Source organism: Hippocampus bargibanti, linkage group LG16 (assembly GCF_051943395.1).
Source record: "Hippocampus bargibanti isolate YZ-2025 linkage group LG16, ASM5194339v1, whole genome shotgun sequence".
Taxonomy (NCBI): domain Eukaryota; kingdom Metazoa; phylum Chordata; class Actinopteri; order Syngnathiformes; family Syngnathidae; genus Hippocampus; species Hippocampus bargibanti.
The window spans coordinates 8,591,642-8,735,820 of record NC_142749.1 but is presented as its reverse complement, the minus strand read 5'-3'; the positions used below and the strand labels follow the sequence as shown (position 1 = coordinate 8,735,820).

At 41.4% G+C, this 144,179-nt stretch overlaps 4 protein-coding genes and 1 long non-coding RNA gene across 10 annotated transcripts; 1 reads left to right on the top strand and 4 right to left on the bottom strand.

Moving 5' to 3' along the window:
• Positions 1-15,063: 15,063 nt before the first annotated feature.
• omg (oligodendrocyte myelin glycoprotein) lies at positions 15,064-18,757 on the bottom strand (the record flags this gene model as incomplete). Its single annotated transcript, XM_089017682.1, is given in 3 exon segments — positions 15,064-15,805; positions 15,877-16,780; positions 18,570-18,757. Coding segments are annotated over 3 exon segments (1,110 nt in total), but the record flags the coding sequence as incomplete, so codon positions are not given.
• A 12,429-nt stretch (positions 18,758-31,186) lies between these two features.
• ksr1a (kinase suppressor of ras 1a) lies at positions 31,187-57,585 on the bottom strand. 4 transcript variants are annotated; one of them, XM_089017228.1, is made up of 21 exons: positions 57,074-57,585; positions 44,417-44,557; positions 41,981-42,128; positions 41,403-41,892; positions 38,632-38,813; positions 38,138-38,207; positions 37,945-38,028; positions 37,787-37,848; positions 37,601-37,710; positions 36,705-36,873; positions 36,362-36,403; positions 36,021-36,069; positions 35,847-35,916; positions 35,264-35,557; positions 34,956-35,152; positions 34,751-34,847; positions 34,494-34,627; positions 34,248-34,379; positions 33,949-34,084; positions 33,734-33,867; positions 31,187-32,342 (listed from the first exon to the last, which is right to left on the bottom strand). In XM_089017228.1, exons 1-21 carry the CDS (start codon positions 57,287-57,289, stop codon positions 32,336-32,338), a joined length of 2,964 nt encoding a protein of 987 aa, XP_088873354.1. In that variant the 5' UTR covers positions 57,290-57,585; the 3' UTR covers positions 31,187-32,335. The 4 variants fall into 4 exon arrangements, with proteins under 4 accessions (XP_088873354.1, XP_088873358.1, XP_088873355.1 ...); XM_089017232.1 differs by lacking the exon at positions 57,074-57,585 and adding an exon at positions 46,076-46,360; XM_089017229.1 differs by having other exon boundaries at positions 31,187-33,867.
• Positions 57,586-62,277: 4,692 nt separating this feature from the next.
• On the bottom strand, positions 62,278-75,399 carry LOC148886305 (vascular endothelial zinc finger 1-like). 3 transcript variants are annotated; one of them, XM_089017388.1, is made up of 5 exons: positions 75,308-75,399; positions 68,265-69,019; positions 66,012-66,081; positions 65,747-65,906; positions 62,278-65,057 (listed from the first exon to the last, which is right to left on the bottom strand). In XM_089017388.1, exons 1-5 carry the CDS (start codon positions 75,338-75,340, stop codon positions 64,690-64,692), a joined length of 1,386 nt encoding a protein of 461 aa, XP_088873514.1. In that variant the 5' UTR covers positions 75,341-75,399; the 3' UTR covers positions 62,278-64,689. The 3 variants fall into 3 exon arrangements, with proteins under 3 accessions (XP_088873514.1, XP_088873515.1, XP_088873516.1); XM_089017389.1 differs by having other exon boundaries at positions 62,278-65,054; XM_089017390.1 differs by having other exon boundaries at positions 68,265-69,016; positions 75,308-75,372.
• A 1,969-nt stretch (positions 75,400-77,368) lies between these two features.
• Positions 77,369-137,768, top strand: LOC148886303 (unconventional myosin-XVIIIa-like). The gene is given in 46 exon segments (XM_089016843.1): positions 77,369-77,601; positions 78,170-79,195; positions 85,487-85,510; positions 86,088-86,846; positions 87,462-87,716; positions 90,173-90,229; positions 90,686-90,773; positions 90,871-90,977; positions 91,059-91,235; positions 91,848-92,058; positions 92,145-92,287; positions 92,365-92,465; positions 92,854-92,917; positions 93,360-93,504; positions 94,955-95,125; positions 95,880-95,970; positions 96,682-96,874; positions 103,475-103,561; positions 105,027-105,165; positions 106,853-107,012; positions 107,091-107,277; positions 108,426-108,651; positions 108,791-108,900; positions 109,469-109,534; positions 111,513-111,641; positions 116,019-116,162; positions 116,262-116,351; positions 117,523-117,642; positions 117,719-117,833; positions 119,337-119,464; positions 119,567-119,721; positions 125,725-125,848; positions 125,928-126,128; positions 126,233-126,343; positions 127,225-127,329; positions 127,613-127,759; positions 127,880-127,993; positions 128,763-128,879; positions 129,019-129,102; positions 130,204-130,341; positions 130,632-130,817; positions 130,898-131,037; positions 131,441-131,485; positions 133,871-133,993; positions 134,821-136,222; positions 137,632-137,768. Coding segments are annotated over 44 exon segments (8,418 nt in total). The 5' UTR covers positions 77,369-77,601; positions 78,170-78,241; the 3' UTR covers positions 136,208-136,222; positions 137,632-137,768.
• On the bottom strand, positions 92,238-97,057 carry LOC148886304 (uncharacterized). The gene is made up of 3 exons (XR_016117829.1): positions 97,009-97,057; positions 95,005-95,168; positions 92,238-92,373 (listed from the first exon to the last, which is right to left on the bottom strand). It is a non-coding gene; the product is annotated as an uncharacterized LOC148886304 (long non-coding RNA).
• Positions 137,769-144,179: the final 6,411 nt, after the last annotated feature.

Sequence of the window (144,179 nt, the reverse complement as noted above, 5' to 3'; positions counted from 1 at the left end):
CCTGGCAGCATGTTTTTCAAACAATGACTTTGATAAAAACCCAAATGACAACACTTTTCTTGGTGGGGGGTTCTCATTTGAGCAGATATCTCTTGTCAGGTGGCCATATTGCAGCCGCCTGTGTCTTGCGGGGAAACAAAAAGCAAAAAGCAATCGGTGGCTATTCAGTAAAGCACCCATCCGTCAAAATGCATGAACGTGTGAGAAAGGGAAATCTACTTTGTGTTTTGTTGTTGTTTCCCGTCCTATTTGATGTTATTTTCCACAATTATTTACTAAAAGTTTCATGTTTAGGTTGACTAAGGAAGCGGTATGTTAGTTTTTCCGCTCCCATTCCGTCCTCCCATTTTGCAACGGTGGTTGGCTTCTTCAATTTTCTTTTTTAAACATTGTTATCCCAGCCTTTCCATTCTATGATTTTCAACAGCAGAAAGCAACGAGACAAGTATCATAATATTTGAGTGAGATTCTCAAGCGAGAAAAATGAAATATTCACCTCAACCTGTCAACATGTCATACTTTAACATAATTTGAATGACTGCCCTTATTTCATAACAAGGTATGGGCAAAGATTCAATAATATTATAACGCCATTCAAGGTTTTTTTTTAAAGGTCCCGGTGGGGAAAATATTCCTGGGATGAGTTTTTCCAAAGAACTTCTATGAACCAATCTGTGTGGAACCATAATGAAACCTTTACAGTCATATTTTGGGAGCGCAAGGATTTCTGAAAGCATAGTTGTGTCAGTGTAAATGCATCCTCGCAGTTCAATAGCAAAAAGATGAACCTCGTTTCAAAAGAGGGGAGGGGGGGGGGTGGTACGGAGAAGCGCTTGTAACTAATCGAGCCTTTGCATGAAAACTGGAGGATTTGAGGCTTTAGAGAGAAATAAAATTGATAGTGTGTGAAAAAGCTGAGAGGAGAAAGAAAGTGAGAGAAGCAGCAGAGTTATGAGATGGCGTTTTGGAGAGCAGGCCTCCTATTTCCTGTTGCAGTAATCATTTTAAACCCTCGCAATATTCCCCTGACCTTGGCCAAATTGTTCTTGGATCACGTGAGGACGCTTCTCTCTACACTTATTCCTGCTTCGGATTTGTGCTTTAGAGAAAAAAATTGATGTTTATGAGATTTCACGTTTCAAGCTGTAATTGCCGCAGTTGCCCTTCTCATTGTGCATAACCATGAGGAACAATTCAATGTGAGGGGGCTCTGAAGGTTCTCCTTTCACTTCCATGAATTTGTTCACTTGCTTGGGATATTAATACAACACGATGTCATCCTTTGGAGTTATCAAAAAAAAAATCTATTGATCACTCTGGATTGAGTCATCATGCTTTTCTCTGGAGGGTTTATTGGAGTGGGAGGAGGGGGTGGGTGGCTGTGAACCCGTGAAAGCTGCAGATGTGCACAAACTGTCTCCCTCTAGTGTCTTTCCCCTCTGTTTAACTAAAGCGAGCGAGCCGCCGACTGCAGGGAGGAAGCCAGGCTGTAACATGCATAATTGACAGTCCTATTTCAGGAATTAGCCAGCCTCCGAAAAGCAGTCTGTCAGCCCTTTCATCTTGCTTAAAAAGCACATTCCGGACATAAATGATCCGCTGAAACTGGTGAAACAAATTCAAGATTCTTGTTTTTGTCATCAATGTGTTTGCTTTCCCAGAGGTGGTTATCATATGGCCACCTTTGTTACCAAAGAGAGACGATTTGAAGGCAGATCAGTGAAAAGATGTTCTGGTGATAAATGATTTCTTTCATTATTCCCGCTTTAACTCCACAGATGAGTTAATTAAACTGTGCCAGGGGCTACACACTAACATTCCACATAGATGAGGCCACTGCGATATGCTGACATTTAATCACATTACTAAGAAATGAAAATGTAATATTGATGTTGTGATGATAACCATGGGACCGGAATTGGGACTGGTTGCGACTGTAAATACGACTTGTACAATTAATTGAATATCGATTACATACACTAATTAATTTTGCCAAACGAATGCTCACGTAAATACCATGTAGACAAAAGCATAATGGCCAATGACAAGCATGAAAATGACAACAAAAGTGTAAAAAAAAAATTGCAACCAACCATGATACACATTAGTTTATTAGCGAGACATTATATTCCTCACTCCCTGACAATTGCAGGTATCAATATGCCTTCATTGTGCATCAGAATGGGAAACTCACCATCCTTAACTGACTGCATGATATCTAATCGGGGTGTGGGGGATATACAATATAACTCAAACAACTTGGAAGAAAAAAAAACATAACAGTGCAGATTATGTTTCACATCAGAGCTTTCCGCTTGATCTAAAATCTATATGACCCTAGGTGGGATCATGTTTCTCAACTAGAGAAGCACTTAGGGGAGCACAGACCACTGCCAAGGTTGAGCTGGTATTAATGGTGAGTTTGCTTTTTCAACTGCATTGTCATGACCAGCAGTTGAGGCATTGAGCAGAGTATATTGTCACCTCCACTCCACCCAAAAAAAAACAAAACAAAACAATGCAGTCAATGATAATAATAAAGGAACTTCTCTTTGAAGCCAAAACTCTATTGCACATCGAGCGATGCCGCCTAAACCGACTGAACTGAGTTTGAAGAGTTAGCAATTGTACATTCTTTGTTTTTGTATTTTGGGATTCAGTTTATGTGCATTAGGAATGGACAATATGAAATTGGTATATCCATCTATCTATCGATCCATCCATCCTTGTCTGTATTGATATACTGTAGATATCTCCATATATTGTGAGCCGCATTTGTTTAGTGCAGATTTTTTTTTCTGTGTGTAATCAAGTAAAGTCTACAAACAGTCAAATAGCAAGGCTTGAATGTGCAATACTTTGGTTTTCCATCTTTATGAATGGGTGTCATGATCTAATTTCACAATCAACAATATTTTGATGACATGTTCACACTGAATGTTGTGGTTGTAATTACGTTGTTTTTTTCTTCAATGAGCGGGGCTCATTTTCAGTTAATGGGAGAGAATGTTTAACTCATGTCTCCTCTTGATTTTCAAAACAAACATCTTTGTATTTATTTATTTATTTATTTTTCAGTTTCCGTGTGTGGACCACAACCAATGGCTTGAAGTCCTCTGTACTAACAGACGATTCTCAAAAATATCTATTCTTCTACTTATTTTTCATTAAAACCCATAATGAGATTGAGATTGGTATTTGTTTTCAAATGCAATGACAAACGTGTCATTGTCTTGTCATTCAGCCCTAGTATTAAAAAACGCATTTAGATGTGGGACTCTTTAGGCCAATGCTGTTCAATTACGAGCGGATGACGATGACATCATTTACCTGCTCCACTGGGCCAGGAGATAAGTACATGCCCCCGCTGCTCCGACCAAGCCTCGGGAGTCTATGATGATTCCAGCAAGAGTGTGTGCGCTGCACATGATGGAGGACGGTGTTCAAGTCCCTGGATCCTGCCATCCTGTCACCTGTACAGAAGGCAGCGGGAGGGCCAAGGTCCATGTCGACATTTTGGAGAGCTCTGTCGAGAATAGCTCCACTGAGAGAGGAAATGGAAAACACTTATATAGGGTATATCAAATAAGTTTTTTGTTTCAAATGTGCATTTGTGCTTCTATTATGTCTGCAAAATGTATTCAAAGTGTAGTCGTGACATTATTCATTCATTATTTGAATGCAGATATAACAAAAAGAAACACTGACAAAAATGCACCTTATCCCCCCACTCCTAACATTTTTGTGTATTATTATTATTGTTAATAATAATAATAATAATAATAATAATAATAATAGCCAGTCTTTTGGATCATTTCGGTTACATTTTCCCCCCACTTACTCATTACAACCATGCATTGAAGTCTGTTACTGCAAAAAAAGACCTTAACACTGACCTTGCCTTGTCAGTGCCACCCAGACAAGAAGCAAGATGCACCACAACCACAGAACACCCCCCGCTCTCCCAACTATGCTGAAGGGTTGAATTTTGCCTGTCTCATCAGTCTCCCGGCTTCGGCTGGTGTACGCCTTATTTCCCAATTCCTACACATTCCCTTTTCAGTTGATCACCACCCAGATGGGAAAACATTGCTCTTGGCAGAAAAAGACAGCAAGACACTTGGCAAATAGATGCAAGCTGTCAATACAGATTAGCTTTTATCAGATAAACTTTATGTGCAACATTGGAGCGTCCTTAGTTTGGGTAACAGCCTGATTTGGGGTTACGATTGATCGTGTGACTGTGCAGGTGGGTCAAAGCTGGGACAAATTTGTGTTTAATATGACACGATGATGTCCCACTATATTGATGATAAAAGCTAAACAGCAATGAACATTTTAGAGGTCAATTCTCGGGAAAAGGGATTTCAAAAAATAATCTAATGTTAAATGTTTTTCCCCTCAATTTTACAATTGCACTTAAGTATGCGATTATTTTATGCCTTATCTCACAATTTCAACAAACAATAGATAAATCGGTGTAACAATCAACATTAGCCATGCTGCTTCTCCAGATGTGAGCGACTTGTTCACTCGGTGGCAGCATAATACCGTTGTTAGAAAAAACGAAGAAGAACTAGACTCATCTACTGTATGTGACTCAGTAATTGACAGTAATCAGTACAGTATTCTTTTCCTCCGGAGAAAAAGGTCGTATGCCCCTGAAAGCGTTATGTCACCACCACATAGATGCTATGCAATATGATGCAAATGTTGTTTTTCATTATGTAGTCACATTAAGATAGCTGATTTAAAGACCAAGTTATGAGGTTGTTTACACACAACAAATACACCACTTGTAACTATTTGGATTATGTTTAGTTGGATACTGGACTACAAGTGGGAGTGACATTAAACGAGGGAGAAGCTCTTTTTTTTTAGATTAGTTCACCATGTCAAATTCCTGCGTGATAATTCAAAGCAATCCAGCAAAGCAATTCCAGATGAACGTCAAATCTAAAAACAACTCCCAAGGTAGGTTGCTTGTATCTCAAGGGACCACATTGATTTTATTTTAATGTTTCTTTGAGTGTTTTCAGAAAGGCTCAAAAAATGTGTCTTCACAATATTTGATAATTGTTTTATTGTGGCGGGCACTAGGACCAGACATCTCACCCAGCAGGTGTACGGGATGGGGTGGGTTTATATCACATATATTTCACTGCAGTTTCCGTTTTGTCTCTCTTTCTACTTGTTAGCAGTTGGAATAAAGACGTATTTCAATCGACCGTGTGTTCTCATTCCTCAACTGCTACACTGGTGACCCCGACATTCGAAATGTTCATGGCAGCAGACGAAGAGATATCTTCCACGGCCATGCCGCCATGACCGGCGCCTCAGCTCGCAGCTGCCGCCTACGCCGCGAAGCTGCCCGCGTTTTGGAATAGCGACCCGGCTTCGTGGTTCCAACATGTGGAAGCGCTTTTCCACCTACGAGGCGTCACGACAGATGAGCCGAAATATTATCTGGTCGTGGCGTCTCTCAACGAACAGACGACTCGTCGTGTGCTGCCTCTCTTGCGTGCACCTCCACCGAGCGAAAAATACGCAGCGCTCAAACACCTGCTGGTCCGACGGTTCACGTTATCGGCCTCTGAGAGAGCAGACAGGCTTCTTTCTCTTCCCGGACTCGGCGACGGAACAGCAGTGGACCTGATGGACAAAATGTTGTCGCTACTAGGTTCGGATGACGGCGGATTCCTGTTCCCCCACGTGTTCCTTCGCCAGCTACTGGCCTCTGTGCGCGCCGTGCTAGCCAACTCGACGTGCCTAGCCACCGGCGACTACCAAGGTTTGGCTGAAGAAGCGGACCGGGTGCTTCTGGCGACACGGAGGTTCGCCGTGCAAGGCGTGACGGCCGAACCCCTCGGCGGAGTGGCAGCGAACATCGACCCGACCCTAGTAGCCGGAGTGGTCATGCAGAAGCGACACGAGAAAGCCCTCTGTTTTTTCCACCAGCGGTTTGGCGCCAAGGCCCGATGCTGCACACCACCCTGAACCTACGAGGCTCCGGGAAACGGCAGCGCCGGCACCCAATAGCGGCCGTGGGTGCCGGCAACGAAAGCGAGCTGCTTTTTAATCACAGACTCCTCGTCAGGTAGACGTTTTCTGGTGGACAGCGGGGCACAAGTAAGCCTGCTGACGCTCACGGCCTCGGACAAGACACAGGTGGATGTGGGCCTCCCCTGCGCGCAGCTAACGGCTTGCCCATCGCCAGCTTTGGCACCAGGTCGGTAACTGTGTGTTTCCACGAACGAAAATTTGAGTGGGACTTTATTGTGGCCTCGATTACAGTTCCGATAATCGGCGCGGATTTTTTATGCGCTCATGGACTGCTTGTGGACATTGCTAACCGTTGTTTGATCGACGCCATCTCTTTCGCCACTTTCCCATGTGAGGCTGGGGGGCTTGGAGCGTTGACGCACGCAATTTATTTAACGTCAGGTAACGTTTATGAACGCCTGCTGACCGATTATCCGTCGTTAACCACACCCGCCTTTTCCAATGCCGATACAAAACACGGGGTACAACATTTCATTCCCACGGTTGGCCCGCCAGTTTTTGCCCGCGCTCGTCGCCTCGACGCGGCAACATTGGCAATGGCGAAAGGGGAGTTCGCGACGATGGAGCGTTTGGGCATCGTGAGGCGTTCCAACAGCCCGTGGGCCTCACCATTACACATGGTGCCCAAAAGTGACGGTTCTTGGCGGCCGTGCGGTGATTTTCGTCTGCTTAATAATGTAACCACACACGACCGTTACCCAATTCCACACATCCAGGACTTTTCCGCATGTTTGGCCGGAGCCGTGATCTTTTCCAAAGTTGATCTCGTTCGCGGTTATCACCAGGTTCCGGTACAGGCAGAAGATGTGCCAAAAACTGCAGTAATAACCCCTTTTGGCCTCTTTGAAAACCTCCAGCCTCTCCGCGGCATGCCAGGGTTGAGTGTCGTTCCCCCACTCAGTTCTCACCCGGATCACCTGCCCGAGCAATTTCACCTTCACCACCGAACGACGGACTGCATAGTCGTTGTGGCAGGCTGGTCAAGCCCCCTGCAAGATTTTTGCCTTGACTGTCCTTCTGGGTGTTCTGGGGGCGGCTGTGTGGCGGGCACTAGGACCAGACATCTCACCCAGCAGGTGTACGGGAGGGGGCGGGTTTATATCACATATATTTCACTGCAGTTTCCGTTTTGTCTCTCTTTCTACTTGTTAGCAGTTGGAATAAAGACGTACTCCAAACGACCGTGTGTTCTCATTCCTCAACTGCTATATTATAAGCAAAAATGCATTCCGTTGTTTTTTGAACATGTCCCTCAAAGGCAAGACATTGGAGTCCCCTGTGTTAAAAGACCATTTAGATACATTTACCACAGAAGAGAAAAGCGTAGTTGTATTCACCTTCAGTACTGCTTTTCTTTTCACCACATGTGGTGGGTGATGCGTATTATAATTGCATGCTGTGATATTTGAAGGAATTTTTTGAATAGAAATAAACATTAAAAGGGATAGTGGTCTGTGTTACTTCCAAAGGCATAACACGTAATAGTCACTGTAAAAGGGAAGAGCCAGTCCACTCCAAATAGCAAACAATCTCGGGCGGAGAGATGAAGAGGGGGAGGCAATGGCAGCAGCAAATGATACAAGCCTTCTACACCTTGTCAGTTATTAGGAGAAGAGAAATCTGACACAACTTTGTGTTGTCCGGAAAAAGAAAAATAATTGGCTAGTATGAGGCAGCAATACCTCCCGAGTACACTTTGAAGAGACTGTCATAAAGTTATGAAGCTTAAAGCAGTTGGGAGTTGTGGAGCTGAAATACAAATTAGAAAAAAAATACGTATCTTCTTCTTCTTTTCCTTTCGGCCTTTCCCTTCAAGGGGTCGCCACAGCGAATCAGTAACCTCCATCTTCAGAGGTATGATACGTTTGTTTTGGCCAAGCTTTTACGTCGGATGCCCTTCCTGGCACAACCCTCTGTATTTATCCAGGCACAAGAAGACTATATATATATATATATATATATATATATATATATATATATATATATATATATATACATACTCGACGAGTGGTTGCAACAGATCCCGGAAACAACATCGAATATCTTGGTCCAGAAAAGCGCAGTGCTGGGAACAGCACGGATACTGCGCAGAACCCATGGTGGGTGAGACGCGGATTATATATATATATACACAGTAAAGTCTCGTTATATCGATATCGGTTATAACGATAGTACCGCTTATTACGATATTATTTTCATTTCCCTTGCACATTTCTAGTCTTTTTATGTATAATTAGTACCGTTTAGTACGATACCTGGTTGTTACGATAATCCGGTTATTACGGTGCTCCTTTTCATCCCCCGCCGGCCATTTTTGTTGTTTACATCGATATATCCGTTGCGCCATTGGTCAACTTGGTCACGTGTCTTGTTACGTGAGCAGCTCTCTCGAGCAGACGCCATTTTCAGACGGCAGCTCGTGTGTATCAGACGGTTGCTTGTGTGTCTTCAACAATGGACTGTTTTGGATGCCATCAGAGCAATTTCCAAAGCGTGGAGCACGGTGTCCGAAAACAACATCAAGAACTGCTTCCGTCACTGCAAATTTGAAAATCCAGGGTGCAGTGAGGAAACATCTGCAGCTAACGAAGAGGATGACGACAACATTCCTCTTGCAGTGTTGGCTGAAAAGCTAAAAGTCGCCGACATTGCATCGTATGTCGCAGTCGACAAAGACATTGCGACATTCCCAAGCTCATCAGATGCGGATATCGCAGCGGAGGTCAAAGCCAAGTATACCACAGTAGATTCCCGTGATGATGATGATGCTGATGACGATGAAGAAGAAGCGACTGAATGCACACCTTTTGCAACTTCGACAAAAGCGTTGCAAGGGGTTGCGGACACGCGATCTTTCTTTGAATCCGTAGAAAATGCATCCGGTTTTTTAGAAACGTTAAACAAGATGGAAGTGTTCATATTAAAATATAAAAATGGGAAGCAGAAGAAGATTGATGACTTTTTTAAATAGCTTACATACATACTAATTGCAGTGTTATGTACATGTACTGTTACATGAATGCAAGTGTTTTTTGCAACAATGTTTGTTGTTTTGTCTGCTGAAGCGTCATGATTTTGAAAATGACTGTACATTCCATACTGTGCATTAAAGGGCAACCAACATCACTTTTTGTGTTTCATGAGTTAGTTAAAAAGCTGTTGTAACGTCACAGCTGCACGCCGGCATTCTATTCAGACACTCTCGAACGTCACCTAAGTTATGTAAACGTTGCAGTTTTGGTTTTTCATCCATGTACAGTATTTAATTGTGTTGCATCCAGATATCTTTATTGTTTGCAACAATCACTGTTTTTCATATGATTGTACATGCTGGCGTTCGTGGCTTCGTGTGAATAGAACTTGACGATTTAGCATTGGTTGGTTGCATTTTTGAAAGGAAATAGTCATTAAAAAGTGTAAAGACGTTTTTATTTTATGCACAACTTTATTTTTCACTTCACTACTGTACAAAAAACATGTTAGATACGCAATCCATGAACCCAATGATGAAATTACATGCCATAACAAAGATGCCACATTTACGCACCCCCCCCCCCACAGGATCGGATATATCGATAGTCCCGGTTATATCGATATTTTTCGGATTCCCTTGCGTATCGATATAACGAGACTTTACTGTATATATATATATATATATATATATTATATATATATATATATATATATATATATTTATACACACACACACACACACAAAACAGTACGCGCGCACACACACGCGCACACTTGCTTACTTGCTTGCTCAAGGTTGTCCATCGTGTCCAATGATGACAGTCCAGCTCTACTTCTGGTGAGACCATTTCATTTCACTGTATAGCCCAATCCGTGATCCACACTGCGTGCCACAGGCAGAGCAGGTGAAGGCATTGACTGGGGTTGTGGGTATGGCAGTGGCATGATGTCTCCTTCGACGTCCCCTGGTCCATCGGTCACCTCGGTGTTCCTCAAGTTTCTCTATGCCTCGTTGGACGAGCTGCCGCCAGATGGAGCGTTGAGCTGCAATGTCCTCCAGCTGGGTTGGGTTCAGACCGCATTTTTTCATGGCAGTCTTCACCTGGTCTTTATAGCGTTTTTTTTGGGCCTCCTGCCAGGCGACGGCCGAGATGGAGCTGGCCATAAAGCACCTTACGTGGCAAGCGCTCTTCTGGCATCCTGATCACATGGCCTAGCCAGCGAAGTTGGTGCTGGGTGACTGTAGCCTCCACACTGGTGCAGTTGGTTTTGCAGAGTATTTCAGTGTAGGGGACTGTCTCTCCAGGAGAGCCCAATGATGCATTGGAGGCACTTGATATGGAAGGCCACAAGCATCCTGGAGCTGATAGTGGACCATTTTCCATCAATGGAGTCCTCTCCCAGCAGGATAGGCTCAATGTCTTCCAGGTTTTCAGCAAGAGAGAGACAGAGTTTGTCCCGAGCCATAGGCTTTGCTAGCCGGGTGCAGTCCAGCCTCTTCTTCCCTGACTTCTGGAGACAAATAGCAGGACGTGGTCAGTCCGGCACTCAGGTACTCTCATTGCACGAGTGAGCAAGATGTCTTTTATGTCTGAGCGTCTCACAATGGCGTAATCGATCAGGTGCCAATGTTTAGCGTGTGGGTGTATCCAGGATGCTTTGTGCTTGTTGCTTGCTCAGTTGGAAGATGGTGTTTGTGATGGTCAAGTCATGCTCAGCACAAAGACTTAGCAGCCGTAGACCATTTGCATTGACATGGCCGATACCATGCCCATCAATAACCCCACACCTTGTTGTCCTTCCCCACTCTTTCGTTAAAATCGCCCAGCAAGAAGATCTTTTCCTCCTTAGGTATGCTGCGGAGGACCTCATTTAATGCCTTAAAGCTGTCCTTGGCGTCTTCCTAATGGCTTGGAAGTGATCGTTCTTCCCTGGTTCATAGCTTTTCAGGGTGTTGATGGCAGAGGATGGTTAAATCAGCAGGAAGCCAGGTGTTGGACATAATAAATTAGTTTAATCTTGTAGACAGCAGGGGCATCGCGGTGTCGTCCGAGGAGGAGGCAGGAAGAAGGAGAGAGAGAGAGAGAGAGACTGGAAGAGAATTTATAAGACGGGTGACGTAATAGGATGTGACATCATGTAAAGGAAGGCAGGATATGACGTATCAGGAAGTCCAAAACGTAAACAATCTATGCGAAAGAGATGTTTAAAGATGTCGTATAGCGAATTACCCGAACACTTCCTTTGATGGTAGGGTAGGTGCATAAGCACTAAGAAGGGTGGCGTATCTTTTATTAGCCAAAGGGATCCTTAGTGACATAAGCCTTTCGCTTATGCCAATCGGTGATTCTGGGAGTTTTAGTAGGAGACTATTTTTTATTGCAAGTCCCACACCATGCTGATGCTGTCCTCCTTGGTGGTATCCTTTCCAGAAGAAAGTAAAACCTTGTCCTTCTTCTTTCGAGGAGCCTTCATCCTGGAGTCTCGTTTCACTGAGTTTGGCTGCAATGAGTGCAGTTCTCCTCTCAGGTCTATCAGTGTTGATGTTGGTGTCCAGGAGTGTCCTTATGTTCCATGATGCCAGTATGAGAGGGATTATTTTCTTGGTTTTATTTCTTCCGCTGACTGGAATTCCCGATAGGTGCGGTGGCCTATCCAGGATTTTTTGGAGTAGGCAATATTTGGGCCACCTTTTCTAGGCCCTTCCCCAATTGGGGTGAGCAGTGCGGTCCTGAATAGGGCTGCTCAGTCGCACGGGGTTCTGCCGGGAGCCGATGCCACTCAATTCCACCTGCTAGCGACCATGAATAGCCCCGTGCTGCTGGAGTGCAGAGTTCTGATTAGGAGCTTCCGGTGCATTCATACATGCTCCCGTCACCAGACACCGGTCCATTTCCGGTAGATCGTCCCACCGAGGTAGAGATGGATATCTGCGCAGTGAAATTATTTTAAGTGCAACTGGGGGGGCGCATGTCCCAGCAGCATTTCTTCACTGTAGGAGCGTGAGATCTGGTGGCAAGGGGAGCCCAGGACGACCGGCACTCTTCCACAGTTGCAGGAGGCTGCCGGAGCTCCAGTGTTTCGGAGGATCGCACGCGCACGCACGCGTACACGCACACGCACACACATGCATACATACAAATCTTTCATGAATGTCCATCGTTTTGAGGTTGACAAATGCAGGAATTTTAAATGTGATGTACAAGCCATACAAACATGCAACTAAATCATAAATCCCACCTTATTTCACAACAATACAACAATTATTTGGCCCAACATATATATATATATATATATATATACACACACACACAAGTAGGGTAGCCCAGACTTCCCTCTCCCTAGCTACATCTTCTAACTCGTCCTGGCGGATCTCGAGGCGTTCACAGGCCAGCTGGGAGACATCCCCGGGGTCTCCTGCCAGTGGGGAACGCTCGGAACACCTTACAAGGGAGGCGTCCAGGGGGCATCCTAATCAGATGCCCGAGCCACCTCATCTGGCTCCTCTCTATGTGGATGAGAAGTGGCTCGACTCTGAGCCCCTCCCGGCTGACCGAGCTTCTCACCTTATCTCTGGAGAAAGCTCATTTCGGCCGCTTGTACTCAGGATTTCGTTGTTTCGGTCACAACGCATAGCTCGTGACCAGAGGGTTGGGATCGACCGGTAAATTGAGAGCTTTGCTCTTTGGCTCAGCTCCTTCTTCACCACAACGGATAGGTACAAAGTCCGCATCACAGCAGACACCGCACCGATCCGCCTGTAGACCTCTCGCTCCCTTACACCCTCATTCGTGAACAAGACTCTCAGATACTTAAACTCCTCCAATTGTGGCAAGATCTCCTCCCCGACCCGGAGAGGGCATTCCACCCTTTTCTGACTGAGAACCATTGTCTCAGATTTGGAGGTGCTGATTCTCATCCCAACCGCTTCACATTCGGCTGCGAAACGCTCGAGAGAGAGTTGGATAGCTCCGCTTTAAGGGCCCAACAGTAGCACATCATCTGCAAAAAGAAGAGATGTTATACTGAGGCCACCAAAACGGAAACCTTCAACGCTTCGGCTGCACCGAGAAATTCTGTCCGTAAAGGTTATGAACAGAATCGGTGACAAAGGGCAGCCTTGGCGGAGCCCAACCCTCACTGGAAACGATTCCGACTTATTGCCGGCAATGTGAACCAGACTCTGACATCGGTCGTATAGGGATCGAACGGCTCGTATCAGGTGCTCCTGTACCCCATAGTCCCAAAGTACCCTCCATAGAACTCCACGAGGGACACGGTCAAACGCTTTCTCCAATTCCACAAAGCACATGTAGACTGGTTGGGTGAATTCCCATGCACCCTTGAGGACCCTGCTAAGGGTGTAGAGCTGGTCCACTGTTCCATGGTCGGGACGAAAACCACACTGCTCCTCAACCACAGAGATCGGAGAGCCCACCTCAGAGTCAGTGGTCCTGAATCCATGACGAAAAAAAAGTCTTGTCTCAGCTCAAGAAAATCAAACAAGTATAATGCTGTTACCAGCATAATTAACTGTGATTATAAAAATTGTTTATGCACCAAGCATATTTTTTTCCAAAATATAAGCAGGCTTCAGTTGTGTTCATTTTCAATAGCTGCTGTATTTGTTCATTTTGCAAACATTTTTCAGAAAACAAACAACCTTAAATTTGAGTTATCGTGCTATGATTACCCTTCAAAGATGTATTTGGAGTCGGTAGTTGTCAACTGTGATTAAGTGTGAAAAAATGCCTGACTGGTATTAATGCTTTTATGCTTAGTTAGTATGCTTACTCAAGGGAAATGTAGTTGCTGAATAATTCATCACCCTGTTGTCGAATAAAAACTGCAAGTACGAATGTCTAAAGTGCAGCCCAACAAGGTCTCCGGGAAAAGAGGTTTTGACACAAAAGTGGCAAAACAAAAAAATATATATATTTGTGCATATTTTATTTTTAGACACAGCAGATGACCCGATGCAAATGTTTCTTAAAAAAAATCTCCCGACTGCTTGGTCAGCTAGATTCATCTGCAGCAACATAAACGGCAAATGAACATCTTGAATACTCTGCAGCAAATGATACGATGTTAATGAATCCTGACAGTTTGTTAAAATATATTCATTAACCGCAATAGTAAACGCCACAACTATGAAAGCCGGGAAAAGTTAAATAAGCCCAATAAATCATGTCAGCTTTTTTTCCCAAATAAACGGTAATCATCAACTTCAAATATCATAAATCCTCATCATGACATATTTGAGAATCTGATTGAAGGTTCTCCCTCAAAGCTGCATTCAGCTTTGAGGTATAACTTGAATGTAGAGTGCCATCATGTGCTCAAATTTGTCCATTGCAAATTTGTCCATTGCAAGAAATTTCACTATGGAATTACTGTAGTGCTGGTCGTTTTAAGGGGAAGCACTTGAAAAGCAAAGGAAAGCAACGTGGAGGCAATTCATGAATGAAATACCCATAAATTCACTATGCCGTTTTTTATTCTGTGATTCCAATTTTCAACATTGAGCTGAAAAAAAAATGTTGTAGTTTTGTAATCCCTCTAAAACGTCCCAAATTGCTCAAATATGTCACCAAAATAAACATTAATTGGTATTAATGATGACATGTATCAAGCAAGAAATAAAATTTTCTTATTATTGCACTTGTTCTGTGCTGCCTGGTCATCTTCAACAGTGGTAGCCATTTTTTCTCACCATAAATCAGTTCATGGACAGATATTATGTGGACAGTGGAGTTGAGATTGGGGGGTAAACTGGGATTGTTAGCGTAAATCAATGACGGACCGTGGAGTTTATCGCTAGGCTTTCACTCGTGCTGCTTCTGAATCAATCAAGACTGAAAAAAAGTGTGGTGTGATTTACTACAAGTCCACTAGAGGGTACCATTAGCCAGGAAATAATAATGACCGACCTTTCTTAATTATGTCCAGTTTCTTGAAAAGTCCGTCTTGAAAATAGCTTGAACAGTAACTCTCCAACCAAATCCATTTCTTCTCCTCCTTCAGCCATTGTGGGTTGACAAAACTGCTATTAAATCAACACAATATACTATTTGCTTATGCAGCCTACTACTGATACAGTGTACTGGCTCTGTAGTATGCTCTTATGACTCGTGATAAGTGATACTATGATTGGCTAGTGACGAGCCAATCACAGTTTGAGAAAACTGACGTTTCCGGCGCCTTCCAGCAGGCGTTAGGTTCCCAACCCGAAATCAGATTTGTGAATGAAACAGTTTCATCAATACTTATTTGATGCTCCAGGGCCTGCAGAACTGATTGTGAAGGCGCCCAGGTAGATTTCTGACCCTGGTAACAAATGATGGCTGAAATGTGATTGAATGTGAATTCTTGGACAAAATATAATTAAAATCAGTCTGTGATAAAGATATTTTTGGGCCAGCAGAGAAGGCTTTGCAGCCCTTGATGGTCCTCCACTGGCGTAAATCAATATTTATATTGCAATCGTCTGGTACACACCAATAGTCTGTTTATATAGGTGAAATTCGCTTCGTGTCGAATAGACTTCACAGGCCTTTAGGCATCATGAGTGAAAGCAGCCCCAAGATGACGGTAAGAAAGGGTCAGAAGAAGTCAGCCAGAGTCTGACCAACGTTGTCGACACAACCGAAAGACGAGGCATCCTCCCCCCGAAGACTGCTTGTCTCCTTTACCTGGATAGTGGTGCTCGCTGTTGCAAAGAAGAACTTGGTTACCTTCACTGGTCTTTTTGTCACGACTTGACTTGTTCCTGCGAATGAGAAACCAGTTGGGCTTTTGTTGGGAACACTATTGAATGATGGACGTGCGGTCTGGTCTTACGATCTGTAGGCACTGAAGCCTTTGCGGGGTTCTGGGAGGATACTCTTGTGCTTTCATCACAAGAGGAAGACTGAGTGAGGTTAAGTTGCATCGTCCTGTCATCAACCCGCCACAGATTGGTTGAGGGCAGCAGGGGCAGCCCAATACAAGAGCTGAGGTATATTGCACCCAGGACAGGAGGTCGGTCACGGCAGCCTCCAGTTGACAGGCCCAAAGGTTGTTGCCCAGGGTGAGAACCCGAAGCGACGTCATCTTATCAATCATCCCGAGAGGGAAACTGGAAAAGCGGTTGCCGTGGAGATAGAAGAGAGATAAATTGGGAAGTCGGTCCAGTGATCCCGGCAGCACCTGCACAAGTGAATTGTGTGAGATGTCGAGGATCTCCAGGTGTGCGGGCATGTTGGTTGGAAATGTCCAGAGGTGATTGTGGCTTAAGTTGAGTGTACACAAATTGATCAGCGTATTGTTAATGAAAACGGTCCTCTCTAGGTTATTATCAGAGAGGTCAAGCACCCTCAGGTTCCACTGGTGGACCGTATCATGATTGTTCAACAGAAAAATCCGGTTGAATGCGGCGCGGAGCTGGCAAAGGGAGCCAGGCAAGCGCTCAGACAGGCGGCTCAGGCGGTTATGCGAAATATCAAGGATGTGCAGGTGCGTGTAAGGGACGAGAGCGCCGTCCAGGTTCTGAAGTCTGTTGTGGGACAAGTTAAGGGAGCGCAGGTCGTGCCGCAGGCCGTCGGGCAGATCTCGCAAGGCCCTCTGTGAGCAGTCCACGTCTCTGTGGCCGCGGTCGCAGGAGAAGACGGCAGGGCATGCAGCGAGGGCTTGTAACCCCAGCAACAAGACAAGCAGGAGATCCGGAGGGGCCTCATTAGGGGACACATTTTGCAGTGCACGCCTGCTTGGAAAGAGAGAGAGAGAGAGAGAGAGAGAGAGAGAGAGAGAGAGAGAGAGAGAGAGAGAGAGAGAGAGAGAGGCGCATTATGGTTTGTCTTACGCAGCATCTTCACCTCAAGAGAGGACGCCATGCAAGTAAGATTGATTCTTGCAGTGGGGACTGTGAATACAGAGGATATACCTACAGTATATACTGTCCATTTACTCTCTGATAGCACACTCCAGGTTGGAGGCAACTGCTCTTAACAGCACTGGATAGGCTTCTCTTGTGCTGGGGTTGTTTGCACACACACACACACACGCACACGCACACGCACACGCACACGCACACGCACACGCACACACACACACACACACACACACACGCACGCACGCACGCACGCACGCACACACACACACACACACACACACACACACACACACACACACACACACACACACACACACACACATTCTTGCAGCCCATTGCCTTGTTTGCCAGTAAATATCATTATGTTGAATATTAATTTAATGCCAGATGAAATGTTCCTGTCAGGTTACATTGCATTCTAGTTCCATTCATGTTCAATAATTTCTTTTGGTACAAAACTGTATTGCTCAAATTGATTTTAAACATTTTCGGTGGCAGCGGTTAAGACAGTTAGAGAGCTGATGGTGATATAAGGTTACAGGGGGTGTAGAGCAGTGGTGGGCCGTCAGGGCCTGCAAGGCCTTCTCTGCTGGCCTAAAAATATTTGAATCACTGACCAATGTGAATGATATTTTTTCTATGAATTCTTCTTAAATAATTCCAAATTGTCTTTCAGCTTCCTTTCATTGCTTTTCACCTGTTGTGCTGCTTCCAGATGCGTGTTTTCGCATTTAAACTCTTTGACCAATCACATTTCAGCCATAATTTGTTACCAGAGTCAAAAATCTACCTTGTTACCTTCACAATCAGTCCTGCAGGCCAGGCAATTGTTGATGAAATAGTTGCTTTAATCAATAAAATTTCAAGTTGGCAAACCAAGGCCTGCTTGCGGGCGCTGGAAGTGTCAAGAGTTTTTGCAAACAATGATTGGCTGGTCACGAGTCAATCATAGTATCACTAGCCGTAAGTAAAGAGCATACAGGCCAGAGCTAGCACACTGAATCTATCGCGAGCTGCATTAGCAAATATATTATTGTGTTGATTTAATAGCGGTTTTGTCAACCCACAATGTCTGAAGGGGGTGAAGATATGGATTTGGTTGCAGCTATACTGTCAAATCCATTTTCAAGACGGACTTTTTAAGAATAGATGGACAAAATTAAGAAAGGTTGGAAAGATCCAAAGCTAGCACAAATGGTAGTGTAGAGGGACTAAAAATATAGTATTGATGAGAAAAATGAGATTTGTGCATCGTATATTTCAGAAAATTATTTTCTGTATTAAAGCGCAATGTTCAAGTTTTCATACTATGCATAATGTTATGGTAGCCGACAATCAGACATATCTGGAGGAAGCTGGAGATTTGTTTGTTTTTTCTTTGAGGAGTTTGACAACCAAATAAATACAGTAATTGCGTTGAAACGAACTCAATGGTGCTTTTCAAATGCTCTTTTTTCATCTTAAAAATGTATTTGAAGTTCTCAGCCTTTCGAGAAGGAGATAAGGGATTTCGCTATTTCATCTGTCAATCTGAGACATACACAAATGACTACATGCAGTAGAATAACAAAAAAAAATACATATCTGCTGCATTTAAGGCAAAACAAACTCAATCTACTTTCATGAGGAATAAATACAATAACTAGAGAATTTAGTGAAAAACTCACATTTTTAATTTTTAAGGCTCTTTTTAAGGCTTTGCAGACACACTTTCAACCTTGAGACAAGCTGGCTCAAAAAAGAATGTGGGCCTTGTCCACATCCGCGTCAAGCGTATGACTGAAGAAGTTTACAACGGGGCCCCTTTTTGGTCTTCAAATTGATGTCGCCTGTCTCCGAAGATGGTTCATTTAGGGTGGATCAAACTGTAACTGCCGAGTGGTGGGCAATGTGTTTTTTTCCCTGAGAGGGGGACAATGGAACGGAGTGGAATAGGAGAAAAACAGAATACACAAGAGGGGCTTGCTCCTCTGAAGGAAATTCCTCATCAACCCAGCGTCTTTCACACTTCATTTGAGCATTTAACAACTAATCTACTTGCAGTAGTGACATTTAGTGTTTTGCTGACATTGAAAAGAAAATAAAGTGTTGTCACTCCACCCAATTTGATTCCAGTGGATAACATCCTCTACGTAGGAAAATGAGCAATCGGGCGTTGTTATGTAAAATACAAATAAAGAGGTGTTAGATTTATTGCGGATGATTCTCGTCCACTGCATCATCCTGTTTGCCAGCAACAATGTGCACATTTAAAAAAAAATCTAAATGAAAACCCTTAACTACTCCAAGATGACAAAAAATAGCTCTAAACTAATGCTTTAGTCTAAATAAAATTCTTTTCAGCATAGTTCCTTCAGCGCAATATGCCAAAAGATGGTGCTAGACCCACCTTTTGGGTAAATGACAGTTTTCAATTTAATATACCGTTGCATATACTGTATAATAATAAGAACAATAATAAAATACATTTCATTCAGAAGTGCGTTTCAAAACTCTCAAGATCACTTTGCAGTCACAGGATACGTTTCTGTGTAGGTGAGCAGCGGCAGCCACACGTGGCAGCATTCACTCAACCCCGAAGTAACTCATAGATAGAAAGCTAGCTAGCTAATAGACAGCTAATGTCTAGTTCAATCTGCTATTTTATTATTTATCATTTTACTTATGGTTTTATTGTTGTGTGCTTTGTTTTTATTGTAAAGTGTCCTTGGGTGTTTTGAAAGGCCCTTGAAATTAAATGTATTATTATTATTATTATTATTATTATTATTATTATTATTAATAGCTAGATAGGTAAGAGCAAATAGATAGGTAGATAGCTAGCTAGATATATGCTATACTGTATCTGGATTTTATATTTTATACTCCTGCACTCTTTACAGTTCTCTTCTGATTTTTTTTTTGCATGCAATATTTTTATTATTTTTTCAATATTTTTATTATTTTAGACACACTTTGCTGGTCAGCATTGAAGTGTTGAAGTGGGTAGGAGAATGAAGCAGATTAGGATCAGGTCTCCTGTTAGCATCGTAAGTGGTACGCATTTATGACCTTGCAAAACAGTGCAGCTTGGTGTCAATTTACGTTTAGAGGTGCTTCTCAAGGCGGATGACAATTGACTGGTGACAGATTGGAGTGATGGACATGGAGACATACCATTAGTTGATCACTTTTCTTCTGGTGTTCTTGGGTCAGCAGTCGAGTTCAACAAGACTTGCACATGATAAGAGTTGTTTTGAGCATCGGACATCAGAGCCCTGAGTATATTTACGCCGTATAATAGGGGGTGGATTTTGTGAGTTTACATAGTTGCTAAAGTAGCTGAAAAAGAATCAAGAGAACAAGTGAGTCAGCACTGGTTAGCTAACTGGGTCAAAAAAAACAACAACAAGCAAATCCAGAATGAGGGTAAGTCACAGCTAAACAAACAAGCAAGAAAGGAACACGAGTCAATAATTTGTATAAAATTTGCATATTGGTAAGCAACCTTGGTAAGTAGATCACTAAAGATGAAGACTGTTCCTGTGATTACAATAAGACCAAGGATGCTGAGTAACTAGGCATTAAAATGAGCAGATTTGTGGGTATTTATGTAAGTGATGAGGTCATAGGTTGTAGTCATAACAATTCCACGTAAGAAAATGAATATGGAATCATGCATGTCTATGTCAATGACTAACTAAGCATTCAGCTGGATAAAATATGTAGCAAGATGAAATAAAAAGGTGTAGAGAGGCGAATGACACATCTTTAATATCGAATATGAGTGCATTAACTGTATGCAAGAATAAACATCATAACAATAGACCATAAGCAATAAGGTAAACACATCAAGGGATATAAATCGGCAGGATACTCACTTGTTTTGATCAGAAACCAGTTTGTATTCAAATCCCATAATTAAGGAGCCCGCGATTAGAAGAAAGGAGCGTCAGCACAGAGCGCCGATGCAGATGTGGAATGGTCGCGGCTTGGAATTGAATAGGCTTTACATGGGACAGGAGATGTGAGAAAATCTATTCATCTACAGGTAGAAATTGAGTCGGTAGCTGGTGACATGAAGTAAAGATAAAATAACTAACACTATAAGTAGATAAAGAGAATGTACAGTACAATGATACCTCCGCACACGAACACTTCAGCTCACTAACTTTTCACCTCACGAACATTAAATTTGTGACCATGTAGTCTCGAATGACAAATTAGTTTTCGGCGGACGAACCAAACCATGCGGCGCCATGGTAGCTGGCGGACTAGTTTTCGGCGGATGGACACCAAACCACACGGTCGAAGAGCGCCACGGTGGCTGGCGGGCTAGTTTTCGTCACCCCCTTTTGAGTGCGGACGTGGTTTGTTATTGAGTGTAGTACTTTTGCTATTATGGGACCGAAAAAGACCCCACCGCAGGCTAGTGTTAAGCCGAAGAAGACACAAAAGAAATTATATTCGAGCAGATCATCAACACACATGAACGAGGTGTGCGTTTCTGTGACTTAGCGTCCCAGTACCAGTACGCTAAGTCCACCATTGTCACCATCCTGAAGAACAAGGAAGCTATTAAGGGTGTGTGTGTGGCTAAGGGTGTTTCTGTGTTGTCTAAGCAACGGTCTGAGGTACTAGAAGAGGTTGAAAAACTTCTGTTGATTTGGATTAATGGAAAGCAGCTAGCAGGGAATAGTAAGAGTGAGGGTATTATCGCCGAGAAAGCACGGCAACTTCACTCGGATATCAAGAGGCACCTACATCAACGGCCATCACTAAGGTAAATAAAACGACTATTATACATTTATTATACGTTTATTTATTTAATGACAATACAATACCACATCTATTATACATAAAATACATTTACTAAAATAAATTAATAATAATAATAATACATTTAATTTCTAAGCGCCTTTCAAAACTCTCAAGGACATTTTACAGTCACAGGATTTTCTTGTGCGGGTGAGCAGCGGCAGCCATATTTCAGTGTTTACCTTCACTAGATTCAAGTAAGTAACCCATGACTGTAAATAAGCAGGTATGCAAAAGCCAAAATAGATCAAAAGGTATTGGAAGAAAAACAAGAAAAAAAAGTCACTTAACTTACATTGGATGTGATTGATTCGTAGATGCCAGACTTGCTGGAGGAAAAAAAGGAGAAGAGCTAAAGATGAGCATGTGAAAGAAATCAATGGTGTGTAAAAGCTGTCTCGGGTTTACTTCTCCATTCGAGTTACAATGAGAAAAGGAAGTGGCTTTCAGTGAGAACATCCGTGGGGTGGAACTCTACAAAATGATTTGTCTCCTCCACTTGACTCACGTACGGACCGGTGTGAAGCGATTTTCGTTAGGCAAGGTGGCCAAATGAGAATACGTGTGCCGGTGGAGGAGTGCATATTAAGGTGCACGCAATATCCACACGCCGAAATGTGAATCGGAAGTTTTCCAGCGAAAGAATATTGTTCACAAGGTGGTGATAGCTGGGATTCAGTTTGTGTGGTGGACCGCTTTTAGTCTGTAGAGCGGAAGTGTTTTAGGGCAGCTGCTATTGTACTGAGTCGAGAGGAAAGAAATAAGATCAAAAATACATTCTTAACTTGGTTTGTCTATGCTAGCATCGTGGCAGAGAGAAAGTTCTTTGTCTCGGAGAGAAGAAAGGGTGGGGGCGAAGTCATTTGAGCCGTTGGTGTGTGTGTTGGTGTGTGCGTGTGTGCGTAAGAGCATTCCTTGTGTGTGTGCGTGAACGCGCATCCTGGCTGAGGATTGGCGCGAATCACGCCCTTTGTTCTTGGGTTTGAATCAACATCGCGAGGTGTGCTTCCTTTCTTGTGATAGTTGAAGAAGGAATTTGTTGTTGCAATCGTGAAAATGGGTGCTATTTTTTCTAAAAAGACCCCAATTCATAGGGACGTAGAGTTTATGTCCAAAAAGTTCCCAGGTAGCGAACTTTATTGCAAGAAATGGATGGACTGTAGTACGTTCTCTGGTTCTTTACAACTCCAGCCTCTGAAGGAAGTTTTGTTTCTGTTGAAACTTCAGGAAGCATCCGCGATGAAAAAATCTCTTGGAAAGATACGTGCCGAGATAATTGCCTGCGAAGCTTGGATTGCGCAAGCAAAAATCAGAGAGAGAGAAATGGAAGCCAAACGGATGAAAAAAGAGGAGAAAGCGATAGTTGCAATGTCTTCCAAAGTGAGCTCTGACGATGAAACTGTGGCTTCGTCTGTTGCACGTCCCAATGAAAAGTTGGTAGGAAATGGAGAGCAGCCATTGTTTCAACCCCCAGGGCTCCCCCACGGGAGGCGAGGGGGAGAGGCGGGGGGCTGCCCCGTCGAGGCGCCACGACCCCCCTCCTCCTCCGCGGAGCTGAAGAAGGGGGAGGACGCCATTTGTTCAACCCCTGTGGGGCGGGTGGGCCCCCCTGCGTGGGCCCCCCAGGTGATGACTCCAAATGTCTGTTGGGCAGACCAGCAGAATGGAGCGCTTATGACCCCTACTGGAGGAATACGAGGATTACAACCTGAGATGGCAAATCAGATTGCCGCTGATTGTGTCTCTTCGCGTACGAGGAGCAAAGCAAATTGTTCTGGACAATTGTATCCGTTTGAAGAGTTGAATGGAATTGAAATGAATAATGGAAGCGACTGTGACGCTTTGCCACTCATTCAGGTAGCAAATCCTAATTCTTCAAGCATACATGATCAAACTATCTTGGTTTATCGGCCATGGGGCGACAGTGATGTCGCAGAGGCGTGTAAAGGACTAGGTAATGTTGTTGAAAATGCAGAAAGTTGGACTGAGAATTTTGAAGAATTATGTGCTTCTTATCAGTTGAATGGACAAGAAACACTTAAGGTTTTCAGGAGATGCTTGGGACACCATTGGAATCGGGTGAAAGGTGACTTCACTGGGAAAACATCGATGGGAACAAATATGACGTACGAGGAAGCGTCAACCCAACGAAGATTGGTTTGTGAAAACATCCGAACATTATGGAAGAAAACACCAAACTTTGGCTTGATTCAGAATTGTAGACAGTTACGTGGGGAAGATATTAACATTTTTCGGGGACGCTTGGAAAATGTTTTTCGAAACCACTGCTGTATTCCTGAATCTGCTGATGAGAATTCTATATATGTCAACCAATTCAAGCAAACATTTTTGCAGAATTTGACACCGGAAATTGGAGATTTCATTCGCAAACATTATGTCCAACACCGGACTGGAAGGTTGGTTGATCTCATGGAATGGGCAATACACGCCCAAGAAGTGGTGAGAAAAAAGTGGGGAAATGGTGCAGATTCGCCGATGGAACATGTGATGGCATCTACCATGGGTAACATAATGGAGAACGTGTTATACCAGGATCGGATGAAGAGACGGATGCCGCACAATGATCGATGCTACAGTTGTGGCAGTGTAGGGCATATGGCTCGCCACTGCAAAAAGAAACCTATACCGAAAAGGAAACATGGGAAATCTTACAGACCTCCACCATATAATACGCGATATGGTGAAGGACATAAAACAAAACATTCAGATTGACGTGAGGAACCCCATTTCAACACTGATGACAACAGTCACAACAGTGAGGAATGGGAATCAATAAAACCAGTTGAAATCTTGGATTTGACTAATGTGTTTGCCTTAACCTTACCGGAAAACGAAAAACCTTATTATTGGCTAAAAATCGGGAAAAAGGATGTCAAATTTCTTTGCGATAGTGGTGCATGCAGATCAGTGTTAAGAGACACCATTCCAGGTGTCACTCCGAGTCGACAACAAATTTCTGTGGTATCTGCAGATGGGAAAGTGACATTGTTACCGATTTCCAAACCAATAAAAATTTTAGATGAGGGACTAAGTCCATACAAGGTCACTATGGTCTTGAGTGGAGAGTGTCCTATAAATTTGTTGGGGAGAGACCTGTTACAAAAATTGCAAATAGCTTTAATACCAACAGAAGAAGGGTATAAACCCAAAATAGTGAATTTTCTGGAGTCCTTCGTAGTTGACGCTATGGGGGACCCAGTAAAGGTCGATTCACTAGAATTATCACTGATGGCCACTTTAGGGGCGGAGGACTTTCCAGACGTCCCTGCCACCCTTTGGTCATCGGGAAAAACTGATGTGGGCTTACTTAAAACAGCGAAACCAGTTGAAGTATTGCCTAAAACGACTTATCGACCAAGACTTAAACAATATCCATTAAAACAGGACGCTATTATTGGCATCACCCCTGTAATACGGGATATGGTGAAAGCTGGTATTTTGATTGAAGACCCAACTTGTGAATGTAATACACCGATATTTCCTGTTAAAAAAGTGGAATCTGGAGTTTGGAGAATGGTGCATGATTTACGACAGGTAAATAAATCCATACAATCACGTGCTCCGTGTGTGCCAGACCCGCACACATTATTGAACAGTTTAAAACCTGACAAAAATGGTTTACAGTGATTGATTTGAGCAATGCCTTTTTCTCCATTCCATTACACAAAAATTCACGTCATTGGTTCGGATTTACATTTAATGGGAAAAAATATACATATACAAGATTACCACAAGGGTTTACAGATAGTCCTACAATTTTTTCACAGGAAATGTCTTCGTGTATTGCTGATTTTAAACATCCTGAATCTTCTCAGATTCTTTTGTATGTTGACGACATCTTAATAGCCTCACCGACTGAAGATGAGAACAAGACTGTATCAATAGCTTTGTTCCAATATTTAGCGAATACAGGTAACAAAGCTTCTTTGGATAAATTGCAGTTCTGTCAACAAGAAGTAGTTTTCTTAGGACACGTTTTTGGGACTGTGCAATTATTGCAGAACTTGGATTCCGCATTATGCACAAGTTACCCAACCATTATTGACACTTATATACCAAGACGAAATGGCACTGAAAGACTCTATTCAGTGGACCGAAGAGGGCAGTAAAGCATTTACAGAATTAAAAAATTTGATAGCAAACACTAGCGTTTTAGCTTTACCTGACTATGACAAACCTTTTGTTCAAACAGTTGACTGCAAAGACAAATACATGACTTCAGTCCTGTTACAAAAGCATGGACAAAAGCTGAGACCAGTTGCATTCTATTCTAAAAGACTGGATCCAGTAGCTGCAGCTCTTCCAGCATGTGTTAGAGCAGTGTGTGCCGCAGCGTTGGCAGTTCAGTCGTCAGCTGAACTAGTACTTTTTCATCCCACAACGCTGATGGTACCACACTCAGTTGACTTATTGATTACAGGCACAAAAATGACCTTCTTGTCACCAGCACGACATTTGTCTATCATGACAACCCTGCTGGAACAACCACATATAACTGTTGAGAGGTGCAATAGCATTAACCCAGCGACACTTATACCTCTACCTGTGGACGGAGAACCACATTCATGCGTTGACAGAATAAATGAGAACTGCAAACCACGACCAGACTTAAAAGACATACCTTTACCTGACAGCATCTACCTGTACGTTGATGGCTCTGCGTCTAGGTCAGACGCAGGGGCTAACAGGGTAGGCTATGCTGTTGTGACCGATGTTGAAATTGTTGCTGATGGCTCATTACCAAACACGTATTCAGCACAAGCAGCAGAAATTGTTGCATTGACTGAAGCGTGTAAATGGGCGGAAGGGAGAACGGTGACGATTTTTACGGACAGTCAATATGCGTTTTCCACACTTCACTGCTTTGCAGCTCAGTGGAACCGCAGAGGAATGACTACATCGAACGGAAAATCTGTCGAACATGCAGATTTATTGAGAGGCTTATTAAAAGCTATCCTCCTTCCAAAAAGTGTAGCTGTATGCAAATGTGCAGCGCACACGAGAGCTAAAGACAGAATTAGCTCAGGCAATGCCAGAGCGGACACAGCAGCTAAGAACGCCGCTCAGACTACTTTCAATTTGGTCAATCAAGAAATGCGTGAATTAGTGCCTACACAAGTTTTAAAGGACATGCAAGCGTTAGCTACAAAGTCCGAAAAAGATTTGTGGCTTGCCGATGGTGCTAAGCTCGTTGATGAGTTGTATAAAATAGACAACAAACCATGTTTACCAAGAAACATGTTCCCTATGGTGGCTCGATTGAGCCATGGTAGTTCACATATATCAACAGGGGGCATGGTGTTTATAGCAGGGAAAGTATTCCATTTAAGCAGAGGTTTCAATTCGTATGCAAAAAACTTTTGTCGGAGTTGTTTGATTTGCTGTAAACACAATCCACAAGGTAACATGCGACCAAAAAGAGGAACATTTCCACAAGGGTCACACCCCTTTGAAGTGGTCCACATGGATTTCATTGAACTAAGCACAAGTAATTCTTATAAATACTGTTTGGTGTTAATTGATTCATTCACCAAATGGGTGGAAATTGTGCCTTCAAAGAAATCCGATGCATTATCCGTTGCAAAAGCATTATGCAAACATATTATTCCAGAACATGGCATACCAAGAATAATTTGGAGTGATAATGGACCACATTTTGTTAATGACGTAATCACCAAAATTTCTGAACATTTAGGTATTAAATTAAAAAACCACTGTGCATATCATCCACAGAGTGCAGGATTGGTTGAAAGAACGAATGGCACAATAAAAAATCGACTCAGAAAAACCATGGAGGCAACAGGCAAACCTTGGCCTGAATGTCTGTTTTTGGTTAAATTATATATGAGAATAACACCCACTAATAATGGCTTAACGCCTTTTGAGATCTTGCATGGCAGACCTTTCATCCTCCCATTATGGGAAGGTGTGCCCTGGCAAGAAAATGAATCAGATCCAGGTGCTTTGTTGGCAAAATGGTTGTGTGAAATGTTTACAACAAAAGAGGTTCAGTCAGCCTGTGTACTGCCGCAGTCTGCCCTGTTGTATCCACAGGACGAGAAGCTGCTTCGCCCCGGAGACCGCGTGCTGATCAGAGCGATTAAACGTAAATCCTGGTCGGCGCCAAAGTGGGAGGGGCCATTCACCGTGCTGATAACCACGCCAACTGCCATCAAAATCGCCGAGAGGTCCACCTGGGTGCATCAAAGCCACTGCAAAATCGTTCACCAACCAGATCCGGAGCAGGTGGAAGAGAGACGGAGCCAAACCACTCAATAGCCATGGGTTTGGTCCACATCATCTTGCTGTATGAATTAGTGGAGGCAATCCAGATGACGCACGTAAAGCCTCCCATTCCATCAGCCTGCCAGACTCCACCATTGCAACCAACGATGACAGAAAAGTGCCCTAGCATGGCACATCCTGTAGCCTGCTTGCCACTACAAGATGCAGGAATCATCTCATTTCCTCTTAACATCCTCAGGAACGAAGCACGACAAACGGGAAGTGATTACCCTCATGGTTCTTGGTACGCTCGTATCAAGTCAGGGAAGACTTGGACCACTGGTTGGGACTCAGTTGTGGTCCATTCTGAGCCCAAAACAAAATGGGTTCAAAATAGCTGTGCCCAAGAAGCAAAACGAATTGTCAGAAAGATAACTCAAGGGAACTGGTTAGGAACTGGAACTGGTACAATGACAGATATCCAACTCGTTATCGTAACCCACAAGGTTGCGGGATGCATGGACTTGAGACTCTGTCCTGATTTTCGTGAACATCACACTGGTTTTCCTGTAACTATATGCATGTTGTCATCTTTGACAACACCAGTCGTGACATCGCCTTTCCAGCGCAAACCGCACATCAAACCGACAGCCTGGATGGAAACACCTGACAAAAAAGCCCAAAATTCAGATGTCATGGACGCATTATATCAACCATTTGCAGGAGAAAAACATGACTGGAATCCGTTGTTATCAAACACGTGGTATCGTTATGCTACATTAATTGCTAAACAAAATAGGAAAAGTAATTGCTTTGTTTGTTCTTTTATGCCACATTCTGTAACGCAACAAAGAGTGCATTCAAAGGTATTTGGAGATAAAATGGCTCGAGCTGCGTATATGTTAATATCTTCGCATAAACCTGATCAACATTTTCCAGTTCTTCGCAATGCTTCGAGAGGAGAGATTGTTCCAAGTTTGGATACCATTTTGGAAACTGAAAATCAGGTTATGACCGAGAGCGGATTGCGATTACCAGTATGCGTTGCAATGTACGGTACAGGTCAAAATCTAGGTTTTATAGATGAGAATAGATGTTTATACGTGCTACCGTTAAACACCAATGTCACCATTTTACCTGTATCTTCACATCTTTGGTGGTTATGTGGATGGAAAGTATATTCTTTTATTCCTCCGAAAGCCTACGGTATGTGCGCACCTGTTACTGTGACTGACAATACTTTCATCATTACCAGTCGTCCAGCACACCATCATGTGAAAAGAAGAGTGTCGTTTAAGCCCCACGATTCGATCTGGGGAACTGATGTTCCAGAACAATTCAAACACCATAGCACGGGAAGTAAGGTAATGTTAGCTCTTTTTCCACAAATTGGAGTAGCTAAAAACATGCTACGAATTGAAACAATTGACTACAGGTTTCAAGTGTTTGTAAACGCCAGTTTGGAAGTAGATGAAATGCAAAACACTGAAATTGCAGCAATTAGACAAATGGTGCTGCAAAATAGAATGGTTTTGGACCTTTTGACCGCGCCACAAGGGGGCGTCTGTGCTATGGTGGGTGATACTTGTTGTACGTACATACCCGAAGAAGCGAATTCCATAAACATGACTGATGCTCTGTCTGTTGTCAGGGATCTCAGAGATGCCATGGCCAAGGATCACCGGCCTGATCAACCGTGGATCTTTGACGGGCTCTTTGGGGGCTCTTGGTATAAGACTTTGCTCAGACTGTTTATCCCATTCGCAATTGTGATTGTACTTATTTTCTTAGTCATTGGTTGTATTATTCCATGCTTAAGAACAATGCTAATGAATATGATAACTAATTCCCAGGTGAATTACGCAAAGGTTTTGTATCAACAAATGCGTGAAGGGGACCCAGTGTTGTAGCTAGGGATAGTACACCATGGCCAGAGAGTGGTTGCTCCAAAGAACAAAAGCAAAAAAAGAAAACGGAGAGCCGAGAAGGAGTTTTCCTCATTAAAAACCCCCAAAAAATGGAGAGGTTATATATCACAGCAGCAAAATTGTGATAGAGGTTTTTCGCCTTCTCCATGGTAAGTTAAATAATATTAGACGTTGGATAGATGAGATTAGAATGGTTCCCTGTGCAATTAGTATGACGTGCATGCATGATTCGTAAAAAGCTAAAGCGAATTATCATGCCGGTGGATACGATACGTTAATTTCTATTTCTCTATACGCTGGTTTTATAACTTGGTCCTGAGCAGGCAAAAAGTAGTTTTCACTGATTTTAAAGTGTTCCTTGTTTTGTCAGGTTTTAAAAGCAGGTGCTTATAATTGATGACTATACGCAAAGCATAGCTGACTTAATTCAGCAAATATAACAACATACAAAAGGACAATTTGTCCAGTGGTGAAAAAGGACATTTTGTGTCTGTTCTCAGCCCCCTTCCTCGCAAGGTCATGTGATGCACGAGCACCTTCTTCTGTGCAGTATAAGTGTGCAAAAATCCATTCCCCCCTTCTTATCAGTCAATGTTTCTCATTTTACTGACACGTAGCGAGACTCTTGATTGATTCCTCGCCAAAATGACTCGCCGAGACGGCAAGGTGAAACGCAAGGTGGTTTTGTTTTGCTGCTGTTGAGGCTTTAAAGTTTGGTCTAAAACAAGATGAGGACCGGCAAGTAGATTAGAACATCTAGATAAATGCGCTTCACCGGAATGTCCAATCGATATTTGGATGACCCAGATGTAACCTGAAGAGGGTAAGTCACCCTCCGTTGCTTGGTTGTTGTGGCACCTACAGTTAGTGACTTTCCGATGCAGTATGTGATAATGACAATCTCATTTTGTATTCTCTGTAAGCTTCACTCTGCACTAACTCATTCACTGCTATTCCCGAATTTATGCCGATAAAGCGCTGGTCAGACCTCTGGCAATGTTTTTCCCTCACATGAGGGGGCAGCATTTACCTTTTGTACAGCCACCTCAACTTTCAATGCAGATAACTCAACAACCAAGTAATCTCAAAATAAACATTTTTTTTTTAATGAAAAAAAGATAATCTAAGGTTTGTTCCGCTGCATTGAATTTTTATGTAGTCCCAAAACTTAATATTCTGTGGGTCCTAGAATTTGAGTGAAAATGAGAAAAACCCTGGCACTGGAGCGGACACATTTTTGCACATGTCTGGTAGTGAATGAATTAAAGGCTGCAGTAAGGAGGGCAATAAAAGCACATTGCATTGTCATATGATGAGCCCCATTTTATTCTTTCCATGAATGAAAACAGAACCTGCGTGTACAGAACGGTCCTCACATGCAATACAAAAATATGAATTTTTACAACATAAAAAAAACGGCAACATGTATTGGGACTTTTTTTTGTACAGTCTTTATACATGACAAAAATATAAATATATATACATCTGTATTGGCGGAAGTGGGCCGTATTCCAAAAAAATGAGGTGCCTTTTACATAGAAAATATTTGTACAAATGTAAGATCGTCAGAAATTGCTGTACATTAAATAATGTATTTACAGTACTTACCAACGGATTTGCAAAGAAAACAAATTAACCCAGCGTGTTCCTGTCACACACATAATATATTGCAAGTGCGCACACGCACACACGCATGCAGAGGGGGCAATGTTTAAGGAAGATAGGACACTTTTGCACCAGGTTATTGATTTTTTCTTCCTTTTCTCATCAAGTCCCTCAGCTGTTTGAAATCACTAATATTCTTATAAGGTGCACTTGACAGCTTAAAAAAAGAAATCCAGAATGTGTTCCTTTCCCTGGGAGGATGTTGAATGAATAGGAGGGCGAGGGATATGTAATTAAATGCTCACGAAATCAATGGGCAGGTGTTAAAGGCTAACCAAATTAGCACCAAGAAGCAAATATTTTCTCTTGATAACAAATGCCACAAAACACTGCAATGGTCGGTTGATCAAATTACATATAAATAAAATATATACCGTGAATCAAAAAAGAACTTTTGCAAAACAAGCAATCACTGTTCAAAATGGAAGCCGAAGGAACTGAGAGGCTTTGGGCACATCATGCAAGCGAGATCAATTAAGGGTTTTGTGGTGCATTCAATGTCCTGCAAAGTATGTGCGTGTGCGTGCGTGTCATGTGGTAACAACAAAAATCTCAGATTAAGCCAAAGGATGGGGATGAGAAAAAGTGTGCTACACATGAGTTCACTGATGCTCTCTTTTCAAACAAGATGAAGACAAGTGTCTTGTGTGTGTGCGCATGTGTGTGTGTGCATGTCTGTGTGTGTGTGTATGTGTGAGTTCAAGGCAATGCTTTGAACAATCCGGTGGGTGTTAAGGATTCAGGAGCATGCAAGGCAGACCCAGGCTTTGTGTTGCATTGCTTATGTTTGCCGCTACAACCTGGAGGCCGACAGGAGACAGAAGAGACAAAAGAGAGCAAAGGAAGAGGCGGGTATTAATTGACGGTTAGTCAATCTGTTAAAAGCACAGATTGGGAAAGTTCAAAGAGAAGCAAGACAGTAAACACACATTTATAGATTAGGATTAATGTATTGGTTAATATCCAAATTATATCGTTTTTTGGTGTGCTTTTTGCTTACAGAAAAGTGCAAGTGCATGACGCAGAGAAAAACATGTTGCTTTTGAAAATGCATTGCTTTAAGCGCGCAAAAAAGAAACCAACAACCCCCCCCCCCAAAAAAAAAAAAAAATAAAATAAAGTGTATTCCCAAGCCTTTGCAAATTACTATGGTGCCTTGAGATACATGTTATCCACCATATTCGTATTTAAAGAGAGAAGTCGTTAATATGGCTTTTTTTCACTTAGGATTGCAAATGCCAATTTATGAAATAAACGGGGCCTGTAGCAGGAAACTCAATACGACATGCTCAATACTTGGCAGTTGCACAGATTAAAATTTAAAAACAAAAAGGCTTCAATATATTGATTGCCACTCTCAGATGAAGCCAGAATAATGTCAAACTAAAAACAGTGACATTAAAAAAACAAATCCACATTATAACCCCCACTATCTAAATAAAAATTCTAAACAAAATCCTCCCAAAGGCCTGGCATAAACGAGGCTGGCAAGTAACATCTTCACACACAAAAAAACAACAAATACATTACTAAATGTGTGCATTAATTTTCATGAAACAGCCTCCAAAATTCTGGTTCAGGCTTACCACATGAGTTCAAGTACTTAGTTTTCTATTCATGCATGCCACCCTCTGCTTTTTTTAAGATCTAAATAATTAATAGAGAAATTCCAAGCAGGAAGGCCAGAGTCCAGAATGTAACACAGATTCTTAGAAGAGGCATGCATGCGAAAGACCGTGACTCCTTGGAACTCATTGTTTACTTCATGCACTACATGCTATATTTTTTTATTATTCCCAACAATTTTGAGGAAACCATGATACCATTGTAAATGTTTCGAGGCTGGCATTTATGTGACATCAATAAAAAAAAAATGATTGTCGCTTTTTAAAAAATACTATTTTAAAACATTCTGTCATAAAATAGTACATTTGTCATTGGGAAAAAAATGCTTTTGACTTCAATTGTGGCCAGGATATGATAATGGATTTATTTACTCTGAAGAATCTCTTCTGGAAATTGTCAAAACAACACCACCGCCATATAAGTCATCATTTAATTTCAAGAGCTTTTCTTTCACATGAAATGCAAGGATGTTCTTGTGACTGAGTCACCTCAGCAAAGAAAACGTTTCTCAACCCCCTTTCGGTCCGGAGTGTTCATTTGGCCTGATGAATTGTGGAATACCTACTCTGCTGACTTCCAGAAGTGTCCTGGATGAGATAGCCTGCGGTTGAGTTTGGGCAGCTTCTCCAGCATATCGGCAAGCTGCGTGAAAGGGGGCCGCTCCCGCAAGTCGTAAGCCCAGCAGGCCGAGAGGATCTCCTGTAGACAGAGAAGAGTCTTTGGGTCAGAAAACCAGAGAATCCCCGAATCCCGCTTGCACGTCTGACAACTCAAACTCACCGAGACCTCCTTCCCCAGGCTGATCTCTGACAGGATCTTTTTTATCCCTTCTCCACTGCCCACCTGCCATATGGTTGCTTCCACAGGCTGGTTGGTGATTGGCCAATCCCTAACTTGGAGTTCGTACCAAATGGTGCTTTGAAAAAAAGTGGTGGAGTATGATTACTCTTTCATGCTGCATTCTTTGCTGCTGTGAAATGTAAATTTCTCCACTGCGAGACTAATAAAGGCAAATCCAATCCAATCCAATGTCTGGGACAGGCAGTCGGTCCCATATCTGCGCACAGAACACGTCTTACCCAAAGGCGTACACATCTGCCGCGGTGGAGAAAGGAAGTCGGTCCTCGTTGTTACCCGGGCTCATCTTACGCACTATTTCCGGTGCGAGGTAACAAATCCAGCCATGTGGAAGTTTGAGTTGATTCTCCCGCCTGAAACAATTCATGAATTTGAATCCAAGCCATTCAATTTAAGGCATAATCAGCACCTTAAGACAGATGCACACGAAGCGATTTATTTGATTTGACGACGACTACACAACTTACCTGCCTTCCTGAACGACACCAGAAATCCCAAAGAGTCCGAAGTCTGTGATCACAACCTTGTTGGTATCATGAAAGACATTTTTAGACTTCAAGTCTTTGTGGACAATGCCTTTAGCGTGCAGATATCCCATTCCCTTGATTGGGAGACAGTTCATGATGTTTCATTACACACAATCAAGAACTGGTTTACAGTTCAGTGTATCAAGTATTTATACCGAGGACCTCTTATGGAGCAATTAAAAGAACAATGAAACTACCTTGACAATCTCCTGTGCGATTTGTCTCGTCTTGTTGATATCCAAAGTATTTTTGCTATCTCGCACAACTGAATAGAGTGTCCTTCCTTTACAGAAGCTGTGAACAGAATGAAAAACAACTCAATTTAGTTATTTGAGAGGTGTTATGTTGGTTGGATTCATGCAGGACGGTTCAAGTAACACCTGGGATTTGCGTGATATATACCTCGTAATGATAGCTAAGTGAGGTGGGGCCATGCAAGCCCCCATGAAGAGCACCACATTCTCATGTCTGGTCTGCCTGTAGTTCATCACTTCCTTTTTAAAGAGCTTCAAGTGGTCCTGATTGTTTCCATCGATCTCAAGAAGTCTGATTGCCACCTCGCCGTGCCACCGACCTTTATGCACTTTGCCCCAGCGGCCCTGGTTTAAAATAAATAAATAAACATCTGAAGGTATTCAAACTCAAATTGAGACATTGTACAGATTTACTTTCTGAGCACAATGAAATCAAGTTTCTTTTTAGATCTTTACCTTCCCTATTAGTTCTCCAAGGTCCAGTTGCTCAAAAGGGATGTCCCATTCCTGCAGGTAGACACTGGTCTGGCTGCCTTTGCGGGAGATGGGGACCTTCCATTGGTTCCCCTGCGTGCACGGGAGATCGTCCAACTTGTCACTTTCGCACTCGCCGTCAGAGCCCATGATCAACCGAATGTCCTCGCCATCTTCCTCATCCTCCCCTTCATCGCAAAGCTCCTCCTCTTCCTCTTCATTTTCCTCATCCAAATCAGGGTCTTCATCTTCGACTTCAATGTCATTTTCTCCTTCCTACAAAGGGAACCAAAACTTGTTCTTTAAATTGATTCAACTCAGAAGTCATTTTGGTGAGAGTTACAAATATTCCGTTTTTGGGCCCACTGTGACTCTTATTTATTTTACTATATACTTTTTAGCAACAAACGGGTACACAATTACTATACAGAAGAGTTTTTTATTTTTTTTCCCTTTCAATCACACGTGTTGTGTTTATGTCAATGTATCTCAATAAATTTTAGTCCTTGCAAAACCTTAATTTCAATGTCAGCGTTTTGTGTATTTTCTAACATTTCAGTCATACCTCCTCATCTTCATCTTCATCCTCGACCAAATCAGCATGTATGTCCTCTACTGACTGCTCAATTTCACTGCTGTGAATCAAGAACAAAATCCAATGACAAGTATTCTCATCATTCTTAAATAAGACATGAAAAATCAACGTGCAGATTCTGGAATAAAATAAATCAAATCTTACACAGTATCTTGGAGGATATCAGTGTGTAAAGTAGCAGGGCCGGAGACGTCTGCGAATTGAAACAACATTAAAAAAATATTCCACTCAGTCATTTATTTGTACGACGAAAACATGCAGGTCCCTAATATCACCAGCAGAGGGGGGTAAAGGATTGCATATAAAACAGGGGTGGTTGCACAGCGTTAATACAGTACTCTTTTTACGAGACACATGAGTACCGTATTACGCTGTGCAACCCGTTCAACCACAAGCAGCAGGCGATTGCAGCTTCACGGTATCGCCGATTTTGCACAGGGAAATGATGGGAAGATGACAATGCAGTATGACATGTCGGGACTCACCAGGGAAGATAAACTGTTGTCTATGCTGAAAGTAGCAGGCGGCTTTTGTTAAAAGTAATAAATAAATCAAGTCGGAAAAGCCAGCAAGCATGGTAGAGAGAGAGAGAGAGAGAGAGAGAGAGAGAGAGAGAGAGAGAGAGAGAGAGAGAGAGAGAGAGAGAGAGAGAGAGAGAGAGAGAGAGAGAGAAACATGATTATAGGTTATTTTTTTTCTTTTTCGAAAAAGAAAAACAAACATTATTTGGTTATTATTACGTTAATTCCGTCGAGGTAAGTAATAAAGAGTGTTCTTTTTCCATGCACATTTGGACTGTTTGTCTCATCATTAGAGCCTGTTTCCTACCTGGGAAGTTGAAGCGGCTGTCCCGATGGCCTTTGGGCGAGGGGTTGGGTGGCGGCGTGGCACTCGGAGGGTTACTCTGCTGGAAGGGCGCCGGGGAAGAGGGCGTAGATGAGGTCGTAGAGGACGGATTACTGCTGGAGTCGAGCGGGTTCAGGACGGGAGGATGATCCTGCTGACACAAGCCACTGCGTTTAGAAATCAGCCTAACATTACACACACACACACAGGACACTCTATTAGGTACATCAGCACAGTATAACCTGTGTATCAAGCTCTGCTGTGGGCATCTTGTTATTAAATTGAAATATTAAAAATACTGTTCTGGGATCCACATCACAGCAAACTGCAACCACATTAACAAATATGCTGTATTAATAAATCAATATGGCTAAAAACAGGAATCTGCACTCATCGTTTCTTCTAAAAGTATAATTTTTCTGGATGTCAGATTGTGTCTGTAAACTGAATGTGTGCATGTATGCAACTGGACAGGGGAGCCAAAACATTTTCAATATCGGCAGAAAAGTGCATCTCTTCAGTTGTTCTTTAAAAAAAAAGTCAGTTTTTATTATTAGAGACACATCTCTCGATCAAATATATTCCAAGTAGAATTGAAAGTAAAGAATAAATCTAATCTTCACCGTATAATGGGCATGGAGTAGTGGGAAGTGGATGAACGTCAGATGGTAAGAATCACCTGTATTTGATTTTCACACCAATGCAAACAAAACTGGAACATCCAGACAACGAGGGCATCTGCGCCACTCTGTTCTGAATTTTCACACATACAAACACGTAGGTGCCAGACAAGAAAATCGCATCTGGTGGTTGGATGCTTCACCGAACGAGAGTGTGAAGTGAGATTCATGGCTGTTTAAAAGAACCAGACATTTTACCTTTTTGGTAATGGCTTTTGGTAGTGTACCAAACTGTGGCGCTTCGGGAGGACGATCCACTGGGTTGTTTATATCTGATGGCACAGACTCGGTCCTCCGAATTTTTGCAACTATAAGAGCAGACATTATGATTCTATTGCATCTCGTCGCCTGTTAGCTGGAGGATAATACATAAACTAATCTTACTTGGAAGAAAAGAAATTCTGCAGGATTGCGCTTCCTTTGTGCATTTGTTGTGGCACTTTAATCTGCACACAAATATGTAACATATCAGAGGAAAACGCTGTGTCACACCAGATCATTTCAATCATCATTCCTAGTTACTATGAAAGGACTGAACTCACCGACAGTGTTTACACTTCACTCCAAACATCATGTTCTTCTGACACACCTGACACGTCTGGGAGAGCCAGGACTTGGTGGAGAACCTACAGAAAAAGAACAGATATCACCCAGATTCACATCTATTCCAGGGGGGACTATACAACATGGGAAACATAACAGTGTTCTATTGATTTGTGTATTTAAAAAAGGCACCTGTGTGTAACTGCAAGGCCAATGTCCCTCCTCACAGCTTGTGGAGAGCTACGGTGAACTGGTTTGTTATCTAAATATCACGGGAAAGCAAGAAGGGAAGTAACATTACATGCAATTACGAGATGACAATTTGCTAGATTGAACTCATCAAAATTACAGATTTATGACAATTTACAAGTGAATAGCATGTAAACTCCAATGAACTATGAATTCTGTTTTGTTCAAACAAAACAGACATCATTTTGTGTATCAGAGAATTTGATTTGTCTCAACATATTGCATGTTTAAAATGTTGTTTTTTTTTTGTACCAAAACTATTTTTTTCATGATTGAGCAGCACTCCTAAAAATGCTCAAAGAAAATGCAGCCAAAATTCAACTCAATGATGATGAAATAATCAAAAGTTGCCATTTGCAGTGGTATAAGGAAGACCGTATACCAGGAAGCAGTCTTATAACACCTGCGAAAAGACTACGCTAATACACAAAACTTACTTTTGATGACGCTATGCTCTTCCAACAGTGTTGGAGTAGCAGGAAGGGTGTAAGGCGCAATGGTTGCAGCTGGGGACATCCCTGGGGTTCCTACAGGAAATGTGGGGTAGCGAGAAGGCGTGTCTTCATGCCCATTTTCGTTGACTTGCATATTTGAGAGAATTTTGTTCTTTTTGACACATCTGAAAACAGAAGAAAGTCAGGTTACAATATCTGAGCTATTGAGAATTGGAGGGTGTTGAGTTGCAATTGGAGTCAACCCCTTGAGTTAAGAGACAGAACGTGCAGCGCATGGCTTCAAGTGTTCGACGCAGGTTATTTAAGCGGGATTTGAGGGAGGCACGTTTGAGTGGCTAAACAAGCACGAGACAGTCAGGGTGACAACCCAGGCCAGTCAGACTAATGTCTCAAGGACGCAAGTCTCCACACACACTGACATGTGAGCAACCACAGCAGGTAAAATTGGTTGAAATTTTGGATATTAGAACTGAGATCCATTTCACACGGATTGCTAAACATGATTGCGCGAAGGCGTGTTGTCCTGTCCTGATGCACAGGCATAAATAAACACAGCGCGGGTTTGTGCCTGTGCATCCCCCATCGAAATAGAGCAACTGACATAAAAACAGGACAGGTGCTTTTGTTGTTAGTGTCATGTCACTGCTGCTATACCTACAGTAGATATAGTGGACTTAAAATGTTTACCCACCCCTGTTCAAATACAAATTGTATTTAATATTAAACAAGGAGAAGAGAGATACCGTATTTTCTGGTGTATAAGGCGCACCAAAAAGGCCATCATTTTCTTAAAAAGATGATCATGCGGCTTATACGGAGGTGAGCCTTATATGTGAAGTAATATTGAGCCACAACAGGTCTCACAACTACTGTCAGCAGCCATCGACTCCATTTCTTTTTACATTCATTTTCCGGTGTGCCTTATACAGTAAAGTCTCGTTATATCGATATCGGTTATATCGATAGTACCGCTTATTACGATACTATTTTCATTTCCCTTGCACATTTCTAGTCATTTTATGTATAATTAGTACCGTTTAGTACGATACCCGGTTATTACGGTGCTCCTTTTCATCCCCCGCCGGCCATTTTTGTTGTTTATATCGATATATCCGTCGCGCCATTGGTCAACTTGGTCACGTGTCTTGTTACGTGAGCCGCCATCGGTCGCGCCATTGGTCGACTTGGTCACATGAGCCGCCATCGGTCGCGCTATTGGTCGACTTGGCCGTGTGACTTTGTCACGTGACACGCCATCGGTCGCGCCATTGGTCAACTTGGTCACGTGTCTTGGTTACGTGTCACGCCATCAGTCGCGCCATTGGTCGACTTGGTCAGGTGACTTGGTTACGTGCCCAGCACCCGTGTAGCAGAGCCATTTTCATTTTCAGACGCTAGCTCGTGTGTAGCAGACGAGATTGAAGTCTTTGTGTTAAAAGGTAAAAATGGGAAGCAGAAGAAGATTGATGACTTTTTTAAATTGTATACATAATACAGTAAGATGTAAGCGTTGCAGTTTCCCTGTTGTGTTATGTACATGCCCACTGTACTGTATATGAATGCAATCGTTTTTTGCAACAATGTTTCTTGTTTTGTCTGCTGAAGCGCGATGATTTTGAAAATTATTAACATTCCATACTGTGTATTAAAGGACAGCCGATGTCACTTTTTATTCAAATGCAAATAAAAATGACTTCACGCCAAGACGTCTTGCATTGCTTGTGAATCCAAACAATGGCTTCAGATTCGGATAATATGCTTTCTTGTTACACATCCAGTTATGAATATGTTTCAAATACACTGTAGTTCTGAAGATTAAAGCATACATGTTTACAATCATTAAAGAATTATATGTGCCATTTTGAGGCAACATTGGGGGAACATCTCTGACCCCCCCAAAAAAAGGGAGCTAATGGCCAGCTCCGTTTCTTATATGGCGCTTGGCTGCCCTCTTTTGGCGGCTTTTGTTTAATGCAGTTCGGCGCAGGATCGGATATATCGATAGTCCCGGTTATATCGATATTTTTTCGGACTCCCTTGACTATCGATATAACGAGACTTTACTGTATGTGGAAAAAGTTAGAAAATACATAATTCATTGGGGTGCCCCTTATACTCCGGTGCGCTTGTACACCTGAAATATGGTAAATTATTAAATGTATTTCCACCATGAATGTGGCGTATAACCTGTACAATTCAATGGGGCAGACAAAAAAAAACCAGTAGAAATAATGTGGCTCTGCAAGTGTGTACACCCTAACCGTGGACATGTCTGCATCCAGAATTAACAAATCACATTGAAACTCATGTTAAAAGGGAGTCACCACCCACCTTCATGCATGTAAAGTGCCCAAATACCACGCCACCACCTGTCCACTTGTTGCTCATGAGTTTTAAACTTCAAAATGTACAGCACAAGTGGATAGTCAGCAGAAAACCTCCATAATATTGGAGGCTCAAAAGCCTCAATCAGAAGAAAGGTGCAGAGGAATTTTGCATGCGTGCATGTGGAGAACAATTGTTTTGGTCATATTAAACCATGGTTGAACTTCTGAAATGGTAGATCTTGCACAAACACAACACTGTACATCTCAGTAATCATCATTGTTACTGTTGATGTGCGCACGAAATGGTGGCAGTAAGAGCTTTGGCCTGTGCTGTACTTATCTGAAGCAATCGTTAAAGCTTGTTAACCATATCACCAGGTTTGAAGAATAACTCACCAAAAGCAACAATGTTTTCAGAGTACCTACTTGTTAGTCAGCGGGTCTTCGATGCGATTGCCCAACTGTGATTCGTGACTTTTGCTGCGTGTGAGGGTGATGTTGGGGAGCAGATGGAGCACTTTGCGGGACGGCGGTGGTGGGGTGCATGGAGGCTTCAGTCGGTGGCGCCGCTTTGATGGCGGCGTTACGGGCGGTGTGGAAGTGTGTCCTTGGAGACGGCTGAAGCAAGCGATGGACATGGGGAATGCATTGGTGAGGAGGCTTTCGCCGTGTAGGTGTGGAATCTGAGCCTCGGGCGTGGGCACAGCTGACACAGAACCGGAGCGAGGATGAGGAAAAATAGCGCATGGGGTGGAGGGTGTGGAATGGATGGTGGACGGGCGGGCTAGAGGCGAGGGGCTGTGCGGCCGGAGTGGGTTTCCAAAACTGGAAACCTGATCGGCAGTCAGTAGAGATCCGCTGTCTCTCCTGGCGGGCTCAGACAACCAAGTTGTACTGTTTTCCTTCACTTCACCTCCTGGACCACAGAAAAGAGTGCAATAATATGGTCTGCATCTTCGGAGGACACATTAAAAGCCCGGGTAGATGGCAGCAATGATGCATACCGGTTTCAGTTGCACTCTTGAGGCAGGAGAGAGCAGCACTTAGTCGGGCACATTCTTCTGAGGTGAAGCTAAGCCTTCGCATTGTGTCCCGCACCTGAGTTCCTGCCATCTGCAGTAAGGCATCCAAGGAAAACTTCACTTCCACCGCCTACACAGAAGCAAAACGAAGGAAACAAAATGAAGATTTCAATCGATTGGAGAAAAAAAACAGTTTATAACTTTAAGAAAGCACAATAATGCTATTTCACATTTCCCACAGATGCTTATGATTTGGCTAATATGACTTAATGAGACAAAATCTATTACAGCCTTTTTGCTGCAGTTAAGATTTTTCTGGAAGGGATATGCAGTAGGTACCACCTACATTTGTGCCAGATAAGAGAGATATGACCGGATACAATAATTTATGAATCAGAAGGAAACAAGAATGAGCTCAGTCAGCTTGGGATGTTGTTTTTGGAAATGGGAAGTGCGCAATTGCTTATCAGTCAGGTCAAAGCTGCACTTCGACAGGGCAAACTATGATCAGAAAGCAAGGGGCAATGTCCTACACACTCAGGTGTCCACTGCAAACAAAGGGAAGTACGCAAACAGACAAGAGAAATTTTTGAGTGAAAGTGGGAGGGGATTGTAAACTGTACGTCAAGTCATCCAAGCATTCTTTTAGGGGAAAAAAACGATCAAATTATTTAATGACTTTATTATAACCAACCATGGCTAAAATATAATTATATACCCAAAATGGGTATAAATCGATTTTTGTATATTTATAAAACAAAATAACTATACCTTCCTGCCACATTCGGGATATAAGCATAGTTAACAGAAGAGTAAAATCCCACGGGGATGCCAACATTCTGTTTTAGGCGAATATGCGAGATAACATTGGGTGATTGTTTTACAATCGGCAACAATTTTCAGTTGTCAGTCATATGTTTAACGACAAGGTTCATTGCACCATCGCGTTGGCCACTTCTGTCTTTTCTATGACTTTTGCTTACACAGAGCAGCACAGGCAAATGGGCCAGCGCCAGCCTTTCTGTTTCACAAATACCGATACAGGATGACATGACAGACATGGCCTCGAACCAAGGCCTGGATCCCTGAATAAGGTAAACAAAATAAAATCTCTCAATTGTGTAACTCCAAATGAGCTCAGCTCCAGTTCTCCTCTGGAGAATTGCATAATGTGATGCTGTAGAGCTCAATTCGATGCGGGAAACGGTCTTTGTGATGCTTGGAAGTACAATGCAATGCAGTCCTATGAAACATTTAATGTACAGTATGTACAGCATTTAAAGATCTGTTTTTGGTGCTGCCAATCATCAGAACCATATTTTTTAAAATAACTATTGTAGAGATATACACTGTTGCACAGTACTTCTTCTGCATGCTATGTTAATGTGACAAGTTGCTCCAAATACGTTATTAAAATAAATGTGCAGTGTTCTAAAATATTTTAAAAGGGAATTGAGCAAATAAAAAGGGAATATTAGGCAGTTAATCAAATGTGCCAAAACCAAAAAATTATCATTGGAAAGTACAGCGGGCTGAAGAATAACAAGCAAGTGAAAAAACCTCGCTGGTCATGTTACAGTGAGGTCACAACACAAAAGCAAACAAGGACAAGACAAACATACAGTAGCTGACAGTTTGCAGCTGCACAGGAAGGAAAGCAAGCAATGGGAGAAAAAAAATGGAAGTAAAATATGACGAACAAATATGTTGAGCAATGACACAGCTACGCCAAATTTGCCAGTGAGGGTAGCGAAAATCAATGATGCATTTCTTTCAAATATATTCCGTGAAAGTAGTTTAGCGCGAGTGGAATTAGTGTAAAACAGGACCTTTGTAACAGGATATCTTTCTTTGAAGGACTGACATGACACTTTCTATAGTTTGCAGCAAAGCAATTTTGTGCCTCCAAATGTTTTCTGTCATGCAAATTCGGTTTAAATTTTGCGGTTATGTAAATCTTCAATAGGCACCATTTTGCAAGTGTTACTGACATTATACAACAGCATGAAGTCAAATTAGGATTCTGTTGCTTTGGGTGCCTGCAATTGCTGCAATAAGCTAAAAGACTCACAATGATGCTTGTGTTCTTGTGAAAATACAGTAAAGTCTCGTTATATCGATATCGGATATATCGATAGTCCCGGTTATATCGATACTATTTCTATGCACGCACGGAGAAAATTACATGCAAACAGGGTCGGATATATCGATAGTCCCGGTTATATCGAAATTTTTTCAGACTCCCTTGAATATCGATATAACGAGACTTTACTGTAGTGCAAAAGTACATACGAATGAAAAAAAGAATACAATACATGAAACAAGGGGGGAAATGGAAGGCAATGTCCACATTTATTGCGCAACCAGCCACTTGCATTGTGTGACAATGCCTTTTTATAAATGTTATAAGGGGCCTACCTCAATGAGTTCCGGCCGTAAATTGATGGTGCGTAGCCAGTCTCGCAGGCGCGGATAGCTATCCAGGTTGTCGGGCCTTTCGGTCTCTGGCACTTTTAGCTTGAACTGCAGCTGTTTACAGATGTATTTCACCAGCTTCACCTGCAGGGAGCAAGAGAGGATACAACCCATGAGGGAAAGGGCAGCCACAGAAGAAGTTGTAATTCGTGAAGTCAATGCATACTGTATTAGCTTTTCCATTCTAAACTCTACAAACCTGCTGTAACAACACCACTCGACATACCCGCAATGTGTGTCGTTCAGCTTGTTTCACAGTGCACCCAGTGTGCAAGGCACACTTTGAATGCAAACATTCATGACTACATGTACACAATTGAATGTGGCTAAATGGAGGGAGGGTGGGAAATGAAGATCAATAAAAGTATAGATTTGATACCCTTTGAAATGGTGTAGAATGGTGTAGTATATTTTGTGACAGAAATAATGAAATCCCGGATACAAGTGGCCGAAATTAGCTTTCTTTGTAGGGTGTCCGGGCTCTCCCTGAGACATAAGGTGAGAAGCTCGGTCATCCGGGAGGGGCTCAGAGTCGAGCAGCTTCTACTCCACATAGTGAGGAGCCAGATGAGGTGGCTGGGGCATCTGATTAGACGCCTCCCTGGTGAGGTGTTCCGAGCATGCCCCACTGGCAGGAGACCCCGGGGATGACCCTGGACATGCTGGAGAGACCATGTCTGCCAGCTGGCCTGGGAACGCCTCGGGATCCGCCAGGACGAGCTAGAAGAAGTGGCTGGGGAGAGGGAAGTCTGGGCTTGCCTCCTGAAGCTGATGCCCCCACAACCCGGCCCCGGATAAGCAGCATGAAAAATGGATGGCCACTTCGGGCCCTCCTAAAGCATTACAGCCTTTGGTCATGGACACCGGCATGCTCGGCGCTGTTCGCCGACTCAAGACACAGCTCACCTATCCACCAGTACTCGCCCATTTTGACCTACCTAGACAGCCCAACATTCGTGACTTGTAACGCATCCAACACTTCGGTTGGGGCTGTGCTGCCCCAGCTCCATCATGGAAGAGAGCGCTCGATAGTGCGTCGAGGTCGCTCACGTCAACCGAACAAAAGTACTCGGTTGGGAAGAGGCAGGCCCTAGCCTGTGTGTGGGCATGTGAGAGGTGGCATATGTAGCTGTATGGCCATCATTTTACACTCCACAATGACCACAAGACTCTCACAGCCTTGTTGGCAACAACCGGGCCAGGGCATATGCTGCTGCGGTTGTATAGGTGGACTGAGAGATTGCAGGCTATAATATAATTATAAATTATAATTTCACCACCCAGTTCACACCAGGAAGAGACAATGAGGGGTGGATTTACTTTCCCGTGCCAACCCCGGTCCTACACCGGACACTCAACAGAATTTGAACGTGGTTTGATCCTCATGTTCCACACGGCCCTCCAGTCTACTGTGTGTCTGCAAGAACTGCAGGCAGCATCCGCGGAAGACCCAACACTGACCAAGCTCCAGACTTTCATTCGAGAGGGCTGGCCCACAAAGGTCCCTGAGGAACTTGCACCCTTCTACCGGGTCAAAGGTGAGCTTTCATGTTGGAACAACGTCTGCATGGCTCAGGGGCTTTGTACTGTGGTTCCACTCACCTTGAGGCCCCGCATCCTGACCATGGTTCACGAGGGACATCTGGGTATCGTGAGGGTCAAGCAACGCTGCAGGGGCCTAGTCTGGTGGCCAGGTGTAGACAGCGACGTAGAAACTATGGTCAAGGACTGTTCAGCATGCCTCACAAGCGGCAAGACTGGCCAACCCCCAGCTTGCCCGTTGCAACCCGTTGCATGGCCGACCCGCCCATGGAATCAAATCCAGGTCGACATTTGTGGTGAGCTCCATGCCATGCCTCAACACCAGCGATTCCTCCTGGTAGCATACGACCTTCACTCGAAGTGGCCTGAGGTCTTGCCGGCCGGGTCAGTCACAACCAAAGTCGTCACGGACTTCCTATCTTCTTTTCGCACGATGGGGTGTGCCTGACACTATCACAACAGATAATGGGCCTCAGTTCATCTCAGCAGACTTCGCAGCCTTCACCGAGGCGAGGGGAATAAAGCATGTCAGGACAGCCTTTTATCACCCCCAGGCCAACGGGGGTTAGAAAGGTTCAACCAAACTCTGAAAAATAGACTCAGAGCACACCTGGCCTTCCATTCTCTTCCGCACTACAGAACACTCTGTTGCACTACAGAGCAACACCTCATGCCACAATGGGTGCTTCCCCAGATTTGCTGATCCTGGGACGTGAACTGCAGCTTCCCCTTGACCGCCTCCGTCCTCCTGCTAGAGCCACACCAATGTCGGAGTCTTCTTCAGCCAGCAGAGTGGCCAACGAGCAGCAGCGCATGAAGCGGCAATATGACGAGAAGCACCGGGCGAAGCAACCCACACTTACCGTGTTAGACTGGGTCCGCAATCGCCGCCCCAATGGCTCCCACAAATTGGACTCATTCTGGACAGCACCAATCAAGTTTACCGCCCAACTTGGACCGGCCACTTTCCGTCTGGCTGACGGGTCGCGTTGGCATGCCAGCCAGCCGCCTAAGGAGAGTGGCACCACCAACCCCTGTCACAGATCCAGACCTCTCAAACAACGACGTTGACCTTCCTATCACATGGCCAACAACACCAATGGGATGCTGTGAAGAGCGTGGTGAACCAGCCGTGCTTGTGGGACCAGAGCCTCGGCCAGCTCGCGTCCGCCTTCGCCCGCGGTATTTAGATGACTACATCACAGACTTCTAATGTTCTGATCCCAGCCGGTGCTTAGCCTATTGCGTGGCAGAATAACCCACAAGGCTAAGCAGGGAAATCGGCAGTCAACCCGGTTTCCCTAGTTAGAAGAGTTTTTCTGGTTCCTTCAGGGAGGGGGAAAATGTCGTATATGCCACACGACATCGTGGCAGTGTCGTAAAACAGCGTTGTTGACGGCAACAAGTTAAGATGATGTAGTTGAAATAAATACCTTATACAGACAAGTCGTCTCCTCTCGTTCCTCCGACACAACAAATGGCCCATTTTTCAAGTGGAATGATCCAATTCAATTCATACGCAACATTGTAAAAGCTCTCCAAAAAACACAATATTCAAGGTGTTAAGGTCATGTTAAAACAGACTTCAAAACATTAATTGAATTCATACTGAGATAGAGTGGTCTTGTGAGTGAATATTGGATGTATGACAATGAACACCACAGTATTGGTTTGCAGGGCGAATTGTGGAGCGGATTGTGTGTCCCCTTATCGTGCAGTCTATCTGCAAGGGTTCATTACAGCATGCGGCACCTACAGATGAGCCATGCAACACCACGTAGCTCCAAACTGCCAAAACATAGCTCTTGAATTGCTGAGCATTGAATAAGAGTGCATGTCTTTTTCTGTTCATTCATTTTTCTTTGCAATAGGAAAAGAGTAAAAACTCACACTGGGAAAGGCTGCCCTTGAAATGTAAATATACAGAAAAAGCAAGAAAGACTACCAACATTGTGCCAGTGCACAAAACACATTTTTAGAGGACGTCAGACAGTAAAAAAAAGATTGTGTCAATTGTCTGCGGCATAAGATCAACAACAAATATTTCACACTGAATGTAAAGGTCTATGAACCTGTAAGAGTTCCCATTCAGATTTAAGAGATTATTCTACGAAGAGCCTCCAATATTGATAGACATTATTGAATATGGATTGGATTGGATTTGCCTTTATTAGTCTCACAGTGGAGAAATTTACATTTCACAGCAGCAAAGTGATGAAAGGAATGAAAGTAGAAAAAGAAATACATGAGCTGCTGGAAAGGCAGCCACTCGCGGCGCTGTCTTGAAGTCAAAAGAACAAAAAAAACCCAACTAAATAACAAATAATGACAACACAAAGACAACATGACAAAACAAAGACACAGAGAGTCATTCATCCTTCAGGACTTGCTGTACCCTCTTTGTGATGACATGAAGCAGTTCTAGATGAAAGGATCAAAGCGTCTTTCCACCAGTGGATCAGGGACATCATGGTGGAACATGCACGTCGACTACAAGCTAAAGTTGAAAGCAAACTCGCAGCTGTAGCATCCATTGACGAAAAGAGATTGCCTCACATCTCCTGTCCCACATAAATCTGCTTCAATTCCAAGCAGCAACAGTTCCACATACGCATCGACGCTCTGCGCTGACGCTCCTTTCTTCTTATCGCGGGCTCCTCAAGCCATGCATCAAGATGCTGCCCATTACAGGCGCAAAAAAAACACAATGGGCCCTTTGGTGTCCAGCGATGGCAGTCGAATGGCACCGACATTCCTCCCATTCAAAAACAGTACTGGTATATTCATGCTGCCGAAAAGGCGCAACCGCTCAGCACAGTCTCCTCCTTGATGAATGTCCTGGTCAAAAATGCTGAAAAACAATCCGTATCCATTCCACACGACGCCCAAAAGCACAAAGTGACAAAAGAAAACACAAAACAAGACAAAAACAACAAAAAAAGCAAGGCTCATGAGAGCACTTGCTGACGGCTGCCTACTCGGGCACCATCTTGGATTTATGCTGGACTAAAATATTTTAATTTCACACAAATGAGGCAAGGCAAGATTGCCCAATTGTCATTTCGGGCACAGCTGCAATATCTAATGTTGCCCAATAATTTCATACAGTACCCTGAGAACCAAATCTCAACGTCAATGCAGCAGAGTTAAACATCCTTCAATTATTATTAATATGTTAAATTAACATAGCTCGTGTAGTAACTAAATGAATAATATTCACTTGATTGGTAGTCTTATTTGAAATGACAGGATCATTGCATGCATGAGGAGCAACATGCCCCTTGGATTTCTCTCATGTCTCCATTTTCATTTATTATCATTATTATTTTTCACCTACACAAAAAAATAAACTGCAGTTTCTTGTGATCCGGATGGAATACAACGTACATGGGCAAATCACACGTCACTTGAAGTGGCTAACGCGCTAACCCCGTATTTGCCTCTTTGTACTCTACTGCGGCCCTGTGACGTCAGGTTACCAAGCAACCTGTCTTCTGAGTTGTCAGCAACATTTCAGTGGGATTTTCCCATGCATGTGAAACACAGAGTGCTGACAAAATGCAACCCCACATATAAATGTCATCAAGTGGCTTTGCACAGCAACAGAAGAGCTTGGACATCATCTTCACGGAGCATTAGACTCATCTATTATCTTGCTTAACAACACAAGTGAGAAGTCCCCTAGTCCCTCATTAATATCAGCGAGATGGCATTTAGGTTGGGTGCACAAGTGTGTCAACAAACCACGATAACAACAGGCCTCCATATTATTATTGGTGCAGAGTGAAGAAAGCAGCTATTGATGCGTGGCCTGGAGTTAGGTGACGGTGGAGAGACAGATGGCGTCAGTCCACCCGTCAGCACAGTTAAACAGCACCATGGCAACGGCCTAATGCTGTGCAGGGGATGAGTGACAGCTGGCGTGTTAGCCAGGACAGGAGAAGAGAGCAAAGAAAGAGAGTCTCATCGACAGCCCGAATGACACGGCAGACTTGGCCCAGCAGAACCAGCCGCAGCTCTAATTTTTCCTGATGCTTACTGTTACAAGCACACTATGCCACTTGCCAAGTGGGGTCCTGCCGAAAAACTGAGCAACAAAATTCTATCCACAGACAGTATATTTACACAGGGAGATCAAAGAATTTTCAACACGCTCCATCCCATTTGTATGTAGCGAGTGGAACACATTAAAAAGGAAAAAGCAATGTGTCATGTCTGATCAACCGTAATCTTGAAGCACATTTTATTGATAAACTTTCCATTACTTTATCCATTGTAAACAGAACCTGGGTAAGATTTTGGTGCACAATTACACCGTTAGAGATCTTACATGACATCTGTCTGTTAAGGATAACCACAACTAGTTATATATATATATAATGTCATGCAATGTACTATACTGCATAATTTACACTTGCCGGGATCTGCTCACCCCCAAAAAGGGCCAACTACACCAAAGTAATGATCTCTTAAATGCGTCAAGAAAAAAAGACTCACACTTGCGTCATCAAACCTACAAGCAGATTGCTTGTGACTATTAAAAAGGGAAATTACAGATTTGTAATCCTATATATTCTTAGAGGTGTGTGTCTCAGCCATAAACATCTTTGATTAAGTCCATTTGCACACATGTCACACTGAACATGACAATCAGTATGGAAAATTGACAGATGGACAACACTGAACCTTAGTGAGCTCATTAAACCGTGCATGACTTTGTATATTTAAAATGGTGGTTAACGGGATCATCCTTGTGAGTCTCATGGTGATTATGTATCAGTCTGCAAGGGAGCAGAATCACACGTTCCAGTCATCCTAATACAGGGACTGCTTTCAAAGACAGATGGCCCATTTTAGGAGCAAATCATACGCACACGTTGGAGCTGAGTGAAGAAAATATGTCAAGAGATAAAAATAGTGCAGCCAGGGAGGCCAAGATAGGCAGGAGTTGGGTCACATGACCTTTGAGGGGCAAGCGTGTCTTGATAGTCTCAGACAATGGCCTGCATGGTGCCCCTCCTTCTCCATTATTGTTATCTTGTGAGGTCGTTGACCTTCTTGGACTTCTAGTTTGCACTGGCATATTTCAACGAACATAGCAGTCACTGCTAAAAATAAAGTGATCACATTATTTTATCTGTGGGAATGTTTATTTCAATGCACACGTTGGAGATAGGGGGCCTTTTGAGGAGCAAATATACGTTGGGGGATATATGCCTGCCTGCCCCCTCTTCCCGCCGCAAAATTGCAACGGAAACCTGGGTGGGTTTAATAATAGATCAAGTACTGCCTACACGGTTTCCACTTTTTTAGAGGTTCTCATCACATGCTGACGCTCAAAACGGAAATTCAGACAGGGTCAATGCCGCTGCAATCACTAACGTCATGCTTCCTCAGTACACACATGAGCCGCATTCTCTTATTGTTTTCTCCTGAGTCACACAGAGAAACACACACATGAACACCCCCCCCCCCCCCCCCCACACACACACACACGCACACAAACAAAGGTAACATGTCATAAGCAGCAGCACTGCTGATTGGCTTAGATTCTCCCCTCCGCTTCGCCACCCCTGCCTCTCCCACCCTCTTTGCGCGTCATTTGATTTTCTTATTTAACAACCTACCCTGAAAATGCGGAGGACGCGAAGATGTCTAAATATAGATGCAGCCAAAACATCTCACGCTACATGCGCACGGCAAGGGCTCTCTCCAGCAGAGAGGAGACAAAACACAGTGACGCCATACCGTTTGACGATTGCCACCAAACAACACCGCAATTAAAATGAGAAGCTATTGAATTTCATTGGTGATCAATCACTCAATGAACAATAATTATCCGTAATGCATTTAACTCATTCACTGCCAGAGATGTGCAAAAATGTGTCCGCCACGGTTTTAGTCACTGTCACTTGAATTCCAGGACCCATAGATTATTGAGTTTTAGGACTATATAAACATTCAATACAGCGTTAGAAAAACTTAGACTCTCTTCTTTTATTAGAAAAAAAAGTTCCTAAATTATATGGGTCGGCAGATATATGAGCTTGAAATGAGGGCGGCTGTCCAAAATACAATGCAACACATACATATTGGTTTATATTGTGCTTTAAGTACAGCTGAAGCTGGAACAAAGCGCTAAAATGGAAAAAAGGGCAATGCTGCTCCCTTGTGGAAAACAAAAAAAACATTAACAGAGGCTATGGCAAGCGCTTCATCGGCACCCAAGCATGAAAAACATTTGGGAATAGCGCTCTCTGTCATTTTTTTAATTCCCAAATGAATTTGTGAATGTCAGTGAATGAGTTAAGCACAACACGGACCGTGAGCAGATCTCTTGCTGTCCATGCTGCATTCTCACGAGCCATGCAGACATTTTGACCTGCTTTAAAAAGGAAAAGACAGGCTCCAAGGGCAGTGAAAACTGAATATGATGGAGCCAAAAACAGAAATCTATAAAGAGGCACAATACGAGTAGAACGTAGGCAGCATAAGAGGCAGACAGAGGCCAGACTGAGTGGGATTACCATGCGTATAGTGAAGTAGCGGTTCGCACTCCATGTGGAGAGGCCGATATCATTATCCTCTCACTGGCAAGACAGAACAACACACAGTTCAAGTGGAATAATAAAGCTGTCTCAATGAGCACGTCAAGTGAATTGGAGTCACTCTTGATTACACTCCAGTACAACACTGAAACGCGCCGCTTTGGCCACCTGTGGGAGTGCTACTTTGACCTCACAGCATTCGCTCAATGGCATTAAAACTCAAGCAGGGATGCCATCTCCATACCAACATTTTTTTTGGTGACTGAATAGTTAGCCGTAACGAGCTGGACCTTTCAAGCCTGGTCCCAAAGTTGACCCTGACACACCAAATCCACCATGAAAAGAGTTCAAGGACAACCGATGCCTCCGGACAAGTTGTGTCCATAATTTGTAAAATTACTTCAAATGACTTCTACTGAGCGTATTTTACAAAGATTCCACCCCATTTAGCTATATTTTACGTTTTAAGACTCGCGCCGAGTATTCGGCAAGTCTTGTTTTTGAGTTGGTGACAATGCATTTTGCAGTACTTTGTTTGGTCTGAAAACGTCGTGGACAGCTGGAAGATTTAGCAGTTACTGCTCATCTTTCTCTTTGGCGTGTGAGCACGTAAAAAAAAGACAATCTTGCAAACTGAATTTAAATCATTGCAAAACTCAAAAAGCAGAGAAACAACTCGGTCAGAAATAATATCTTCAAAGCTGAACAATGATATCTTGAAGCTGATGTCACATCTTTAACACACCTATGACTCAAACAACTACAATCACGAGACGACAACTTCACTTGAGAATGATTTGCAGAAGCTGGCGATATTAATGGATGAATTCACCTGTCTTGAGAAGTTAAAAGGCCTAATTGCGCTCTTTTTGTGACTGCATTTCATTACATACAGGAGTGTGTTGAAAAAAAAAGACATCTGGAGGCAAGGCTCCAAACTATCTGGCTTTTAGAATGTGAAATCAGAAAGAGATCTCAAACAAGAAATGAAAGTGGTAAAACAGCAAGAAGGGAGGTCAAAACAGTGCCAGTAAAGACAAAGGAAGTAAGAGCGTGGCAGCACCGCCCTACTCGCGCCAGCCACTTGAAAACACAAATGTTGCAAGACCACCTGAGCACTTGGCTGGGTAGATGAATGTTAGGACCAACAAATTAATTCATCGGGTAATACCAGGCTATAATACCACAAGGCTAAGATCAATTGTTCAAGAGAGAAACAGGCTGTAGCTCACAATTAGCCTCTTTAGTCTTCCATAACCTCCAATTCAATAAGAATTGCAATCAGCAAACACCCTTGAAGGATGAGCAATGACTGAATTTGTTTTCTGAATTCAGACATTTCAGAAAAATAAAATTTTCTTTCATTTTCAGTGATAGAAAAAATATTTTCCAGAGAAAATAAATGCAATTAACAGACTGGCAAAGAGTGTATGAATATCTTCTTTTCCTTTCGGCTTTTCCCAGCGAATCAGTGTCCTCCATCTAACCCTGTTTTGTGCATCCTCTTCTCTCACACAAGCTACTTTGATGTCCTCTTTCATAACATCCATAAACCTCATGTGTTAATATAATGCATGGAATATAACAAATTGATTTTGTTATTAAACAGTGAGAGGATACATTGGATTTTTTATATTTTGTCAGCAATAAATAATTCTTTGGTCACCCCAGGAGCAGCAATATAAAAAAAAACTATGGGTGGATAAATAACTATATAAGGCACAACCAGAAGCCATAATTTTCTTCAAAAGATGACTCAAAAGATATATGTGAAGTAAGATTGAGCCACAACAGGTCTCGTAACTACTGTCAGCAGCCACCGACTCCATTTCCCCACTGTAGAAGAAGTGGTGTAGTGCGTAACCTTGCCTCTACTATTGCGCCTTGTTTTGTGGTGTGCCTTATATGTATTTAGAAAACTTTCCTATATTCCTATATTATTTTTGGAAAACGTTTTTTCATTAATTGAAGGTGCGCCTAATACTGCAGTGCGCCTCATATTTGGTAAAAGTTTTAAAACACCATTCATTGGGCGTGTGCTTTATATTTCGGTGTGCCTTATGCAGCAGAAAATACAGTAGTTCTGGACAAGGGCCCAAACTGATGCCGTGAAAAGCGTTCAGAAACAATACAGGAAGCTTGACCACCCTATTGTCTCGTGAGAGTATCACAACAAATTGTCGTGGAAGATGTGGTTGCTCAGCAAGTACTGAACCATATCATATCAATTTACAGGGTGACATGCATGATTGGCCTGCTGAAGGATGACGACTTCTAGCAGAATATCAATGGGGAATTGTGGATTAGCATTTTTTTATGTGGTGGTGGGGCTTGGGGGGGGGTATAACTGTACATGCAAGCATTGACATTGGCTTTAAGCATATTGGGAATTAGCAAAAAAAACTGATTGCAACAATAAGCAAAAGTGCACCAGTAAAAAGAAAGGCTTTTCAGGTTAAAAATGGTCTGGTTTGTGTGACTTAAAGTCCTGGGTCTCTGCCACATTTGTTATATGGCTGTAGTTTTGCCGTAGTGGCTTAATTTGAATGTTTTTTGTTTGCTAAAACATCATCAAGCACCAGAGCATTTAAAAAAATTATTGCGCTTGCACTTCTTTTCATTTGTCAATCAAATATAGTGCTATCATCACGTGCGACAAACAACCTGAGATTCGATGGGTGAACGAACATTCGATGTGCTTTTATGTGTATGTGTAAATATACTTTTGTATTATATTAACACGGTAGATTATTAATGAGCCAAAAACTTGTAATTTTGCCTCACCCGTTGACTTTTGGCAAGAGGCAGAGTACACTTGTTTCTGACTATGTCAATTTATTGAAGCGGTGAACATTTGTGCAAATAAGGTAATAGCGGGCAGTTTAGAGAGGCTCTTTGACGGAGAATGTATGACATATTTTTTTAGGGAAGTTGTGCTAAGTGTATGTACTGTCGAGGCATGAACAGGGAAGTCAACGAGAAAAAAAACATCTTGACAATATGTTTCCTGTGCCTTCATGAGGCAAAACACTGCATTTTCATTCATATTTTGTTCGTTGAATCAGAGTTAAGCAGCAAAATTGAACCGTTTTTAGCCATCTCTGGGGGCGGCCATTTTGCCACTTTCTATCAGCTGAAAACGGCCACGTAATTGATCAGGGATCACGTGGCGACCCAATACAGCTAACTTGTTTTCTGAAGCTGAGCCATGAATCATACATTTTTGACTAAGCAGTATATGTAATAAGTATATCCTGCACAAAAGCCTGATGCCACCACTGCCTTTGTTTTTATGTAAAAGTGCATCTATTTTAACAGCATTTTATTTTGTGCAACTGGTTGATGAAATAAAACAGAGTAAATTCAACCAACAACATTCTTTTTTTAAGTGGACTTCCAACTTCTTCCCTATATATATCACAGTTTGGAGGTTCTGGGTTAAAATCTTGACAGGCCTTCATGTTTGGAGTTTGCATGTGCTTGTTTGAATTCTTGCAGGGTACTCTAGCTTCCTCCTACATTCCATACGCATGTATGTCAGTTTAACTGAAGGCATTTTTCAAAAATGTGGCTGGAGGTATATGTAGCTGTTTCTCTGTATGTGCCCAACAATAGGATGACAACCAGTCCAGAGTGAACCGTGCCTCTTGCTCAAAGTGAGCAAATAGAGATGTCAGCAATGCAACCGGACTAAGGGACATGCACATATAAATAAACAATGGATGGAGTATTGCCTCCAACCCAAGTAAATGCCATCGGACAAGATAGTTGTTCCCGCTCTAAAGTAAATGAATAAATTAAGCTGGTCATTACATAAGTTACGGTTGGCTTAAATAACATCTCTTATGACTTAATGTCAGCTAAACACTGGTGTGAAATGTAAGTTATGATAAATGGAGTGCATACCATATGAATTTGAACGCCCGAATTCCTGCTGATTCTAAGTTGCATGACCAAACATTGTACTCCCCCCAAAAAAGGCGTGCATCAATGGCACATGGCAGAAGAGGGCATAGTGCGCAGAGGCCCAGCAAAAAGCAATGTCAGGTCATTACAACGCAGCATCCAGATGCAAGATAGCTTGCGTTGAGCATCGAAGAAAAAACAGAACAAGAACATATGTATTTCGTTTTCTTTTTTAGTTTGTTCAGCGTGAGGCCCTATGGATCTAGCCTACTACAATATAAGGACAGCAGGTGCGCTGCATGCAGTTCTATAAATAAGAGCAGATTATTCAATACTAAAGCGATATGGATTGTGCTACGAATTAAACAAGGTGGGCTTCTGAGAGGAAAAGGCAAACAGGATACCGCATTTAATCAAACGCAAAAAAACAGAAACTATAAGACAAAATATTTTAAAATAAAACGACGTCATTTTTGGGGGTGCCTATAAACCCAAAAGCCTCTGCTATCGACGAGGCGTAAATCGCGGCTTCATGACACCGCAGTTTGACAAGACTCACGACGGCTGGGCCGGTCTGTTGTCACTGCTGAAATATCCAATTTACCTCCAGTGTGCGGATTTCTTGCTGCGTGAGGTCGTTGGACGCAGCACATTTTGTCCTGAGCCCCTGCAAGCTGGAGATGGAGATATCTATCATGTTCTGGATCAGTTCGCATTGGTGGAGCGCGGCCATGGCTGCATCGCCCCCAACGCCACCGTCCCTCTCCGGCTTTTCACCACTCTCGACCATGTCTCCGCCGATAGTAGACACACTATCCATTCCTCGGCATTTGGGCTCGGCTGGGGGCGCTTGAGTCGAAGCGTTACTGGATAAAATCCGACATATGCAGCAGCCCCAGTGAACTATTGTGACAAGAAGCACCTGACCGAGCGACTGTCCCCAGCTTCCAATCCGGAGTATGATCGAAGGGAATAAACCTTGTTTTCTTTAAATCCAGTGAATATGATCGATGCAAGGAGATTGTAGAAAAGCTCCCTCGATGTGATGTTTAAATCCGTTGTTTCGCGACAACAGTCTTCTCGCCCCCCGCCAACAGACAGTTCTCTGCTAGTGGCTTTCAGTCTGTCAGCTGTTAGGAACGGAATGAGAGAGCGATGCACTATGGGAATTGTAGTCTATAGGGCGTGACCCCACCTCCACCCCGTTCGCCCATGGCAGACAAGGCTACTGTTTTGTGCGCTAGCCGTTAGATGTTAAAGTTGACAATTGAGTCAACGGAGAGCAAGACGACACAATGTGAATTGGTTGGAAAACTAATCAATAAAATATAAATGCTATGAATACGACACTGATTGACTAACTGGCTGCAGTACTCACATATGCATGGTCCAACTTGAAGTGTCAAGCAATTATCAAATTTCACACAATTTTGGAAAAAATAAGGATATGCCCTTTCCAGCTACATAGAATGAAAGGCTAAAAATGAATTGTGTAATCACCTATTTCCATTCAGACAAGTCATAGCTTCCTACGAGTAAATCAGCTATAAAACAGGCCTGGTGTTTACTCTGAGTAATTTATTTTGATATTGTTAGAATTACTTGAAGAATACTTGGCAATAAAGATGATTCTGATTCTGATTGGTTATATACACATGCTAAAAACATCCTATGATATTTCATTTCTACTTATTCTTATCAATTAGTAAGTCCATATATGTATGTAGTTTAGTTATTTGTATATGTTAATTAGTATACACGTACTCAGCTTGTACTTAGTATAGAAATCTAGCTATCATGTTTCAGTTTAATAATAAATATTCATGATTGTATTTAGCAGATGATAGGTCCTTTCCAAAGTGACATATACTCCTGTTGTCTAGATATCTGTCCGGGACGCGCTCTTGCTCTTGTCTCTCTGTCCCTTGGCTTAGCTTCTCCCCTAGAGAACATCCTCTAGCTGCCTGATAATAAATGTTCTTTTTTTGTATATCACCTTGCTTCCTACTGATTTAATATTTAGACTATACAAATGGAGAGCTGAACCAGGAATAACATGTCACGCAACTTATATAACATTGAAATATATATATATATATATATATATATATATATATATATATATATATATATATATTTTTTTGTGGGTAACATTTGCCTATGCAAAATGGGCCTTGCACAATAAAGCGTTTAAGATGAAAGAAATGTCTACAACGTGGTGCGAACGAGAGTTACGATTGCGAGCACTGCCTTCTCTCAGATCCAACTCAAAATTCCAATAGAAACACTCCAACATTTAAACAAAAAATATCAGTAAGTCAATTTGTCACCATGCACTGTATTAATTTTTACACAAATCAAACAAACAAAAAATATTATAAAAAAACTCAGGTGTTAACTTATCTCTTCTTCTCAGTAGCCAAAACAGCATAAACACACACCACTACATATAGTGACAGCCTTCTGATGCCTCAGGGAGCCACCTGCATGATTGGCTCAAGGGCACTTCAGATGTGATGGCCTGTGCCAAAGGGGGTCTCGAGCCTAGGGTCCTTCAGTCATGGGCTTTATTTTTAGTCACTTGTCCACAGCTGTCCCATAAGGGTGAATGCCATTATTCAACGAGAGTGCAAGAGAGCCACATGACATCACATGGTTGTCAGTATAGTGGGGATGGGGATAGAAAAAAAAACATATTCTACTACATACACACTCTTATATTAGGACAAAGATTCAGGACTGAAATCATGTTTGCACAGATTGGGCTTTGATGAAGCCGTTTGGCGTCATGTGGAGAAAAGGTACAATTTTGTTCCGCGCTATCACTGCTGCACACACACCAGAGCAATGAGGGTGTGATGTTTGTTCTTTTACTACAGTTTAGGCTAATTATACAATAGGATGTGAGTTATTTCTCAAGGAATCTTGTGTTCCCCCTCTCCATCTCACTATACTTTTCTATTTGCAAGGTGCTTCAGCTTTGTTCCACACCAGGGATCCATGAATGGACGACGGGTTGGTGCACGAGTGACATGATACATCAATGGCAACCGCTCGTTGTGGAATGTGACAAATTGTTTTATTCACCAAATATTGTACCCAAAGCAGAGTAGAGTGAACTCCCACGTCTTCGTGGTTCACTCTTGACAATAATCAGTTATTTTAATGTTTCTCTCAATGGACCCGATTTGATGAATAACTCAGATGATCACATTTTCACAAAGTCCTTGAGAATAACAACGTATTAAGTGATATCAGAACGTACATTGTAATCTCGATTTAAGGGGTGAGAATATGTTCGTACATCATTCTTTACAAAAAAATTAAATACTTATCCAGCATGTTGTTTGCTTGCCATTAATGATATTGATTGACGCTGTTGAGCAGCAAATTTTAGAGGTTCTTACAGAAATTCTTGGCTGCAGGTATGTTTTTGCTTTGTCAAGTCGCTAAAACGCTGTTGAACAATGTTGTTTAACCGATGACGTACATTATCCCCCCCCCCCCCCCAAAAAAAAAAAAATAGAGAGAACAACATTCTTATTTATTATATGACCTTTGTCATGGCTGGTTGGACGGTGGGGGATTATGGTGCTAATATATTTTACAATCAGATGTTTTGAAAAATCGTGAATGAATGAATGCCCCTGGCCTCCAGATTGATGGCCATGCAACTATTTCGATCAGGCAATAGCGTGAGTTTCAAGACACTCTCCAATTGCCTATCATACAATTTGCATTTGTAAATACTGAATGACTTTTGGTGCACTTTTTTGCATTTTTTATTATGCAACTTAAAAAAATAATTAGGTCATACTGTTCTAACAGCACAGACTTGATGGTGTCCAACCAGCAACACAGTGTGTGCCACTTTCAGCTTTGCCCCCAAATGAAAAGTGATAATAACAGTTATAGTGTGGATGAGGATAGAGACAATATACTGTAGTTTGGTAATGCTATTTTAAAATGTGATGTTATCTTTAACCTAGATAGTTAAATCCCAATATTTGTTTGTTTATGCGTGCACACACACAAACAGGCCATAATCCGATACACTTCAGAGCAGTGACACCGTTACAAAGATAATATTTCACAAAGCAACATATTAGAAATTCGAATACAGTACTTGGTCTCGTTTGGACTGGTGTACAAGTGCATGGCATTATATTATATCATAATGGTTGGTTGTAGTCTTCTTTTGGCGTACTGCATTTCAGTACATAAGCAGCAAATAGCAATGTAATGCATCAGAAAAGCTGCTTGGTTGTTACATAGAGCGAAATACGATTGCATTCATACAACAGACACCATAAACAACAGAACGGTATATTTTGAAAGGACTGCATTGTGATAAACCTCGTGCACCGGGACATGAGAGGCACAGAGACGGGGGAAACCAGTGAGCAGAAGTGTTTAGTCATGAATGTTGCTAAACACGCGTGTTGCTTCAGCCAGGAAGGAAAGAGAGTAGTCTTTGTCTTATCTTTCACACTTAGTCTGTCATGTTACTAGTTGGACAACTGAATACACCAAATACAGCATGTACTCGTGTACTGTATTTATGTATTGAAATTGACACATTCTCAAATTAGGCGATTTTATCGTTGTCCTTAAAACGTCAAGCAGGTATTATGAGTGAATAAAAAAACGGGTCCCACCATTTCTTGCTCTTGCTTTTCTCCCTCCTCTTTGCAGTCCTTCGCCATCCCAAAACATGTTGCACTGAAATCAAACTTGACGTTTTCATAAGACAAACACTCCTTGTACATGTGTCGGGAGCAAAACAATGCTCAGATAGGTAAATTCACTGTAAGCCATTAAGCTAAGTGTGACTTAAACTGTTTAAAGAGCAGCCAGGTGCCCACGATTAGCAAGAAGCTCACTTCAGACAAAATAAGATTGGAGAGTCAGTCGGATTTTTTTACCGCAGAGAATTTCCAACAAACAAAATTTAAAGTTAGGTTTTCTTTTTCAAGTTTGTTGCAACCATCGGTCTTGTCATGTTTTCAGTGAGCGAATTGTATCTAACAACTGTATGTAGAATAAACACCCGCTATTCACCTGGTGCCAGAGATAATGTGATTATTTCATCGTTTACGCTCTGTAATTTAATTTATACGCAGGGTTTTCTTACTTTGGGGAATCATCACTGATGATAAAACTATAAATATGGAAGGAGCCAGCCAATTGATTCGATACAGGCGTACACACGTGAAGATGGTTACCGAGCCCCCTCTGGCGGACAAGTTGAGAAAATTCAATATGGATACGTACCTCGTGGTTGGTCCATTCTGCCACGATTAAACTTCGTGCAGGTCACCACAGTCTTCTTTTCCTTTCGGCTTTTCCCTTCAAGGGGTCACCACAGCAAATCAGTGTCCTCCATCTTGAGAGGTTTGATCCGCATGTTTGTTTTGGCCAAGCTTTTACGTCGGATGGCCTTCCTGGCACAACCCTCTGTATTTATCCGGGCTTGGGACCGGCACAAGAAGACATATGTCCCTTTGTGGCTACAGAACAAGCAACTGGCTCAGTAAAAGGCTCCCAAACACAAAATGGTCATCGGCACAGCAACATTCAAAAAAGCATAGTAATCTTCCGAAACAAAGGAAAACGAACGAAGCAACTGCTGATTTTAGATTGACGTTTGTAGAATAGTGGGAAAAAAGGGAAGGTACGTTGGAAGGCTGAAATAAAATGAACTGATCCCAAAACGCCATATAAATCAACATGTACAGTTACAGTACATGTATTGTGTTACATTGTGCAATGATTGATGGCGAAAAATCATTTGATCAACACAACATATGGAATTGTTTTCTTTTATTCAGACAACCCAAATAAAAGGCACGTAACATTGCGCATGTTCATGTAATAATTTGACAAACATACATTACAAAAAATGCAGGAATGTTTCATCTAATTGGAAAGCCTATTTTCTTATATGTACAAAATTACCATTGTTAATTTTCTAATACAAAAGTTTCATTAAAAAAAGGTTATTTTATCTTTCACATCTATCTTTACTAACATATCCGCAGATCTAAAATAGTTTTGTACAAAGATATACATTCAACTGCTTTCAGGAGGCTCATGGAATTTCCAATTCATATTTGTCTTAAAAAATAAAGAGATATTCAATTCAACAACAAAAAATGTTCAGTTTATCACATCATTGCTGTATCAAATTTGGCAAACAGTCTATTAAAGTGTATCTACGCAATACATACGTAGGCCTACATTATGAAAATAAAACTAGTTTAAAAAACAACTGAACAATAACAATCATGCATATTGCATTTTTTCAGCATCAATTGAACGTCTTCAGGAGTTGCAACACTGTCAGAAAACATTGCATTCATTAAAAAATATGTAAAGTTCAATATAGTGTTCAGGGTCATGCAATTTTAGTCCTGTCCAAATAATGTTATTACCTTTGTTTAAAAAATGCCTATCAACCCTCAGTGGGAAGAACAGACTGCTGTTTCTTAAAAAAATACAAATAAAACAATATGCACAGTAGATATGCCATTGTACAGCAAGTCAGTGAACGGTTATGGTTTTACTAATTCTGCCCTGATGGAAATAGGGAGGTTTGTAGTTAACCAAAGACATGAAACGGTCCTTCATGCAACATCTTACAATCACTCGACTATGACAACAAAGGGAGTGAAAAAAAGTACAAAACAATAAACATTCAAATCAAGATGAAATCCTCACTCCCAAAAGAATAAGTTCACTTGAAAATATTTCTTTTGAATATTGGAGGTACTGTGTAACATTTACTGTACTTGGCAAACAAAATCACTTTTACACAATGACCCTTGGAATTAATATACTGCAAATAAATTGAGCGCAACCGGTCTGATCTTACAATGAAAACAAAAACTAAATTAAAAGCAACTAAAATTAAGCAACTGTGCCCTCTCCCCTCCCAATAAAAAAGTCAGCAATGGTCTCTGGGCCTCAAAAATAACATTTGTCCTGGAAGGCTGTAGGGGATGTTACTTACTGGTGATCACTCAACGTATGGCCAATTTTTGTTCTGCAAACAATCTCAGAGAGATTTTCCAAACCAAAATGAAGTTAACACTAACAAACACAGAGAAGTCCAGAATGAATATGTGAAGTCCATGTTGTTTCAAAAGGTGTGTTTCCTGAGTGAGTCGTTTTGGGGTGGGAGGAGATAAACGGTGGTGATGCGGGGAGGTTGACAAGGGATTGAGACATCACATCAGATATATTTTTTATGACAGAAATAGCTTGAAATGCTTCATGATACCCCCCATGCCTTTCAAGTTTTAACCACGGTGAGACCAGAGAAACCAACTGGCACGTTAACTTGACCTTTAATGCTAATACTGCTGCTCTTTAACTGAGAAGGACGTGCGTTCAGTGCAAAACTCAATCCACTCTGACTCATTAGTGGGTGGGGGTGTAAAAAAATGTTACAACATATTAACACAAGTCTTCATGATTCCATAAAAATATAAAATTAAAAACATTTCATCAAGCAGACTCTATTTGATGTATCCTCTTAAAAGACACGAAAAACTTTAAGCGCACACTATTTCAAATTCACATCTGTACCTCAAGAGTGTAGTAACTACTATCTGGAAAAAAATGGAACAGCTGTAGCAAGTCAAAAAACATATTCCTCCATACACTTGGAAGCTGCTATCCCTTTTTTAAACTATGCATATTTTCTACATTAAATTTGGATAACCAGGCTACCGTTAGTGTACATAGCAACAACCAAAGGATCGGAGAAAAGCGGACCCATCTCTCCTCATCAATGGTAACTCCTATCTTCACCCTCCAAAACAACTGTGGTTCATCTTCCAAGACAGTCCATCATCATGTGGAAGGAATCACCTGACACACTGACACAGTACAGATCAGTTTGTCGCTCTGACTTAGCTAAGTCCTAAATTTGTCCTTATTTCGAGGACGGTCCTACTTGGATTTGACTCAAGCGTTGTGCATCTCCTATCATTCCTGCAGCATGAGTCATGATGCATCCGAGACAACACAGTCAATGCGGCACCCGCTTGGAGGCGTGACAGAAAAAAAAAGTATTTGAGCGGGGAAAAAAAAACAAAAAAAGACTTGGGCCAGAGGAGCAAACTGTGACTCTTAATCTTGTTTAACCTTATTTTCCCTTTTGTTGTGGCCGGTTCAACGCTCTTTTGCTTTTCTTTTTTTGTTGGTTTATTTTATTTACCAGGGTGGGGAAGATGGCAAGACTTGGGACAAGAAAGGCATGCTATCCACTGGCCGCATGGCAATGTTAAGCGGGCCGGCGATATTCATTGGCATGGGTGTGGTAATTGCGACTGGGTGGGCAATATTCATGGAGGCGGTGGAAGGGATGTTAACAGAGGCGATGTTGACGGGCCCGGTGATGGTGAGTGGGTGTTGAAGGCTGACCGGCGACGTGATGTTGACCGTGTTGGTACTAATGTTCATTTGCGCCGCTATGGTGACGCCGTTGTTATTGTTGTTGTTGGCGTTGCCCCGAATCATGGCTGTAGTGTTGGGAGTTGAAACAGTCACGGGTGTAGCTGAGGCAGAGTTGCAGACCTCTTCTGGGGAGCAACAAGGACCAGCCGTCAAATGTTTGCTTGTTTCAGAATTCTCATTTTTATCATAATTTCACAAACATGCATTTGTAAATTGGCATTAAGAAAAATGCACCTGAAATGCTTGATTCTTGTTGTGTGTTTTGTCACAGAATCTCAAGCCACAGAATCTCAATGGTGACTCGAGGGTTAAGTAGACAATAACAGTAGAAGAAGATATATACATACTGCCAACTCTGTAATGTGTCTTTATGTGGGGTGACTTGCATTCCAGGCAGTAATCCTTCTTCCCTACTTCCAAATTTCAAACGTCTTACTCTTCTCAGAGCTTCAATTCAGAATATCCATTCTTCTTTACAGGTGGAGAGATTGGAAAGTGGTCGCATGTCCCAGTTGACTTTGCGGCGAAAAGCGGACTACACAAAAAACTGGTCAGCAGTCAATCCAGGGAACACTAGTTTTCATCTATTACTGGTGACGGATATGGATAACTGGGAACGTTTTTTACGGGAGCTAAAATTCCGAGCCGCTGGCCAAGCTCAGCACTGTATTTGAAGGGATAGAAAGTGAGGTTTCATTAAAAAGGTAACTTAGTTAAAAAACGTCTTGCCATCAACATTGTTGCAGTCCAAAAACCAATGTTCCACTGCATTCTTAGGGGCTATTGACATCCTTTTCTGCCAGGTGCAAAATACCTTTGTTACAGTTGAAGTTGGCTTGGCCGTGTGTCTTCAAGTGGCTGGTGATGTAGGCCGCGCTCAACATCTTCCCACAGATGCTACAGGTCACCTTTCCCTCATGTCTGATCATGTGAGAACGCAGACGGTCTTTGGTGGCAAAAGCAGAGGTACATGCCTGCCAGCCCCAAAACACAACAGGTAAAAGGTCAAACGATATAATGAAGACAATCACCTCTGCAGTAAATCCCAACCATGAAATGTAAATAGAGGGCAAACGTACCGTCACTTGACATTTAAACGGTCGTTCAGAGGAATGAACATGCTTCACGTGACAACTCAAGTGGTCGGGCCTGCCGAGGAGAAAAAATAATAATAATAAAAAGGTGAATTAATGAAATTAGAGTTGTCATGCAGACAGGCTTTGTGTACATAAACACATTCTGAGTGCCAAATATTAATAAATGACCCTAACGTGTTTACTCAACCACATTCAAATGATTGGTAACATGGAACGGAGTTCTCAAGCGATGCAGTGTCACATTATCACATAAATGTAATTACCATAACCATCACATTGAATCAAATAAGTACGCTCACTATTACTTTTATGAGCTCCACTGCGCACATCCGTATGCTGTATGCTTGCTTTGAGGGGCTTGTGTGAGCCCTTAAAAGTTGTGTCAGTGGCAGTTGATTCTCCACAATCAATCATGCGTGATTTGGTTTGGCCTAGTTTCAGGAAGCAGCACACTGGGATGGTGTACCATTACATTGTACACTTGTTTACTCCCAGGAAAGTGGCCGTTGACGCTGACACTGCACTCAGATTCGTCCAATTTGCTTGCATAAATACTTAGTGAATATGAATGCAAGTATTTTGGAGTCATCCTCCTGGATTTTTTTTTTCTGCTTAATGGCTAATGTGAAAACATGTGTCGATTAGCATGAAAGCATGTTCAGATTGCTTATCCGATGCTCCATTTTGGTAGAACATAAACTTTTGGAATTAATGTGCAGTCATGGTGCAGAAATAAAAACAAAATCACCTAATTGATTGAAACCGTTCTTGTCCATTGATTATAAGGACATTCCCTTAGTGATACTGCCTGTTGACCATTAAAAGTGAGTCTCTGGCATTGATAATCTCAGTTTGGCATGGACCCACGACTGGCAGCTGGATAGTTCTGGTGACGCCGAGGGTTGAATCATTCTAGCGGGAGTGAGTAAGGGCGCTTGTGTTGGCAGTTGCTTGAGAGCCGGAAAGATTCAGGCTGCTGCATTTTTTTAATTGCCGATCCAAACAAATGAAATGTCACATTGACGTTTCTCAGTCTGATGAAATGGAGCTTTTTCGCTGCTTTTTTGGGTCCCAATCCAAGAGAAGCAGGCAAAATAGAGTGTGGTAGATGCCAGCAGATCGGGCTAAGTGGCAGTGACTCAGTGACCTTTCCCTCAGTGCCCTCGCTTTCCAGCATGCAGACAAATGCCTTACCAACCTCACTCACTGGAGGCATGCCTGAAATTGGCTCACATATAAGTGTGATCATGTAAGCAAAGGCAAACGAGACATCGCCCTAGTTGCATTAATATTCGTGGCTCATTGGATAAAATAACACCAAAAACATCAAAAGATATGAAGAGCCAACAGGTGCAATTAGTTTTTTTTTAATAGGCATAAGGTGGCCACGAATAAAATTCATTGCAAAGAAGGCGACTGATGAGACCTATATTTCATAACATAAAAAAACAACAACAATGGACAAAGATTAACAGAAATTACTGACTGATAGTGTACATTCACTTCTCCTTGGTGTCCCTCGGAAACTTCAACTCGTCCAGAATTCTTCAGCCCGGATCATCACCAGAACCTCATCCTTTCACCACAGCACCCCCGTTGTCCAAGAGCTCCACTGGCTCCCGGTCAAATATATAATCAACTTTAAAATTCTTCTTTATACATTTAAAGCTATCCATAACATTGCCCCCCATACCTATCTGACCTTCTTGAAATTTATATTCCCTCAGATCGTTTTGCTCCTCCACACCTCTGTGTACCCCCTGCCCGGCATGATGGGGGACAGAGCTTTCAGCCGCTCTGCCTCCAAACTCTGGAACTCACCTCCTCTCAATATTCGCAACATTGATTCTCTTCCCACCTTCAAATCCCATTTGAAAACCCACCTATTTAAAATTGCATTTTCTGTGTAGCTTTATCTCGTGTTTCTATTTATAATTGTATTTTATTTATTTTTGTATATATGCTTGTTTGTGACCGTAAAGTGTCAATGAGAGCTTTGAAAGGCGCTTTAAATAAAATGTATTATTATTATTATAAACGTATATATTTAAATATTCAGAGATGGCAGTATTTCAGTCTAAACTCCCCCAACCGCCCCCAAAATATAAAATTTATAGCCTGAAAGCACTTAAACACAGTTTCACAGTTCCGTCATTCTCATCTGATAAGATGATTAGCATAAAAAGACACGACCGACAAGAACAATTTAGGAGTTAACTGCGATGTCAACCTTACCTGGAAAAACCTTTCCCACAGACGGAACACACATAGGGCTTATGGACTCCACCATCGTGAGATCGAACATGGTAGGTCATTCGGTCTTTCCTTTTAAACCGCTGGTGGCAAATGGGGCACTCAAAGGGCTTTTCGTCCGAATGGGACAGCTTGTGGCGATTCAGATGGTAAACATCACGGAAGGCCTTGCCACACATCTCACAGCCATGGTTCTTCTTGACAGGTTTGGCAGGTTTCTTTGGGACAGTCTGCTGGTGGTGCGAAATATTACCCATTGCCGAAGTCATGATGCTCGCTCCCGAAGAGACGGACGTGGTCGCTGTGGAAAGGATGCCCGCCGCCGTGGAGATGTAAGAAACATTTCCGTTGTTTTCTCGCTGCATCGTGGAAATCATTGGCACCATGGTCGGGGCCGTCTGTGCAGTCTTCTTTGGCCGCGACACCATTTTGATACCTGTGTGGCTGGACTCATGGCGTCGCAGATGGTAGCTGTCGCGGAAGGCTTTGTTGCAGTAGCCACAAACAAATGGCGTTTTGCCTTTGTGCTCCTTCTTTATCACAGGCACGGGTGGCCGTCCGCCTCCTCCACTGGCCACATTGTCTTTTAGGAGATCTAGAGCAATGGAAGGGTTCTTCTGGTCCATTTGGATGGGAAGCACAGGTTTTTGGTCAATTGGTTCACTTCCTGCATTAAGAAGGGGCAGCAGGCTGTTCTGGGCCACCTGGTGCTGATGGTGGAGGGCTTCATTAGCCTGCTGGTGGAATTAAAAAAAACATTATTGTAATGTTTTCAAAAAAAGTGTTTAATGTATGGTAACTATAAAGTACAATTATTGAATATGGTCGATATACATGAAACCAAATTAGTCAATGAACTTAATGCTTCCATGGAAATGTATTATCTAATATAGAATACATTTTTTGTAAGCTTGATATCCATATTCAATCAGAGTTGTTTAAAACCACAAATCAAATATTTGAAATTGAATTGTGTGATGATCTTACAAAACATAACTATTTCACCTCAAGATGACTGAGGCGGTATCCAAATGGACTACTCGAAGGCCAATGGTTGAGTTTTAATTAAACAAATGTGAGAGCCAAACGGGCTCCAGACTTTTGATTTCAGAAGATTTGTGAGGAATGAAGTTGACGCCACCAATACAAAAGAATCTAAATACTTACTGGACCCTACCCCCCTAAAAAAAAAAAAAATCCAATTTTGACCCTGCGGATTCATCCAATAACTGTCAAACACACATTCCACACTAGAGGCATAACAGATTGTAGGATGCAGCCAAAAAGACTTTAAAGAGCACACTATTTTGCAATCGAACGACAACACATTTGCAGGTCAGGAGAGGTCGTAAAAAGCAAATATCTAGGTTATAAAGCACAATGGAAAGTGGCACAGCAAATCACTGGTTTGTGGCCTTGCCCACAAACACATCAGAATTGATATTTAGGTGAACATCCTCATGAACCTCATTCGACCTTTTGGAGGACGTTGGTAAATTCTGGAATTATTTTGATTGGCAATATTAAATATCCAGATAGGATCACATGTGATAGAAATTTATGGTCACTTTTATGCTGCAAAAATACATTCTGAGGTTTCAACAAGAAACAAACTTGACAGAGGAAAGACATCATAATCTAAATCAGAAAACTAGAAGGAATTATACAAAATAATACTTGGGTGCTTGAAAAATATAGAAGTACAAATAAATACAGGTTTTATTCAACTGGTGTACAATACATCAATACACCTATTATTAAATAGTGAGCAATACTATTTGTTTAGTATTGTACATAATGTAACGGTGTCTTACAATGGTACAATATACCTTTCAGGAATTAAAGAGGAAAAAAGATGAATTACCTGTCGACTACGATATTACTGTATTTTTATGTTGGTCTTTACGGTGTTACTTGGAGAGCTAAGCATTTTTCGCGTTGGGACCAAAAAAAAGAGAAAACCTGCCTTGTAGTATAACAGCACAAAACATTTGACAATATGAGCAAATGGAAAATTTGTGGTCCACTCTACGCAGTTCGAAATGTGCAAAAAAAATGTTGCCGTGAATGGCCAAGGTGAAATGCTTGACCTTTCCCTTTGAGGTTCAATCATCCATTGAAGAAGGCCAGCAGAGAAAGAAGTTGCAAGAGTAAAAAGGTCGGGGCTCAGAAAGAAAAATGAACCGCACAATGTCCTCCTTATGTCATCTAGCCTATTGTGAAAGACACAAATTTGAGCAGTGATGCACTAGGGCCGCAGCGGGGGTGCTTTGTATGCTCATCTTCATTGATTTGGCTCATCTATTCATGAGCCGGGGACATTGTTTATCCACACACCACTCAGAGAATCTCGCAGTCAGTTTGCCGATGTGCAGGGGAACCTGGGAGGGGAACTCATGCAGATTGCCACCAAGCTCACACATTTCTCAAAGCACCTGCTCACACTTGCCACCCTCCAGGATTAGTCATCATTATGCAACGCTACCCTGTCCCACTAGAGCGCCAGGCGGTGTCAGGGTGCCGTTTGGGGTGGCCGGGCAATCCCGGGGAAGCTTCTGAAGCGCACACATTGCATGCAGCGTGTCCCTGATGCAGAGGTGCAGGGCCCGTTACAAGCTGCTGTGCATTCACGCAGCTCTGACCATTTTGACACAAATGCGCTCTGACAACTGAGGCTGCTCGCTCATAAATAACATCAAAATGGAGGGAGCGTCCTGGCGGCTCTATGGGCCACTGTAGACTTGAACAGCTCTTGCAGTCGTGAGTCTGATTATGTGCCGTCTTGCCTCCATCTTTTGTGTCTCACTATACAGCTGCTTGGCATAATCCCATTTTGGACCAAAACAAAGGCCATGTGAAAAAAAATGATAGAAAGGGGAGGGAATGAAGGAAAAGAGGTAGAGTTGCAGAAAAGAGGGAGAGCTTCAGAAATCATTGTTTGATGTTAAAAAAAAAAACAGTTTTGCTTGTAAGAACTATTTCAGCTTGGTTTTCATTTGTTCCCAATTCTTAAGGTGTTCCTAACCAGAACTCTCACTTCACCCTCTCACCCTCACTTCACTGGAAGCTTATGTCTACACTTTGTTGGAAAGTATAAATAGGAATTATGAATGTACATTGAAATACAGCCAAAAGTACTGAGGAGTCATTAAAACTGAAAAAAAAACAACAAAAAAGAAAAACGAGACAAAATAGGGCCATGAATTCCCATTTCTTTTTCCATGAATTTGAACACCAACATGAGTAGTATGTAAAAAAAGCTGGTCACTCATCACGATGCAACACAATTTAGTTTGATAATTATGGGTGGATGGAGAGTCATGCTGTTGCCATAACTGGGGCAATTTGCCAATATTGATCCAACTAGCTTTGGATATCAAACATTCCAAAAAATATCATGTCGGCTTTAGAGATGTGACAAGAATTTCAGGGAAAATGGATTACAACCACCATCACACCAATAAGCAGCTTGAAATTCAGGCTTTTAATGAGACTACATTAATTAACAAATACTGGTAGCTAACATTTGAGGCTCAAATGTGTACCTGAAGAGTCAAGCTCTTTGCTGAGCAAAAATGTAATTTGACAACGTAAAACTAACTCACTTTTAAAAACACCTATATTTTGTGTGTATACTCTGATAAGAAAATGCTCATGCCATCATCCAAATAATTTGCCCAGCTGTCCTGACCAAAGAACAGATTCTCTATGACCTCCACTCAAAACATAATTTCGAAGAACACGAGACCTGAAAATGAGCAGACAAGAACTTGAAACTGAAAGCGTTACTCAGAAGTGTATTGCTAAGCAGATGCAAACAACCTTTGCGCTGAGCTTTGTGAATTCCATTTTCCAGAATGACACCAGAGGTGTCGGAGCAGTTGGAATGAATATTATGTATAAACAGTCTACTTCCGGTGTGTCACGCGCGCACACACACACACACACACACACACACACACACACACACACACACACACACACACACACACACACACACACACACACACACACACACACACACACACACACACACACACACACACACACACACACACACACACACACACACACACACAACCGATTGGCTGCTTTCCATTCTGTTGCACCGGACTAACAGACTTTCAGCTTTCTCACACCCCAGGAACAAAAAAATTTGAAGGAATTTTGGAACATTCTCATGGATTTCTCTGACTCACAATTTCCATACTATAAACATGATAATGGACATATATGAATGATTATGAACAACAAGTGGGCTGTACATAGAGTGTTCAGGTGTGGAAAGTGTCAAACTTGACATTTTTGACAAGATGTACTTTCCTGAAGAGTGTTCAAGTCATCACTCTGCATAGTTTATGGAGTAGCCACTCTTCACGTTTTTAACTATTATTATTATTATACCAAGATGAGGCATCAATAATATTTGTGCAAATATTAATGCCACTGTATATAAAACAATTCAGTATGGCATTAAAAATCAATGTAAATTTCAGAGGGTATACGATCAGTATTCCTCTAAGAGAACAGAACACATTCTGAAGCTGGCGTGTTGCTCCTCTCTTCCACTGGGAGTCTGAACATTTACAAAAGACCAAAAGACAAAGTAACAGTGTGAGGTACATAATACAAGTGTGGATACTGGCGTCTGGCACGATGCCAGATATTTTAAAACAAGCCACACTGTCCATCTGTCTTCATCGCCCAAACAGAGAAGCACTCCAGAGGCCCACGAGAAAATTTTAAAATAAAAAAATCCATCATCTTTACATGATGAGTGCGTTCATAGAAGGATAAAGTACTTTATTGTGCTAAGGCTCATATTCTTCAGAACAACAACAACAACAACAACAACAAACAAGCTAATTTGTCACTGATTTAAAAAACAAACGAACTCAAAGGCATGGCCGATCCCAGCGGAACTTTTTGCCAATTTTAGATTTTTAGACTAAGTATCATAATTATCAGTCTAACTATGGTAAATACATGAAATGAGAGTCGAATAAGTAACTTAACATTCACATGGGCATATTCTACACAGATACGAAAAGCTACGACACTCAAACATCTCTGCTCATAAACCAATCTTGTTGGAAGCTGTGATGAATTATACTGGGCTGAAGCAAGCATGTCCCAATGTTTTTAAGCAGCAGCAATGTGACAAGATTTCACAAAAATCACAGTTGGAAGGGGCACTTCAATGCACAATGCTTAAAAATGTTTTGGGAAAATGGGATGATGGGTTCCAGAATGTTTTTTTTTAACCTTACCAATTAACCCCCCCCCCCCCTCACGTGTACCTTTTATCGGCTATTTTGAAGCATTCAATGCTCATTAAATGTTTTTTTCCCCCAAATTCCAAAAACATGGTGGCCAATTCTACGTTCAAATCAATGGAACTAACTTGGGGTATAAATTACATTTTCTAGAAATAAGTGACTGTTTCTATTTCGTCTGAATATTCAATGCCACTTTTTTTCAGACCCATAACAGAACAAGTATGCACTCTTTGAGTACTCACTGATGAAGAGTACCGATACATGTGTGACGGGTGTCACTGTGCACTCCGTTACACATGCAGTATTTTTTGAGAGAAAAAAAAAAGAATACAATGACAAAACCATGAGGAAAAACCCTTTCTTAGAGACAATGATTCTCCAATGTGTAAAACTGCCGCAGCAGAGCACCAACTGTTGCTGAGGACGACTTGATGTCAGACTTTCTTTCCCCTTAGGTACTGGTGCTTTGTATCTGGCAAAATATGGCCAGTATCAGTTCAATACGTAATACATGGTTTCTGTAGGTGTCTATCCCCACAATAAAATCTCAGTTTTGCTCAGGGATGCTTATCGGCATGTTACCTGCATCTTGAGATTGCTATGATATAAAGCACTCATTTAATTTAAGTCAGTACCAACGCTGATTTATATCCACATAGAATTTGAGAGTATTTCCAAACGGAATCGTGAATGCACTATCTGAAATCTAAAACACGGCTATAGACATTGACATATATCTGTACACCATAACCCCACAAAAAAAACTATTCGCTTGCTTCGGCGACGTCATCTCAATCTATCACGCTCGTAAATACCACACGATGAACTGTGTGTATCCGAGCAGGAGAACATCGTGTTCCGCGCGATTTTAAATTCCATGGCGCCTCACCACTCAAGAGTCAATCTAAAAACAAGAAATGAACCAGCATTAGCCGATTCGTAGCTAGTGTTAGCCGATTTTGTGTGCATAGTTTGAATTCCTTTCGGCGACGCTCAGCAGAACAAACCGACAAATACATGGATGGAGCCTCGGCCTTTTAGTTACTAAGAAGTTCCTGCAATGTAGGTGCTCGGCGAGTCACGGCCACTCCATGGCGACAAATTACTTTAATTGAGTTTCGGGTGAACGTGATGCAGGTTTTACGCAACACCGTTAGCTAAGTCGGCTAGTGAACGCTACAGACGCTGCGGGAGGAAAGTTGGCCGCAAACCACCGTTATCAGCTGCAGAGATTTTCGAAGCCCACATAAATACTCGGTGTACGCGACTAGGGATACATATATATTAGTATTTATAGCAAAATCTCGGTTTTGATTTTATGATTATTGACCATCCGAAAAACGCGTTCCGACTGGGCTCAATCTGCTTTGTGTGCGGGTTGATTGTAACGGTGCAGTGCCTCACTTGAAATGATCCCGCATGTTTGGCTGGGATCGACTTGGAAAACAAACTTTAGAGAATAAATTCGTCATTTTGCGACAGCACTCGACTTCTACAAATATCCGGCATGTATTAAACAAATCGCGTGTCAGCTTCTCTTGGAGGATGTTTTTTTTGTTCTTCAAGCGTCAATCCCGACCCTCACAGCTGGAAGCCAGGATTCGTTTACCATTGTTTTGCTTGGTTACTTGTTCTTCGCACAACTCGTTTAAAAACTGCTTTTGCCGCCAAAAGACTCGGTGTTTGCAGTTAAAGTTTTCCCCGTGCGAAAAATAGCATCTCCCACCCCCGATGCAGTCAACTTACTTGGAAAAGAAACGTACTCCAGCTTGCCTCCATTTCCACACTTAGTAATTCTGTAGGAAACCTAGTAGAAGCCTATAACAAAGCAACCAAACATGGCAGCTGAAACAACTTCCGGTAACCTTAAGGGTTGTACCATTTTACAAAAAACACAGGGTATGAGAGTTTAATGTTTTAAAATTGCGCATATTTTACGTTCTTTTATCAAATTATATTTTTTTTTTTCAAAAAAGATTATTTGTAATTGTGTCAATTATTGAATTACTAAAGCAGTAAATTACCCTCTGCAGGTCTCCTACGATGAGGATTATTTTCAAAACATCCCCATTTGATGTGTCTGGTGATTCTGTCCGTGCATATTTTATTTAGTATCCGCGATGTCGCATGTGGCTCTTTCATGGATATATTTTATAAATCTTCCCTTTGTGGAAGAATAAAATCTCGAAATGGGTTTCTCTCTTTATATCAACGATGTAGTGTTATCCCTCTTACCGATTACAAACATTGGATCAACAAACACTGCGGCTCCCTCCGACTTTACCTTTCTTTTTCATTCATGAATTAGGGATGAATGAACTCTTGGTTGTGCACTGTCCAGTAGTATCGTTCATAGCATGTATTCCTCACTCTTTGCTGAAACTATTCGGATTACTATGTGAGTGTGACAATTTCATGAATTTGTAACATGGACTTGTGCAGATTGTAAAATGAGATTGTGTGCAATAATCAATCTGCGATGAGCAAAAGCATATATTTCTTAAATGATTTTTGAATATAGAGGCCGCTGGTGAACCTTGAAAACATTTTTCACCTCCATTACAATAACTTCGCCGAGAGTCGTTCGTGTGGTTAGCATCATCTAGCTGCAGTCTTCACACATTTCACTCTTTGACATAGTATTTCCACAAAAGACACCAAAACCTGGATTGTTATTGGACTGTCCAAAACATTGAGGTCATTTCACTGCTCTGTGCATTAAAATGCTAGTTTGAAGAAGAAATGGTTGGCCTAACGCATCCAACACGGGTTTCCGTCCAAGTATTATCAATGTATATTACCCATATTTTTACTGAACTGCTGCTTCGATGTTGGACAGTATTAATTTCTGTTTAACACATGCCTCCTCAAACTCAACTGCCCACTTTAGATTTTGTATATGCAAACAACAAATCTCTGCAACAGCTCTCATAACTTTTGAAATCTGTGTAAGATGTGGCCTGTTTCATAATACTCTTGCATCCATTTTGCATACACTTGACCCCGTTCGGGTCACAGATGAGCTTAAGCCTATTACATCTGACAATCCATTTAGTCTACTCTCACATTGATACATATGAACATTCGATTCTTCAATGAAACGACCATACCTGTTTTCAGGAATGCGGGAGGAAGCTGTATATTTTGAACTCATCCAACATAACAAAACAGGTTGCTTGTTTTGATCGAAACATGCGCGCTTGTACAATTTGACCAGCAGAGGTCACTGCTATCAAACTCCTCTCATGTGATGTTCAAGTACAATTCGAATTTCAACAGGTCGTAAATGTATAAATTTGACTTTTAAAAACAGTACATATAGTATGACCTTAATCTCACATTTTTAACGCAGTACACAAAACTGTGTCTTATGAATGTTTCATCTTTATTTATCCATCCATTTTTCATTATTGTGGACGTACCCAAGTACATATATAAATATTATTTTTGTTTTCATTTTTGGGACCTTAATTCTCAAAAGTCAGACAGGAACACAATGTCGGAAGGCTGGTGAAGTTTTATATCTTTTTTATATCAAACAGTTTTTTTACTTCATAGTTTACTATGACTGCAACATGAGGAAAATGTATCTTTCCTGAGTCAAATTCAAGGAATAAAATGCAGACAATGTATAGTTTGCAAAAACAGTTACAAGTAGGATGCTGTCTGTCGCTTGTAATGTAGACCGTTATACTGTACTATATTTGTACACCCTCCATTGACATCCTTCCCTGAGGCCATCAGGTTTTTAATGAGGGCAAAGCAGCTTAGAATTACATCCCAGCATTGACTGGGCATTTCGCAGGACAACATAGAAACACAGTTTTGGAGCATGTAGCCTCTTCTTTAATGTTAAAAAGCTTAATATAAAAAACATAAATACATTGTAGGTGCGATTAGATTTTGAGGGGAAAATGCTGTATGATTAGGTTTTGTTTAACTTTTTATTGCTTGATAGTGACCTGGGAAACTTCGACATGCTTTTTTTCTTTTTACGCCCCCCCAAAAACAACTGAAGGAATGGTGCATACATCAGCAAGGCAAGTTTATTCATTAATTATTCAAATGCTATGATTGTTCTCATAGTCAAAAATGTTCAGTGCTGTGCGTCACCATGAATCTGATAAGAGTAATTTAGGTCGTCTGTATGAAAGTCGATCAACACATTTCACATTTTACTGTGTTGTGCAACAGTGCTTTTAATAGTCTATGTTGGGCACCTTTCAGGTATAGTTGTCATGGCCATTTCCATTTCTATGGGGATGATACAGATTTTGTCTGTCAATTTGTTTACTGACACACACATTTGTTTTGTTTTGCAAATCACTTTTATCGCATGCTAATATGTGAGAAACTATTCACAGAAATATTTGTGGTCTGGTCTCATAAATAAAAAAATACAGTAAAGTCTCGTTATATCGATATTCTCGGGAGTCGGAAAAAATATCGATATATCCGATCCCGCGGCATGTAAATTTTCTCCTTGCGTTCATAGAAATAGTATCGTAATAAGCAGTACTATCGATATAACCAATATCGATATAACGAGACTTTACTGTATATATTTTCCCCTCTGTTCGTATATTATCCTCTTGCTCTTGCTCTTAGGTGCTTGATGAAGATCTGTCTTTTTTGATTGAAAACAAGATTTGAGTCCAGGGGCTGTCGAAAAGCTCCACGATGTTTGATATGATGAAGAAAGAGAAAGAGAAAGAAAGGGACATTGTTAAGAAGGAGAAAAAAGAAAAAAAGGATAAGAAAGAGCGGATGTCCCAAGCCGAATTGAAAAGCCTGGATGAGATGAGCATACGTCGAGGCTTCTTCCACCTCAATCGAGGGAGCTCCAAGAAGGAATTAAGGAGTAAATTGGAGATTTCTGGTCCTATTCCTATCAAGGTGATAAGTAACCCTGATCTAAGTCTGGAAGACCATGATGCTGAGCACCTCAACAGCTGTGACACCTTAGCGCAGGATGTGAGACCTGTTGAGGATAGCAAGGGTATCGACCAGGACCAAATACGCAGCTCTGTAAAGGAGAGAGCAGCTAAGTTTGGAGAACTGGCAAAGTTGAATTCTGGAATCAGCCCGAGGTTCCCGGCCACTTTCCCGGGGAACAATGCATTAGCTATGTCAAGAGTTTCTGTTCAGAAATCAAAGCCACCATTTTTTCGCCAAGGAAGCAAACCTCAAAACATATATCGGATACAGATACCCGAACTTGTAGAAAAAACATTCCCTGGTGTCGACTTAGAGTTACCGGCACTGGTTGCTCCCCCAATACCAAATCCAAGAGAACTGAAGCTAAAGCGACGCAACACAGGCGATTTTGGCTTCTCTTTGAGGAGGACCACCATGTTGGACAGGCAGCCCGATGGAGACGTGTATCGGAAAGTGGTGCACTTTGCAGAGCCCGGTGCCGCAACCAAGGACCGTGCTCTGGGCCTGGTGCCAGGAGACAGGCTGGTAGAGATCAATGGGATCAAGGTTGAGAACAAGAGCAGGGATGAGATTGTGGAGATGATCCGACAATCTGGGGAATCCGTATTACTCAAGGTGCAGCCCATTTTGGAGCTGAGTGAGTTGAACCGCAGCTGGCTGAGGACATCAAAAGGCCCATGTCAGGAAGGCTTCAGTGTAAGTTTCATTCCCTTTTTTCAATTGCAATTCATCTTGCCTACAGGCAATTAACGTCAACCACTTTAAACTCTGCTCCTCAAAAAAATGTGTATTTGATGATAACATGCCAATGTTAAGCATGTATATGTGCATTTTTTCGCTTTCTCAAGGGAAAATATGAAAAGTGACATGTTTAGGAAAGCCATCTAAATGATGCCTTATGGCATGTTTATAATACGCCAGATCAGCAAACAAGCAACACGTGACAGTGATTACATGAATTGATTAAAAATAAATGGCAGCCTCCATAATATGCCAATCTTTCGTGACATAATCATCTGAAACTTTTTTTCAGGGAACCAGATGCATTTTACATTTGCACTATCAATGTTTATCCACACCGACTCATAGATTGAAGGAAAATGAAAATTCAGGGTCTTGTTCCTTGAATATTAAAAGGCATCATGCTTAAATAATGTTTTTTTTCCCAGTACTTCAATGATAATTTGCATACATTTATGCCTTAAATGCAAATACTGAAGGATAACAATCAAGTGTTAAACCTGTTATTCGTTTCTGTGATGCTGGAAGAAACAATGTCATTTTTGTCCTGTTTTTTGAATCAGTATTCAATTTCTTGGTTCATATCATATCTTGCAGTAATGTTTTTTTTCTTCACAAAACAGATTAAAATCCAAAATAACATTGACTTGATTTAATACTATCAGTCTCGAGTTGACTTCATGACATGCAAAAATGATTTTATCCATGTCTGTCTTTCAGACCAACAGTTTTGACATCCCGTCTCTGTTATCTCAACAGCGCCTTTATTTCATAATTATGTGTAGAACAGAATATTAGTTTAACAGCATCATGGTATAAAATATATATGAAGCCGAGCATCATCGTCATTGTCCAAGTGTGTTACTTAAGGCAGCTCCACATTTGATTGTGGATGTTTATTATTATTATAGTCAAATTACAAGGAATGGATGCAATGCTGATCTTGGAGGTGAGTTTGTTAAAATATAGCTATGCATTTCTGCCTTGTATTCACTGGGGACTGTGTATGCTTTCAGAGAATAGGTTCTGACGTGTATATCTAATCCCCACACCCCCATCCTCCTTACTCTCTTTGACACCAAACAATGGGATGCTAATGTCGACAACGGCCCAAACGCGACAGTCTAGGCCTAGGGCCATATGGTCGCTGGTTGGTTGCCTATTCACTTCTTTTTTTGTGGATTATCATGTGTAATAAGAAGGGGCGTGTCAAACAAAACTCTTTATTTGACGGCACACCTGAAATTAATCCTTTTATAGGGGTTTACCATGACACTTTTAAAATACAATAAAATAACCGCAAACCTTTCTAAATTTTTGTCTTTGACTCTTGACTTACATTGAACATGAAGGGTGTCCACATTGAATTTTATTTAAATAGTAGTTCTTTTCTTAGTGAAATTCTATATTTACAATATCATATATAGTCAATCATGAGGTGCTTAGATTAGCAACATCATATTTCAGAATACAATTCCTTGTCCATTAACATTCCACAATTCAACATTCAATCAAACCATTCCCTCACGCATTTCCGTGGACCTTAGCATGAAGACACACGCCAACTGTTTTATGTCAATGATATCAACCAATCACAAGTCCAATTGGTGTTTATATTTCATCGTTTAAATCGGTGCACATCACCACTCTTCACTCTGTCTCACATCTGAATGATCACCAGTAGCCAGGTAATTTATGGAAACTACAAAAATGTACTTGGGAGGCTGACCTAGAATCAGCTGCACTATTTATAGGTGGTTCTTTCCACTGAAACCTAGAACAGATGCAAACCATATACGCTGCATGAACATGGCTCTCTTTGTAATTTCAGCATAATATTTAATACAATCTAATTGTGTTTTGATATTGTTTGCCCCAACTGAATTAGATATGGATTTGAAATGGTGGTCGGGAGCATGTTTGAGAATAAACTATACATGTATATCAAGTGGCCTTTTGAGACTCGTACCTAATGTATGGATCTGACTTTAAACATTTAGCTTGTACTAGACATGCACATTCCACCATGATGTCCCTGATCCACTGCTGAAAAGTATGCTTTGATCCTCTCCTCTTTCCATCTATTACTGCTGCATGTCACAAAGAGGATACATCAAGTGCTGAAGAATGAATGACTTTGTGTCGTCATATTATTTGTTATTTTGTTTTTTTTCCCCATGATGGCGCGTGAACACGCAACGGCTCCTCTCTCTCCCAGCAAATTAGCGTTTTCGTGTTTATTATGTTTGTCAAAGTCATTATTAAAAGCCTTGCATGCTGGGTCAGCGAGTTCAGTAATTTTAGCTGTGCTGTATATCATGTGTATTAGCATATTTGACAATAAAGCTGACTTTGGCTTTGACTTGAAATGTGATTTCATAGGGGTATGGTGATGTAAGAATTGGTTGGGTGCATGGGAATGAGCTTGCGATGGATGGATCAGGAGGCTGCCTGGCAGCCAGCGATGACAATGGGTATGATCTCTGAAGAGGGGAACGATTGTGCTGTGGTTGTTCAACAAAAATAGTTTGATGTTGTTGCTATGGATGTATGGAAGGACGCTTTAATACCTGTGATCTGCATCCCAGTTTTACTCAAGTCAGTTCATCTGGGGATGGAATTTCACTGGAATACACTGTTGAAGGAATCAACCGTATATTTAAAAAGTTTGCGTCTAGCTATTGATTCTGGCCCAATATTTGACCCATAGAAAATTCCATTGATGATCCCCCCAACCCCCTCACATATTTTTGGTAGAGAACACTTTTGTCCATAAGATGGCAGCCATTGTCCACACAACAGCTGACAATAACTACCCTGGTTGTTGTGGATTCATTGGTTGAGCTTGCAAAGCATACAGGTGTTTTCAAATATAATCCTATATGTTTTACATGTACAGTATGTATATCTTTTTAAATCCACTTCCAACATTAACCAGAGAGAGGGCACTGAATTTAGCACTGTCACATCAGTTAATTCAAATTGTGAAATCATTCTAATGAATGGAGCGAACAATTAATGACGATGACCAACATTTCTTAAATCCGAACATTTGTAGACTGGTGATTGCACTGAAAAAACAAAACAAACAAATTAAAACATCTGTATTTAAAATAACAGGAACCCTGTAATAAGATGTAAATTATTTCATTAAAATTATTTATTTTATATATTTTATTATTTATTATTTTCATTAAAAAGACAACTGGGTATACTCTGAAGTAAAGATTTATCACTCAAATGGTGTGTGTGTATATATATATATATATATATATATATATATATACAGTAAAGTCTCGTTATATCGATATTCAAGGGAGTCCGAAAAAATATCGATATAACCGGGACTATCGATATATCCGATCCTGTTTGCATGTAATTTTCTCCGTGCGTGCATAGAAATAGTATCGATATAACCGGGACTATCGATATAACCGGGACTATCGATATATCCGATATCGATATAACGAGACTTTACTGTATATATATATATATGTGTGTGTGTGTGTGTGTGTGTGTGTGTGTGTGTGTGTGTGTGTGTGTGTGTGTGTGTGTGTGTGTGTGTGTGTGTGTTTCCACTGTTATTAATTTGCCGGGGATTTAGCCCGAGTTCAGGCAAGACTAGATTATTAGACCAGGCGTGGATATTAGAAAGAGGCGGGACATTTCAAGGGCAAAAAAAATCACTCCATGGTCGAGGCTTAAAAATTCCTTTTTCCTGTACTCCACTTTTAATGAAATTTGAATATGACTGCTATTTGAATGTCTCTTTTGAACATGACATTTGGTGTACTTGGTGGGTTCTCCATATTTTGTTGAGATATCATTGTTGAGATCAATGTCTTTATAGAACACAAACCAGAAATTTCGTCATTCATGTCTTATCTTTCGTAAATTTTCCCCATTGCATAACAGATGTTGACAATGCCTCGCCCCAAATGTTACAAATGAGCATATTGATAAGATTAGTTTTTTTAATTTATCCCACGTCGAAACAAAAACATTGGGTTTTACCATTCAGTTTTTCCAAACTTCACTTTGCAAACATAAAATTAAAACTGACAAGTAGTGGCATTTGTGTTCAGCACATGCAGAAAAAACACAAGTACTTGTCATCCCACGGTTAGCCTGAACTGGGTCAGAATCAATTTGCATGGTTTATGAGTCTTTAATCTTTGCTTTACGCTAAGCATGTGTCACCCCGCAGTTTACATAGTGTTGTGTCCCAGTATCTCACTCTGAGGATTAGCAGACTGTACATGGTGGACCAAGTCGGCATGTGTTGGCACTGTACTAATATGTCAGCACGAATATCCTGTTTTATCAAATGTAAGTATAAAACAAAATTGTAAATTATTCAAAGCATTTATTATCAAGCTTTCCCCCCAAAATCTGATATTACTATGGATCAAATTCAGTTGCTCCTACACATCCTATACTAAGTACTAAATGATCGGAAATATTCCTTTAATATTGTGAATGAGTTAGAAGATGAAGGGAAATAACATTCAAAATTGGTTTAACTATGCCACACTTTTTGTTTTCAAAATTAAAATCTGTGATTGAAATTCTCAATTAGGTTTAAATTGAAATGACCAATTGATTGTGCTCATTACAATTTTGTCTGCTAAGATGTCCTGTGTATATGTCAAATTATCAATGCTTTTGTTATTGTTGGGTCATTGTTCACGACATATTCTTACGTGTTAATGTCTCCCTCTTGTGGTCATGTGACTATACAGCATATTCCAATTCATTAAACCAAAACAAGAAATGGAAGCTAAAAAACAAGTAAGCAAGTAAAAAAACAAGGCAAGTAGAGACAAACAGAATATTTGGAAGAGGAAGACCCCCTTTGATGGTTTGTCACCAGGGAAGAGGGTGACAGGAGTGTATTGGTATGATTACGCACATTCTATTCATAGCCTTCTGTGTTTCGGCAGCTGTCATCCCCCACTGCCCGACTCCTCACATTACACCCAGTGGCCCCCCCGACTATATTTTACTACAGTCTTGTGCCACTTTTGACATCGCCCTCTCGATGCCCATGCCCATCTCTCACGAGGAGTCTTTGTAAAGGCTCTTTGCAGACTCGGCTCTTACACTACTTCGGCCCTTGCTTCGGTTACTGGAGGTTAAGAGATTGGAAGGTTAAGCAGGCCGAGAGAGAAGGTAATGGACTCGGGCCTCTGGAAGTGTGTGCAGTAAAGTGTGGTTTGCTGGGTGCATGTGCTCTGCTTAGGAGTGGCATTCAGGATGGCCTCTTGTTGCTGAAACTATTAATAGGTAGAGACTGATGAAACCTGGCTGTAACTGACATTACTGACATTTCCTCTCAATGAAAAAAGGCCACAAAGTGTGTTTTCACAAAGTAGTGTGATGGGAAATTGACAAAATGTTTGGTCTCACAGTGCAGTTTTAAAACTGTTTCTGTCCTGTGCATGTGCTTTCTTTCCCTTTTGGAATGGACTGGATTTGCCTTTATTAGTCTCGCAATGGAGAAATTTACATTTTACAGCAGCAAAGTGATGAAAGGAATGAAAGTAGAAAAACAAACAACTCAAATTAACATGGAGGCAGCTCGTTTTAAAAGATTTGAATTCTGGGGATGCTTGTTGTGCTTTTTAACCAAATCCCACATAACTTTTGTTTTTGTGTTCACATCACTATAGTTTTTTTAGAAGAGTTCATTGTGTGGCACCACACAAAATGAAAGGTTATTCAGTATTGTGAATCTTGTGCAACGAGTCACCTGAGGTAAATGCTAATGATTCTTTCTCATTTGCATGGTTGATTTTGAGAAATTGCCTCAATTATGCACGTCACAGGTTTTCGTGAGATTGGCTTTAAACTAAGCTATCATCTCATCATATCTTCTGTCCTCAGTGCCGCATGGTCCCCAAAACCCTTATTGTTGAATAGTCCGCTGTGTGCAGAATTGTGATTCATAATATCCCAGACTGCTACCATAACTACGATGTAAATCATATCCTCTTCTTGTTTTGTGTCATCACCATTGCATACATGTATTCTCTCTGCCACCAGCTTGTTTCATGCCGCCTGGCCCATCATCATGGCGTACAAATCACGCTTTTCATTTTGGGAACAAAAGGGAAGTTTCACTCTTCTGTGTGACTTTTGTTTTTGCATTTTATATTTCATTTATGAATCTTATTCATTTGTAATATTTCATTTGAGAAGGTTTCACTTGAGGTTTGATCTGCTTTGTTGATTCCTTTTGCGTAGGTTAAAGTTGAGAGCAAGCCAGATGTAAGTGCCTTTTTAAATATATTCTTTGACACATGAACTGAAATTATGTTAATTTGAAAATTATTTCTGAACTGAAACTGCAGATCTGGAAAGCTGGCCAGCATGTTGAATTTTGCAATCATTACAACAAAATCCCAATTGAATATATTGACTTAAGAACATTTTTTTGAATACTTTTGAATACTTAAAAAAAAAAAAAAAAAAAAAAACAGTTAAGCAATAACCTTCTTTTCATGAGCCAACTCTGTTGATGAAAGAATGCCATAAATAGTTGTGTTTCGGCTAAATGCATTTTCATTGTCCCCTGAATCATTTAATTAAGTGATGCCCAAAGCCAGCAGTTAGCCAGTAAAAAGCAATTAACTGAAACTGCTGAATGTAATGAATTTATTGCCGACGCATTTCTTTTAATGACCCTTTTAAAGACACGTTTCCACAAAGCAGTACAGTTAAGTTTGGCTTAGCACCGCTCATGTTGGAACAGTATATTTAGTCTACAGCACCAAACAGATGTTTTATTCCTTGTTAGTTGTGTCATCAATCCACATTACTGCTGTTTTGATCTACTTGCATCCAGCCTCATGTAGATGCTAGTCAGCCACAGGCGGTTACTCAAACTGCGCAAGACACAGAGAGTGCATCATCTGCAGAAGACACCAGTAGTAACGTTGTCATGGGTGGTCCAGATGCCCCAGGAGAGGGGCAGAAGTCCGGTGGTAAAAAGGTGGTGAAGGTTGTGAGAAAAGTGATAAAGCGTGTCACTCCTGCTGCAACGGATGTGCAGAACCAGCGGGCTGTGTCCGAAGCTGCCAAAGCTGCCGCTGCACTTAAATCTAACACATTTTCAAAGGGGGACAAGGATGATATCTCCATGGGCCTGACCAGCCTCATGGGCAGAGGAAGAACCAAGGAGCACCGGCCTCGTACACGTACTCAGGACCGCAAAGAAGACATGAAAGAAGAACTCAAACAGGAGGAGGATAAAAGAGACGAGGAGAGAACGGACACAACAGAGGACTCCACATCTGCAGCCGTATTCAAGAGCACATCACCAAATACTGCCTCACAAAATCCAAACTCTTTGACACCAGTTGTAGGCTTCATACCGAAACCAAACCCTTTGTCGCCACCCGCCGGCTTCATTCCCAACCCACGGCAGAATCTCTTGACTCCTCCACTTGGTTTCATCCCAGCCAGAAAATCCAGTCCAATTCCCCCTAAAAACACTACTTTACTGAGGCCTGCAGGTTTCATCCCTGTCCCAAAGACAGATCCTCTGGCACCTCCTACAGGGTTCATCCCAAAACCTCGCCCTGTAGTAGTGAAGAGACTAGAGGTAAAGTGTAAAGGAACTGCATGTTTACCACTTAACCTTTTAGTGGAGCATACTGAGTGAAAATAATCGTAACACTACAGCTCATAATATTTACCGACTAAAAACAGGTTATGTCTTGGAGACTTTACAACGGATCCCTTACGAGCCATCTTAAAGTTTATGGCAGTATTCTTCTTTTCTCAGAATTGTAAAAAAAAAAAAACATTTTCCCTCATCATATTCATCGCGGCTGACAAAAAAAAACCTATATGATGAAGCCTTCTTGAATTAATGCTCACTGAGTGCACAACACAGTACTGTATATGATCAGTCCAAATCTCATCAGTGGATGTAATGGTGTGCTCGTTGCTCAATCCAGTCAGTACGTGGAAGCAATTAGCCACTGAGCCGTAACTCATTACTGTCACTCTTTGCTAGTGAAGCATTGCATCTGTAACAGAAGAATCCTCACCGAGGCAAACCCTTATAAAGAGAATATTCGAAAAAATTCTAAACCATAACATTTGACATGCTAACCATATGCACACACCAGAATGTCAAACGCTCATGCATTGTCCATCCATTGAACCATTCATCATTTCTGTGTGCGTGTTATGTTCAACTGCCACAAAAAAGGAGTTCCCATGTCCCACTGATGCTCCCAATGGTAAACCATCCCCTGTTGTATCCCACCAGGCTCATTCCATATCGAGTGAACAGGTGTGTTTGTATTTGTGTTCATCGTAACATTTCTTGCATTTAAAAAAGGCTTTCATGGATGCATTCTTTTGCATGGATTTGCTGGCCCTGCATTTGAAGGGCTCACAGGTCACTCCTACTGAGGAGGATTACATGCATGTGAAAAGGATCTTCAACGTCAATAGCAAATATGTAAGGTTTATCTTCCTCTGCTTGTTTTATGCGCCCACCTTGCAATATCTCGCAGTGGCCTACTCTGTACGCTAGCTTGGCTAAAAGGACACATCTGCTCAATTTACTCACTGGGCTGGACCTTCCACTCATGAAGAGGTTCTTAGTGAACAGGATGATCCTTTATTACGTGAAATCATTTGACAACTCTCAAGTTCTGGACATGACTTAAAAGTTACGTGGAAGCATACCTTACATTATGCCGCATGCAGATAATTGTGATATGTTAATGAAGAAGTAACTGGAGACTATTAGATTGGATTGGATTGGATTTACCTTTACTTGTCTCGCAGTGGAGACATTTACATTTCACAGCAGCAAAGTTATGAAAGGAAGATGAAAGGAATAAAAGAAGTAGAAAAACAAAATATGTGAGCTGCTGGAAAGGCAAGCACTCTCGTGGCGCCATCTTGAAGTCAAAAGAACAAAAAAAAAATGCTCAGCAGTTCAATTTTAGAAGTGAAGAGCGTCTTTAGAAATAAAAATGTATTTCCTCATGAGAGGATATTTTACTCCAAATACCATATACAGCACCCACAAAGAGGAGTTTGCTTGGTTTCACCGGGGAGTGAAACCAAGATCAAGTCGGAATAAGGTGCATTGGATTAGGCAAAGGTGGCAAAGTTGTTTTTTTTTTTTTGCCACTAGCCACATTGTAGTTACGATTTCCTCTTGGGGGTCGTTATGAATTTGGGGAAGCCATTAGAATGTTTAATACCCTACGCATATTACATTTAGAGCGCACAACAAATTACTGAATCAGTAGTTTTTAAATTTGAAGAATCATGACTGTTATTGTGGTTTATATGGGACAATTTGAAATGTCGGTTCGGACTGAAGCAAGCATCATGGAATTACACAAGTTTGATTAGCTTTCACGGCCGAATAAAATGATGTGGCGGGCCAGATTTGGCCCTCGGGCTTTGACTTTGATGCTAGTAGATTATCGGGTGTAGGGATGGCTTTTGAGAAAATTGATGCCTAATTCAGAGCAAGAGATGCAATTATCTTTACAGCAAACATGTCCTGTTTGTGGAGCTTGTCGCAAAAGGGCTCCATTGTTTTATGTTGATGTAGAAGCTTGAGCAGGCATAATAACGCCTATATTAATTAACATAATGTTTGAGTCGACACACCACAAACAGTAGAACATGTTACAGTATGATAACCACGCTGCTGGAAAAGAATTGACTGACTGCATATCTTGTCTTCCTTTGAATGCGTCTGTTTTATTGCTTTGCTGTAGTTCAAAAGGAGCAGAGGTGCTCAACTTTGCGTACTGGTATTATTTGCAATGATGACATTGTCTGGTTATTTCTGCTCTCTGCTTCTCTCGCGGGTCATTGGATCTCGACATGACACTGTGGTCTTTGATGCTTGAATGGCTAGCGTGCGAGAGGACCCAAATCCTCTCAGGTACAACCTGTGTGACTGCAAACTCTGTTCTCCCTTGACTCTGTGCCAGAGATTATGGCTTTGGTTCATTATTTTTTATGCACTGCTTTGTCTGCACCCCCCTGCTGTCTTCATCCTAACATAGCTCTCATTGGGCGACTTTTTTAAATGTGTTTTTTTTTTTTGTCTGAAAAGACATGATGGGTTGTGATTATGACGAGTCTGATGAGTATTTGAAATGTACTGTACATAATTTATGACTTTCCTAGAACTGATTGTGTGATTTCCTGATCTCATCAAATCACATATTTGACAATAAAGCTGACTTTGACATGATTTTCTTTGAAAGACTTTCTGTGTTTTGAAACCAAGGAGGTATTGAATGGATCAGCTCAGGCGCGGGCCAATCATTGTGCATATTTGTTGATGGAATGCAATAGTTTATTTCTAATTAATTCATTTTTCACAATTGGTATGTTGGTGAGGAACCAAAAAAGTGTTTCTACAGTACAACATGTTAAATGCAGAAAATTATGCAGATGATAGTAATACATTTTTATACTACTTGCAATCAATCAGTTAAACAATTATCGAATGAAATATAGCACATTAATGCAAGCAATACATTACAAACATCAGCAATATTGTAAGACACATGAAATGCAAAAGTTCAGCGGGCCGGAGTGAAAAATTGGCTGTATGAGTCCCACTGACCATTCTTGCAATCCTGGGTTAGAGGGAATCTCATTTGTCAGCCTCTGGTGTTTTCAAGCTCACATGTTTTTCGCAATGGCCCTTAGTGTCGTAAAATTGCATCATTATTTCTGATTTACTAATCATGACTAAAGATGTTTGGTGTGACAAAGTACTGTGAGATCTATTTTTGAATTCTCCTCATTCTTACATGTCGGGTTAATTAATTATTTTTACAGTGTTTCAGCATGAAAAAATTAATCCTGTGTAGTTCAGTTTGGAAATGATTGCCAATGACTTCGAAATCGATTTATTTGTCCCTTCACCAGCCAAAACTTTCTGAAGACCCCGTGGCCATTCTTCAAGCATCACACTTGGCAGCAAAGGTTAGATAATTGCATCTGTTTTTTTTACGGTTTATGCGATTACTTGTGGTCGTTTTCCTGTTGTACCCTCCTGTAAACCAGAAAGAGGTTTTGATGGTATCTACTGTTTTGCCTCTTTGGATATTCACAAATATTTTGTAGGGCTTCTTGTATAAACTCTGAACTTTTTTTTTTAAATCTGAGACATCTTTTAATGAATATGTTTTATGGATTCTCATTGAGTTTAATACCTTTTTCTTGGCTCTGCAAAGCACGGTATGAAAAGAAAAGATGTTTAAAAAACAACACCCACTATTTAAAGCTGTGCTAAATGCATTTGGACATTTTCATCAAGGATCTTTTTCACTTTAATAACTTTTAACGAAGCAGTCATGGCTGACATCCCATGTTTTTATCGCTGTTTAGTCTTATGTGTAGCATTTCTTTTCAATCTTGCTTTGTCATCTTTTTAATCAGGCAAAGAATGAAACAAACATCGAATCTGAGAGAGCCTGGTACAACACTGAAAAAGTGTGGCTTGTCCACAAGGATGGTTTTTCTTTGGGTGAGTAAGGGTTATCTTTTGTTAGCATTTCATTTCATAGGTACCAGGGGTCCATATATGTTTTATAACAAGAAGAATTAATGCTGTGGCGATGCAGCAACTCTGCTGAAGACAGAAGAGGGGAGTCTGCCCGAGGGGAAGGTGAAAATACGCCTGGACAGTGATGGCTCTTTATTAGACGTAGATGAAGATGATGTCGAGAAGGTAATAAATCATTTCATTACCTCTGGAGCACATCACTCACAAACGACAGCAGGTGAATCGTCTCTTGACATCAAACATCAGGCAAATCCACCGTTGTTTGAGCGAGCGGAGGACCTGGCCTCTCTTCAGTACCTGAACGAGTCCAGTGTGATGCATTCCCTGCGGCAGCGCTATGGCGGTAACCTGGTGCACACCCACGCCGGGCCTAACATGGTGGTCATTAACCCCATTAGCGCTCCTTCCATGTATTCGGAGAAGGTAAGCCGCAGTTAGCATTCATGGGACATAACACTCTTCTTAGTTAGGATTTTCAAACGTTAGCTGCAACAATAAATCAATTTCTGCTATGTTCTTTATCGTTATTACCATCCAAATGGTCTACCCTGATAGGTGGATGATTGATGACCGGCGGATGTATTACGACATCGGTATACCGGTAATAATGCTACAGGAAATGGTATTATAAAAGGATTTCATTCAACAGTATTGGTGTTGATTTAATGCAAAACCAGGTTTGGAATTCCATAATTATTAATCAGATTATTTGGTGGCTTGTATACACTATTTTCCTCTTTGTATTAATATTCCTCACATCAAACCATGAACTGTCAAAGAAAATTCAAGAACATGCCAAATTCAGTGAGCTCCTTGCCTGAACCCATTCTTTGGCAAATATTTATACAAGGAGACTCTATTGCCTGGACATTGATTTAAACCTCAGAATGGGATTTAATGTAACGATTAAGTGGGATATTTTGTTACATCTCAATACCTTTGTTGACATAGTGAATCTAATAGAATAGAACATATGTAAATAGTTGCCAACCACTCACTTTTCACTTCTATTTCCATTTGTCCTTGCTCTTACAGGTGATGCAAATGTTTAAAGGGTGTAAAAGGGAGGACACGGCCCCCCATATTTACAGTTTGGCTCAATCTGCCTATCGGAAACTCCTGACAAGTAGCCAGGATCAGTCCATCATTTTATTGGGCAAGAGCGGCAGTGGCAAGACTACAAACTGTCAACACATCATTCAATATTTGGTCACTATTGCTGGCAGCACCAACAAAACATTCTCGAGTAGGTTGGCAAGGCTCCAGGTTGTTAAAAAAAAGCAATCACTGTTTTTTTTCCTTGGTACTTACAACATTCTGATATGTCTGCAGTGGAAAAGTGGCAAGCAGTGTACACCGTTTTAGAGGCATTTGGGAATGCGTCAAGCTGCATAAATGGAAACGCCAGCCGTTTCTCCCATGTTGTTTCTTTGGATTTTGACCAGTCAGGCCTGGTGACATCAGCCTCCATCCAGGTATTCCTTTCATCCATTTTGCATCAGTATGCTTTCCCACCCTCTTGTGTCTTGTTATTTTTGCTGTGGCCTTGCAGACAATGCTCCTGGAAAAGATGAGAGTGACACGAAGACCCGAGGGCGAGTCCACTTTTCACGTGTTTTACTACCTAATGGCCGGAGTCGACAGCTCCCTTAGGTATGGATCACGACTGAATGCGCAGTGCCCCATCGTCTTTCAAAGAGTCAGACTACATCTTATCTATCATGTTGATATACACTCATCAAACACAACATTAGGTACACCTGCACAATCTGTAATGTCTACCACAAAAGCCGTGCGCATACTGGAAACTGGTGACGCTTCCACCATTTTGACCATAACTGACTTTATCAGGCAAATGAAGATTACTTTTTCTTTTCTTCATTTATTTCACACCATTATTCATCTTTGCAAATGCAGGGTTGTAATACAGCTCTTATTAGATTCACTCATTTGATTCAAGAGCATACTCTTGAATTAAATGAGTGAATCACATTGTTTTGTGAGAAGCTAACATGATGATGTGATTTTTTTTTTCCATTAGAACTGAACTGCACCTCAACCACTTTGCAGAACATAACACATTTGGAATAATGCCTCAGACAAAGGTAGACTCCTTAATGGAGAATATTATTATTATTTTCGTTCAGAAAGAGATTTGACATTTACAAGGAATGTTTTTTCACGATTCGTTTTGTCATATTTAATTTATTGTGATGATTAAAATCCCTGAATGGGAAATTTGATTTGCATTCTGCCTTTCTCAAGTGTGCCTGAACAGTAATAACAAAGCACACGAGCATTTATCCAACATTCACTACAGTTGAGTCATGAAAATATGGTCCAAAAGCCCACGTTATTTACAGATGAGCCATTGCGGCCAGTTTGAAGCATCATAATTTATTCATTGCCATCTTGTAATGTCAGATACGACTTAATCCAGATGCTCAGAGTGTAACAACTAGTAAATGGCACTTCAAATTAAACCTTCTTATTCACAATCGTAAACATATATTTTTTTTTTTTTTTTCATTTGCAATTATCCACCAGGTGGAGGAAAAGCAACGGGCATCCCAGCATTTCTCCAAGCTGCAAGCAGCCATGAAGGTTCTGGGGGTCACTACCGATGAACAAAGAGCTTTTTGGCTAGTCCTGGCGGCAATCTACCACCTGGGAGCTGCAGGCGCAACAAAAGGTACATTTCCTGAAATCCACTGCATTTATATCGGTGTGCATGTAAGTAACCATGGCAATTATAATCACCACCAGATTAGAAAAAAGGTCTTTCTTGCTCACAGTATGGGTATAAAACCCATGCCCATTCCTTTATGAAAATAATTGCCCTCACTTTTTCTATTTAGTGCTAGGCAAGATGTATTTTTCCTTTCTGAACCATCTCGTTCTCTGGTTTGCACTTCAGAATGTATTGATTTTTCCAGAGCAAAACATGTATTCCAATGAGTCGTCATGAATCACATTAAGAACCAGTGCATGCCCTAAAAGCTTGGATGGGCTGTTGCACCTTAGGAAAAAAAGAATCTCTTGACTTGGGTCTTCTTGCCTTGGAATGCAAATGGACCTTGGGAGAAGCAGTCTGTTTCACACTGAGGTTTCGTCTCTATTTTTGAAGCTCTTTTTTATGATGAAACCTTGGGTAAGATAGTCACTTTTTTTCTTGCTTTGGTGGAGTAAAATAGAATCTCAAGGTAAACAGTCAATGTCCTGAAGTTGTTGTTATTTTTGTGAGGTTTGGTCAGTTTATAGTCAAAGTTGTAGAGTGAATTAAGAAACATATATTTGTTTTTTTGTGTTTCTTATGAGGTGAATTCATTCAGACAGACTTTATTTTCGAAGGAAATATCTACTTTATCGATAATAAATGAATGAGCCTGTGCAGTTTGCAATTTGGCAGACTAGCACAAGGGGGCAGCAATGATCTCCAAAGTAAAAGTCATGATAATGTATAATTATTACTGCTGATGTACTTACTGTTTTCAACAATTTTTAATTATTCTGCCAGATAAAATTTCCTCACCTTGATAGTTAACCAGAATTAAAATAATTGGAGTAGAAATCACCGATTAAAGCAAATAAGGAATATTTAGGATTTACAAATATTTTCATGCCTGTGCAACCCTCCTGCTTATTACTGACCCTGCAGGGAATCTGCCGGCTGGATGAAATCTATTAGCGCCACGACTATTTCTCTCGCAGTGTGAATTCTTCCAGCGCCTCCCTTAAGCCGTAGAAGATAAATTCACAGGCCATTAAAAGGGATGTTTGCGCAAATATAATCAGCACTTCAATAGACTTGGGGTTCAAGTAAAAATTGTTATTGTTAGAATGTTTTCATTTTATGTGCAAATGTCACCCTCAGTCAAGGGCAAATATCACATTAGTGTAAGAATAGTCGGCTGAAGACGATGGTTGTCATGTTTACATTTAAGGCATATGTTTTTGTATTCACGGCCAATACATGATTTCACTGCAGTTTATTGGATGCGCTCCTTAGCTATCTCAGCCTCCTTCTGCCAGGGACACTATCCAGAGCGTCAGATACAGAATTACCACAAATACAAGATCAGCCATGTGCAAACGTGCGGCTGGCAGAAGGGCTAATGAAGGTCTTCATGCATGCTTCTCAGCTGGCAGGAAACAATTTGCACGTCACGAGTGGGCCCAGAAGGCTGCCTACCTGCTGGGTTGTACCCTGGAAGAGCTCTCCTTCTCCATCTTCAAGCACCAGGCCAAGGGCGCCCTGCCCAGAGCCGGCAGCATCCGCGAAACTTTAGACGAAAATGGCACATTCGACGCAGGTACCGTCGCCATCCATCCTCTTTGTCGCCAACATTCTTTCCCCTGTAACACAACCACAAGGTTTTTTCCCTCTTCACCTGAGGGATATGGCATGCTTAGGAGAGAGAAAACCTTATCTTAGTAATGAAAACCGCAGCTTAACAATGGGCATTGACAGATAAGTACACACTCTTACGTGAGGACAAGCAATTTTGGATCCTCTTGTCATTCATTGTCCTTGAAATCATAATTGTCACGCACTGATTTCATTCACATTCTCTGACTACTGTGGAAGTGGAACACTTGGAAGGACACTTGAATAGAGCGCAGGACAGAACTGACCTCAGTTTCACCTTTCTGTATCAACCCCCACCCCCGTCAGCATGACCTTCCAGTCTTGGATGCATTAGCACACTTGAACATATCCCTTGGGTGCCGTGACACTCACCATTTTATGAGATAGTGGAGTCTATTAGGGTAACTTAACAGTTGGCAATCGCTATTTTGCATCAACATAAACACACACTCTTACTAGTCGGATTCAAGAGCAAAGCCTAATGACAGTTTCACTGAGATAGTTTCAGCAACAATTTGAATAATTTTGCCATTGAGCGTCATATACTCAACTCGGTCTTTTACAACCATTTTCATGCAAATGCATCCCACATCTACTAGGTAAAGTGTTTTCAACGGATTATCATGATTGCTTTTTTCCCACCTTGCTTTGTTGTATTGTATTATTTGAATATGCATCTGACTACTTTTCTGCACCAGGATCAAAGACTTCCGCAATGGACTGTCTAGAGGCCATGGCCACTGGGCTGTACTCTGAACTCTTCACAATCATCATTTGTTTAATAAACCGGTTAGTATTTCTTTTCTAGTTTAGAATCATAAAAAAAAGATATGATGCTTTCGACGGTTCAGCTATGCAGTACACATGGATTGCATATCATTTGTGCTTATTGTATTTAAAACAGCCACTTTTTGAGGAGGATAGAACCAGGGTTCATGATTTTACTCATCCCTGCTGTTGAGATCTTCAGCGCTTTCGCGATGCATTTGGGAGAATAAAGAGTCGAGATGGTCCTCTTGTTTAGATCATACAAGTAGGATATTTATTGCCGAAGCACAGACAGCAATCGCTGCGTTCATCGTCGTACGAGAAGTCCATCTCGACTCTTTATTCTCCTAAATGCATCACGAAAGCGCTGAAGATCTCAACAGGTTATGGGCCCAGGATATGTTTGGGACTTCTCGTACGACGATGAACGCAGCAGTTGCTGTCTGTGCTTCGGCAAATAAATATGCTACTTGTATGAACTAAACAAGAGGACCATCTCGACTCTTTATTCTCCCAAATGCATCGCGAAAGCGCTGAAGATCTCAACACCTGCAATTAAAGTGCACAAGACATGAGCTCAGACTCGATTTTAGTTTTAAAAAAAGGAGTCAAGATGAAGTTTGAGAATGGCTGGTATGGAGTGGAAAGTGCTATGGATAAAGCTTGGGGTGCTTTTGGTGAATGTTATCAATAAATCATTGTGCAAAGTATTGTTTTCTCTTCTTGCTTCAGGGCCTTGAAATCCGGCCAGCTTCCTTTATGCTCTCTTCTTATTATGGACACACCGGGTTTTCAAAACCCCAGGCTGGTAAAGCAAGACCGCGGCGCTACGTTTGACGACCTATGCCATAACTACACCCAAGAACGTTTGCAGACACTCTTCTACCAGCGCACCTTCGTTCAGGAGCTGGAACGATACAAGGAGGTGGGAGTATCTGAAGGCTGTACGCTCAGCATTCATCTTTTCCACTTTTTCTCTTCCCCTTCGACTACTTGTTCTCTCACATAATACGTCAACCCCGGCATGCTTTCACACATCACATTCTCTCTCTGTCCTACCTGTCGCGAGATCTGACAAGCCAAAGCGGTTCGTGCATGAGACTTTCTCATTAGCGATGCTAGGCTTCACCTCTTCTGCAGAGATCAAAGTGTAAACATTCGCCACACAAGCCTTGGGGAGACACGCCCACCGGCAGCACAACACAGTCGCGTTTCTCTATTGAAACGGAATGATTTGCTTTCTTCCCCCCCCTTTTTTTTTGCTGCCCCTTTTTGCATTACTCAAAGTACTTTGCCGGGTTAGTCGATTGTCTCGGGTGAAGTGTTATTAAAAAGTTAAATCATTTCACAGTCCAATACACATGCACATCTAATGAGATGATATAAAAGAATCACTGATTCTGCATTAAAAAAATGGAAGAAGACTAAAGGGAGCCGTCAAAGTCCGAAGCAACTGAATCCTAATTCAAAATTACATGAAAACCTTTTGTCACTACAGCATAATCTTTGGGGTTTGATTAGTTTCCAATGAATCAAACAGTGGTGAGTCATGGATTTCATTGCTTGGCCTTCAGTAGTGCTATGTATGAATCAATACAGCCTGAAAAAGTGTGTTGTTATTTACTACAAGTCCACTCGAGGGTACCATTAGCTGGGAAATAACTATCCCACCATTCTAAATGATGTCCATCTTTTCTTGAAAAGTCTGTCTTGAAAGTACCTTTAAACAGTAAATCTCCAACCAAACCCATTCCTTCTCCTCATTCAGCCATTATGGGTTGACAAAATTGCTATTGAATGAGCACAATATATCTAATTATCCGGCTCGCTACACATACCGATGGCAAGTATGGTCTTGTCACTAGCGGCTTATGTATGATAAGAGCAGTTTTCACAAACTATGACTGGAAAGTGACTAGCCAATCATAGTTTGAGCAAACTCTGACGTTGACCAGCCGCTGTAAAAAGACGTTGGTAGCCCTTTTGGGTTGCCAACTCGAAATCTGATTGATTAGACTGTTAGAGCAACAGTTTGATCGACACATTTGATGCAACAGGGCCTAAAGAATTGATTGTGAAGGCGTCCTGGTAGACAAATGTAGGCTGAAATGTGATCGGTTATATGCTTAAATACAAAAACACAAGTCTGGAAGCAGCGCAACAGGAGAAAAGTAATGAAAGTAAGCCGAAAGACAATTTGGAATTATTGAATAATCATGACGGTCTGCCACTGGAATCAAATGATAGTGCCAACATGCACTAGTTAAAAATTAGTAGGCTTTCTCAACTCTGCCGTGACAATTTTTCGAGGGAGTAGTCACTTGCTTAGAGGATTTGTTTTGGTGATTTCTACAGAACCATTTCCGCAAGCTAATCACACTCAAGCACAAAACCGGAAGAATACGCCACTGTGACTTTAACTGCAAGAGAAGAGCAAAACAAGCTCCCAAAACCAAAAACAAGCTCCAGAGAAAGATAATCAGTCCAAAAAAAATAGAAAAAAGTATCAATCATATTTCATCTGTTTGAACTGAAAGAAGACGTGTTTGGAACCATGAATGTCACACCAATGTTACTCAGCAACAACAGCAAACCATTCATGACTGCACCACAGTCAACAAAACTCCGGTGGGTATACTTTGAAAAGGAAAATTGGATGATACTGTGTATGTAGAGAAGAAGATAGCAATTGTTATTCCTGAAGAAAAACACTGACTTCCATTGAAGGCTTTAAACAAAAAAAATACGGGTTTACAAATTGCTCAGCAATGTCCTTGTGGTCAAGTATAGCAAAAAATCAGAACGCCGAATCAGAAAGCCTTTAATCCTCCCACAATGGGGAAATTTGCAAAGACTCAATCTGTTATTTTTTTTCCTCATAATAAGCAGTGTAACAATTAATTTCAACACCCCTACCCCCATTTTGTGGTGATTGTTGTATTATGATAGCATATCCAGTCAGTTTTTTCCACATATCTAAAGCGGAATTTGGATGTACCACCAACCACAGAACTGGCAGGTTTATCAACAAACATCTGTCACGACCAACTTTCCTTGACCTTTGGTGTTGATGAGAATTTAGCTTTGACCTTTGAATTTGAGATCCTCTGTTCTAATACTGTGACATATCAGCTAGCGGTATTGCCCAAAATCAATTTTATACTTTCTCTCAGCATTTATGTTGTGACGTTTCACTTGCAAATACTGGTACAGTAGTGTCGATGATACCTAAGATGTGTTTCTTGACTTTTGACCCCCTCATATAGATAACTGAAATGATAGAGACACTCCTGCCACAACAAAATAAATAAAGGAACATATATATTTTTTACTGGGCAAACTGTTTTTTAAAGGACAACCGAACGTTTTATAACATCTAAAATACCCAAAACATGCAGTATGATATTTTTAGTCAAATGCAAAACACCAATAAAAATGACTTAAAGTGTCCAAAATCTGCAAAAAGTTGAGCTGTGAATTGGGCATTTTCAGAAAGTCCCGCCCCCAGTTCGTGACATCACGCCAAGACATCTTGCATTGCTGGAGAATCAGAACAATGGCTTCAGATTCGGAGAATATGCTTTCTTGTGACACATCCACTTATGAATATGATTCAAATAGTTCTGAAGAGGAAAGCATACATGTTTGCAATTGATGAAAGAAGTCCTTCCGTGTCATTTTGAGGCATCTGGACTGCAATGTAGCGAGGCAGAAAATGGCGACCAAGCTCCCTGTGAGGAATTATTCAGCCCGTTTCCACAGGCTGATTAATTCCTTATATGGAGCTTGGGCGCCCTCTTCTGTCTCTTTTTGGTGCAACATGACATTTTCAGACCAAAATAGCCCAGCAAAATGCGCTGACGTGATGGAAGGACTGCTACAATGTGTCCTTTTTTTCGGTCATGGGCGTTCCTTCAGTGACGTCAAACACGGACTCGTCACCAACTCAAAAACAAGACTTCCTGAATATTCAGCGCGAGTCTTAAAACGTAAAATATAGCTATATGCGGTGGAATCTTATTGAAATACGCTCAGTAGAAGTCATTTGAAGCGATTTTACAAATTATGGACACAACTTGTCCGGAGACGTCGGTTTTCCATTAAGTATAATTTTACAAATGGGACAGCATACTGAACCACGAATCAATGATGATGATTTGAACATGGCAGCTGGGCATTTTCCATCCACTTCACCACTCTCAATTCCCACTTTGGTGACAAAGAAGGGGAGCAAAATGAAATACTGCATATGTATGTGTGTAGTACAATTCTCCTTTGTCGGGTGCATTGCACATTATAAGGTGCCGTGACGCCTTTGCAGAGAATTGGGTCAAACTTCTTTTGAACCTCTCTCTGTATCAATAATTGCAATGACAGGCAGGTTGAAAAGTGATGCAAGCACACAATGGACTTCAAGAATTAAAAGCTGTCGCATACCGCAGCTGGTCCAATTGTCTTTGTCTTTCCGCTGCATCTCCACAGTAGAAAGGAAAAATCGTTTAAGCGACATCACACACACAGTCAACTTGAACACTGGCATCTGTCATGTGCGCACTATTAGCCCCGTAAACATTTCCCCCACATTTCCAGCACACAGCCCATAAGCTGCTTGGGTCTGTTTTTTTTTCCATCTCGACAAGGTAATTTATCATTACTTGCCTCCGCATGATCCTTGAAGTGTTCGCATCTGCTACAGAAATTGCATCCTCAACATTGTTCCTTACTTTGTGTACAAAAGACATTTTCGAAACAGACATTGCATCCCAAATGGTGACAACATTTGGGATACAATGAGCCCCCAAAACTACAAATACGATATTACTCAGACAACTACTACCAGTACATGTACTTAAAATTGGATTGGATTGGATTGGATTTGCCTTTATTAGTCTCGCAGTGGAGAAATGACAACATTTCAAAGATATTTTTTAGGGGGAACAGCAAATAGCCACCCAAGCCAAAGGGCACTGTAATTTGCATGAGGAATAGATCGTAAAATACAAAGATTTGGGATTTTTAATTTAATTTGTTTGTAGACAGTGTTTGAAAAGTATATCTTTGCCCGACCTCTTTCATTTAGAATTTCTAATTTGACATCTATTCAAAAATTGCCACAAAACATTCATTCGATCGGGGGTCACGTGGAGGATATGGCTCCAAGCATTCTAGCAAAATTGAATGACTTTTTTTCCCATTGCAAGAGAGTAGTTTCTTCGATGTTTGCGAATGCGAATAATTCACCATGGATTTTCTGGGGAACTGAGGCTGTAACAATAGCAGTAACAAGCTTCATCCATTCTAACTCCGGTCCCAGAGAAGGCAATTAAATTAAGCATAATTGATATCAGACCCATCACATTCCAGATGAGTTTGCCTTCTCACATCTTAATTACATGTTAATTGTCATCTGGCTTCTTTTAAAATTTGAATTAAAGGTCCGGGCAATAGTTTTTAATTGAACAACAAGAAATAATTTTTATTATAATCCTTATGGTATTTCTAATACATACAAACAGTACATATCCGCTCTGGTAAGCTCTTGTCCAGTGGTCTGTTGTGAGAAAATGTGATACACGAGTGACTTGTAATTGCATACCTGTCTAGCATAAAAGCATGATCCCATGAGGATCCCATTAATCTTGAGAGCAGGCTTTAGAAACGTCAACGCCAGGCTAATACCTTTGCCAATTTCCCCATTGCGGGACGAATAAAGGTATTCTGATTCTGACTCTGATTGTGATTTGCTACGAAACTCAATCATTTGTCTTGTGTGCAAAATCACAATAAAATTATTCCGGACTGTTTTTGACCCAAATACTGTATTGTCCGGTGTATAAGTTGCACCTGTGTATAAGGGGCACCCCAAATTAATTATGTATTCTCAAACTTTTTCCATATATAAGGCGCACCGCAGTATAAGGCACCCATTCAATGAGTGAAAACAATTTTCCAAATATAGTACTATATAAATATATAATTTTTTTCCAAATATTTGGCACACCACATTAAAAGGCGCCACAGGAGGCTGGGCTTACGCATGACTTCGTATACAGGGGGAAATGGAGTAGTGGCCGCGGACAGTAGTTGCAAGACCTGTTGTGGCTCAATATTACTTTACATATAAGGCACATCTGCATTTAAGGAACAGGGTCATCTTTTGATGAAAATCAAGGATTTTCTGTGTGTGCGCCTTATACACCGGAATATACGGTGTACAGTTTATTTTACTATGCTTCGAATATCTTGTTTTCTATCCTTTCACCCCACCCCACCCCATCCCCTTTCAAATTGCTGCTGTGGACTGCAAATTTCCCCATTGTGGGACGAATAAAGGTTTTCTGATTCGGATTCAGACTGTAAATTGTGTGGGTTTGCAATCTATTATTATTATTATTATTAATGTAGCCACAAAGGGGCACAAGCCAGTGTCTTATTGTGCCGGTCCCAAGCCCGGATAAATACAGAGGGTTGTGTCAGGAAGGGCATCCGACGTAAATTTTTTTGCCAAAACAAATATGCGAGTCAAACCTCTGAATCCCATACCAGATCGGATTATTATTATTATTATTATCCATCCATTTCCCTACCGCTTATTCCTCATTAGGGTCGCGGGGGGTGCCTATCTCAGCTCTCTTCAGGCACGAGGCGGGGGACACCCTGAATTGGTTGCCAGCCAATCGCAGGGCACACAAAGACATACAACAGTCACTCTCACACTCACACCTTGTCATGATCTGGTTTGCGACCAACGGGGGGCGCTGTCGGCCCCGCCTGCACCTGCACAGGTGCTGGTCGTCCCGATCAGATTGGCGACCAGCGGGTAGCGACGTCAGCCCTGCCGGCAGCCTCGCAGGTGCTGGTCGTTATAATCATTGACACTTAAAAGGACACCTGGCACGATCATCCGGTGCCGATTCATTGTTTGTTTGCTGCTTGTTTGCTGCATGCATCGTGTACGTGTTTGTTTAACCTTGGCGGACTTTTACACTTGGTTTTCTTTTGCTACTTTGTATTTTTTCCATTCAGATCATTTTGATGTTTTACATTTTGTTACTGCTGACCTTTATTTTAATACAATTTGTCAAACAACCTCCTGCTCCCTCCTGCCTGCTTTTTGGGATCCGAACCCGCCATCACCACCTCGCAAATCGTGACACACCTAGGGACAATTTGGAGTGGCCAATCTGCCTGCCATGCATGTTTTTGGAGTGTGGGAGGAAATTGGAGGACCCGGAGAAAACCCACGCGGGCCCGGGGAGAGCATGCAAACTCCACACAGGGAGGCCAGACCGGGACGCAAACCGGCGCCCTCTGCACTGTGAATCCGGTGTGCTAACCACTCGACTACCAGGCCGCCCATTATTATTATTATTATTATTATTATTATTATTAGTAGTAGTAGTAGCAGTAGTATTCTTATTCTTATTCTTATTCTTATTCTTATTCTTATTCTTATTGTGCATGCTGTCAAATTGTCAAAAAAAAAGTAATTTCCTTTCCATTTGACATGTGTCTCTTCCACCAGGAGAACATTGAGATTGCCCTCGATGACACGGAACCTGATCCATCTTTTTCAGTGGCGCTGGTTGACCAATCATCGAGCCAAGCACTTGTAAGTTTATTTAAAAGAAAAATCTGCTCACCTCTTTAGGCTTTCTCATAAACACCAATAGGACTTGGATCACCTTTCAGGGTCAGTTGTTTCTTTTTTGGGATTCCATTACTGGTACTTTCATCTGGAAACAAATATCTCGAGGCATCTGAAGTTTTCTTTATGTGACCTTCAAACACTGAAATGAGTTGTTTGACAGATGGTTTAAAAAAAACGAAAGGTGGAATCAGAAGGGGAGGGAAAAAAGGTCGGAGCATGGACTTCAAAAGAGGAAGCAGAATCAATGTTTGGCCTTTGCTGCTTATGATTTGCACCATGGAAACAAAAATTGCGAGAATTTAGAGAGTCATAGATCATGTTGGTCCTATTCGAGTGAGTTTTGATTCACATGCTTATGCTCGCTCTATAATTCTTCACCACTCTAATGGGATTGCGATCAGAGGCAATGGACCATTGAGCAACATCTTGGGAGAAAGAGCAACTATTCTTCCGGTTGTTTGGAGTTCATATGATCAAAGGTGTTTTTTATGACTCAAGGGTGGGGGGGATAATCTGGTGTTCAGTTTATTTTCCTTTTCTGCCTATTTTATCGCCATTCCCTGAAAGCCACATAGTTGTCAGCTGTCTCCTGAAGACTGATGCTTTGTGTTGCAGTCAGTGTAGCGTGCATTTCTGATAAGAATGTCACTTTTTGATAGGCGCTGGAACCTATTTTTTGGTTTCTTGGGTTGGGTTTCTTCCAGGATGCATTGGCGCTGCAGACATTACTGCAGCGTGGAGATGATTATCTCTGCAGCTCATTTTCATCCATACAACAAAAGTGACCAAAGATGCCGTTTTTGTTTTCTGCTGCGCCTCTTGCTTTGTTTATCTGTCTGATTGTCAGCAACAATTGCAGAAGGGAAAAAAAAACTGCTGGTTCAATTTAGAAGAAATTCATTGTGACAGAACACCAGCCAATTACATAGCATTGCAGAGTTGTACAAAAGGTATATACAAAAACAATGTTTTTTTTTCTCCTGCAACATTAATATGATGTGATTTTTTTGGGATAGAGCAATGGAACAAAAGCACCATTGGTTCTTGAATTCATTTCCACAAAAATGACCTTGGTGGGAGTGTTACTAATCAATCCTGTTCCTTTTTCATTCAATTTATAAAGTTCTGTCTTTTCTATTTCAAGTATAAATAACTTTGCTTATGATCAGCACAGTGGGCTAGGGCACAGGAGAACTATTTTTAAAATTTAACTTCCAATTTCAGCTGTACTCTTAAAACATAACAGTTTGAGAGAACCTCTTGAATTAAAATGAATTTAAAAAGTAAAGCTAAACTATTTTGCCTTTACCACACTTTCCTTTTTCCGCTTGTCATTTGGGAATGGGGTCATATGAATTAATTTATCATTCAGGAAAAAAAGTATTACCATTGGGATTTTGTTCGTGTGTGCTGTCCAATTGAACAGGTGCGCAGCGGCCGAACAGATGAGGCCCGTGGGCTTTTGTGGCTGATGGAGGAGGAAGTTCTTCAGCCTGGGGCATCAGAGGAAAGCCTGCTGGCTCGCCTTTTCAGCTACTACGGCCCTGCTGAAGGCGAGATCAAAGGTGATTTGAGCACCCATCAAAATGAAAACTTTCCACTGTATGGGGCAGAAATAAAAAATCTCACCTGTCACAATATTGGGTACAGCAACACAAGAAAGCTATGTGTAATCTTCTGACTCACTCGTGTTGGCCAATGTAACTTCAACTAAATTGGCAATGGAATTGTTTCTTGAACCAATCAAACATCACATTCGCCCGAGTGAGTGCCCTGCAATGTTTTTGATCTCTGTTTGGTCGGTATGAGCAAGACAAGTTAGATGAGCAAAGCACGTTTGTTGCTTTTGTTGCCCATATAAAGGCATCAATTTTGATTTGCTCCGATTGTTCACAAATCTGTCTAAACCTGTGCCTGCAAGTACATATCATTTGCCAAAATAATTAAACTGAGTAAATAAATGAAATAAATGTATGGCCCTCGCTGTTCACAATACAATCGCTACAGGTAGCCTCTATTGAAGATTCTAAATTACAACTAGCACTCAGCAGAGTGTATCAGTCACCTCCAGCAAGGATAAAACATCCACCACATGACTCTGACGTAATTGATGAAAAATCATTACCTACAGAGCCACTCCTTTAACTTAATCTCTGTATGTACAAATCCATCTGCTAGATCTGTATTTAGATGAACTTTAATGCTGAAAAAAATCACTGTGATCAAGTGAGGATACGCAATCGGAGACTGGATGGATGGATTGTATCTGCAACTGTACATGGATCCTCACTAAAATTAAGATATTCCAAAATTTCACTGAATTCCCTTTGGTAGTTTTTACTCAGTCTTACTCATAAACCAACAACGGAATAATAACACTCATCTTTGATAGCAACAGTCAGAAATCGATAGTTTTAATATTATTGTGATTATCATGTCTTAAGTGGTGTATAACTTCAACATGCCATCCTAAAAAAGTATTCTCACATTATGTAAGGTCATCCGGGTGCCATTGGGCTTCTGACCCATCACGACCACCACAACAATATAGAAGAAAGGAAGGTGTCAATTTGAGATGAAATGTCTTTAGTGTTGTCTCATTGTCTGATATGTCCTGTAAGTTACACTTCATGCCTTACTATGTCATAAAATGTAACCGACAGCCTGATCCCAGCATTAATAGCGAACACAAAATTCCATCAAACGGATTGAGCGGCCACAAAAGTCCTTGCTGCGTTATTGTTGTTCGACCGTCGTTGCCATAGTTACAGCCCATGCAGAGCGCTCTCCCAGGAGGACTCAAAGAACTGAAGGCATGAAGTGTGATTTTTTTTTTTTCACCGTCAAACACACCCTCTGAAAGCATCTCTTTTCAGGCCTTTTTATGAAGGTAGATTTCAAGATGACTTCATCAGCCAAAGCTCTTTTGACTTGCAACCATTGAGTCATATTAAAATTAGTTGGATTTTGACAAAAAAAAAAAAAAAAACAGTTTGGCTCACAGCATTTTCACTTCATGAGATTTAAACCGGAATTTTTTTCTTTAATTGCTGTATTAGTAATTTTATATGCAGTAACTTTATTCAGACTAGAATAATTAGCCCACTATGCACATTATGCTTGCGCACCGCAACCCACAGACAGGTTGAAGACACATTTTCCCACGGGAGGCTGTTTATTTTTATCACCGATCTTTATGTGCAGTCCCAGAGAACAATGGACTCTTACACATGGTTTTTACATCAATATCAGGTCACACTTTCCTTCTGAAGAGTGAGAAAGATAATCACTTCCTGCTGGGACACAGTCACGGGACTGACTGGGTAGAGTACGATGCCCGTGGGTGGCTGAACTACGCCAAGCAAAATCCTGCCTCAATCAACGCTACAAGCCTCCTGCAGGACTCCCAGAAGTAAGTCTCAGCCATTTTTTGTCATGTAGTTTATAAAAAAACAACAACAATTGGTCTGACGCAATGTGTGTCTCGCAGGAAGATCATCAGCTCATTGTTCATGAGCCGAGCAGTCGGGGCCACCGTTCTGTCAGGTTCTATCGCAGGTCTTGAGGGTGTTTCCCAGTTGTCTTTGCGACGGGCGTCAAGCCTGAGGAAGACATTCACTACTGGAGTGGCCGCTATCAAGAAAAAGTCTGTGTGCATCCAAATAAAGCTTCAAGTGGTGAGCGCAGCAGTCTGAATTGAAAACATTGTTGAAAACATTTCACCACGATAGAATATTCAGCGAATGAAAAGTTTGGAACGTCAAATCAAACTGCACACGCACATTATAATGTCATATAATACGTAATTCACTCAGCAAAAGACAATGACAAAAAATGTGTCATATGTGGGGCATATCAATAGAATTAGTCCAAATTGCTTATTGTAACTTGCAAATTAAATTTATATTTGATTGATATATAAATTTGATTGAATTACTCAAACTATATGAGTTATTATCAAAATAAATAACACAATGAATCACATGGCATGACTGGGATTGCTAAGTAGTAACATAAATGTGTAAAATATATAACATTAAATGATTATATCAAAGGGTAAAGTCATTTTTTTTTTGTTTCAATATAACTAGGAAACAAGCAACACAAATGATCTTGCCAGTATACAAAGTAGTTTTATACTTCAAATTCTACATATACAGTATAATTTGTAATAATGCGATCCGATCTTTGCATAATACCATATCCGTTCCTCAAGTGAATTGTCTTTAAGGTCCAGTGCAATTGTGATCAAGGAATCTGGAAGGTATCTGTGTCACGATTTGCAAAGTGGTGGTGGACCAAAGAAAAATCAGGAAGGACGGAGGACCAGAGTGTATTTGACTAATTGAATAAAATGAAGTCATCAGGAACAAAATCAGAACAGAAACGTCCAAAGTAGCAAACAAAACCATGAGTAGACCACGACAAGACGAAACAAACCTGACAGGGTGAACCAAACAATGACCCAAAACGTAATGGTCATGCTGGGAGTCCTTGTAACTGCCACTGATTAATACGACCACCTGCAGAGCTGCAGTTAGGGGCCCTATAGTGCCACCCATTGGTCGCAAACCGAAACATGACAATCTGTTGACATCTGCAGTATATGCTGCGCGCAATTGCCTTCCAATTTGGGGATTATTGTGACAAAATGTGTACTGACTTAGTTCAATGAATTCACATCCCAGGATTCACACCCGTCCTTACTTTAATTTTAATTTTCAAAAATTAGCAATAAAAAATTAGAAATAGGGTAAGCATTGTCGGGGCACAGTGTGAGACCAGGACGTTAATTCATCAAGCCCTTCACTGTCCTTTGTTCCAGGACGCCCTGCTGGACATGGTGCGGAGGTCCAGAATTCACTTTGTTCACTGCCTATTGCCTAAGGCTGATGCGCTTAAGGCTCTGAGTGGATCCTTCTTGAAAGGTGTAGAAAGTGAGGCTCAAGTGGAGGGAGGAGATTCTGGTTTAATGCAGCTGGATGTTGCCTTTCTCCGTGCTCAACTGCGGGGATCCAAGCTCCTCGACGCTCTCCGGATCCACAGACAAGGTGAGCCCATTGCTATATACATGCCAGATCTGCTTTCTTCGTCAAATACACTTCCAGTTATTTTTTTCCTTCTAAGACTCACTACTCAGACTATCTTTCAAACAAATAAAATGTTGTTCTTGTTGATTGACCTTCACAGGTTACCCGGACCACATGGTGTTCTCTGAGTTCCGCCGACGTTTTGATGTGCTGGCACCACACCTCACCAAGAAGCACGGGCGGAATTACATTGTGAAGGACGAGCAAAGAGTGAGTCAATCAGCGAGAGAGCACTGCCACTGGCCAAACAGTTAAGATTAATGTTGTGAGAGGGGAGCTTCATTACATCTGCCCCTGATTTGTCAGCGGCCGTCTGACAGAGAAGTAAGCCTTCATCCATCAAGAGCTGTTGTCATGATCTAATCAACTTGACCACATTTGTATTGTGCCTGTTAAAGAGCCAGATCGGAAGTGGGATGACGAAAGACCCTCACTGCATTCATAGTGTCTGCATGTTGATGTTGAGAGTCAAACATTTATAGTGAAAGCAAAATAAAGTAATGTAGAAATGAAACAGTCTATGAGAAACATCTTCATAGCCGTTTAAAATGATGCAGGGTATAAGTTAATATATTCAGTTTTGAAAAAAATGCACTTGTCTTTAGAACAAGAGAAAAATGAGCGAGCCATTGAACGATTGGGGTTAAGTGCCATTGTACTGAAGTTCTCCGATATAATCAAGTTGTCTTTCTGAATCAAGCCTAAAATACACAAGGTGTTCATTCCTATACATAGTTTAATCCTCTTTACTAATGTCCACATGTACATTAAATTTCAGGCTGTGGAGGAACTGCTGGAGTCTTTGGATTTAGAGAAAACCAGTTACCACATGGGTGTGAGCCGGGTGAGTAGTCACACAGCATCCATCTTGAGTAAACACCTTTTAAATGATTAAATAAACCTTTACTTTCCAATGTTGCCATTTTAACCTCGATTAACATCATACACGCACACACATACTTTTTTTCTTATTGCCTGCGTCTGTGGTGTGTGTGTGTCCTTCATTCCACTAGTCCCTCTTTGAGAACCTTTATGATGTTGGAAAGTTGCCAACCTCCACCCTTTCGTCTTTGGGAGACTTGCAACTCCAAAGTCGTGCATTTGATCCGAGTTGCTGTCTTTCTGCCGCAATTCCTTCTCCTCGGCTCATAAGTGCAAAACCGTCCAAATGGAAGCCTGTCTTTGTTTAGTAGAGCAACTTATAAAGGAACGGCGGTAAACACCTCTCCGCGCTCTGCGGTCTAATCATAGCAGGAGAGTGGCAATCAGCCAAAAGGGAAATCAGAGGACTTGCTGTAGTAGCGGCCAAATTGGTGTTCTCAGACATCTGTAGGTCCTGATTCTCCATCTTCCTTTCAAACATTTTAAGTATGCGTAGAAGAATCCAAATACAAAAACACCCGCAACAAGAACAACAAAAATAGCAACATATAACCAGCGTCCGCTTTTTTGGAAAAGTGAACAGATGTTTATTTTGATCAACTTACTCTTACATGTTACACATCCAAATGTAACGGAATTATTGCTTTGATCGGAAAAATTTTGATATTCGTATCTAGACAAGTATTGCAAAATTCATGGATCACTCTAATATGTACACAAAAAAATGAAGTGTTGCCATTACTCTTATTATATTGGAATTTGCCATTTGTCCTCAAATAGTGGCAGTTATTAATTCTAGTTTGCTCCACCAGGTATGTGTTTGTGATAATATATGAATCATTATCATTTTAAAAAGAAATCATACCTAACAATATATAGTGTCACATAATGAATGGATTAGTGCAGCAGACATTTAAACAGCTTCTTCCCCCGAGCGATTCTTCCCCCAAATACAACTGTATAGCAGATGCAGTAAGGCTGAGGCAGTGCCTCACCTGTCAAACATGGAAATGAAAAAATAAATTAAACCCAAACTACAACTCGCTATAGTGCCTCCATTTTGCCTCTCAACGTTTTTTTCTAAGATGATACAGGTGCAGCGTGTTCTACCGGAGACAAATTCCTTGTGTGTTCTACATACTTGGCAATAAAGATGATTCTAATGATTCTTATTCTAATTCTGATATGTACATAAACATGAATTACTGGTACTACATTAATGTAATGTGCTGCAACAAATTGTGTTATCCAATGTCATCTTAATGTTCAACATGGCTACATCGCGGCAGCACTTAATTTTTTTTCTGAGTAGATAAAAAGATGGAGGCATCAATTTGGCGCAAGCCAATTATTTTTCCACAATGCATCCGGTGAATAATAGACACACATTAATCAGTGGAAATACTATCATCGGAGTGAAACAATATGAACTGGTTCACCTTTTGAACAATGCGAGGCTAAATTATCATAATGATTCATTATTGATTCATTAGAAACTTGCCTAACTGCCACCATGCTACGGTCAATAACATGGGACCACTGACAGATGCTTTGTGCATGTCGGCCGACTTAATCCCTCAACGATACATGCAAGCTGTCAGAGATTTGCTTGCTTTTGGCAATGTTTTTTTACATTTCATATTATTATTATTATTATTATTATTATTATTATTATTATTATTATTATCATCATCATCATCATCATCATCATCTCTGGTCCAGATCAACAGAATAAAAAAATAATAATCAAGCTTGATTCCCAAAATAAAATCCAACCCTCTCTGGATGAGAGTGTTTCCTCCTAGATTCATAATTTTATACAAACCTCCTCATTTATGAAGTTTGGCACTATAGAGTTCTACATTTTCATTCGCTTATGTGTCATTGTATTCATAATTTAACAACATGTTCTTGTATGTTTATATATGTTTTCATATTAGTTATTCTTCAAAGCTGGGACCTTGGTGAAATTGGAGGAACAGAGGGATGAGCAAACCAAGCGGAATTTAATCCTGATCCAAGCTGCATGTCGAGGTTATCTGGCACGGCAAGCTTTTAAAAAGAGAAAGGTAAGCAAAATGACTTCACTCTTATCAGTGTCATCCCAACTGAAAATAGATGGGATGTGAAACATCCCTTGTTTCACCCAAATCACCATTTGAAATGACAAGACAATGCAATCCAAAGTAGTACACGATATATAGAGCAGGCAAACAAGGTGAGCCTTGTGAACCATGAATTGCTCTTCAAACCTAATTTTCGTGTCTGTTTGCTTCGTAGTAGATCCTGTCAGCCTTACTGCAAGTCTATAAGCAATTATGAACAAAAAAGCAGAATCTAAATGCCCCACTTGATTATGACACATCCACTCAGCTTGTCAAGAGATTTGATTGTGCGATGGATGTAGACAAGAATGCAGCAGATCAACAACATGGTATTTTTTATTATAAATTACTGAAGGAGACCGCACATAAACCAACTCAGCCAAGTGGTTGTCCTCAACTATTGTGGACACTAATGGAATTGAAATGGCACACACGGAACTTAAGCAGTGGGTTTTCATAATAGCACACCTAGCGGTAAAACAAAAGGACTAAACACCAGAGGATATATGAGATGGAAAGCTATGGATAAATGTCCATCAGGGAGCTGTTTGGCAGACTCACAGCAGAACAGAACAGGGCTCACAACACAAACAAATTTCAGACAGCAAGCACTAAAACACAGAGGGCATGAACCTAATTGTTTTTTTTTGTTCTATTACATCCAAATGCAATGCCGCTGTGTTGTGGTTTGTTTGTCTGTGACCTTAAATATAACCTTGTCACATTCCCCATTAGGCGTACAAGTATAATCTCTTTTACGATGTGGAGATTGCAGTCCACAACTGAGATGTTGTTCAAGAAAACCTTTCTGACAAATCCGAGCTTTGGATTCTATTATGATGAGCTATAATTAGCTATAATAACCGTTTGGTAGAATAAATGACATCTCCTCCACGGACCCCTGCCCTCATGGTCAAACACCCGATAGACCCAATGTCCATGGACCTCCTCCATATTCTGTCTGCAGGCTTATACCTCTTTCTTCGGTGATTATTGAACCGGACAAAAATGTAATTCAAAATTCATAATTGCCATTCAATAAAACGCGATGTTCTGGCGCAGATATCTTTCTCACTCGTGTTTTCTTCTATTTACACTTTTATGTTTAATGGTCATTATTCACTCTGTGAAATGGGCAAAGAGCTTCGTACCCTTTTTTTAAAAATCTTCGAGTTCACCAGCAAAGAAGTGATGTGAAATTGCTTGAGCAACTGTGCAATTATAAAATCAATTTTCAATGTGTCTACTTCCGTGCCTCGGCCCCCTTATGGTTCCGGTCCCTTGAAAATATGGATATAATACGAAGCTAAGTCATCATATTATTTCAACTCACAATGTTATTCTCTTGCCGAATCACACCGACTTTGGTTGATAGAAAATGGAATCATAAATGTGTTGAATGTTAGGGGAGGCTCTGAAAATCTAAAGGTTATTCGCATGATGGGTGGGTCGGGGTTGAGCTTTGTAGAGGTTATTCAAACTGTCTTTGTGATCATGTATACTGCATTTATGGTCATATTTATTTTCTTAAAAAATACGATATTTTTATGGAGGAAGCAGGCATGTTCCATGGAATAAATCTCGCTTGTTTACCATTTGATGGCCGTGTTACCAATTTCGAGTTCTCCAACGTGCACTTTCATCAGATCACAAGTTGCAAAAAGTGAGTGGGAGTAGAGTGTGCGGGGACACGGATGACACTCATCAACAACAATTTTCGCTCGTGTAAAATACAAAGACGCGCAATTACGCATCAGCCGGTGTGAAATTTGAAAACACTGCTGCCACGACAACCACAATGTATACCATTGACTGCGACGTAAGCGTCAGATCGGGTTTGTTGACGATATTAACACCTAAAGGACATTCTTTTGCCTATACTTTAACCCTGATCTAGTAAGTTGGCAACAGAGCATGTGATCAGTAGCACGATGATGGACGTTCGATGATTGACAATTTTTCCCGTTGATCAGTCTGAGGATTATCATCATATAAAAGCGTCCAATGCATCCATGCTGTTAATGTCTTTTCATGTTGAGAAAGTGGATGAGTCCACAATCTCCCTCGTGTTTGAACAATCCAGGTGGGACGAAGGCTTGATGTTTGTTGATAGCTGGTGATGTGCCAGGAGGTCCGTTGATTGATTTCGCCTGGCATGCGAAGATGTGCCGTGACCACATGACATGCAATTTAATCTGTTTTTTTGTCCTTCTGACTGTCAAGGACAAACATGGCTTTACAGGACCGCTTTAGCAGTCGTTCCCTGCTTTGTGAGTTTTCTCCTTCAGTTGGCCTTTAAAACGTACAGTAAATATTTGCATTGAGATCAGAATGAAGCATAAATCGGTAGAGACATTCCTTTAACTGTACAACTATTAGAATGAGGAACTGTGCATTCACTTCTTTTCAGTTTTCATCCTTGGAATTTGAGAGACTGTTAAACGCTCACGAATCCTACGAGTAATTGAATTTTGTACTCAAGCACGCTGAGGTGATTGTAGTGAAAGGTCACTTGTTGAATGTTATTGCAGTACGACTTTCTTTGTCAATGCAAATACTTTATGTCCTGATTAGGCTACTTTGGGTGGATTAGTTTAAAGGTCCTTAACTAGTCAACAACCAATTGATTACAATTGACCATTTACTTTAGAGCACAAAGGAATGGTTTGTCTTTGTCCAATCAAATCAAGAAACACATTGATTTTGACTGTCATTTAGCACAAGGTTGCTGAGGGAGATACGCTGAAATAAATCCACGCTTCCTTGCAGGAATAATTATGACTGTCTCTATTGATTTGGAAAGTCATGAGGTATACACTATATACAACACCCATCTCAATCAATTAGGCTTGATGATTTTGGTCCCCATCAAGCTTCACTGGAATTCTTACAAAGATATAGCGAACAATGTTATGCTTCTACTAACTTTGTTTTCGTGGAGGCCCTTCACTGCACCATGATGCACAAAGCAATATCCAATAAAAGCTTGCTTGGATGAAAACTCGAGAACCCTGACCTCAGCCTCATCAAACACGTTTCAAATACTACAACAGAGATTCCAAACCAGGCCCTCCTGTCCAGCACGGGCATGTGGAGATAATCCTTTAAAACATGAATATACTAATCTCACTAATGAGATTAAGGTGTCAGCAGTAGCAGCGCTTAGGTGTTTGATACGCATACAAACATGGCTGTATGCGCACAAAGCCCAAACCTGTCTTTAACGCCGCTGCAGTCGTGTAATTTGCCTTCACGGTTGTCACATTGTCTTAATGTGACCCGGATGCTAAAATGTTTATACACGGTGCTCATGTAGTCCAATTATTTGTTTGTTTTCCAATCATTTCTGACTCGATCAGACGAATGAGGCGTGCGTCACCAATTGGCTGCATTTTCCTCCTTGCAAGGTTTTCTTAGTGTGACGAATCCTAATTGGTCATAGGGAATACCTTGAGGGTGCTATGTACCTGATGCTGAGAATTGTGTTGCTCTAATTGAGTTTGCCCCGTAATCTGCCGCCGTGAAAGAGCCTCATGCATAAGCAGCATGGAAATCGTGTAATACTTAGAATGAGCTGCCAACGTGTTTGATTTAATTAATCAGAAATTAGCTTCCAGCCTTGGAACACACTTGGACGAAATTCTCAGTAGGAGGCTGGCAAAGCCCTTGGATAGCTGCTAACACAATACAGTCGCAATAAAATAATGTGTGATTCAGGAAATGTTTATTAAAGGTGGTCATTAGCATTAAGGAAGCAGGCGTAGGCCGAGGGGTTTGAATAGTTTTCCGCTTGATCGGCAAGTGATTTGTGCGCATCCCTCAAATATGTATCTCTTTACACATGCAGGATATTCTTCAGATTTGAATATTTTTGTCATGTGCAATCCCGGTAAAATGAGATTAATTCACCTAATTTGGAATGGGTCCACTCAAAGTTTGCGTTCTACTATTCTTGTGATTCCCAACCATTCTCTTTTTAGAATCAGAATCAGAATACCTTTATTCGTCCCGCAATGGGGAAATTTGCAGTCCACAGCAGCAATTGAAGAGGGATGAGGTTGGGGTGGGAGTGAAAGGATAGAAAACAAGATATTAGGGGATTAGGGGATGATTGGTTCAGATTACAGTCACTGGATGATATAATAGCATGATATGATAGGATGCGTGACAGATTGATGCAGTTCTGAAGAAGGTAAAATCAATACATGCTCTTTTTTTCTTTCATCTAATCACCTTTTGATTGTCTTGGGCCTGACATTATCTCAAAACAAGCTACTATGTACTGGTTAATACTATGGTAATTCATATTTTGTCAATATTATTCACCCTACCGATTCCCAGATTCAGGATCTAGCAATCCGTTGCATCCAGAAGAATATCCAGAAAAACTGTCGTGTCAAGGACTGGTCATGGTGGAAGCTCTTCACAACTGTGCAGCCACTCATTAAGGTGCAGCTCACAGAGGACCAGATGCGGAGCAAAGATGTGAGCAAACTTGCATTCTTGCGCACAATATGACTGCATGCTTTCTTTTCTATTTGTTAAATACATGATATTCCATATAATATTTGCTCTGCACTTCAGGAGGAAATCCAGATGCACAAATCAAAGTTGGAGAAGGTGGAGAAAGAGCGCAACGAGCTGAGACTGAACACAGATCAACTGGAGAGCAAAGTGGGTTGTGATTGTGTAACGATTAAAGGTTTTCTGATTCTGAGGAGGTTTTCACGATTGGTGATGTATTATAAAGTTATGTGAATCGTGATATATCTTGAGACCCATGTTAGGTTAAAATTTGTGATAGAGACACAATATTAAACATGGAAAAAATACAGTATTTTCCATGCGATAAGGTCCTATATAAGTATAAGGCGTACCTTCAATGAATGGCCTATTGGAAAACTGTTTACATATATTGGGCGCACCGGATTACAAATGGCACACTATAGAAGCTATAACAGTGATTGTTGTAGTGTTATGCATCCATTAGATGGCATTACACTGAAGGGAATACAATATAATACAGTTTATTTCCATAAAGTATATGTAAATAAACTGTATTATATTGTATTCCCTTCAGACTAACGCACTTTAGAGCTTTCTGAAGCTCTGAAGCTGCAATAAAACACTTTACAGAAGATTTAACCGTCATATTATGTTGAAAAAAAATCACATTGATTTTGTTGTGGGTCATTTTTACCCGTATGTAAAAATCCAAACAAAACAGTCAAATAATAGGTGACATCAGCAACAACTGTTTCTGAGATGTGATAAATACAGTAAAGTCTCGTTATATCGATATCGGATATATCGATAGTCCCGGTTATATCGATACTATTTCTATGCACGCACAGAGAAAATTACATGCAAACAGGGTCGGATATATCGATAGTCCCGGTTATATCGATATTTTTTCGGACTCCCTTGAATATCGATATAACGAGACTTTACTGTATACTTGAAAAAAGATGTAACATATTTTCTATCCCATTGAGATATTTTAGGACTGTTTTGAACAAAGGAAAAAGAAAGAATATCCAGTGCTTTAGTCAACACAAAAATGGAAACGGGTAAAATTGACCCATTACATAATATGAGGGTTAAAATAACACATACCAAAAATCGAAACATTGGTCCTTTTATATAAGGCGCATATATGAGGGGCAGTGTCGGCTTGTAAGGAAATTATTATTATTTTGGTGTGCCTGAGAGTCTGGAAAATACAGTAATTTTAAAAGCCACCATATCACCGGGAATAAAAAATGAGCTGTGATATTGCGAGGGATTGCGCTATATATATTCAAAGAACGGCGATGAGTAACTTCTTACTGTCATATGTGGACAGATTGCAGATTTATTGGCAGAACTCGCTGATGAGAGAAGCACTAGTGAGTCAGCATCCCAGCTGCTGGAGAACGAGACGGCTGAGAGACTACGCCTGGAGAAGGATATGAAGGACCTGCAGGCAACTACGCACAATGATGTAAAAAATATTGTTGTTCTGAAAAACTGTTAAATCAAGAAATAAATGTGTGATTCAGGTAAAATTCGAAGCCACCAAGAAACAAATGGAAGCACAGGAGATGGAGGTGATGGAAGCTCGGCTCATGAAAACTTCACAGCTCAACGGAGAGTTGGAGGACGATGATAATGCTGGTTTGTTGACACGGTTAAAACCAAAGGAGCCTCTCTGCATGCTCGTCACTCATAGTCGAAGTTGGCCTTGCAATCTAATCATACACTTACATTTTCACATCCAATACAATCCTCCCTTCTTGAGAGCCTTCATCTTCCTGCTGATACATTGCAGTTTATTTATTTTCTAATTCATACTCAACATCATGGCCTTTTTATTTATTTTGAAGAAACCCAAATGCAAACAATTACGTCAATAATAAACACATACACACCTACACACCTTCACACATCAACTCAGCTTGAATTCGACTCAAACTTGGTTTTACTCCCTGGAGCTTTCTACTATCTGCGTGACTGCCTTATTTCCTGTATATACTGGCTGTCCACGTTAAGCGCTTTGTTCCAGCTTCAGATGTAGTTAAAGCGCAATATAATTCAATATGCATCGTATTGAATTGTATTGTATTGTATAGAACACATTCCGTCGTGTAGATCAGCAAATTACTGTCTATCTTCATCCAGCTAGACATGTCTAGAAGGTCATTCAGGTGTAGCTAATTAAACATCCGTGGAGTCTATTATGTGTGGACGTCTTCAAAAATGTCATTCAGATTGTCGCTGCGGGTTGCAGTGGCTTTAGTTGCCTGTTTCAGTCGGCGACGTGACAGTTAGACATGTTGCATAATGCTATTAAGTATAGTCTTCAAGTTTGGGATTTCACACAAGGGGATTAAATTGTTCTCTCCCAGGCATACAAGTAATGCTGGGCTGCTGATTGGTCATCACCTACGGAGAAAGTGCACTCCCACTGAGAGAGCATTGTGCATGAGTCACTCGTTATTGCCTCCTTGTGCTCACACATCCCCTCAAACCAACCTGCGTAGACAAGCCATTACAGAGCATATCAAAATTCTTGGTGAATGAAAAAAAAATGATTGTTGAGATCTGAGCCGGTGGCCTTGTGAGTCGTCATTATGCTATATATATGCTAATGAGCAGCGTTGATGGAGGAGCCGGTGTTGCCATGTGAAGGAGACATGGACAGCCTTAAAAAAAAGATAAAGCCCGGGAATGAGCTTAAAACTAAATGGCTGCCTGGACACTGTCAAAGTTCTGATAGCCCCCGACAGCTCCAGAATTAGGGTCGGCAAAAAGGCAATGAAAGAGCCACTTAGTCACATCTGCTCTAACCGCCATTGTTGTGTGCTTGGGATTTTGGAGCTCAGGTTTATCCAAGACTGGAGTCGAGTGTGAGTGCTACTTTGTAGTCCTTCTGTCAAATATTTCGACCTCGTCAGGTCAGAATTTGATGAAAAACGGTTTTATTTCATATGAGGTTATTTTATTTTGGTCCGTCAAATGTAATAAAACAGCGTAGCCTGTACAATGTACCACATATTCCACAGCATCACTCATCATTGAGTTGTTGAGCCCCTTTGTCTTTGTATACCACATGGCCTGCATTAAAAGCAGGAGCTGGATAAATGTCAACATGTGATTTCTTCACATTTTCTTCTTCAGGGGGTGAGTGGCGTATAAAATACAACAGAGCCATTCGGGAAATGGAATTCTCCCAAAAGAAACTCCAGCATGAGTTTGATGACAAGCTTGAAACGGAGCAGCAGAGTAAAAGACATCTGGAGAGAAAGGCGAGACACTTTGTCATCGTCAATCATTTAGAAAGACTATATTTAATATTTGATCGCCTCGGCTTTGTATGTTTAAATAAAACGATAACATTGCTGCTGCAGCTGGCCGATTTGAAGACAGACAATGAGGATGTGCAGAACACTGTGCAGCAGCTGAAAAAGAAGTGCCAGAAGATGACGGCTGAGCTGCAGGATACCCAACGTCATTTGGAGGGCCTCCAGATCCGCAACCATGACTTGGAAAAGAAGCAGAGGAAGTCAGTTTTAACTATGTGCTTTTTATCTGTCAGTCATCACATAGTAGGGCACATTATCCATACTGATGATTCTGCTCAGTCGTGTATTCTCAGAAATAAATATTCTCAATTATATGTCCAGTGACATGCCATTCAAGTTGCTGATGTAGTTCAATCATTTGACAACGCTTGGGAGAACGGTCCACTTTGAGTGGTTCTTTTCAGTACATGGCAACAACTAACACGGGCACTATTGATTCAGTCTCAACTACCGTATTCTCCACACAATAAGGCGCACGCAAAAGCCTTAATTTTCTTCAAAAGATCACCCTGCGCCTTATAATCCGATGCGACTTATATGTGTAGTAATATTGGAAGAGAATGGAGTTGTCAGAAAGCTCACGTGTTGTCAATTAATAATATTTGAATGACCTAGATAAGATAAAAAAAATATTAGTCCCTCGATGGGGAAATTTGCAATTACCAGCAGCAAAACTGAAGGGAGATAGGGTTAGAAAAATTAAAGTATCACATGCACAAAAATAAATGTCACACAACCACAGTACACAGTACAGAATGCCGTATAAGATATAAAATGTAGTTGTATGCATATATACAACTGTCCATATGCTGCATACGGTGGCTGTCCTATAGGATCTGACTGACTGTTTTGTTGACATTCTCTTTAGCACAGCACTATCTGTAGCACCTTATTATGTGATGTGCCTTATATATGGAAAATGTTTTAAAAGATGTCATTCATTGAAGGCGCATCCTATAATAGGGTGCACCTTATGGTGCGGAAAATACGGTAGTTTGAGGTCAAATTGTAGAGCTCCATCAATGTAGGCCTTAACTTGGACACACCATTATTCTGACCAATGAGAACAAAAAGTGCCATACCATCAGCAAATTCCGAATGCCAATTCTCGTTGTTGCTGAATCATAATGCTGGATAAGAGGTCGGGGTACACTGTGGACTAATCACCAGTCAAAAACCCATGATGGACACATACAGAGGTGCCACTCGTACCTTTGAGACTGATTTTGTGTCCAGTATAATGTTTGAACAATTGACACCACCTCAACCACTCTTGTGTTCTTGCATATCAAGATGCAGACCCCGCCTCCAACCACCTTCATTTGAATAGTGGCTAAATTGCTCTGGAATCTGCAGAATTGCATTAGCTCAGAAAACGATTCAGACTTAAAGCACTCGAGAAGTCATCCCCTGCGGCTAATTGAAGATGCTCTGTGGGTGAAATTATTTTCAGTTGCGCTCCACCGGGAGAAAAATTACAGCGAGGCGAGCTGACAACATGAAACACTTGGCTTTCTCGTTCACTAAGCATAAGTGTTTCTTGCCTCAACAACTGAAGAAAAACATGGTGCACATTAGCACAACTGGGTACAAAAACATCAGGCTAATGGAAGTGGAGAACAGTTAGAGGGCTGAAATATTACAAGTATGTTCCTTCCTGATATTTTGGGGAATTGCTATTTACTCATGTGATGCAGGTAGATAGTTTTTTTAGAGCTTTCTGAAGCTCTGAAGCTGCAATAAAACACTTTACAGAAGATTTAACCGTCATATTATGTTGAAAAAAAATCACATTGATTTTGTTGTGGGTCATTTTTACCCGTATGTAAAAATCCAAACAAAACAGTCAAATAATAGGTGACATCAGCAACAACTGTTTCTGAGATGTGATAAATACAGTAAAGTCTCGTTATATCGATATCGGATATATCAATAGTCCCGGTTATATCGATACTATTTCTATGCACGCACAGAGAAAATTACATGCAAACAGGGTCGGATATATCGATAGTCCCGGTTATATCGATATTTTTTCGGACTCCCTTGAATATCGATATAACGAGACTTTACTGTATACTTGAAAAAAGATGTAACATATTTTCTATCCCATTGAGATATTTTAGGAAAAAGAAAGAATATCCAGTGCTTTAGTCAACACAAAAATGGAAACGGGTAAAATTGACCCATTACATAATATGAGGGTTAAAATAACACATACCAAAAATCGAAACATTGGTCCTTTTATATAAGGCGCATATATGAGGGGCAGTGTCGGCTTGTAAGGAAATTATTATTATTTTGGTGTGCCTGAGAGTCTGGAAAATACAGTAATTTTAAAAGCCACCATATCACCGGGAATAAAAAATGAGCTGTGATATTGCGAGGGATTGCGCTATATATATTCAAAGAACGGCGATGAGTAACTTCTTACTGTCATATGTGGACAGATTGCAGATTTATTGGCAGAACTCGCTGATGAGAGAAGCACCAATGAGTCAGCATCCCAGCTGCTGGAGAACGAGACGGCTGAGAGACTACGCCTGGAGAAGGATATGAAGGACCTGCAGGCAACTACGCACAATGATGTAAAAAATATTGTTGTTCTGAAAAACTGTTAAATCAAGAAATAAATGTGGGATTCAGGTAAAATTCGAAGCCACCAAGAAACAAATGGAAGCACAGGAGATGGAGGTGATGGAAGCTCGGCTCATGAAAACTTCACAGCTCAACGGAGAGTTGGAGGACGATGATAATGCTGGTTTGTTGACATGGTTAAAACCGAAGGAGCCTCTCTGCATGCTCGTCACTCATAGTCGAAGTTGGCCTTGCAATCTAATCATACACTTACATTTTCACATCCAATACAATCCTCCCTTCTTGAGAGCCTTCATCTTCCTGCTGATACATTGCAGTTTATTTATTTTCTAATTCATACTCAACATCATGGCCTTTTTATTTATTTTGAAGAAACCCAAATGCAAACAATTACGTCAATAATAAACACATACACACCTACACACCTTCACACATCAACTCAGCTTGAATTCGACTCAAACTTGGTTTTACTCCCTGGAGCTTTCTACTATCTGCGTGACTGCCTTATTTCCTGTATATACTGGCTGTCCACGTTAAGCGCTTTGTTCCAGCTTCAGATGTAGTTAAAGCGCGATATAATTCAATATGCATCGTATTGAATTGTATTGTATTGTATAGAACACATTCCGTCGTGTAGATCAGCAAATTACTGTCTATCTTCATCCAGCTAGACATGTCTAGAAGGTCATTCAGGTGTAGCTAATTAAACATCCGTGGAGTCTATTATGTGTGGACGTCTTCAAAAATGTCATTCAGATTGTCGCTGCAGGTTGCAGTGGCTTTAGTTGCCTGTTTCAGTCGGCGACGTGACAGTTAGACATGTTGCATAATGCTATTAAGTATAGTCTTCAAGTTTGGGATTTCACACAAGGGGATTAAATTGTTCTCTCCCAGGCATACAAGTAATGCTGGGCTGCTGATTGGTCATCACCTACGGAGAAAGTGCACTCCCACTGAGAGAGCATTGTGCATGAGTCACTCGTTATTGCCTCCTTGTGCTCACACATCCCCTCAAACCAACCTGCGTAGACAAGCCATTACAGAGCATATCAAAATTCTTGGTGAATGAAAAAAAATGATCGTTGAGATCTGAGCCGGTGGCCTTGTGAGTCGTCATTATGCTATATATATGCTAATGAGCAGCGTTGATGGAGGAGCCGGTGTTGCCATGTGAAGGAGACATGGACAGCCTTAAAAAAAAAGATAAAGCCCGGGAATGAGCTTAAAACTAAATGGCTGCCTGGACACTGTCAAAGTTCTGATAGCCCCCGACAGCTCCAGAATTAGGGTCGGCAAAAAGGCAATGAAAGAGCCACTTAGTCACATCTGCTCTAACCGCCATTGTTGTGTGCTTGGGATTTTGGAGCTCAGGTTTATCCAAGACTGGAGTCGAGTGTGAGTGCTGCTTTGTAGTCCTTCTGTCAAATATTTCGACCTTGTCAGGTCAGAATTTGATGAAAAACGGTTTTATTTCATATGAGGTTATTTTATTTTGGTCCGTCAAATGTAATAAAACAGCGTAGCCTGTACAATGTACCACATATTCCACAGCATCACTCATCATTGAGCTGTTGAGCCCCTTTGTCTTTGTATACCACATGGCCTGCATTAAAAGCAGGAGCTGGCTAAATGTCAACATGTGATTTCTTCACATTTTCTTCTTCAGGGGGTGAGTGGCGTATAAAATACAACAGAGCCATTCGGGAAATGAAATTCTCCCAAAAGAAACTCCAGCATGAGTTTGATGACAAGCTTGAAACGGAGCAGCAGAGTAAAAGACATCTGGAGAGAAAGGCGAGATACTTTGTCATCGTCAATCATTTAGAAAGACTATATTTAATATTTGATCGCCTCGGCTTTGTATGTTTAAATAAAACGATAACATTGCTGCTGCAGCTGGCCGATTTGAAGACAGACAATGAGGATGTGCAGAACACTGTGCAGCAGCTGAAAAAGAAGTGCCAGAAGATGACGGCTGAGCTGCAGGATACCCAACGTCATTTGGAGGGCCTCCAGATCCGCAACCATGACTTGGAAAAGAAGCAGAGGAAGTCAGTTTTAACTATGCGCTTTTTATCTGTCAGTCATCACATAGTAGGGCACATTATCCATACTGATGACTCTGCTCAGTCGTGTATTCTCAGAAATAAATATTCTCAATTATATGTCCAGTGACATGCCATTCAAGTTGCTGATGTAGTTCAATCATTTGACAAGGCTTGGGAGAACGGTCCACTTTGAGTGGTTCTTTTCAGTACATGGCAACAACTAACACGGGCACTCTTGATTCAGTCTCAACTACCGTATTCTCCACACAATAAGGCGCACGCAAAAGCCTTAATTTTCTTCAAAAGATCACCCTGCGCCTTATAATCCGATGCGACTTATATGTGTAGTAATATTGGAAGAGAATGGAGTTGTCAGAAAGCTCACGTGTTGTCAATTAATAATATTTGAATGACCTAGATAAGATAAAAAAAATATTAGTCCCTCGATGGGGAAATTTGCAATTACCAGCAGCAAAACTGAAGGGAGATAGGGTTAGAAAAATTAAAGTATCACATGCACAAAAATAAATGTTACACAAACACAGTACACAGTACAGAATGCCGTATAAGATATAAAATGCAGTTGTATGCATATATACAACTGTCCATATGCTGCATACGGTGGCTGTCCTATAGGATCTGACTGACTGTTTTGTTGACATTCTCTTTAGCACAGCACTATCTGTAGCACCTTATTATGTGATGTGCCTTATATATGGAAAATGTTTTAAAAGATGTCATTCATTGAAGGCGCATCCTATAATAGGGTGCACCTTATGGTGCGGAAAATATGGTAGTTTGAGGTCAAATTGTAGAGCTCCATCAATGTAGGCCTTAACTTGGACACACCATTATTCTGACCAATGAGAACAAAAAGTGCCATACCATCAGCAAATTCCGAATGCCAATTCTCGTTGTTGCTGAATCATAATGCTGGATAAGAGGTCGGGGTACACTGTGGACTAATCACCAGTCAAAACCCCATGATGGACACATACAGACATACAGAGGTGCCACTCGTACCTTTGAGACTGATTTTGTGTCCAGTATAATGTTTGAACAATTGACACCACCTCAACCACTCTTGTGTTCTTGCATATCAAGATGCAGACCCCGCCTCCAACCACCTTCATTTGAATAGTGGCTAAATTGCTCTGGAATCTGCAGAATTGCATTAGCTCAGAAAACGATTCAGACTTAAAGCACTCGAGAAGTCATCCCCTGCGGCTAATTGAAGATGCTCTGTGGGTGAAATTATTTTCAGTTGCGCTCCACCGGGAGAAAAATTACAGCGAGGCGAGCTGACAACATGAAACACTTGGCTTTCTCGTTCACTAAGCATAAGTGTTTCTTGCCTCAACAACTGAAGAAAAACATGGTGCACATTAGCACAACTGGGTACAAAAACATCAGGCTAATGGAAGTGGAGAACAGTGAGAGGGCTGAAATATTACAAGTATGACGTTCCTTCCTGATATTTTGGGGAATTGCTATTTACTCATGTGATGCAGGGAGATAGTTTTACAGCTATGGTAAATTTCCTCTACGTGTGTATGCCAGATTTGATCTTGAGCAGAACCAGGCCCAGGCTGAAGTACAAAGAGAAAGGAGTCTGAGGGAGAAGCTGGCCCGAGAAAAAGACACAATGGCCGCGGAGATATTCAACATATACCAGCAGCTTCAGGTTTGTACTGTGGAGCATATTATCCGCACCGTCTGTCTTTTCTCTTTGTATGTCACACTGGGTTCTCCTTGGACCACAGGAAAAGAATGCTGACTTGGGCACTGCCAACATGAAGGTGCAGCAGCTGGAGGTCGAATTGCTGGATCTCTCTTCGCAGGAGTCTAAGGATGAAATATCGCTGGCCAAGGTCAAGAAGCAGCTTCGCGACCTTGAGGCCAAGGTGAAAGATCAAGAGGAGGAATTGGATGAGCAAGCCGGAACCATCCAGATGCTTGAGCAGGTGTATACCAATATTGCACATCCTTGTAACTGACCACAGTCAACATTTTTTGTAACTTTTTTTCCCCTGGTGTTTCATTTTTGTCCTCTCCTCGTGAACGCAAGGCTAAGCTACGACTGGAGATGGAGATGGAAAGGCAGCGACAGAGCCACTCAAAAGACATTGAGAGCAAAGATGAGGAGGTGGATGAGATCAGGCGGTCCTGCAGTAAAAAGGTAGCCCCCTTTCAGGGGATGCAATGGCACCTTAAATGTGTGACTGATTTTATGTCTTGGCTACCCTTTTGATCCCACTTCACAAGGATGAGGAGGTGGAGAGTATGAACTGATATTTTGAGGCAGTTTTGTGGGCCTCAATGTCACATTTATGAGCCCCAGAAAATATGACACGGAATAGACTTTGCTCGGAAGAATCTCCCATGGCAGTGAACTCGTAACTTGTAATCTCGGAAGAACTGATGTTATTGTCTTGTAAAGGTTTTTTTTGAACAAGTTGTCATTTTTGGGTTGACTATTCTGTTCTTTCTAAAGAATCTCTCCAAATCCATTCTCTTTTTTGGAGGGCTTTTGCCTGCTGATAAGAGGCCTCCATTTCCACTACCAGCAGATGTGACTGACGTGCTGACATGTAGAGAGGCACAGGAGCATGCACCTGATTTTCAAATAAAACTTCCTTCAGACTCTGATCAATAAAATCACTTTTTTCCACTCTACACAGCCTGAGTGCAAATGTTCCACAAATATCGGTGGTTGGGGACCCGTGGGCGAGATCAACAGTATACTCTCTTCGATCCATATATTGCATGACACTTTCTGCACACAGCGACTTCTTCATAAGGCGCCCTGTCGTAATCTAATTACACCTAATGTGTTTCTAAAATTTTGGTTACTCATGTACAAGTCTAAAAGAAATCCTTGTGAAACAAGTGTGTGGTATTTCAATTCACTTTACCACCAAAATCCAAACCCCAAAGATGTCTCTTCATACATGGTCGGCACACCTAATATTTCTTTGCAATTTTTTTGACACAATCCAAAAGCTCATGTCATATTGTCTGACTATTGTGTTTGTAACGCTCCATCCATGGCTCTCTCAGCTAAAACAGATGGAGGTGCAGCTGGAGGAAGAATACGACGATAAGCAGAAAGTGTTGCGCGATAGACGTGAGCTGGAGTCCAAACTGCTGAGTGCGCAGGACCAGGTTTGTCCCATTTGTCTCATCTTCATCCTGTCAACACAGACCTGTGTGTGTGTGTGTGTGTGTGTGTGTGTGTGTGTGTGTGTGTGTGTGTGTGTGTGTGTGTGTGTGTGTGTGTGTGTGTGTGTGTGTGTGTGTGTGTGTGTGTGTGTGTATGGAGGGGCACATTGAGGGGTTGCTTTTGTGCGCTTTAATTTACTGCTGAATTCCATTAGGTTCTGAGAGTTGTGGTAAACGAAGAGCATGTTTATCCACACTGGCTGGACAAGAATGATTTGTCATTCAGGTGAGCCACAGGGACGTGGAGAGTGAGAAGAGACTGAGGAAAGACTTTAAGAGAACAAAAGTTCTGCTGGCTGATGCTCAGATTATGCTGGACCACCTGAAGAGTAATGCCCCGAGCAAGCGGGAGATCGCCCAGTTCAAAAATCAAGTATGCCACTCTTATCACTTAGACAAGATCATACATTGGCAAAAAATACTCTGAATAGTCTAAGGAGACTGTGACCTTTCTCACATATATCATGCACAATCTCCTTCTTGCGACTCACAGCTGGAGGAGTCCGAGTTCACTTGTGCGGCCGCAGTGAAGGCTCGAAAGAGTATGGAGTTAGAGATAGAGGACTTGCATGTCCAGATGGAGGACGTGGTCAAAACTAAACTGTCGGTGAGTTCGCCAAGCAACCCGATGGTGTGATGGAACTCAATATGATTCATTGTATTTCAATTACTTTTCTAATATGACTTGGATACGAAACTTGATGGCAATATAGGTTGCGTGTAATCATGTACTGCTTCAAATATACATTTTTTTTTTCATAAATAGGTAACGCTACACTTTTTCAATTGATGCCTGTCTGCCCTTTGGATTGGATTGGATTTGCCTTTATTAATCTCGCAGTGGAGAAATTTACAATGTCAATCTAAAGGTCAAATGTGAATGGGAGTCACTTGACCTCTTTGTTTGCAGTTGAGCCTCCACCATTATATGTGCATAATGACATTTTAGATTCATGCCCTTTGGCATATGTCTTGGTTTTACAATTTGTACTAATGAGGAGAAAATGCACCCTTTTTTTCTTACAATCTGCTCACTAATAGCTGTCACATAATGGCATTGGCTGCATTTCAAACTTGTTGACAGAGGCTTTTGTGTGTCTGGGGGTGCTCGTTAATTGCTGCGTATATGTCAAGGGCACATCTTCGAAATGCCTCACATTAAAGAAGGCATTTGGAGGGCTGGATCCACCCTAGAGGATGAACTCTTGGACATTGGCAGCAATCTGCTCTGCCTGCACGTTTGCCAACCTAAATGAGCTCATTGATTATCTGCAATTGGTCTCATCGTCCCGCCAGTAGTACTTCCAGATTTACTAATGACCGTTTATTGGGGCCCACCAACGCATTCCAATTTCTTTCCTCTCATGGTGGATCAGTTGGAGGAGCAAGTGAGCCGCCTTCAGAGAGAGAAGAACGACATGCAGTCGCGCACAGAGGAAGACCAGGAGGACATGAATGAGCTGATGAAGAAACACAAGGCTGCGGTTGCCCAGGTAACCAGCCTTAAATTAGTCCGCAAAAATTCATCAATGGCACTTTCAAACAACATCTCTTCATGCGTGCTTTTGAAATTGAGTTATATAACACGATTTTTATCACATCATTTCTATTGAATCTGGCTGCGTTTGTTAGTCTGCCAGAGATTTAGGGCAAATCAGCGATCTACAGGCGCAGCTGGAGGAGGCCACAAAGGAGAAGCAGGAGATTCAAGAAAAGGTATGATGCAGAAATCCGGGTGCCTTTTGATTCAATTATTTTAAGTGAGATACAAGGGTAGTTTGTCATTAAGCACACCTTGCTGGAAATCAAGCCAAATTGCAGCAGTCGTGGACAACCTCTACGAATGAATACAATTAAATTAATCGTATCAAATGCTATCAAATGATTCAGAATTTGAGCGGCTTGATAAATTAGAGAATTTAATACATACAGAGAGCAGCTGACCTGCTGTGTCCTCACCACCCAGTCAATATTCCACTGCCAGGCTCAGCAATGTAACCACAGCATAGCTCCTGTGATATCCTATTAATTGTGTTTTACCGCTCTTCGCTCTGAAAACATTTATCAAAGCTGAATGTGCCACCAGTACGTGTTTGGATAGTTAGATTTTGCAGATATAAATCAACCATGATTGCATGTGGGCCTTTCTATTCTTTCTAAATATCCAGGCTCAGTGTTGATGTGCATTCATGTGAAACGGTTTAATACACGATTAATACAATTATGATTGTGGCTCAGATCCATTTTTAAACTTGAAATAAATTTGATATTTCAGGTCCAAGGCTTTCATGGCATCATCCTACATACCGTGGTGCCAGTTCGTTGTTTTTATCTTCACTGTTGAGCATTCAGGCTGAGGAAGAACATTGCTCAACTATTGTGCAAAAGCTATATATTTTGTCCTTTGTGTTTGACTGTTCAAAAATCTGCTAAAGCTTTAGAATTCACATTTTGACTCTCAGCATTGACTTCATTATCATGACTGTTGTGTTAGACTTAACCCCAGGCTCTCTGAGCTAACTCATTACAGACACATTTTATTCTAGGGTGAAAAGTTAACATATTTTCAATGTACATACACAATATTTGATCAATCTCTATCCCTCATCTGAAACAGCCAAGCCAAGATCGAGAATTAGCATTGAGAGTGCTTCGTGTATTTCAGTATATGTACGTGTGTGTGTGTGTGTGCGTGTGTGTGCGTGTGCGTGTGTGTGTGTGTGTGTGTGTGTGTGTGTGTGTGCGCGTGTATGTGTGTGCGTTCACGTGGGGGGCCGGGAACGATTGCAGTTATAAAACTTTGTATCCTTTGCACAGCTTCACTCGCTGCAGAGTCAGCTGGAGTTTCAGGAACAATCTATGGTGGAAAAGTCTCTTGTGAGCCGTCAAGAGGCCAAGATCCGTGAGGTGGAAACCAAATTGGAGTTTGAAAGGACGCAGATCAAACGGTTGGAGGTCAGACAATCCTAGTGTCTATCCAATGTCCTTCAGAGAACATCCTTCAAAGAATATACAAATCCGACCTCACATTTTCATTTTGTATGTATCAAGAGGGAGACATCAAGAGCACTTGTGACATTAGGTGCATCCGCAAAATCCAACGTGATCCAACGCATGAGCTGCATCAATGATAATACAATGTTCAAATTTGATCGTCACGGCTCGGCTTTTATTGCCGGTTTGCTTAACTGCGACTCCATTTAACCGACCGGCCTACCCAATCAAATCTCCCACTTCCCCCTTAGAGCCTGGTGAGTCGTCTAAAGGAGAACCTTGAGAAGATGTCAGAGGAGCGAAACCAACACAGTGCTGCAGAGAGCATGGAAAAGGAGCAGAACAAGCGCATGCAGAGACAAATAAGGGACATGAAAGAAGAAATGGCTGACGTGTCCAAGAAGGAGGCTGAGGCGAGCCGAAAGAAACACGAGTTGGTACGTTCTGACCGCTGCGGGATAATATGATTGTACTCAGAACCTAAGAGGAAACGACTTCTTTACGATCCATTTACCAGGAAATGGACATTGAGAGCTTAGAGGCAGCAAATCAGAGCTTACAAGTGGATCTCAAACTGGCCTTTAAGAGGATAGGGGACCTGCAGGCTGCCATTGAGGATGAAATGGAGAGTGATGACAATGACGACTTAATCAACAGGTACAATAATACTAAATGTGTTGCCTTGGGATTCAGAGCACCATAGTCTCACATTGTGTTCAATGAAATGAACCCTAATGAGCGCAATTTTTTTGAGTGGTGCAGTCAATCATAACCTGCTTTTCTTTGTCTCCAAAATTCTGGGTCATGCGTCATTCTTATCTGGCTGACCTGGTTAGATGTTGCCAATCTTTTGTATAGGTGTGAGTAACGAACTAAAACAGAATTTTATAAGACAGAAACATGTTTTAAAAATAAGAATAAAAACATGTTAGGTCTTGCAGAATGATTATATGTGAATGTAGAAGACTGTTAATGCTCTAATGCCATGAGAAGATCTCTCACTTGTTCTTTTCTCTGTTTTCTTGTTCCTGTCTTGGTGTCATCCACACTCTCCCTGCAGTTTGCAAGACATGGTGACAAAGTATCAGAAAAGAAAGAACAAAATGTGAGAATGGAAAAAAAATCATTCTTTGTGTTTGTCATGGTGCTTGTTTTTACACCTTTTCCTTGGAGTGGGGTGGGAGAACAATGCAGTATTTGTTTTTGTCTTACATTGAAAAATACTAACATAATACTGAAAATAAATACAGTGTAATTGTTCTGCACATATTTGCCTCTCAAATAAATTAACATAAAATTACATATTTTTTATACTGAAACAACCCAAAGATATATTGGCGTAATTCTATATTCCGCAAGCAGTGGGGAAAACAAACAAGACCCTACCCTGAAAACTGCAGCTGGTTTTATATAATACTGCAATAACGACTGGAATGGTTGTATGAACGGATGGGTTTTCAGTATATTTTGCAATCGTATAGAGTACTATTGTATAAACGCACCACAATCTAAATGAGATAAACAGGAGCGGCCAAGAGAGCTTGTTGCATTTATAGACCAGTGACGGCGATAACAATAACAAACAGGCTTTTAATGTCAATCGAAAGAAGGCATCAATGTGATCGTCACGGTACAGGCAAGGTGAATAAACAGTGAAAAATGTAAGACACACTTTTCAACGCAATGCGCCTTTCGATTTGTCTCGTAATGGACAAAGTACGGTACTGAAGCGATCACACTGAGACAAACCGTATGTGATTTGAGGCTGATTTTGAGTATTTGTGACAAAGATTTACAACCAGCCAAGGCTGATTGTCAGAAGCCATTAACGTTCACTTCCAAATTCTTGGGGCTTGTTTGTATTGTAGGCCTCAGGAGCGGTTAGCAAGGAGCGTAGAGCCAAGGACAGATTGGTTTTGACACCACTTGCACAACACTCAATTGCTGGCCACCTTTTATTTTACATTGGTTTGTGTTTTATAGTGGGAGGTGAGAGATGACATTTCTTGGGATTCAGGACATTGCATTATCAATAGCAATTCGCATGATACATTGTCTTATTTCTTTGGTTGGCCTTCACCTTAATTTGACATATTGTATATAGTCGAAAAAGGGAGCAGATGTTATAAATACATTTTAACTTGAAAGTAAGCTTTCTCACTAATTTGGTGTGAGAAAAGTTTCGTTTTAGTACAGACCTTCCCTCAAAATACATAGAACAATTAGTTCTGAAAGGGTATACGACTGAATTTTCGATAGTGGCACGTTGACATTGTTGGATTTTCTTGATGGATATAAGGACACCTGATATAAGGACTTCCCAGCATGGCAATCATCTTTCACCCTCACAAAAAACGTGTTCTCGTCAAAATCAGCAAATATGGCAAAATGGATCATCTTGTAAATTTATTGTCATGGGAATGAACACATCAGCACTCTATTCTATTCTTTAATGCAGTTGGAGACACACGTAACACATATTTTGTTATGTTAGGTGAAAACAGTTATTGGGATGGGAGATGTCAACTTCCAATTATTTATGGTTTTAGGAAGAGATATTTATTTCACATTGGTCTTGTGTCTGGCTGTTCATTATGATTTATTGTTGTGGCTGTACATAATTTCAAGTCACCACATAATCAAAATAGACTTCTTACTGCCCAATAAACAGTGCATTACTTTTCACTTTTTGTAACAGGAGCAGAGATCAACTTTTTTTTCGATTACATCCCACCTACATCACTTCTAATGATTGAAGGAAGTTTCATTTTTGCAAAATGTTTTTCAGTCCTAAGGCATTCCCACTAGAAAAGTTCAACTACTTGAGAAAAGCACAGTGTGGGTCACACTCTGAAAACTCAACATTGCATTTAAAGTAGTTCATGAGAAAGGTGTCCGAGCACCGAGCACCACTTCACAACTTGGATCAACACGTCTTTCGAATTGATTATGTCAAGTGTAAGGGCTCTTGGTGATCATGGCTCTGCTCCATTACAAGTACCAGAATTGGTGACACGCCACACTGATGTGGGCAGCCAGCAGCCAAACAAGTTAATTATCCCACCAAGGGCTTGATCTGCATTCCGCCTGGATAATATATGTGCTTTAACAAAAATATGTTGGGCAACGAGCTGAGATTTATGCTTCTACCGTCGGCACAGCAATGCATCACCCAAACCCCCTAATACAAAGCGGCCATTCATTTCAAACCATTATGTCATTGATGTGATTCCACTGCATAAATATTCATTCAACAAGTAATTTTTATCTTTTGCTTGTGGAAATGATTTTTTTTCTGGCCCATTGAGATTTTTCACATTTTGACATGAAACAGATTACAGGTGAAATCAAGTTGCCTGATTTGTCACATGGAGTCATTTGTATATCAAGGGATTATAGGGAGTATGACTTGTTAGAATGAATGCTTGTTTTTGTTGTTGTTGTTTTATCATCTAATGCTTCTCAATAACCCGCCTCTTTGTCCCCGCAGTGGGCAAGATACAGACACAGATTCTGAGGTAGAGGATCGTGTAGATGAGGTTAAGTCTTGGCTCTCCAAGAACAAAGCCTCCTCCAAGCCCCAGTCGAACGAGGGAAGTCTCAGGAGTGCCAGGTTAGTGCTTCTTCCTCCTCTGATCCTCTTACCTCATCACAGATAACCGTACCGATCCCTGTGATCGAGTAGTGATAAGGGCCTATATTGGAGAACCTCTCTTCAGCTCATTATACTGTGCAATACTCTGTGTGATTCTTTGTTTTAGGAATTATGTCATGACCAAATTGGACTTTAGTCACAAACCTTTTCGCAAAGCATCCAAACTGTTTATGTCCTCCTGGTTTGTGTTTTATTATGTCTAAGCCTATAATATGGATGCCTATCATGCCATGAATCGATTCCTTGCAGTCTCCCTTGTTGGATCATTTGTTGAGATTTAGACAAGCTATTTATGACAAAAAAACACCCATGGAAAATCACTAGTCTTGTATGTCTTGAAAGGCCCAACATTTCCAGAGGCAAAAAAGGAGAGGGTAATTTATGCGATTAGGTGTCATTGCTTTCCTTTCCAGTCATCTGTCTAATGAGAGCAGGCGGAATGGCGAAGTGGCTGCTGTCAAATTTATTGAGGTGGCCTGTGGCCAGTTGGCGCTTTTGCTGAATGATGCCTCTACTTCCATAGATCTTCTCACTTGTTGACTCCACACTGTCCACAATGCCGTCCTGTACACAAACAGCGATAGCTGGAGGAAGCGATGGCGCTGCCTCGCCATCAACCTCCAAAGGACAAAAAGAACATGACAAATTATCAGTTGTATCTGACATTACGTATTAGCATCAGGACACAAACACCGGGAACAATATGCCACTCATTGTATTAATATCTTGGCCTCAACAGAAATGCATCTTTTATCGAGTTATTTGTGTATTTTGCCACCCTGTAGATATGCGGATGCCAAAGCTGTAAAAGAGGTTAAGACGAACGATGGAAGTCAAGATGGCAAAGACATCGAGCAGAACAGGTCAATATCTGTAATGAGCTCCCTGAGCTATCGCAAGCGTTCAAACCTCAAAGACTCCATTGGAGGGACAGGCGATGAGAGCTCCCTCTTTAGCACTCTAAAGGAACAGCCCGACACCCCTGACCACACCTCACTTCGCAAAGCCAAATCCAAGTCTGGGGATCTCCAGGAGGACTGGAAGAAGAACCAAGCACAGGATGATTTTGATGACAAAAGCTCTGTCATTTCCATGGCCTATTCTGAGGCCACAAGCAGGGCCAGAAAGGGTTTGGAGTCACGCTGGACTTCGCGAAGCAGCCCGGAATTCGATAAGGATTCCACTATCTCCTCTGTGGCTCCTAGCAGGATATCCACCCGGAGGGCGATTCCGGATGACACCAAGTCCACCATCAGCAGTGTGAGTCGCTCTAGCCCGTGATCGTTATCGATACTTCGTAGCAGCTCCTGGAAAGACGACAAGCGCAGCAGTTCTCGCCTGTCCCTCGCTCGCAGTTGCGGCCTCAGTGAGTTTGGGGTGCATATAGATGATGACGACAAAGAGGATGGCCAAAGTCTTGCTTTTAGTGAAGGAGGCACTTCCGCATACAGTTCTCGCTCAACCACCCGTAGTTTCTCCACCCCAGCCCGAGCACGCTCTTCAGATGGAATTCCGCCAGATACGTCTGACATCAAGCCTGTCACGCATCGAAACTATTTGGACCCTGACTTGGAGGCCGCCATCAATGAGGTTCTCAACTTCAAACCCATTAAGTTCAAACGGAGCAAGCTTGACGAGTCCAGTGATGATGAAACAGAAGAAAAGAAGGGACTGGAAAGCAAGGAGGGAAGGAAGACTGAAGACCACGAAGGCCTTAGGTGCAGTAAAACGAGCCTGCTTCGCTCTGCCTCTAGTTCCGCCCTGGACTACAGCAGTCGGCCATCTAGCATCCTCAGTAGCAACTCCCACAGTCGCAAAGACAAAAAATACAAAACCACTCAGTCAGATGACTCCTCTTCAGACGATCGACGCAGCAGGAAGAACTCAAGGCGAAAAAAAGGGAAAAGGTCCAAGAAGAGAGCCAAGAAGAAGGAAAGCCAGTCAGAAGATTCCTCTTCATCCTCAGAGTCAGAATCATCTGAATCCTCCTCGTCGGACTCCACAGTCTCGTACCGCAGCTCAAACAGTATTAAAAAGAGCCCGAAACAGCCATCCGAAGAAGAAAAAGAGAATGCGGGCGGTGGACCACCCAGGAAGAAGTCTAGCAAGAAGAAACAGAAGAAGATTGATAATATGATGATGAAGTACCTCTACAGGCCAGACAGTGACTGATCACAATAAATGAAGGTGATGCTTGGTGTGGCAAAACTCATCCCGGATCAAACATTTAACAAACTGACTTCCTCTTCGTTGGCGTTTGGGTTGTGTCCTCACAGATATCCGTATTTGATGTGTGATGTTATTGGATAATTTCCTTATAAAGCACTAACTTGATTTGTGACTGCACAGCCTTTGTTCCGGTAAAATGAACTCCGCTCTTTAAGTACGAGGGCTGTCATTCCAAATCTGGGGCACTCCCAACAAAAAAAAAAAAACAAAAAAACAAAAGGTAAAGTAAAAGTTCAGTGTTGTTCACATGTGGAAATGAAGACAGGCACCTGTTTTGGGCCACTCCCACCATCATAAAGAACGCCACCTTTCTCCAATGGTGTTTACATGATAAATAGCCCAAGAGCATACATTTATAAGGTCATGCTACCCACACACGTTGGCCAATAACGTATTTGTTTTGTAGCAACAGCTTATCCAGAAAAGCACACTTACGAACCGTATTTTCCTTTTTGTAAACAACAAACAAAATACAAAATACTAGAACTGTATTTTATAACTGTGATGGTCAAAATGGATAATGCATGCACCTTCTTCACAGACGATCAATATTAATAGTAACGGAGTTACTACACTACAGTAACAATGGTTTTATAGGCAAATTTAAACACGCAGAGGAGTCACATTTTTGCAGTAATTGCATTATGGTCACATTTATGCAATATATTAGCAATAAAAATAATACAGAAGTGATAATAAGTGCATGCATTGTTTTGCTACAATTATTCAACCACTAAAATTAATGGTGAATTTATTACTCTAATAGAAGTCTATGATAATATTGTAGGTTTATGAAAAGTTTTACATTGATATGATTTTTGAAAAAAGGAAAAACGTATATATTATTAGGCGGCAAAAATTTGGAGGGGCTTTGTTATATATTCAAAATAATAAATACCTACATTTGTGTATTCTGCTGTTTTTATCTCCCAATGTGTGCAGTAGTTTTGTGAGGTTGAAAGAAAGGCATTGCAACCTACAAACAAAGCATTTCTATATCCACCGCCTCCCCTGTCATTCAAACACTTGAACATTGTCAATGGAGGCTATTGCTGTCGCAAATTATTGGCCTTCTTTGCCTGTCAAGTATTGCCGTGCTGCATTGAATTGCGCTGTACTTCGATATTAAACGCTTGCCATTCACTGACTTTACTTGGAAACATTGACAACAGTACTTTTTTTCTAGGGAAGGCCATTTAAGAATGGTTATTAATCCTGAATTTTAGAGTTAGCAAAAAAAGAAACTAACTTTGCGTTTGCCGCATGTTTGCATGCACGAAAGCCCTAACTCATCGTCATAACTCTTTCTTGTTTAAGACACCCAGTGTTAATGCCTCATTTGAACGTGTATGTGTTGACTTTAACAGCCCTCCTGTATCCAGGCGACGTGTGACCTATGGCAAATCTGACGTCGAGGACGAGGTGGATTTAAACACAGACGGGCAGCTGCTGAGGCCGTGCTACGGCGAGTACACGCCGGGCGAGAGCATGTCGTAACTCAACCTCGGGTCACCTTGAGCTCTCGTGTTTAAACAAACACACAGGAGGGAAGCGAATCCTACAGAGAAAACCAATTTTTGGAAATAAATTTAGGTCTTCTGTCATATTTGTTCATCCTCGTGAACCTCAGTTTCCTTCCAAGGCCAATGTCTGCTCACCTATGATGTGATGCTTGAGAAAGTTAAATTAAGAAGATATATTTTTGGGGTTAAGGGGGCGGGGGGGGGGTCTTGCCACTTCTGTATTTTAAAGGGCTGCTCTTCAGGCAAATTTAAGCATTCCTCTGCACTTCCTGTCTATTCAACCCTGCCAAGAGGATTTAGATAAGACTGCTCTGGATGGACTCCTCCAAGAAAGTCTGACCAACTTCTAAGACTGCTCTTATCTCTTTTCCTATTAGCGGGGGCGAGCTCAATGGGAAGAATGTGGTCCTCTCTAAATTAATCACCATATATTACAATTTATATTGTCACGTTGCAGTATTTGAAAACCACTTAAATACTCAGCAATTGCACAAATAAAACGAGAGAATCACTCCGACTTCAAAAAGTTATCAGGCTGTTGTAGCACTGCAATTCTTTTTATATGTATTCAGCAGTACAATGTTCCATAGTGTAAAATATATGGAGACAAGATTAGCAAGATTCATTCCAAATAAAATGAATTTGATGAAGTCATAGTTGCTCATTCAAGCCATCCGTTTTCTTTATAGGGCTTGTCTAATTTACACCCGCAGTCAAGTATAATCCAAAACCATTAAATTAGCAAATTGCCAAGCGAAACATTTGAATGTACACGAAAGGAATGCATTGTCACAAAAAGGCTTAAACCCATTGATGACTTTCTATAGAATCTCACCAACCTCGCAGTTTGTGACATTTTAAGATGTGCAGAGTATTTTAATTCGTATGAAATTAAAATAACGTTTTACCCTCTTTTTTGGAGGTGTATTTATTCATTGTGGCCGCTGTGATCCCTTAATGAAAGAATGTGTTCTTTGTCATTCTGATCTTGCTTCTATTTAATGGCAAATATTCCTGATGTTTATTTTTTGTTTTGTTTTTTTACTCATTTTGAAAGGGTAAAAGTAGAGTGAATTATATAATATATTGCTCCACAGGAATACAATACATTAAAATATTGAATATTTGAAGCAAGTCAGATCTCATCGTCCATTTAGTAGAACTACAGATGCATGTGTTTGTTTAGACAATGGATATTTCTATTTTCAGCCTTATGATGTTTGTGGATTTATGCACTGAAATGGTGTCCAAATATAGCCGTGCATGTGAACAGTGCAGTCTGTGCTCATGTGTACAAAAAAAGAAAATAAAAAATAAAAAATCTGCATTTCATGTCTTGTTTTTGCTTTCTTTTTTTCATCTTTGCACTGCACATGAATATTTATATAGAAACAGACAACTTTGATGTTGACGCTCCCAAATAAGTTTAAGCGAAAGCATTTATTGTTGTTGTTACATATACTGTTTGAACAGTTGTGTCTGTTTTCACTTTCCAAATGTATTTTTGTTTTTCAAATGGGCTTTTTCTCAGAAATAAAAAGAACTACAGCAAAATCAATGACGGCTAGGACATTTAGGTGTCATGCCATTTTGATTCATGCCTTCACAAAAGAATGCAAGAAGAGCTGGTCAGAAATGAGTTTTGACCAAACATTTCCAGAATGCGTTTAATTAAATTTAGCTCCGACCGCTGAGTATCTTCCCAGCGTACCCATCGGCTTTCTCAAGAGACGAGAGGAAACAAACAATTCATAGAAATGAATGAAGTTGAGCTGCGGGGAATGCTGACTGTTGTTGCTCATGTTATCGGCCAACATTTGAATATGTATATGGCGCAGCTCCACCGTGCTAAATAAGCCGGAGGCAAATTAAGAGTTCTTCCTCCCCATCAATCTCCAACCTTATGCGGTTAACAGTGGGTAGAAATAGATTAATGGTTTCTTGAATCAACACCTTGCCGGATAGTCACACTCAGTATGTTTTGCTTGGGAAAAAATATCTTATTTATCCAACCAATCTATAATCCCTATTCCGACACATAAACTGTCCTTCACTCTGCCCGAGAGCTTTTGATGCAATTTCACCTCGCATGTGTGCACCCTCTGGGTGGCTGCTGAAAGGCTTTCCATTTAGTGGCAGATTAAATTTGGCTTCTGATTTGACTTATTTTGCTCCCGAACACTTTGCCGAACCGCTGGAGCAGGAAGTCATTAGCCTGGCAAAGCTGAGGAACAAACCCTTTCTCTCATGGCATATATATATATATATATATATATATATATATATATATATATATATATATATATATATATATATATATATATATATATATATATATATATATATATAAAAATCCTCGTCTCACCCACCATGGGTGGTGTCTGTCCCCATTTCAGCTCGGGTCCTCTACCAGAGGCCAGGAAGCTTGAGGGTTCTGCGCAGTATCCGTGCTGTTCCCAGCACTGCGCTTTTCTGGACCGAGATATCCGATGTTGTTCCCGGGATCTGTTGCAACCACTCGTCGAGTTTGGGGGTCACTGCCCCAAGTGCTCCGACCACCACAGGCACGACTGTCACCTTTACCTTCCAGGCTCTCTCCAGCTCCTCTCTGAGCCCTTGGTATTTCTCGATTTTCTCATGTTTCTTCTTTCTGATGTTCCCATCACTCGGGACCGCTACATCCACGTCAACGGCTTTCCTTTCCCCTTTATCTATGACTACGATATCTGGTTGGTTGGCCATTACCATCTTGTCAGTCTGTATCTGGAAGTCCCACAGGATTTTTGCTCGGTCATTCTCCACCACCTTGGGAGGTGTTTCCCATTTTGACCTTGGGGTTTCCAGTCCATACTCCGCACAGATGTTTCGGTAGACTATGCCAGCCACCTGGTTATGGCGCTCCATGTAGGCTTTCCCTGCCAGCATCTTACACCCTGCAGTTACGTGTTGGATTGTCTCAGGTGCCTCTTTGCACAACCTACACCTTGGGTCTTGTCTGGTGTGGTATATCCCTGCCTCCATGGCTCTGGTGTTCAGGGCCTGCTCTTGGGCAGCCAGGATGAGTGCCTCTGTGCTGTCCTTTAGGCCAGCCCTCTCTAGCCACTGATAGGACTTCTTGAGATCAGCCACTTCTGCTATGGTTCGGTGGTACATCCCGTGTAGGGGCTTTTCCTCCCATGATTGTCCCTCTTCCAGCACCTCATCCTCTGTTCCCCATTGACTGAGACATTCTCTGAGTACATCATCCGTTGGAGCCTTCTCTTTGATGTATTCATGGAGCTTGGATGTTTCATCCTGGACAGTGGCTCTCACACTCACTAGTCCCCGGCCTCCTTCCTTACGGCTTGTGTACAGTCTCAGGGTGCTGGACTTGGGATGGAACCCTCCGTGCATGGTGAGGAGTTTTCGGGTCTTAACATCCGTGGTCTGAATCTCTTCCTTTGGCCACCTTATTATTCCTGCAGGGTATCTGATCACTGGCAGGGCATAGCTGTTTATTGCCCGGGTCTTGTTCTTGCCATTGAGCTGGCTTCTGAGGACTTGCCTCACCCGCTGGAGGTATTTGGTCGTAGCCGCTTTCCTTGTTGCTAATTCGAGGTTGCCATTGGCCTGTGGTATACTGAGGTACTTGTAGCTGTTTTCAATGTCTGCTATTGTTCCTTCAGGGAGTGAGACCCCTTCAGTGTGAACTACCTTGCCCCTCTTAGTCACCATCCGACTACATTTCTCCAGCCCGAATGACATTCCGATATCACTGCTGTAGATCCTGGTTGTGTGGATCAAGGAGTCTATGTCCCTTTCGCTCTTAGCATACAGCTTGATGTCATCCATGTAGAGGAGGTGACTGATCGTAGCTCCATTTCTGAGGCGGTATCCATAGCCTGTCTTGGCGATTATCTGGCTGAGGGGGTTCAGTCCTATGCAGAACAGCAGTGGGGAGAGTGCATCACCTTGGTATATGCCACATTTGATGGACACTTGCGTTAGTGGCTTGCCATTGGCTTCAAGTGTGGTTTTCCACATCCTCATCGAGTTTGCAACGAAGGCTCTCAGGGTCCTGTTGACCTTATACAACTCCAAGCATTCATTGATCCATGTGTGTGGCATCGAGTCATATGCTTTCTTGTAATCAATCCAGGCTGTGCACAGGTTGGTATGTCGGGACCTGCAGTCTTGAGCGACTGTTCTGTCAACCAGCAGCTGATGTTTGGCACCTCTAGTATCTCTACTAATGCCTTTCTGTGCATGTATTGATCCATGTGTCCACTTATCTTAGCCGCAATGATGCCTGACATGAGCTTCCATGTTGTGGAGAGACAGGTTATTGGCCGATAGTTGGAAGGAACTGCACCCTTTGAGGAATCCTTCATGATCAGGATTGTTCGCCCTTCGGTTAGCCATCCTGGGTGAGTCCCATCCATCAGCAGCTGGTTCATTTGTGCTGCTAGGCGCTCGTGGAGAGCTGTGAGTTTCTTTAGCCAGTAGGTGTGGACCATATCCGGGCCTGGTGCCGTCCAGTTTTTCATACCTGAGACTCTTCCTTGTATATCTGCCGCTGTGATGGTAACTGGGTTCTGTTCAGGGAGGTTGCTGTGCTCCTCTTTCAGAGTCACCAGCCATTGTGCACTGCTGTTATGTACGACCTCCTTCTCCCATATGCCTTTCCAGTATCTTTCAGTTTCCAGCCTTGGAGGGTCTGCTCTGCTGTTAGAACCCTGCCACTGAGCGTACACTTTCGCAGGTTGTGTTGCGAACAGCCTGTTTATTCTTCTGGCCTCATTCTCTTTCGTGTACCTCTTTAGGCGACTGGCCAAGGCCTGGAGCCTTTGTTTGGCAGTTTCGAGTGCTTCAGGTATGGTTATCTGCATGTACCTCTTGGGTATTGGCCTTTTATTCACACCTCTCTGGGTCTCCGTCAATTGACTCACATCTTTCCGAGCCGCCTTGATCTTGGCCTCCAACCGTCTTTTCCATGGTGGGTAATGAATCTCGTGGCTCTCATGGTTGCTCTTGTAGCCAAGAATGTCTAGGATCACTGATGCTGAGGTGTATATCAGCTCATTGGTTTCCGTGATCGTTCCGGTCGGGATCGTTCTCAGTGCTGCATTCACAGTTTCCATGAGACTTTCAGGTGGTACTTCACATAGCCGTTGTAATCGGTGCCTTCGTTGCCCAGTTTTCATTCTTGCCATGATCTTATCTCTCAGGTCATTTGCTGCCTCGCTCAGCATTTCATTTATTGGGGCTGGCTTCCCAATCTCATTATTCATTGGGGCTTGCCTCCCAATCTCTGGTTGAACCTCTTCCTGTGATGTGGCAGCCTGTGGCCCTTCACCTCGGAATTTGTGTTGTACCTCATCAATCTCAAGTTGTGATAGCAATTGCCGTTTGTGGATATTGGAACACTGAGCTACTAGTTGTTTCGTGGTCAACCGTGACTGTGGGTTTCGAAGTAACCATTCAGCCCCCATTCTCCGCATGTAACCCCTCTGACTAGGGTTGCTTGAGTAGTAGCATTCCAACAGAGCCATGTTATCGCATCTCGTCCATCTCCGCTTTGTTCCAGTAGCCCATTTTTCATCAGGGTGCTCTGGTTCCCCAGCACCTGACGCAGACCTTGTTTGGCCGGGCGACGTCTGAGCCGGCATGTCATTCCATTTATTGTCTCTCATCATTGTATGAGGTAGGCATTAGCGTGAAGGGTCTTGTCTCTGCCACAAGTGGGATTCGAACCCTCGTCGCCCATATGCCAAACCGATGCATTATCAACTGAGCTATCCAGCCGCTTATATATATATATATATATATATATATATATATATATATATATATATATATATATATATATATATATATATATATAACTACACCCCCCTGATCAAATTCCTTACAAATTTCTTGGCAGGGGAGGGAGGTTATGAGATTTGAAAGTTTTTACAGAAGTGAAACTGAACAAATGAGTTATACAACAAAACTGGGAATGTGGATGAGTTCAGAATTAAGCAATCACTTTCAACTCACGTTTAACGGGAGCCATGAAACACTGTCACATGCCTCGGATTCACTTCAAATAATCTTCAGATTTTCTGACAGGATTTTCTGAACCTGTTTTTTTCTAATCACATTTTTCAGCCCTAGCCATTGTCCACAGAGAGCTCCCAGAGCATCAAAAGGATCTCAATGTTCAAAGGTGTCAGTCAGTAGATAGGCACAAAAAATCCAATGCATTAAATACACCATAGAACACAGTGGAGGATATATGGCACCACAGTGACATCAGCAAGAACTTGACGGCCCTCCAAAATGAAAATACAAGGGAAAAAACAGATCAGAAGAAGTGCCAAAAGTCCGTCAACAGCATTGAAGAAACCGCAGTCAATTATGACAACAAC

What these genes read in the sequence shown, in the direction of transcription:
- ksr1a (XM_089017228.1), bottom strand. Translation starts at nt 57,289, where the DNA reads ATGGATAGTGTGTCTACTATCGGCGGAGACATGGTCGAGAGTGGTGAA. An exon ending in AAGAAATCCGCACACTGGAG is followed by an intron (nt 44,558 to 57,073) that starts GTAAATTGGATA and finishes TGCTCCCTGCAG; the next exon opens with GTGAAGCTGGTGAAATACAT. An exon ending in GCCTGGGGAAGGAGGTCTCG is followed by an intron (nt 33,868 to 33,948) that starts GTGAGTTTGAGT and finishes CTCTGTCTACAG; the next exon opens with GAGATCCTCTCGGCCTGCTG.
- LOC148886305 (XM_089017388.1), bottom strand. Translation starts at nt 75,340, where the DNA reads ATGGAGGCAAGCTGGAGTACGTTTCTTTTCCAA. An exon ending in GGAGTACGTTTCTTTTCCAA is followed by an intron (nt 69,020 to 75,307) that starts GTAAGTTGACTG and finishes TAATTCCACCAG; the next exon opens with CAGGCTAATGAAGCCCTCCA. An exon ending in CAACTTCAACTGTAACAAAG is followed by an intron (nt 65,058 to 65,746) that starts GTATTTTGCACC and finishes GTTGCTCCCCAG; the next exon opens with AAGAGGTCTGCAACTCTGCC.